We start from the raw sequence: 125,202 nt of genomic DNA on the forward strand, positions 1-125,202 counted from the left end.
AAGAAAAAAAGCAGAAAACTGTTTAAAACTGTTTACACTGAGCACATCGTGATAAATATACTATACTATATCAAAAGTATTCCCATATTTACCAATATTGGACACACACTGGATAATATTGGACAGCTATATTCCAAGATTCTCCCAATATTTACCAATATTGCACATGGTGGGTAATATTAGCCCATTATAGCAAGATTTCTCTAACATTTACCGATATTGGGTGAATATTGGGAAGCCGGAACAACTTTGTCCAAGGTGCACGTTATCACCTAGGCCCAACCTTGGCCCAATATGTTCTGCTGCCTAAAACGTGTTCAGCAACAAAAAAAAAAAATCTTGACTTGAAAAATAAATGATTAAATAATATGCATGAAAATGAACGAGACCGATTAAAGGTTTTATTAATCGAGGAGAGGGAAGATGATTAATCAGGTAAAATATTATTCGACGTCCAGCCCTTATTATCATTCTTATTATTTAGGCGTATATATATCTGCTAATGAGCAGCGTTGTTAAATTCATTCTGAAAAAAAGGTACTGAATTTGTTTGGGTGTGTTAGTGCTAACGCCATCAGAAAAAAGTGATAATTATCCTTCATGAATCTCCATCACATAAGATACTAAAAGTTGTTTTATTTACTTCCGCTAAGCGGAAGATTGAATTGATTGTCTTGATTTTATTTTTTTAACTTTCTTGGGTTTGTTACAATTTCTGAAAGGAAAACAGAGGAGTGAAGACACGTGATATTAGTAAAAACCCGTTACTAGCACATGCTTCAAGTCCCCGCTGCTGAACAGCATGCGAAGTGAAAGGTAACGAGGTACGCTGAAATGTGAGGAGCTCAAGTCCCACTAAAGCAGGCTGAAACAATCCATGCAATGACTACAGCAGCCTGCCCGTCGAACATATATGGCATGGAATTGTACTGATTTTTTTAAATCGTAATTTTACAGCGGGAATACAAGTTGCCATTCTAAGGAAAATTTACTTTCTATACAAAAAGCATCAATGCAATCTATCTGACCCCTTCACTTAACACCCAGTAGTTATTTTTCTATTAAACGTCATACAGGGATGTTATAATTATAATGCAATTAAATGCAAAGGGGCAAGCGAGCTGGACAATAATGATGGAAATAATCCCTGGAGAAGGGGAACAAGAGATACAAGGGACAAACATAAATCTCCAAACACAGCTAGGTGACTGGTGAGCGACCGAAAAAATCCGCCTGGTCCGGGTATCGAACCCGGAACCTCTCCATTACAAGTGGAGCGCTCTGTGGAGCGCTCTACCAACTGAGCTAACCAGGGGTTAGACGTCAGTAGAGCAAACGGGTTTTATCAGCTGCCACCAGTCTAACACCAACAAGGGTGAAGCTTGCAATTTAACCCCTGGTTAGCTCAGTTGGTAGAGCGCTCCACTTGTAATGGAGAGGTCCCGGGTTCGATACCCGGACCAGGCGGATTTTTTCGGTCGCTCGCCAGTCACCTAGCTGTGTTTGGAGATTTATGTTTGTCCCTTGTCCCTCTTGTTCCCCTTCTCCAGGGATTATTTTCATCATTATTGTCCAGCTCGCTTGCCCCTTTGCATTTAATTGCATTATAATTATAACATTAAATTGCAAGCTTCACCCTTGTTGGTGTTAGACTGGTGGCAGCTAATAAAACCCGTTTGCTCTACTGACGTCTAACCCCTGGTTAGCTCAGTTGGTAGGGCGCTCCACTTGTAATGGAGAGGTCCCGGGTTCGATACCCGGACCAGGCGGATTTTTTCGGTCGCTCGCCAGTCACCTAGCTGTGTTTGGAGATTTATGTTTGTCCCTTGTCCCTCTTGTTCCCCTTCTCCAGGGATTATTTTCATCATTATTGTCCAGCTCGCTTGCCCCTTTGCATTTAATTGCATTATAATTATAACATTAAATTGCAAGCTTCACCCTTGTTGGTGTTAGACTGGTGGCAGCTGATAAAACCCGTTTGCTCTACTGACGTCTAACCCCTGGTTAGCTCAGTTGGTAGGGCGCTCCACTTGTAATGGAGAGGTCCCGGGTTCGATACCCGGACCAGGCGGATTTTTTCGGTCGCTCACCAGTCAACTAGCTGTGTTTGGAGATTTATGTTTGTCCCTTGTCCCTCTTGTTCCCCTTCTCCAGGGATTATTTTCATCATTATTGTCCAGCTCGCTTGCCCCTTTGCATTTAATTGCATTATAATTATAACATTAAATTGCAAGCTTCACCCTTGTTGGTGTTAGACTGGTGGCAGCTGATAAAACCCGTTTGCTCTACTGACGTCTAACCCCTGGTTAGCTCAGTTGGTAGGGCGCTCCACTTGTAATGGAGAGGTCCCGGGTTCGATACCCGGACCAGGCAGATTTTTTCGGTCGCTCACCAGTCACCTAGCTGTGTTTGGAGATTTATGTTTGTCCCTTGTCCCTCTTGTTCCCCTTCTCCAGGGATTATTTTCATCATTATTGTCCAGCTCGCTTGCCCCTTTGCATTTAATTGCATTATAATTACAACATTAAATTGCAAGCTTCACCCTTGTTGGTGTTAGACTGGTGGCAGCTGATAAAACCCGTTTGCTCTACTGACGTCTAACCCCTGGTTAGCTCAGTTGGTAGGGCGCTCCACTTGTAATGGAGAGGTCCCGGGTTCGGTACCCGGACCAGGCAGATTTTTTCGGTCGCTCACCAGTCACCTAGCTGTGTTTGGAGATTTATGTTTGTCCCTTGTCCCTCTTGTTCCCCTTCTCCAGGGATTATTTTCATCATTATTGTCCAGCTCGCTTGCCCCTTTGCATTTAATTGCATTATAATTATAACATTAAATTGCAAGCTTCACCCTTGTTGGTGTTAGACTGGTGGCAGCTGATAAAACCCGTTTGCTCTACTGACGTCTAACCCCTGGTTAGCTCAGTTGGTAGGGCGCTCCACTTGTAATGGAGAGGTCCCGGGTTCGATACCCGGACCAGGCGGATTTTTTCGGTCGCTCGCCAGTCACCTAGCTGTGTTTGGAGATTTATGTTTGTCCCTTGTCCCTCTTGTTCCCCTTCTCCAGGGATTATTTTCATCATTATTGTCCAGCTCGCTTGCCCCTTTGCATTTAATTGCATTATAATTATAACATTAAATTGCAAGCTTCACCCTTGTTGGTGTTAGACTGGTGGCAGCTGATAAAACCCGTTTGCTCTACTGACGTCTAACCCCTGGTTAGCTCAGTTGGTAGGGCGCTCCACTTGTAATGGAGAGGTCCCGGGTTCGATACCCGGACCAGGCAGATTTTTTCGGTCACTCACCAGTCACCTAGCTGTGTTTGGAGATTTATGTTTGTCCCTTGTCCCTCTTGTTCCCCTTCTCCAGGGATTATTTTCATCATTATTGTCCAGCTCGCTTGCCCCTTTGCATTTAATTGCATTATAATTACAACATTAAATTGCAAGCTTCACCCTTGTTGGTGTTAGACTGGTGGCAGCTGATAAAACCCGTTTGCTCTACTGACGTCTAACCCCTGGTTAGCTCAGTTGGTAGAGCGCTCCACTTGTAATGGAGAGGTCCCGGGTTCGATACCCGGACCAGGCGGATTTTTCCGGTCGCTCACCAGTCACCTAGCTGTGTTTGGAGATTTATGTTTGTCCCTTGTCCCTCTTGTTCTCCTTCTCCAGGGATTATTTTCATCATTATTGTCCAGCTCGCTTGCCCCTTTGCATTTAATTGCATTATAATTATAACATTAAATTGCAAGCTTCACCCTTGTTGGTGTTAGACTGGTGGCAGCTGATAAAACCCGTTTGCTCTACTGACGTCTAACCCCTGGTTAGCTCAGTTGGTAGAGCGCTCCACTCGTAATGGAGAGGTCCCGGGTTCGATACCCGGACCAGGCGGATTTTTTCGGTCGCTCGCCAGTCCCCTAGCTGTGTTTGGAGATTTATGTTTGTCCCTTGTCCCTCTTGTTCCCCTTCTCCAAGGATTATTTTCATCATTATTGTCCAGCTCGCTTGCCCCTTTGCATTTAATTGCATTATAATTATAACATTAAATTGCAAGCTTCACCCTTGTTGGTGTTAGACTGGTGGCAGCTGATAAAACCCGTTTGCTCTACTGACGTCTAACCCCTGGTTAGCTCAGTTGGTAGGGCGCTCCACTTGTAATGGAGAGGTCCCGGGTTCGATACCCGGACCAGGCGGATTTTTTCGGTCGCTCGCCAGTCACCTAGCTGTGTTTGGAGATTTATGTTTGTCCCTTGTCCCTCTTGTTCCCCTTCTCCAGGGATTATTTTCATCATTATTGTCCAGCTCGCTTGCCCCTTTGCATTTAATTGCATTATAATTATAACATTAAATTGCAAGCTTCACCCTTGTTGGTGTTAGACTGGTGGCAGCTGATAAAACCCGTTTGCTCTACTGACGTCTAACCCCTGGTTAGCTCAGTTGGTAGGGCGCTCCACTTGTAATGGAGAGGTCCCGGGTTCGATACCCGGACCAGGCGGATTTTTTCGGTCGCTCGCCAGTCACCTAGCTGTGTTTGGAGATTTATGTTTGTCCCTTGTCCCTCTTGTTCCCCTTCTCTAGGGATTATTTTCATCATTATTGTCCAGCTCGCTTGCCCCTTTGCATTTAATTGCATTATAATTATAACATTAAATTTCAAGCTTCACCCTTGTTGGTGTTAGACTGGTGGCAGCTGATCAAACCCGTTTGCTCTACTGACGTCTAACCCCTGGTTAGCTCAGTTGGTAGGGCGCTCCACTTGTAATGGAGAGGTCCCGGGTTCGATACCCGGACCAGGTGGATTTTTTCGGTCGCTCACCAGTCACCTAGCTGTGTTTGGAGATTTATGTTTGTCCCTTGTCCCTCTTGTTCCCCTTCTCCAGGGATTATTTTCATCATTATTGTCCAGCTCGCTTGCCCCTTTGCATTTAATTGCATTATAATTATAACATTAAATTGCAAGCTTCACCCTTGTTGGTGTTAGACTGGTGGCAGCTGATAAAACCCGTTTGCTCTACTGACGTCTAACCCCTGGTTAGCTCAGTTGGTAGGGCGCTCCACTTGTAATGGAGAGGTCCCGGGTTCGATACCCGGACCAGGCAGATTTTTTCGGTCGCTCACCAGTCACCTAGCTGTGTTTGGAGATTTATGTTTGTCCCTTGTCCCTCTTGTTCCCCTTCTCCAGGGATTATTTTCATCATTATTGTCCAGCTCGCTTGCCCCTTTGCATTTAATTGCATTATAATTATAACATTAAATTGCAAGCTTCACCCTTGTTGGTGTTAGACTGGTGGCAGCTGATAAAACCCGTTTGCTCTACTGACGTCTAACCCCTGGTTAGCTCAGTTGGTAGGGCGCTCCACTTGTAATGGAGAGGTCCCGGGTTCGATACCCGGACCAGGCGGATTTTTTCGGTCGCTCGCCAGTCACCTAGCTGTGTTTGGAGATTTATGTTTGTCCCTTGTCCCTCTTGTTCCCCTTCTCCAGGGATTATTTTCATCATTATTGTCCAGCTCGCTTGCCCCTTTGCATTTAATTGCATTATAATTATAACATTAAATTGCAAGCTTCACCCTTGTTGGTGTTAGACTGGTGGCAGCTGATCAAACCCGTTTGCTCTACTGACGTCTAACCCCTGGTTAGCTCAGTTGGTAGGGCGCTCCACTTGTAATGGAGATGTCCCGGGTTCGATACCCGGACCAGGCGGATTTTTTCGGTCGCTCACCAGTCACCTAGCTGTGTTTGGAGATTTATGTTTGTCCCTTGTCCCTCTTGTTCCCCTTCTCCAGGGATTATTTTCATCATTATTGTCCAGCTCGCTTGCCCCTTTGCATTTAATTGCATTATAATTATAACATTAAATTGCAAGCTTCACCCTTGTTGGTGTTAGACTGGTGGCAGCTGATAAAACCCGTTTGCTCTACTGACGTCTAACCCCTGGTTAGCTCAGTTGGTAGGGCGCTCCACTTGTAATGGAGAGGTCCCGGGTTCGATACCCGGACCAGGCAGATTTTTTCGGTCGCTCACCAGTCACCTAGCTGTGTTTGGAGATTTATGTTTGTCCCTTGTCCCTCTTGTTCCCCTTCTCCAGGGATTATTTTCATCATTATTGTCCAGCTCGCTTGCCCCTTTGCATTTAATTGCATTATAATTACAACATTAAATTGCAAGCTTCACCCTTGTTGGTGTTAGACTGGTGGCAGCTGATAAAACCCGTTTGCTCTACTGACGTCTAACCCTTGGTTAGCTCAGTTGGTAGAGCGCTCCACTTGTAATGGAGAGGTCCCGGGTTCGATACCCGGACCAGGCGGATTTTTCCGGTCGCTCACCAGTCACCTAGCTGTGTTTGGAGATTTATGTTTGTCCCTTGTCCCTCTTGTTCTCCTCCAGGGATTATTTTCATCATTATTGTCCAGCTCGCTTGCCCCTTTGCATTTAATTGCATTATAATTATAACATTAAATTGCAAGCTTCACCCTTGTTGGTGTTAGACTGGTGGCAGCTGATAAAACCCGTTTGCTCTACTGACGTCTAACCCCTGGTTAGCTCAGTTGGTAGAGCGCTCCACTCGTAATGGAGAGGTCCCGGGTTCGATACCCGGACCAGGCGGATTTTTTCGGTCGCTCGCCAGTCCCCTAGCTGTGTTTAGAGATTTATGTTTGTCCCTTGTCCCTCTTGTTCCCCTTCTCCAAGGATTATTTTCATAATTATTGTCCAGCTCGCTTGCCCCTTTGCATTTAATTGCATTATAATTATAACGTTAAATTGCAAGCTTCACCCTTGTTGGTGTTAGACTGGTGGCAGCTGATAAAACCCGTTTGCTCTACTGACGTCTAACCCCTGGTTAGCTCAGTTGGTAGGGCGCTCCACTTGTAATGGAGAGGTCCCGGGTTCGATACCCGGACCAGGCGGATTTTTTCGGTCGCTCGCCAGTCACCTAGCTGTGTTTGGAGATTTATGTTTGTCCCTTGTCCCTCTTGTTCCCCTTCTCCAGGGATTATTTTCATCATTATTGTCCAGCTCGCTTGCCCCTTTGCATTTAATTGCATTATAATTATAACATTAAATTGCAAGCTTCACCCTTGTTGGTGTTAGACTGGTGGCAGCTGATAAAACCCGTTTGCTCTACTGACGTCTAACCCCTGGTTAGCTCAGTTGGTAGGGCGCTCCACTTGTAATGGAGAGGTCCCGGGTTCGATACCCGGACCAGGCAGATTTTTTCGGTCGCTCGCCAGTCACCTAGCTGTGTTTGGAGATTTATGTTTGTCCCTTGTCCCTCTTGTTCCCCTTCTCCAGGGATTATTTTCATGATTATTGTCCAGCTCGCTTGCCCCTTTGCATTTAATTGCATTATAATTATAACATTAAATTGCAAGCTTCACCCTTGTTGGTGTTAGACTGGTGGCAGCTGATAAAACCCGTTTGCTCTACTGACGTCTAACCCCTTGTTAGCTCAGTTGGTAGAGCGCTCCACTTGTAATGGAGAGGTCCCGGGTTCGATACCCGGACCAGGCAGATTTTTTCGGTCGCTCGCCAGTCCCCTAGCTGTGTTTAGAGATTTATGTTTGTCCCTTGTCCCTCTTGTTCCCCTTCTCCAGGGATTATTTTCATCATTATTGTCCAGCTCGCTTGCCCCTTTGCATTTAATTGCATTATAATTATAACATTAAATTGCAAGCTTCACCCTTGTTGGTGTTAGACTGGTGGCAGCTGATAAAACCCGTTTGCTCTACTGACGTCTAACCCCTGGTTAGCTCAGTTGGTAGGGCGCTCCACTTGTAATGGAGAGGTCCCGGGTTCGATACCCGGACCAGGCGGATTTTTTCGGTCGCTCGCCAGTCACCTAGCTGTGTTTGGAGATTTATGTTTGTCCCTTGTCCCTCTTGTTCCCCTTCTCCAGGGATTATTTTCATCATTATTGTCCAGCTCGCTTGCCCCTTTGCATTTAATTGCATTATAATTATAACATTAAATTGCAAGCTTCACCCTTGTTGGTGTTAGACTGGTGGCAGCTGATAAAACCCGTTTGCTCTACTGACGTCTAACCCCTGGTTAGCTCAGTTGGTAGGGCGCTCCACTTGTAATGGAGAGGTCCCGGGTTCGATACCCGGACCAGGCAGATTTTTTCGGTCGCTCACCAGTCACCTAGCTGTGTTTGGAGATTTATGTTTGTCCCTTGTCCCTCTTGTTCCCCTTCTCCAGGGATTATTTTCATCATTATTGTCCAGCTCGCTTGCCCCTTTGCATTTAATTGCATTATAATTACAACATTAAATTGCAAGCTTCACCCTTGTTGGTGTTAGACTGGTGGCAGCTGATAAAACCCGTTTGCTCTACTGACGTCTAACCCCTGGTTAGCTCAGTTGGTAGGGCGCTCCACTTGTAATGGAGAGGTCCCGGGTTCGATACCCGGACCAGGCAGATTTTTTCGGTCGCTCACCAGTCACCTAGCTGTGTTTGGAGATTTATGTTTGTCCCTTGTCCCTCTTGTTCCCCTTCTCCAGGGATTATTTTCATCATTATTGTCCAGCTCGCTTGCCCCTTTGCATTTAATTGCATTATAATTACAACATTAAATTGCAAGCTTCACCCTTGTTGGTGTTAGACTGGTGGCAGCTGATAAAACCCGTTTGCTCTACTGACGTCTAACCCCTGGTTAGCTCAGTTGGTAGAGCGCTCCACTTGTATTGGAGAGGTCCCGGGTTCGATACCCGGACCAGGCGGATTTTTCCGGTCGCTCACCAGTCACCTAGCTGTGTTTGGAGATTTATGTTTGTCCCTTGTCCCTCTTGTTCTCCTTCTCCAGGGATTATTTTCATCATTATTGTCCAGCTCGCTTGCCCCTTTGCATTTAATTGCATTATAATTATAACATTAAATTGCAAGCTTCACCCTTGTTGGTGTTAGACTGGTGGCAGCTGATAAAACCCGTTTGCTCTACTGACGTCTAACCCCTGGTTAGCTCAGTTGGTAGAGCGCTCCACTCGTAATGGAGAGGTCCCGGGTTCGATACCCGGACCAGGCGGATTTTTTTCGGTCGCTCGCCAGTCCCCTAGCTGTGTTTGGAGATTTATGTTTGTCCCTTGTCCCTCTTGTTCCCCTTCTCCAAGGATTATTTTCATCATTATTGTCCAGCTCGCTTGCCCCTTTGCATTTAATTGCATTATAATTATAACATTAAATTGCAAGCTTCACCCTTGTTGGTGTTAGACTGGTGGCAGCTGATAAAACCCGTTTGCTCTACTGACGTCTAACCCCTGGTTAGCTCAGTTGGTAGGGCGCTCCACTTGTAATGGAGAGGTCCCGGGTTCGATACCCGGACCAGGCGGATTTTTTCGGTCGCTCGCCAGTCACCTAGCTGTGTTTGGAGATTTATGTTTGTCCCTTGTCCCTCTTGTTCCCCTTCTCCAGGGATTATTTTCATCATTATTGTCCAGCTCGCTTGCCCCTTTGCATTTAATTGCATTATAATTATAACATTAAATTGCAAGCTTCACCCTTGTTGGTGTTAGACTGGTGGCAGCTGATAAAACCCGTTTGCTCTACTGACGTCTAACCCCTGGTTAGCTCAGTTGGTAGGGCGCTCCACTTGTAATGGAGAGGTCCCGGGTTCGATACCCGGACCAGGCGGATTTTTTCGGTCGCTCGCCAGTCACCTAGCTGTGTTTCGAGATTTATGTTTGTCCCTTGTCCCTCTTGTTCCCCTTCTCCAGGGATTATTTTCATCATTATTGTCCAGCTCGCTTGCCCCTTTGCATTTAATTGCATTATAATTATAACATTAAATTGCAAGCTTCACCCTTGTTGGTGTTAGACTGGTGGCAGCTGATAAAACCCGTTTGCTCTACTGACGTCTAACCCCTGGTTAGCTCAGTTGGTAGGGCGCTCCACTTGTAATGGAGAGGTCCCGGGTTCGATACCCGGACCAGGCGGATTTATTCGGTCGCTCACCAGTCACCTAGCTGTGTTTGGAGATTTATGTTTGTCCCTTGTCCCTCTTGTTCCCCTTCTCCAGGGATTATTTTCATCATTATTGTCCAGCTCGCTTGCCCCTTTGCATTTAATTGCATTATAATTATAACATTAAATTGCAAGCTTCACCCTTGTTGGTGTTAGACTGGTGGCAGCTGATAAAACCCGTTTGCTCTACTGACGTCTAACCCCTGGTTAGCTCAGTTGGTAGGGCGCTCCACTTGTAATGGAGAGGTCCCGGGTTCGATACCCGGACCAGGCAGATTTTTTCGGTCGCTCACCAGTCACCTAGCTGTGTTTGGAGATTTATGTTTGTCCCTTGTCCCTCTTGTTCCCCTTCTCCAGGGATTATTTTCATCATTATTGTCCAGCTCGCTTGCCCCTTTGCATTTAATTGCATTATAATTACAACATTAAATTGCAAGCTTCACCCTTGTTGGTGTTAGACTGGTGGCAGCTGATGAAACCCGTTTGCTCTACTGACGTCTAACCCCTGGTTAGCTCAGTTGGTAGAGCGCTCCACTTGTAATGGAGAGGTCCCGGGTTCGATACCCGGACCAGGCGGATTTTTCCGGTCGCTCACCAGTCACCTAGCTGTGTTTGGAGATTTATGTTTGTCCCTTGTCCCTCTTGTTCTCCTTCTCCAGGGATTATTTTCATCATTATTGTCCAGCTCGCTTGCCCCTTTGCATTTAATTGCATTATAATTATAACATTAAATTGCAAGCTTCACCCTTGTTGGTGTTAGACTGGTGGCAGCTGATAAAACCCGTTTGCTCTACTGACGTCTAACCCCTGGTTAGCTCAGTTGGTAGAGCGCTCCACTTGTAATGGAGAGGTCCCGGGTTTGATACCCGGACCAGGCGGATTTTTTCGGTCGCTCACCACTCACCGAGCTGTGTTTGGAGATTTATGTTTGTCCCTTGTCCCTCTTGTTCCCCTTCTCCAGGGATTATTTTCATCATTATTGTCCAGCTCGCTTGCCCCTTTGCATTTAATTGCATTATAATTATAACATTAAATTGCAAGCTTCACCCTTGTTGGTGTTAGACTGGTGGCAGCTGATAAAACCCGTTTGCTCTACTGACGTCTAACCCCTGGTTAGCTCAGTTGGTAGAGCGCTCCACTTGTAATGGAGAGGTCCCGGGTTCGATACCCGGGCCTCTCCATTACAAAAACCCGGACCAGGCGGATTTTTCCGGTCGCTCACCAGTCACCTAGCTGTGTTTGGAGATTTATGTTTGTTCCTTGTCCCTCTTGTTCCCCTTCTCCAGGGATTATTTTCATCATTATTGTCCAGCTCGCTTGCCCCTTTGCATTTAATTGCATTATAATTATAACATTAAATTGCAAGCTTCACCCTTGTTGGTGTTAGACTGGTGGCAGCTGATAAAACCCGTTTGCTCTACTGACGTCTAACCCCTGGTTAGCTCAGTTGGTAGAGCGCTCCACTTGTAATGGAGAGGTCCCGGGTTCGATACCCGGACCAGGCGGATTTTTTCGGTCGCTCACCAGTCACCTAGCTGTGTTTGGAAATTTATGTTTGTCCCTTGTCCCTCTTGTTCCCCTTCTCCAGGGATTATTTTCATGATACAGGGATGTCTAGATAATATGAACATATCCGTTCCTCCCGAAAGCCTTCATTAAGTAAGTTGTTGTGAATAATCACAAGATGAGCATGCAAGTGTTTACCCGGTTCGTTTTCCCAAAATATCGTCTAAATAGTGCTGCATCCATTTTAGCAGGATACGCTTTACCAGGCATGATTGTACACATGCTAAGTATTTAAAAGTACAGAATGCTACAAACTTAAAGTATCCATGTAATGACCACACAGACAGACAGACGTAAAAAAAATTGCGGCGGCTTAGCTCGGCTATGCCAAAATATACATAGCATGAGTTTATGCGCACAAAATAAGAGGCGCTATCAAGCAGCTCCGGTGCAGCGTAAGACTTGGCTACTGCGCAACGGAGGCGCACAGCTGGGCACGCGGCGGCGCCAGTGCGTCTGCCGCGGCTATGACATCACTCCTCTTGAATGCGCAGACCGGCGAGGCGGTCCCGGCGGTGGCGGAACGCGCGGCGGCGGCGGCTCCGGCGCGCCAGCTGTGCGCCGTGTGACGTCACTGCTCCTTGCGCATGCGCAGCACGGAGCACGGCTCATTATGCGAGCCACGCGAAACTGCTCAATTTCAGCCAGTGTAGCTCAGGCTACGAAAATAATCGCTAGTTTTAAACTTCAGCAAGACAAGTATTTTGTCTTAACCTGAAGACACAGTGTTATAGATACTACAGCGTTTATCTACAATGTTCGCCCGCGAACTTTAGTAAAAGGCATGAGAAGCTCTGCCCTGAATTACTTAATTAATTATAAATATAAAACCGCAGCCTCTAAAATATTTTCTTAATGTGGAAGGTACTTAATGTGGAAGGTGCACATTATCTGATTGCTGTCTAATTATAATTTGTTTATTAATGCGAAAGTTGTCGAGTAAAACACGAAAAGTGTCATTCAAAACACATAATCATTCGCTTACTTGAAGAATTTTCCCCATCGACCTTGATTCGAGGTAATACTGTAAAATAAATTAGTATCAAATGCAACACAATTAAGTAAAACCACAGCTCAAATAATACACATGTTTATTTTTCGATTTGAAGATTAGACGGATCAAAGTCGCATACATTTAAATGCATGCACTGCTATTGTCATTGAAGTATATTTTTGATATTTAGAGGTTTATCTGACAAATGAACTGAGCAGATCTGGCAGGTTCAGGGGAGGGGTGAGATTTTATGTGGATCATATGGGAATATTTCCATATGGAAACAACGTCTTCTTTAGAAGGGCCCCTCACCCTTCTAGGTGACCTTAAAATTGAAAATCCCCGCCTTGTTTTGAAACGCCCCTGCAAGGGATCCGCATACCGCATCTTTCTTCCCCGTCGCCGAGGCTGGTTAAGAATTTGCTTTCTCTCAGATTTAATTTAACAGGTAATTTTCATGTTAATTTTAAATGTTGAAAGCGACGTGAGATTGTAACTTTTTGTGTTTTGACAACCGTTAATATAAGAAGACATTTGGATTTTCCTTTTATATTTAAGAATACATTTTTAAGGCCACTAACATTAGTTTATTCTCATGGCTTATGGCACTATGCTTTGCAAAATACATACCCAATAATTTTCTATAAATGCATTAGGGTACCACATTCTCTCTGTACAAAGCAAGCTCTATTTTAAATTATAGAGTGTGAAATGCCGGGAATCGCACACATGAATAAGCAGCGCACAGGCGAAAAAACTAAAAACACAATGTGAATGCCATATACTCCTGATACTTTTGTACCTTTCTTAAGTTGGGTGATTAAGAATTTGGCTAAGATACTTCTAATAATTAGGCAGTTTTAAGAACACCTAATAAAAGTAATTGCTGTAGATATTGTGGCTAAGCAATGTTTTAACCTGCTTAATAACTGGTTTATTAGGTTTTAGTCTGATATACACAAACAAAAGTAATCTTCCTAGTAATATAAATTGTACGGCTTTCCTTGGTTACAGCAGAAAAAAATAGGTCACTGGACATCAATTCACTTGAAAGGCAAAATTGATTGAATGCAACTATAGTGTTTTTCTCGATATGAAATAATTTATCATGGTCATTATTGGTCATAATATGGTTATCAGAAGCAACACTAAAATATATATTGAGTTCAGAAATGTGTATACTTTTAGAGCTCATTTACCAGCTCATAGCAGTAGCAGGTTAATCACCTTTATGATATAAGAATCTAGTATAAAAAAGCAGCACTTCTCTTTACGGAAAAACAAAAACACTGAAATCTTAAAATTAATTGTCTTGAAACAAGCCTAAAATAAAAGTACCGCCTTGAGTTGACATGTGCGACAAAACAAACTTTAGGGGATGAAGCACGTGGAGTGACTCACCTCCTTTGAACAAGTTTAAACAAAAGCTCTCCGGTCTTCGCTTCTTTTTCAGGAACTTATGTCAAAAGCATGGGCACCATGGTGTGGCACAGAGTCGTGTGTTTTACATAGGCTTAAATAAAAACATTAGTAACACAGATACTTATAACAGGACATTATTTAATGCTAGGGTAGCTCATCAGTGTGCACGGTTTACGCTCAATATAGCGGATTTTCGTACGCAGAATGTAAAAATAAATTCCTATCAATAGTGTAATTGCAAAATACATTTCTCGGGAAAAAAACAGCGAGCCACAGCGGACGTCCCAAATTGCAGAATACATCATAATTGGCTACATTATTACTACTTATTAATTAACGTTTTAATGAGCGAAAACAAGATATAGATCAATACAGATACTCGATGAACTTCATCACAAAAAATAAGTCAGAACTTCAGCTTGGGCGAGTTGGTAATTCATGATAATGCTTCACAGCGCACAAGATCAGACACACTTAAAAACGAAAATCACGCATACACAGCAGCGCTGCGTGAGTGTTCTTCCTGTGTATGCGTGATTTTCGTTTTTAAGTGTGTCTGATCTTGTGCGCTGTGAAGCATTATCACAAAAAATAAATCAACTTATTTTAGAAGGATGTAGAACACTTAGAGCATTCTAGGGTGTTGCAATCAACGTTCAATTTGAACGCGTTTCTAGTTTCATATTTCGATCCTATCAGAGCGCATTCTTACGCCGGCAGCGCCGTCTCCCACCCCCCCTCCGCCCTCCCACTTGTGGAACTGTCGCGGATCTCCCGCACCGCCTCCCTCAAAGGACGGAAGCAAGTACGGCTCTCCTCGGCCACAAGGGGTGGGGGAAGGGGGACGGGGAGAATCCTTGGATTGTTGGCGCAAAAGTGCGCTCCGAGTGTTTCTTCGCAGCGTCATAAATTGCTCTACATGCTTTCTGTTTTTTCTGAAATTAGTCGATTTTGATGCTTAGCAAGTTTTCCATTGAAACCGCGTGCTTTGACAGATAAAACATTTAGTTAAGTTGAAGATCATTGTTTAGCTAATTACTGTCTTTCTGCGATCCCCGACGTCCGCCATGGCTGGCCGTTGTTCCCGTAAAGAGTTTATTTTTAATGCGAGAGCATTAACTGGTCCCATGGAGCGAACTGACGTCATCAGCTTTGAAACCGCGCCGAACGCAGGCCAAACGTCACCTAAAATCCCCTTTTTTAGTGAAGACGATTTGTGATTGATTATGCTCCCATTGGCTGGCGTGCGTCATCAATGAACAAGGCTCCCATTGGCTCTCCTGCAGCGTAATTCCAAAAAAAGACACCAGAGGAGCCCTCTCCATGGTGGCGCAGCGCACGCAGCGGCTCGCCCGTCGGAAAGAGAAGGGAGCGGTAGCGGCAGAGTCAGAGCCCGCCCGGGCAAAGTCCAGAGTCCAGAGCGGTCACACCGCCGAGCTGGGCGCGGCCACTTCCCGAAAGCGCGCGCTCGGCCGTCCTTTGGCGAAAGGTCGCCGTCTACGCCACTACGCCGCAGAAGAACTGAGGGAGCGGAAGAACGACATTCAAGCTTTCGCATTCATAAAATATAGTCGCCTAGCTTTAACTCGCTTTTACCAATATTAGTTATTCTCGCATTAATCTGGCAAGAAACCCTTACCAAAATAATTAACTTCTTCTGAATCGTACATCCTGTATCTGAAAACAAAAGTCTGTTATATTCAAATGTTCACACAGAAAGGGTTATGCAGGTATTAAAAAAGACTAACGCGAGTGGATATTTTCCTAGTTGAATGGCTAGGTTCAGACAGCGAAGCCTACTGCTTCATCAATATAGCTTTCAGCATTTTTAATCTTATTTGAAAACATCTTTAGGGTATGCTGGTTAAAGCTTCTCGAGCGTGGATCGTTGAAAATGCGGATATGGTCTTGAGCAAACATTTGTTTCCGAAATCGAACGTATGCTGAAGTTAAAAAAACTTTCAACGGTGTCTGAGACCCCGTGTGGGCTGTATCTTTTTATGTGTTCCTCCGTCTCCGGTTTTCTTTGTGTTCTAGCAATTCACTGCGCTATGTTTTCACAAGAAAAGATATCTTCATGCTAATATCCGGAAACCCTAAAGTTGAGCTGCGGTACTGACAATGCTCCGTTGGAGTTAGGATTGCCGATACATCAATTATGATCTGCATTTTTTTTTAACCTATTCTTTACATCTACATTTCTTGGCTTCTAAAGAAAATACGTTTAACAATCTCCCTGCGATTGTTATGCAATTAAACTAAGGAATATCTCCCTGCGCGGATTATTAATGCATGAAAACGCCCAAAAAGATATGTTTTCCCATCGCTAGTTTTGTTTTGTCACGATTAGTGTTACAAGGTCTTGATATCTTGACAAATTGTTCTGTAACACAAACGGCCTGTTACGACCACTACCACGTCTTCACGTTTAGTAGACCGTGTACTTTTTACCACCTCTAACAATATAATTTCTTCTGAAATGTAAGAGGGAAAGGGTTCTTGTATTTATGAAGTAAAGTTGTTTTGCAATTGTGCGTAACTCTTTCTTGCAGGAGATGTAAACGCCGATTTAAAAAAAAAGTGGCGACGGACATGTGGGGACATTAACATGCAGCGAGAACAACAAAAAAGTCTTCAAGCTTATAAAGCATGACAAGCTGTCCTGACACCGAAGCGCGAGACACTCCGAGATCTATACAAAAATTATGGCCACGGCGTTGCTAGCCGCCTAACCTTGGTTCCATAATTGAACAGTGTTATCATGACTCAGGACCTCCACTTTAACAAGCAGTGAGTTGGATCATTCAAATAAAGTAATAAAATAATTGCTAACAACACTGCCATTCGCGGCGCATAATTAGGAGAGTCTGCACTCTTTATTTATCATTGATGTCTTAGACAATGTAAAGTATCTACAATTTATTTTCGTAACTGAAGTTCTTTCAAGTCGTTAAAGTGAGAGAAATATAGATAATTGTAATATATATAAAATTGAAGTCCTAGGCCATTATTTTCTTTTTATTATTAAGTGTATTGATTGTTTTCTAGTATTCTCATATGTTGTTCAATGTGCAGTTCCTATTGGAACGATTTATGTACCCCCCTATGTAATACCCTCTCACGAGGGCCTTTAGGGGTAATATGAATAAATAAATAAATAAATAAATTTGAAGCACCTAAATATAAAAGTTGTAACATAGATTTTGTTTAACGTTATGATAACTTGTATACAGAGGCGGTTATGTTTTAACTAGGTCTGCGTACAATAACATGTAACTAGAAGGATGCACAAACCTTGTAAGAACGCAGATAATATCTGGGTTGTCTCTGTTCCGATAATACTCTTCGAGGTAATCCAGGAACGTACGACCGTGTATTAGACTGTCGCTGGACCAGTGCTGAATTTTGTCGGTTATGTCATTATCAGTCTATGCAAAAACAAAATCAATATTATTTAAAATACATACTAACACCAGTAAAAGTAATACAGTGCGTATGAGACCAAGTCACTTACGATGTTGATCTCCGTAATATTAAACGTGATATCGAGCTTAAATTCTTTCTTTAAATCCGCTTGTGCCTGCAGAAATATTGACAATTGATATAATAAAATATTTAGGTTGTCCTTGATTTTATGCAATTTGATGTAATTAGCAAACTAAAAAAAAAGGGAAAATTTTTGTTATTCAAATGTCGACAAAGATAATCACTGCGATGGAAGCTTCGCTTATTTCAATATTAGCAATACATAGAGCAATGGTGTCGTATAGTATTGATCGAGTATTCCATAAAGTTATAATTAATTAAACCTATTTCACAAGGGGTCTTATTATTCCAGATTCTCAATATGCAAGGGAAGGCGATTAATTTTAATTCCTAAATATTAAAATAAAAAGGGGGTTGAAAGTTAGGGTGTTGTTTTCACCATGCATTTATCAGGCTCGGCGTATATTTGAGCGGATACTTGTCATGAAAAGTTCGCTGATTAACTAATATTTATTCATTTACTTTATTAAATATTGGTGTTAAGGGTCATTCGCAATTGGAGTATTGGCAGCGATTACTCTTAGAGGCCACATCAATTAAAATAACTTTAAGAGAAGGTAATGGTTTGTAAGACATTAATAAATTTTCGAATTTTCTTACCAACCTAAAAACTGCGCGAAAAAAAAACTTATCAGTCCTTGCTGTTAATGACTCTTGAAAAAAATATTGGTTTTAGGGTCGCGAAAGTGAAACATGACCCTAAAACCAATATTCATATAGGTAATTAAAACAATTTTGTTCATTTCTTAACTTACCTTGACGACTATCCCTGACATCTAATTTCTCCGAGGCTAAAAGTACATGGTTACGAAAAAACACGTCTAATTCACACACCCTAATAAAAAAAAATAGTTCAAATCAATATTAAACGCTCTTTATAAGGGTTTTCTTGTCTTTGAAACAGTGTGTTATCTCGGAGGTCAATTTAAGTAATTGTTACTTTAACCAAAGTAACTGAATTTAAAGAGATTGTGTTGCACATGTCAGTGATTGACGACTGCAGCACCTCCATTCGGCATGCGTTTTCAGTTCGGTGCTCCCACGGTGGTCGACTATCCTCTCATGCACTGTGGTTGCACTTAAAGGGTGGTTGCAATGACTTTAAGATTAAACAAATTTGCATCTCGTCATTTTTACGTTGTTTATCACCCCGGAGGATAGAGAAAACATATCCCTCATTAAAAAATGTCGTGATTTTGCTGCGTATTCGCAAAGCAAATTTCGAGCTTTTCCCCTCACCTGCAGCCGAGAATGGCAGCCGAAGGAATTACGGCGAAAAGATTACGTGACCTTGCTCGGCTCTAACCTGCAGCATAACGCCCGCTAATATCAGCAAAAAGAGGGAGAGGAAGCGTCCTCCTAGAGAGCACTCGGGAAGCTACACGGCACCCCGAATTACGTCACTAGGAGGGGGACCAGGCGGGACCCTGAAGACTGGGAGTGAGTTGAGGGGTGCCCGAAATGCCAATATTTACTTTTTTTTTACACAACTATACGACACGCAGGCGAAATCGGTTTTCTGCTCTTTACTTTAGAAGAGTTAAAGGGCACGTTCCAGAAATGTTTGACCGAAGTCCGGAAATTGTCGTACCCCCCCCCCCCTCCTTTTAAGAGCATTCTCGTAGACAACATGGCAACAAATATACTGTTCTGTGACTTTTGTAGCACCCATGCTCGACGCGTGATTTGTAAATTAAATGATCTATTGCTCGCAAAGCAACGTTCCTAAGGGTTTTTCGTATTATTGGCGTTGGCGACAAAGTGTGGAGCACAGTTATTCACTAACGTTTCATTCCATGCCAAGCGTCCCTGGTGGCAATATCGATCATCACCCATTTCTTTCGAAAAATCTGTGGTCGGTTGTCACAATCTAAAAATATGTATATATTTGCAAAAATAGTTTTGTAGAAAAAACAAGATCACATCTATGCTTTCTAAAGTTCTACCGTAAACACGAATTAGGTATGAGCTTAACATGTTAAAAAATATGAATGACTAAAATGGACTAGCGGAAATGCTTTTGAATAATCTTTTTCGACTGTTATTTCGTCTGATCTCAGAGCCATTATACGTAAGAACTTTTTGTGTTTGTTTTTACTGAAATTAATTAGTCGCAACGTGAAATACTCAGCATTGAAGACAAAAAAGAAACAAAAACACACACACACACACACACAATTGACAAAAAATATATTGCCATGCGCGTAGCCAAACGAGCGCGTGAGTCGCCGAATGGTTACCGTGCTTGGCTGTCGCACGGAGGATCCAGTTTTGATTCAAGTGTGCGGAATGTTATTTTATTTATTCTTTCAGCTTGGCGTTCTCGTAAGTTCAAAATAATTCTCGCCTGATCGAGTTACAAAAGTTCTACGCGCCGAACGTTCTTGGCCAAATGTTCCAGATTGTGGCAAGCAGGAGGCAGTCTGCCCCAGCGTTCGACTCTGCTGTTACGCCGACTTCAACGCCCGCAACGCTCTACTGTTTTCTTCTGTTTTCTTTTTGCTTTTGGCACAAGTTCGCTTCATTAAACGATTCAGTTTCCTCAGTTATTCTTAGTTTCTTCACCTCGTCATTCGTGACAATATTATAAAAATTTATCTGGGCTGAGCTGCTCCTATATTTTTTTAAATTTAAATTCGCTGAGAAAATTGCTGAGAAAGATAAAGCAAACATTCTCCCAGAAATATATCTAGAAGTGTTCAAGAACTAACTTTTCTGGAGGTTCTCATCCACGATAATCATCCAACTATTTTTTTAGCAAAGAAGCGGTGCAACGATATTAAATTGACATGTTTTTCACTATACACGAGCTTACTGGCGCTAATCAGAACCAAGCGTACTCGCACGCAACTCCTCTGACCGAGAAACTCTCTTGTTAAAGTGTAAGCTCAACGAGAAAAGTAAGCGTTTTCTTGCAGTCTCTTCTTCGGAAAAATTTATGACGTAGCGTGGGGATCGCAGTGTCGGTATAGTCCCCCAGAGATGATATTTGAATGAGGCTCATTGATTGAACCTAAGCACTGCGTGAGCACTTGTCTTGGGCACTTAATAATCGATAGCTCGACAACCTTTCGGGTAGTGACCAGTCTTGTACACGTTACTAAAAAAAAGTAATCGATTACGAATACTATTACTCTTGACTAAAAAGTATTTGATTAGATTACTTGATCACTCGACAGCAAAAGTAATTGGACATTACTTAAAGAAGTAATCGTTACTTTCGGATTACTTTATTGTGTGAACACTTACATCCTTCGCGCTCATAACAATGAACTACTTGCAACCTATATTTCACATTTTCACAAGTATTGAAGAAGAAAAAACGTGTTCCCTTTTTGGGGTCGTTGCATCCTCTTGGAATCTCTGGTTTCAAATAAAAGGTATTTTGTTTTCTTCCTCTATATATTTTCTTGTACTGGAAACCAAGAGGCCCTTATTCTCTTTCGCACACACACAAGCTTCTCCAGATAATATTCACATCTGGATGAACTCGCATGTTATGCAAAAGAGCAGCAGCTCCAGGATTTGTGACGGATCATGTGTAGTATCCATTGGCAGAAGAGATCGCCCCGACCACTTCTCAACTCGAAACCTTGCTTGTCACAAAGACCACGTAGGGGAAATACGGCATCTTGGCGAGTATTTGAACTGGCTTTGTTATATTTTGCATCCAGTTTAGATATTCTTGGGCTCTGGTTTTTCTACGGGCTGCGAGTAAGTACCGTAAGCAGGATTGTTTTTTTTTATTATTTCGGTATGTGTGTGCGTGAGGGGGCTAGTTTGAACGATGGACTTACAAAGCTACATTCTTCTCTCTCAAACTTCGCCCTGAATGGCCTTTGTGACGCACTGGGGCTTCCCTGAGGCTCCTCACCCCCAGTCCCAGCTCGAAAAAAAAAAAAAACGGACATTCCACAGAAACTGTCCATGCAAATGGGTTAACCTGGTTTCCTACAGCTCCGCAAAAAGTCGTTATTCTTTTTCGTTCGAAAAAAGATGCAAAATGTATTCTTATCATCTCAGAAAAAAAAAGGTGTTTGGGGGAGGGGGGGGGGGCGGTCCAGTGAAGAATTAGTAACGGTCAGAAGTAATTTTATTACTTCAAAAAGTAATCAGATTACTCTTGTGATTACTGCCTAATAAAAGTAATCACCTGAATACAAAATTACTCCAAAAAGTAATCGATTACAATAAATTTGATTACATGTAATGCGTACGGTACAAGTCTGGTAGTGACCCATGTCTAATCGCAGCAATGGCGACAATAGCCGAACCATAACAATGTCTGAAACTCACCGCGTGTCCTGCGATTTGCCCACCCTAGCGCGTGGCTATGATCGATCTACATTGGTGAGATATAATCGGCTTCAGATCAGAGGCCACTTGCTCTAACTGCGAGTTGAGGGTATGAACGCCTGCTCTTTTTTCTATAAGATTTCTCTGCGACTTCGATTGCGTGTGGTGAAAAACCAACGCGTGTTCCATAAATCATTACCGTCAGTAATTCGTTATAAGCGGTATTTCCGCTAAGTACGAAAATTGTTTCATCGACACCTTTAATATATGCGGGATGGCTCATTTTATGTATTAGATTGTTTTCTTGTAAGGAAAAAAGATCAGAGCAAATTTTGTTTTAGGAAACAAATATTTTAAGTCCAGCACCGGCGTAATTTGTTTTCGTTGTACCGTTGGAGCATTCACTGCACAACAAAGCAGTTCTAGGTACATGCAGTATATGACCGAAACTCTATGTGCTTGGGGCCCGAAGGCATGTGGCATGTCTCGAATTTCCTAGCTGCACATCTGTGCTGTGCAGTAAAAGCACAGTACCGTACCACGAAAACGGATACCATGGGAGCTCAAACTCAAATAATTTTTATCGCCTAAAATCAAATAAGCAAAAAAAAAAAAAAACAACAATCTCTTAGATGAGTGGCAAGGTAACAAGCTGTTGTATCTAAGCAGCCGTCCCGCATATTTTTATCCGAAGGCCTTGATGCTTAATTTGTGTGCGAATCTTCAACAAACGTAAGTTTTTGACACCAGTGATTTAATATCAAGAGATTCGTTTGCTTTATTGTACTCTAATAATTTTAAGCTTAAGTATAACAACAGCCCAGCCAAGATAAGGCGTTAAAATATCTTCAAATTTAACAGTGTTTTCTGTTTTAAATGCTGGACATGTCTCGTTTTCCGCTTATTAACTTAAAAGAAGACCTACGTAAAATGTATTACTTAATGTTAACTCCGGCACCACATGAAATAACAATTTTGGCACAGTATGTAAGAGCATAATTTCTAACATACTTGAGTCACTTCGATTTTTCAGAATTATAACTTATGCCTAGTTCGGCTTTGAAGCACTAATTTCAGAAACCATTCACGTGATCCAACATTTTAAATCTAAAAAAAAATGTTTTGTCAAAAAAACATTTTAAATTGTAGCATACAACCACGATTTCTCTCGAAGAAATCGGGAATGGTCGTTATCACCGCATGGGTTGTTTAAGATAGAATGAAGAAATATCAATAAAGTGACCATCATGTCCAAAGTAAAATATGGCACGGACGAGGGCATACTGTGGCGATTTACACTGTGGTCGAGACTTAACACTGGAAAGAAGATTCCATAATTCTTGCAAATGAATATTTTAGCCCAATGCACTTTCGAGTAGTGTTTTAGCATAATAAACGTTATTGAGGAAGAGTGTTACTACAACTTCTTCCTCTCCCCTCTTCTAAGAAGTGGAATACATTTTGAGGATTATTGTTTGGGAACCTTTAACGCCAAGCGTTATCTTGGGAACAAGTACTATTAACACGTTTACTTTTTGTGGGTGGAAACCTGCTCGACACTAAACTTTAGAATATATGCCTAAGAAAGAAGGTTATCTTATAAAGTACGTTAGAGTGTTTACATCAAAAGTTTTAATGTATCACAAAGTTGAGATACTTCTTACCTTTTCTTGGACGCCCTTCAACCATTTTCCCACTTGAGAATCCAGTGTTGCATTTTCTGCATCAAATCCCTTCCCGTCCAAGAGGTAGGCAATGGTAATGATTCTTGTAGCTATGATTATTCGTTGAAAATATGTTATATCGCATGTAAAAAAAAATATCCTTACTTTTAACTGGCTGAAGTCTCTAAATTACTGAGGTGCCACTTAGAAGCATTAGAAACATTTGTGTTTGATATATATATAATCAGAGCCTAAAAAAATACGGCATCACAAAGAAATGACATCCCACGCTCGTCAAGAAATACACGGATAATTTTTTACTGTATTACCTATATATCACGAAAGAAGGAAAAAGTTGTAAGAAAAAAACATTTTATCAAGAATACTCGTTTGCGGCTCCTACGCAACTGAAACCATAGACTGCGGAACCGAAAGCGCTTCAAATTAGAATTTACGTTTGCACGGTTTACATAGCACTAACTTAAACGAATTAGTTTGTTTTGAATTGCTTTGATCAAAGCTTTGCCTGTTTAGCAGCTTATTGACATAGGTTGCGGGGCTGAATAGAGCGTAAATGCACATTTTAGAAAAAAAAACAAAAAAAACAAAACATAACGCCATAACAGCGACGTGAAGTTTGCATGATACTCTTTTTTTATTTCAGCGGTAAAGGCGCTACACACAATTAAGAAAACCACAGTTTGTATAGTCCGGGGCACACTTTGCAGGGGTTGTCGAAGCGCCGCTGTTGAAAATGTCTTTGTTCTAGACTCCCCTTGACGCTACAATACAGCTGAGAAAATATCTCAAGACAGAATAGAAATCCCTATCTCCACAATATTCTAATGTAGCGCGCGTGGTTTAAAGTACATTTTTTCAATAAATACGCGAGAGTAATTGATATCTCAGCTAAATATATTTTAGCCGGAAGTGCTTAAGTTGTTATTTGAAACGAGGCTAGTTAAAAGTTCCTGGGAGCGTGTGACGTTTTTCCACCCAGACTTTTCTGCTTGAGTGAGTCGACACCTACCATTTAGAGGTTTATTTTATATTCATTGATGCCTTTTACTCCGCTAGAATGAAAAGTCAACTTTTTGAAGCTTGATATAAGATGTACCAGCACAACAGCCAAAAATAGAGTTGCGAACAACCACGCAAGGTGTGCAAAGATTGACAAAGGCGGCGGTTCCGCTGTAGAAAAATGTGGTTTAGGATATTTGCTTTTAGTTAATGTACTTTAGAATATGGCTTTAGGAGCTTTGTGTTTAGTGCAATAGAAGGCATAGAAGTTAAAGAGGTGCAGTAAGGGTTTTGTGATAGGATAGGTGCATTTCTGCCCTCCGTCTACTCTGGTCAGCGTCGTACACATGTCATTCCCACTCCCCGGACGGTAAAAAAACCTTTCGCGGTGCGGCTGGGTCTGGGAGTGAGAAAACTGGGCTAGGTTCCGTAGGGACCACGCCTTTTTTGTAAACGCCCCAAAGAACCTTCCATACCATCGAAGTGGCGGCGGCGGGTGCGGTTAGGGAGGTGACAAAGGGGGATGCGAGAGAGAAAAAAGAAAGAGCAACAGCGCATCTTGGCATAGGTGACGTGTTTGTGGGAGGAGCGATGATGATAGGAAGAGAGCGATAGCGCGGCGGCGATGTGGCTGTCCGCGCCTCGCGATAACGTAAATTTTTGCTTTTTGACGCTCCCAGATTTCACCGGAAAGCGGCACTAATAGCCACCATCATCAAATGATGAAATATGCATGAAGCCTTATCCCGTTTAATTTAATGCAAATCAACGCAGTTTTGAAAACTGTGAGCATATCAAATTACTTACGTCGATGCCTGGGAAGCTTCGACTTGCGTTCAACAGCAAGACAAAACATAAGTGATGCTAATGCCACCGCTCCAAAAAAGAGCCTCATTTTGAAGCGCTAAGATGGTACCTGTAAGACAATTACTTGAGCACATTGCGAGCACTTTTTATTCCAGTGCAATGCGGAAGACCGCAGCTGTTTTTTTTTGTGAAAACATTATTCGAGTGCCCAGAGGCATTGCCTCCTGTCGCCATTCTATTAATTCGTTTCCGGCATCAAGCGAAGATCGCTTCCGGAAAAGATCATTACTTTGTATTGTGGGAAAAGCAAGTTCTTGGAACTGACTCTGATGGCATTGTTATGTCTAACGATGATTCTGCAAAAGTCCTCAATGAGCTTTTTGTACAATCGTTTTCTAGGTATGTAAGCTGTTCTATTGTTACTTACCCTAATCATGATTTCTTTCCGATGGACCCGTTTGTGTTTGATTTTGATGGCATTGTTAAGCTGTTTGACAACCTCAAAGTGTCTTCATCTTGTGGTATTGATAATATTAACACTAAGTTTCTAAAGAATACTGGTGTCCTTCCTAAAGATTGGAAAACTGGCGAGGTGGTTCCACTTCATAAATCAGACGACAAACACTGCCCCGATAATTATAGACCTATTTTCATAACCAGTACTCCTTACAAAATGTTAGAGCAAAACATTTACTCGTCTTTACTAACGATTTATTTTCATTACTTTATCATGGATCCCAGGTTGACTGTATTTTTCATGATTTCTGCAAAGCATTTGATAAAGTTTCTCATCAACTACTACTCTTCAAGCTTAGCAAACTCAACCTTGACCCTCAAATACTAACTTTGATTGAGTGTTTTCTTACAGATCGTTCTCCGTTTGTCCATGTGAATAACTCTAATTCTCCAGTGTCTTCTGTTACTTCTGGCGTCCCTCAAGGCTCCATTCTAGGTCCTTTGTTATTCCTCATTTACATCAATCACTTGCCGTTGTGTGTCTCATCACCGCTTAGTTTGTTCCCGGATGACTGCGTTATTTATCGTAAGATTACTAATGTTTCTGACCCTCTCCTTCTTCAAAACGATTTAAATACTGTTCTTGATTGGTGCAGTCTGTGGTCTATGAAACTTAACAGTGAAGAATGTAAAACCATGGAAGTGTCTCGCCGTGACACTTCGGCTTTTATTTATCATCTTGATAACGTTTCTTTAGAATGTGTGACTTCATATAAATGCCTCGGTGTGCATATTACCTCTAACCTCTCCTGGCATATTCATATTAACCACATCGTTGCTAATGCCAATTCTATGTTAGGCTACCTAAAACGTAACTTTTCCTGGCGCCAGTTTCTCTCAAATTAATATAATTCAAATCCTTGGTTCGCTCAAAATTAGAGTACGCAGCTTCAATCTGGGATCCTGGTCAGACGACGCTCACTTCTCATCTTGAGTCAGTTCAGAACCGCGGCGCTCGTTTCATACTTAATAATTATCACCGTACAACAAGAGTATAATTCATGAAATCTCTTCTCTCCTTGCCACAGCTTTCTTTGCGCCGTAGGTGTTCTCGTCTATGTCTTTTCTATAAAATATACAATTCTAACCCCATTCTTAAAAAGAAGCTCTTCCTCGACCCATCTTGCGTTTCTCCACGCGTTGATAATCAGTACAAAGTCGACGTTCCTCATTCTCGAACCTCAGCCTATCACGATTCTTTCATTCCTAGGACATCATCAGAGTGGAACCACCTTCCGGCGTGACCTGTGACCTATCATGTCTTCTATTACTGTTCGTTTTCTTTTTTTTCACTCACTCCCCTCCGTAACGTCCCCAGGGCGTTGAGGGTATGTAAATAAATAAATAAATAAATAAAGGTAATTATTTTGTATTGTTGGGAAAGCAACTTGTTGGAACTGCATATTTCGTTTGAGCGAAACGCCTCAATTTCAGAGGAACCAATTGCGCCAATACTACCGTGGTTCTTCAAGTACAAATAGTGTTGACAAGGTAGACAACATTGGAAAACAAAATTTCAAGAAAGGGGTTCCTACACATTGTTTAGAGCACATTGTTTTCCTCCTCTGCCTCGGGATTTTCAATTGTGCCTAAAGAGTCACAGAAAGTTTCCAGAAAGCTTCTTCGTTTAAAGTTCCCGCGCGGGATCCTGAGAACTAAATTTACAGGTCATGCTCTACACGTGCACTGAGTTGCATATTACTCATTACAGGAAATAAAATTACTTACAAATAAATACTATTTGGTGTATTTTGCAGTAATTTGAATAACTTTATTAGGTAGTAATCATAAGAGTAGCATGATCACTTTTGAGAGTAATAAAATTACTTGCAACCGTTACTATTTTGCATTTCCTTTCCTAATGGCACCCTTTGTTTGCACTATCTGCCATCGAATTCTCGAATCAAGTCTCGGATAGGGGTTTGGTGTACAGAAAGTGGTATGTACACGAATTTGTAATCCCGTGATTATAAGCCAATAAATCACAGTACAAAAAACCCGTATTCAAACCTGCCCGAAAACCGTTTCGCAAATATGAAGTAATTAGAGAAAAGTAGCCGTTACTTCTCTGAGTAACCAGTCAATTAATTTCACTCTTCGTTAATCGAGCAATCGAATTGAATACTTTTGAACCCAGAGTAATTGTAATTATAATCAATTTTTCAAAAGTAATATCTACATGACTGCCCCTGCGTTGCTTTTTTTTATGCCTGATAGCGATTTGCGACGAAATACGCATATCACTAAAACAACACCCTAATTCACAAAATTATGAATTATGGTTTTGTTTTACCCCTACTTGAAATCTGACCGCTCGTAGGACATCAACGAAAGCAGAAGGAAAGCAAGTCAAAAGACAATTTACTTATACTTCATTAGGAGAGTCAAAAAGCTTAAGCCATGGATTACACGTGACATTCTACATTTGAAGCGTAAAATACGGCGAGTTCTTAAATTGGGTAACGGGAATAACATTTCGTCTCTACCGTTTTTACGCAGACAGTTGAGGTCTTCTGTTAATATGCTAAACACCATTGTTTTTTTTTTATTTAACGTCACCTTGTATAACTATCTGTTTAGTGATCCCCGAAAGTTTTGGAGGTTTTTGAAACGAAAGAAATGTTCTTTCTCGGATATGAAACTGTACAATATCCTCAAAAATAACAAGCTGTTAATTTGAAATGCTTTCAACGAGTACTTCACGTATACTTTGGAAACGGGAATAGTTCTAAGTTATGAGAGCTCTAGAATAGTGATACCGGACATCAGCATTACTGAAGAAGGAGTTTTTATGGCCCTTCTTAACCTTGACTTTGGGAAGAACCACGGTCCCGACGACATTCCGAATGTTTTTTGTTTAGATACGGTGAATGGTCGGCAACGTTTTTGCATTTGATTTATTGCCATAGTCGTAATACGGAAGACGTGCCTGATGAATGGAAAAGGACTAGGGTGATACCAATATTTAAATCGGGTGACAGTCAAAGCGTCAAAAACTACAGACCTGTTTCACTTTTGTGTATGGCCAGTCAAGTTCTTGAACACTTCGTATTCAAACATCTTAAAGCATTTTTTGAGGACAGTACGTTTTTTACAGGACGAACAGCATGGATTCAGACGTGGTTTTTCCACTGTAACACAACTTGTTCATACGATACACGAACTTCCGGTTGTTATTGATATCGGCGGACAGACTAATGTTATCTTTCTAGATTTTGCGAAAGCGTTTGATCGCGTCTCCCATGACAAACTATTGCATAAGTTACTCTACATCATCAATAACGAGAATATATTACAATGGCTTGATTCCTATCTTACTAACCGTGCGCAGTGTGTTAGTGTCGACCGCCCCAATGTACAAAGCCGGTTTTTTGCTGACGATTGTGTTTTATTTGCTAAGGTAAACAACCCGTCTGATCAAGAAGAATTAAATTATTGCCTATCTTTGGTTCATGCATGGTGTTTAAAATGGAATATGGTTCTGAACTGTAAAAAGTGCGTTCATATGGCCGTGACGCGGAAGAACAACCCATTGTTTTTACATATACTATCAATAGAGTACCACTCGAGACTATTAAACAATATCAATACCTCGTAGTTTTAATTACCTTTGATTTGTCATGGGGTGCACATATTAAGTTTATAGCTCGTAAAGCAATGAGGAAACTCTGGTTTTTGAAACGAAATATTAACCTCTGTTCACCTGAAACTAAACTGGCTGGTTATAGAACCATCATAAGACCAATGCTAGGATATGCATGTATTGTATGGGACCCTCATACAAAGCTGTCAAATAATATCTTAGAGACTATGCAAAAAAAAAAAGCATTGCGGTTTGTGTACAACCGTTACGGTTTTATGTCATCCGTTTCAGATTTGTACCCAAGATCGGGATCGAGTGATTTAGCAAACCGGAGAAAAACAGAACGGCTGATGTTTCTTTATAATATAATACAATGTAATTTGGGTCTGTGTCTCTGTGATTACACTTCATTTAACGAAACAAGTCCCCTCGAGAGGCAAACACCAATTAACACTTGTCAAACCATTGTGTCGAACCGCTTTGTTTAAAGCATACTTTTTTGCTAGACCCACGTGTGAGTGGAATAAGCTTCCTGAAAGTGTTGTAAATTTGAGATCATTAGATACTCTTAGTGAAGCAGTACTCTCACACTTTGTTGAGTAGTGACTTTGTTTGTTTTCACTGCTACCGCTTGTTTTTGAATATTTTTTTGTACACTTTCTGCCCGGGCGTTCTACAGAATGCTCGCGGTATCACCTAATAACTAAATAAATAAATACATATTCACTACACTTCGCTGGAGCTGCGTCTTATAAAGTACATAGTAATCACCAATGCGTATACGATATTGTTGACACCGATAAGCAAATTAAACTGATTAAAAAAATAAATCGAGGATTACATTATTTGAGAAAAACCCAAACCGATTACAAATCTGCTACTTGAAAAATTACCTCCCTACTGAGTGCAGTAATTCAACCAATGAAACCTCCGTAAAAATTAATGAACCAATCTTGTTTTTATTGCGTGTTCCTACACAGCTGTTAGGTTTAAATAAGGGTACACTTTCTCAAGTTAAAAAAAAACAACAAGAAAACATTGTCAAACCTTAGTTAGGACAGACACGTAAGATTTTTTTCACATTTAAAAAGGAGCAGAGAAATCAAGATATGTATTGTCGGACTTATTATACGTGTGCCGAATCCTAGACAAGAGTGTGTCACAATGTGCAAATCAAATGGATATAAAAGTGCCCTAAACCTGTTTTGAAGTTGAGAAACATTGAATACAATCTTAGTAATTAGAAAAGGAGACTCAGTTGTGGCATTAATCAATTTGCAAAGGAATATAATGTCACAAAATTGCCTTGCTGAAAAAGGCGAGAGGGTGTTTTGAGAAGAAGTAAATATTCATATGAAAATTATGGCCCGATATGACGATCCGACAATAGCCTGACGAATCGTCGCTGGACGTATTCTAATTTAGGCGTTCGAGTTACACTTCTAGAGATCCACACGGTTGACGCATATCCATCCTTAATAAAACTAACGAACGAAGAAGCTGAAGAAAACAAGAATAACCATTGAATTATCATGTCATATATTATATTATGCTATAGGCACGTATTGAATCATTGGTGACTATTTTCAATTAAAGCAGTAAGAAAGATTCAAGACCAACGAACATCACAAAACAGCACAAAACACAAGAGTGGGCACAGCGGCTACATCAACCCAAGGCGCTAAAAAATGTCATTTGTTCGATCCAGTTTCTGCTTCTCGGACCGCTAGTTGCGTGCGAACAGCTCTATGACCATGCCAGCTGCTACCAGCCATGCTTTATCAGCGACACCGACGTTCCAACCAATGAGTCAAGGGGGAACACCACCGTCACCGTATGCAGCGATCCCTACAACGCTGTCGGAGGTCTTAAAGCGTGGTCGTCATCAACATCAATCATCGAGGCTATAAGAAGACGCAATAGGCCAGTTTGCTTCAGTGGGCACAGTGGCTACATCACCAACAGGATGCTAAAACCTGTGTTTGGTTTGAAGCAGGTGCTTATACGTTCCGTAGTAATAACCCTCTTTTGGTGTTGCTACTGTGTGCAGCTGTTGCTCATTCGAAACGAGTTTTGTCTCTTCTTTGTGGCGATGTGGAAGTTAACTTAGGTCATTCCACTTTAAAATGTTTCAAAGTATAATAGAAGGGCAAACGGCTATTCATAAAGAAATAGCAGATCTTAGAACCCAGCATCACGCAACGGAAACAGTAGTCGCTGAAATCGACGACGAAGTAAAGGAAATCGATTGATCTTTCCACGGTATCGTTATTGAGCCAAAAATAATGAAATCTCTGGATACAACAATTTATGGCCTTCAAAGACCTATAAATCAACAGAACAAAAAAGTTGCTGATTTAGAAGACCGCGGTCGCCGCGCAAACCTTCTTGTTTTGGGGGGTAGATGAAAGACCTAACGAGGGCGGAAAACAATTACGAGCCAAAGTCATCAACGACACTTTCAGTGTTGAACTAAGTACACCTCGTGTTTCGGTGGCTTGTATTCATCGCATTGGAAACAAATTAGATGACAACAAAAAAAGATCCGTTATCCTGCATTTTCAGAATTTCAATCAAAAGGAGCTGGTTCTACGAAATGCATACAAACTGAAAGGATCCAAAATTTTTCTTCAGAATAACTACTCCCAAAGTACCCTTCAAACACGGAAGGAAGTGTTTGTGGAAAAGTGCAAGGGCCGAAAAAGAAAGGGGAAAAAGGTGCGCTTAATGGGCGATAATTTACGCATAGATGACGAGCTGTATGTACCAGATAGTTCAGCCAATTCGCGTGTTAGGCTCGCTCTCAGTTCAAATCAGCAGCCGCCCGAATGAGTGACGCCGGCTCCTGTGACTGCAGAAAAAGAACTGCGTTTTGTAAACCTCAATCCGATAAATCTTATAAATAAGATAGACCTCCAAGAGTCGACGCTGTTGAAACTCAATCCGCACGTAGCCGTGATCACTGAAACTTGGCTGAATGACAGCGTAACTAACGAAAAAATAGTCAGAGTGCAGGCGAGCTGGTGTAAGTTGAACATGATGGTAAACCTGTTTACAGGTTTACAATCATGTTCAACTTACACCAGCTCGCCTGCACTCTGACTATTTTTTCGTTAATCATACCTGAAGCAGGCTTAATCCCTTTTTCTTATGAATCCACTCTTCCTACGTCGTCTTCTATACTAATTTTCAAGCATACATGGTACTGGACAAGTTGCCATTTCGTTTGGCGGAATCGGAAGCAGACGTAGCGTTCTATGGGCTATCGTTGCGAAAAAACTTCATCGACCCATTGCAGTTCAGCCATCTATCAACAAGTGGTTTATCTTGGAGTTCAAAGAAGAAAGTTATCAAGATCTACAGGGAAGGAGCCACCAGGAGAATACAAGAACTCTACACGGCGTGCAACAGACTTTGGGACCTCCTCTTGGGAATGGACTACAGGCGTCGCAAGGAGTTCCAGCACTGGGACAGCATCAACAAGGCACAGTTCCACAGGATCTGGTATGTCAAACGAACGCAAGTCTTGAATTCTGTTAAGATAATGAAGAGGAGGGAGAATTGTTTGCCACTGGCATGGCGTAATGATTAGTGTGTGTCGGGATCGCGTTTAAATGTAGTCAACCCTTGTAACATTTCGATTTCAGAAAGAACGGAACGTTTTTTATCCAAGGGACCTAAATTTTGTCTCAATGTGAGGCCTTCCAGACTCGATGTATTTACCACTGTTCAAAACGTTGCGCGCGTAGTAGGTCATGATGAAAATACCGCTTTTGTGGATCAGACGGTGGGGAGATTAGATAAAATCATGGGAGATATGTACCCGAAAGAAAAAAGGAATTTTAATGATGTAAACATGGTCAAGAATGAGATAGATTCACGGTCGTTAAAATTACTCCAAACAGATAAATCGGGGAGGTTTGGTATCCTCCCGATGAAAGAATTTCAAAACAAAGCTGAAAATGCCATGAGTGTATTGTTCAAGGACTGGAACGGAAAGTTGGCAAAGATGAGAAGGGACATATGCACAGTGTTAAAGGAAGAAGATAAAGAGCAAGTTGTCAAAAGCATAATGAGTCAATCCAAAATGTACCTATGTTTAAAATTTTTCCTAAAGGACCATAAAGTGCAGATGACTCTCAGAGTGGTTGTAAACGAAAACGGAACGTGGCAAAAAGTTGTGTCTAAGTTTGTGCAGCATGGGTTAGGTCAGGTCAGTTTAGACAAATCCTTATCGCTGAGAAACACAGAAGAACTTATTCGGATCTTAGAACACAACCATGGGAGGAAGAGTTCGGTATTCTCCATGGATATAAAAGATTTGAATTATTCTCTGGAAAAGAATAGGCTGATGAATGCCGTGAAGGAGGTGCTAGAGTTGAATCTGGTAAAGTTTCAATCAGGATCGGGCGTAACAGTGGAAAGCTTCCTTACCGTGTTAGATCTTTATTTAAAGTCAACAGTCCTCGAATATAATAATCGAAAATACATCCAGAAAGAAAGTGTATGCATAGGCTCGTCGGTCGCTCCGTTGTTAGCTGTGATATACCTCAACATTTTGGATAGAGATGTCACGTTAGGTGACTAGGTAACTAGGATGAATGAAATGTCACGTTAGGTGACATCTCATTCATCCTGTTTGACAGGAGGAATGAGATGTCACCTAACGTGGGCTTCATCAGAAGATATGCAGATGACATTTTTGTCTGCACGTTTGAAGAAGGAAAATCGGAGTATCTTGAAAAGCTTATTAGGTCAACAGACCCGGAGTTGCATTTCACAGTAGAAAAACCAGAGGAGAACATGTAGCAGTTTTTGGACTTGCGCATTCAGGTAAAAAATGGCTTATGTTGGGAATATGGTAAGAAGATGGCTAAACCGGTGCTTCCGAGACAAAGTTGTCACTCTAAAATTATTAAGGCGGGAGTTGCGAAATCATTAATTGGTAATGCGCTAAAAAGGTCATGCACCCATTTCATGAGTCAAGCTTTAGAAAGACAATGGGGTAGACTGGAGGACGCGGGGTATGAGGAAACTTTTCTAAAACGGCAACTTTCTATTCAAATCAGAGACAAGCGGAATGAACCAACTGTGAGGAACTGACGAGTTGCTATAGCGTATTTTCACGATATTTCCCATAACATAAAAGCGTCGGCGAAAATGTTTGGCGTAGAAACAGTGTTCACATCCGATTTTATGTTATGAAAGCTTACACCTTTTGAATCGAAACAGGAAGTTTGCCAGAAGGCACATCGCGAGAAGTCGGTACCGTGTGAGAATTCTGTGGTTTATGCGATTCCTTTGGAGTGTGGACTTAAATACGTAGGTCAGATGTCGAGATGTCTAAATGATAGACAGACAAAACGCAGACGGAATGTGCAAAACAACGCGTCCAATTCCGAGTTAGCCAGGCACCTTCTAGAGTGTAATAATTGTAAAGCCAACTGGTCTAAAACGGAAGTAATTTACAAAGAACGCAATGATATCAAACGTGTAGTCCAAGAAACGATTCGTATAAAAAAGTCTGGCAACTGTATAAGTCAGGCGTTATTGCAGTTTGGGAACGAATATAAACAATTTCTACGCTTGTAAATTTTTTTTTTTTTGTAGTACTAGTGTTGTTTATATGTGTATCCTTGGACTTGTTCGAGAAAGTCGCAGTGTTATCCATTTGTGGTTCGTGGTAGGAGGGCAATGTCGTTCTCATTTTTGGAGATGGCCCCAGTTCCGGCTGTTAGAAGTGTATAGTATTGTTTCTTTGGACTGAGTGATTTGTTAGAGGAAACGCACCTTTGAAGGTCCAACCCTTTCTTTGTGTTCAGTAGTGATTTCACCTACGTTCGCCGGGTGGCGGTGGTTATGCTAGAATGTGACCCTTTGTGTTAGTGCCCACAGCCGAGGTCAAGGGAGATAAGAGAAGGTTTACCCAAGTGTCATTGTCCTCTTGTCATGTGTGTATTTTTTTGTGGAGACGGCGTGTTCGAAATCAACTTTGCAGCTGAGTTTGAGACGTTGCCTCCTCTTTTACTACCTTCTGTTGTGTTCTCTTTTCTGCCCCAGTCTCAGGTTTACAATCATGTTCAGCGTAACTAATACTGACATAATTCCGGAATCTTATAAAATGTATCGGCGCGACCGTCCCACCCGGGGGGGGGGGGGGGGGGGGGGGGGAGTGTGTTTGCTATTATTACGGAATCCAACGTTGAAGTTATGGTTTTGGACCAAAACCGGGACCACGAAAGCCTTTGTTTGAAATTAAACTGTTGGGGTCAGACGATTGTTTTGTCTGCTGTATACAGAGCTCCGCCAGCAATTATCGATTTTTTGTATAAACTGTATAATCATGTTTCACTGTTTCAAAATAACTAACTAATCATCACTGGGGACTTCGATCTTCCCGATTAAGATTCCGTTGAGGCCTCAAATGGCCCTTCACAGTCATCCGATATTATTTTTGATATGATGTTTTCCTTCGACCTTTCACAAATAGTTAAGTCGTTTACCCGTGAAGAGGGTTCTTCACGCTCAAACTTAAATCTTGTGTTCATCAGCAAGAACTTGCCAGACTTTCACGTTACTATTGAGGAAAGTATTTCAGATCATAATTTGGTGGCCTTTTTTTACTCCATGGAGCGATCCGTTAAACGACCTTGCCAGGTCAAAATTGTGAAAGATTATTCAAAAGCAAACGACGAAAGCGTTCTTGATTATTTAGAATTTCAGCTTGACTCTTTCGTAGGGTCCGACGTTAATGATCTTTGGGAAGCATTTAAATCAATCTTTAATTACTGCATAACTAAATTCATTCCAGATAAAATCATACGACCAGAAAGGCCAAATCCTTGGTTTAACAGAGATATAATACAATTGAGGCGTCGACTTATGAGATTGAAGAGAGGGAAACCTTGTGACGATCTCCGGATTGAAGAAGCACGGGAAATAATAGCTTGCACCTGAGGTGCGCGAAGCTAGAAACTTTTATTCTTCGTATACGCTATCACTTTCCGAGTTTCGTGTAGAAACTTTAAGGCCCATTTCCAGACTTGTGTTTCAATCTAACTGAATAAGACAATGCCGGTTTTAATCCTCTTGCGATAGCTCTTTAGACCGGCTGTATAGCATCGGATCCGGTCGTAAGTCGTCACACGAGGCTTCAAAAATGGCTCTTGTCTCAGTCGGTCGGAGACTCGTAGCCAGATGAATAATCAGGTGTGGTATTTGTTTCGAGCCGTAGCTAGACTCATTTTCACCTCAGAAACCATAGAGAAAAAAGTGCCGCTTCTCACAGAGAATTACTAATTTCCACCTTTATGTAGATAATTAAGATGTATTAAGGTGCATTTTAGGATTGATATATTTTATCTTATCAAGGCATACACGTTTCAGACGCGAAAAAGCACGCTTCTTGCTATGACAACGAAATGTTGTAAGAACTACTTCGCGCCGCGTATGAACAAGGCGGAAAACTTGTTTGTATTTTAATGAGGTTTAATCGAGTACAGTAAAATAGTTTCATATATATAACATGATGTAAGAATATTGTTTATTCAAAGGTCACTTAGAATTGCGAATTTATATTGTTATAGGCATTCAACTGTTCTTCATGAGTGTTTGAAATCTCTGAAAAATAAACATAAAAATATTTTTAAAAATGAATCCCACTTTCCTCTTAACTAGGAATTTTAATAAGCTGACCGTGTTCCATTCTTGAAGTACGTTTTCTCAATATTGTAATATATATTAGAGGATTTAATAATTTTTGCGCGTTGTGTTTTTCAAGTGTGTATATCTCTAAAAGACAAGAAATTTGACGGCCCCTATCATACCTTTACTATAAAACAAATTTCTAAAAATCAAAATAAATTTGAATTTTTCAAAGTGAGCGACTTTGCATTATGTTAGAAGGTCCCTTTCTAACTAAGGATCTTAAAATGGACTCTTACTTCCAGTTGTCCATGTGAAGAAAAGTGACAATAATCTGCTTAGCGTTTAGTCTAAGTTATGGTTTATTTTCCTTAGAAAAAGAAGGTACGTAACAGTAGGTATAACCTGTTCATATTTAGTTTTTGCATAACTGCCACCCTTTAAATAAAGAACTAATTATTACCATGAACGGAAGTCAGTATCTTTTTCGAAATTGCTGTGCACGGCGAATCATGAATAGAAAAAAAAATGTACATAAAAAACATTTTGAAAGAGATAGCAAATGAATTTGAGTATAAGCTAATAAATCACTAAATACACAGTGAATTGCCTACTGTGGATCAGAGTGATCCTGGGAGTCTTTAAAACAAATTGTTACGGTTGTGTAAGAAAATATGAAAACAAAATGCGTTGAAGAGATCGCTCAGCGCAAAGAATCAATTTTCTCAAATGGTCATAATACACCTTGTAAAATTTCGTCATAAAAAACATCACGGCTAGTCCATGATCTACTGTATTATATAGTACGGAAGTTAATTGAGTGAACGCCTAAGCCAGATTCAATGCGAAGCGCAAGTTCGTCTGCTTCTTGCACAAGCATCGCAATGATGTAAGAATGTCGAGCTCCTATTGGCTGATTTGAAAGAATAGTTTGGAGACCTCAAGGCATCCGAACTTCGTTTCAGCTTAAAACCAGACAGAGCTGACGATACGAGGTAGTAAGTCGAATCAAACAGTTTCAAGAGCACAAGTCACTGGGACTTCTCTGAATATCACTAGTTCAGGAGTGATAGAACGCATAAAGAAACATGACGAACACAATGTTGCGCTTTTGAAGCTGTCTGATTGGCACCATCAGCTCGTAGAGTCGGCTGCGTGTGGAAGTGCACTATCACCATAGGAGATGTTGGAGTGTCTATAAGCCGAGAAATAGTGCGGGAATAAACTGATATTTTTATCCTCCCGGGGTGGAGCGTTGTTTTTGTTCTCCAATCATTGCATATTTTTTTAGAATTCACTGAAGTTCTATATTATGGCTTCAAATTAAATGGCCACGTACACACACGCAGTGATGCATGCGTTCGCATGTATGCAGTGATATATTTTTGTTCAACTTTTGGCTATTGCGATTTAGCCTGACTAGATTTTTAAAAACACCGGTACGGAATATTGAAATGGGTCTATCATGGAACTTTATACGGATTTAAGAATCGGCTTGCAAGTTTTATGACCCCTTGAAATTAGTGCAGTATAATGTTTTATTGTATACTGAATTATCTTATTTTTTAATGGTTTCTTTGTGAGACTGAATATAATATTTAGCAATATAATTGCAAACTTGCTCAAGAGAGCGGCTAAAAATTGTTGAACATACCTTTGGGAGTTTGAAGAACGGACTAATGGTCGAAAATACTTGGTTTTAAACAGTTTGTTTTTGTTGCATATGCTGAAATAAAAACAATAAAAACATCAAGAATCTCTGATAAAACCGGTAAAAAATAGCTCATATTCGAGCTCTAGTCGAGATTCGGCGCAGTCACACTTGTTCACAATAACTTCAGTGAAACATTTTTTCTGTACCACTTTTAGCAGGGTGGTAAAACGATCCAGCTTCGAACAGACAAAGCTGTCTCAGCTCGCTCTGGCTACTCTCAGCAGTCCTACCACATTGCCGGACTGCAGAAAGCGAGAATTGAATCCTCTAAAAAAAGTTAAAGTATAATTTTAGATCTGTCTTTCGACTTCCTGCTCCTCGTGTGGTATTACTGTGTTCTGGGGAGAAGGTGGTGAGCTCCGGTATGGGATCGAGCCTTTGCCTGGTATGCTTGTCAAATGGTTGGTGTGCAGTTTTACCTCGCAGAAGAGGTGCTGATATCGTCTTGATTTTATACTCAAATTTGAAAATTAGTAAAAATATATATATGTATATAAGTGTTGTTGAGCGTAGCTGCGTAAATGTACCGCCGATGGAGGCTACGCAGAACCAAATCTGGATTTAAAATAAAAGTCTTATATAAAATTGCTCTTTTCCCATCTGCACTTGGGAATGAGTGGCTGGACACATTAATATCTACTCGGAGAGTGAAAATAAAGACAAATATACTGTAAACGACTTAATTTCGCAAGGACCTAATTTTCGCGAATCGCCTACGATTCGCGAAGAATAGGTCCCGCGAATAATTCCGCTAAATTGTAAGCACATTGGGATCTATATTGAGAATCCCCCGCGCCACGAAAATCATAATCGGCGAATTATTTCAAAACTTCAACTCTGACCTAAATCGCGAAATATTGAGCCCGCAAAAAATAAGTCATTTAGAGTATATATATATATATATATATATATATATATATATGGGCACGAATTTTCCTAGGGGTAACTCTTTATTGCCTTATATTGGATTTTCAGTTTTATGATGCAACCTTGACTTTTCGCACTATTGCGCCTTCACGCAACTATCCATTCTGTGAGTATGGATAGCGTATTTGTGTATTTTATACGCCTGTCATTGTACCTTGATAGCGTTTGGCTTTGGGGTTGAGGAGTCTTTTTCTAATTTTAATTTTAGCACGGTGTTTAGTAACAGTAACCTCCCGGCGCTTAGCGCACACAAATGCAATTTATTCGCTGCTATACACCATGACAATATTTATTAGCACCACGGTTCACATCTGTTAGGTTTACAGCCCAGGACGCGTATGTTTTTCGTTTCGGAAAGGGACCATTGCACGCGCCACGCGCACGAACGCTGAAATTTGAATCAACCAGAAGCACTTTTGTAGAATGGAATATAGGCTGCATCTACATGAGTGCGACCGTCGCGCATCGAATACAGATGGGACTATTTTATTTGATAGTAAATGGGTAGAACAGGAAGAAGTAGGAAGACAGGCTGCGTGCGAATGAGCTCTGTTCGAATCGAAGCGTTACGATCGCATTCATGTGAACGAAACCTTAGACTTTTTGCTGAATTACCCAAGCCCCAGGGAGCGTACGCATGCTACATGTGTAGGATCACGTGCTGGCGTCTGCTACAGTAACTTTTCCAAAGCAGATCTAAAACACATGGCTTGTTCATTCAGGTAAGACGAACGAATGCGGCATCTGTGCCCGCGTTTCGAGCTTTCTTTGTGGTGCTTCGCTAATTTTTGCAAAATTGAATTGCGAGACTCTTCGACCTCTATTTGCCTCCGTAATGACTTGCTTCTGATAGAAGGAGAACGGATTTACTTCAGAAATTTCTCGAAACTAGCAAGCTGCGGCCTGAGCTTACCAAGTTCCAAAAACGCTTGTCTCAAATTCGCAATTGCTTTTGTTCTCCTCTAATAGTTCCGCACGCGGACGAAGGACATACTTTGTGCAAATATACAATCTTATTAACTGCAGATAACACGAACGCTCTTGTTCGCCCGCTGTTGGATGCAAGGAAGGTGGGCGTAAGCGAACCTGTTTGCGGCCCGCGCACCTTGCTTCCCGCAGTGAACGTCACGTTTTGATGTCGGGGAAAATTGGTGAAAAACTAGTGAGAGCGAAGTTCATGTTTCAGTAGTGGACAAATTATGATTTTCTAAAATTAACTAGAGTGAATCTGGGCGAGCGAGATAGCATTTCATAACCAGAAAGCAAGCAGCCTAATAGAATATTATAAAAACGATTCCTAACTTTGATATATGTTATGAGCCCATTCGTTAACACACTACTGCTTGATACCTCGTGAAGTGGTAGCTTATGCAGTAGGTTTAAATATTCTAAGTTAAATTTTAGCTACATATGATTTCGACATGAATCCTGCTGTAGTGATCTGTGTCACCACAACAGCAAAGTGCGCGTTAAAGAGATCAAGCTAGTTGTATTGTGTTTAGGAAATCATAGCTCTTCAACAGTTACACAAAAAGTCCTTCTCAGACAACCTGGCTTTTCAATGTAGAAGTATTTACATAAGTCATATGAGGTCTATTTTACGTAGCTTTCACAAGGCTTGCTTGTTTTAAATATTAAACGAGGGACGTAACGTATTTATTTAAAATCTAAATTTTTTCCGCAGATACCAGCCGCTTGGAGGTTGTACTTATATCCATTTTTTTACAGCTTATCTCTGGGGCCGAATGCCCTGACACCACCTGTGTGGCAGCCTCTCAATAATCCGGTGGAACAACATTTGAGAAGCGTCTCTCTCCTACGCTGGGGCAGCTCATTTCAGATTATTAATGTCCGCGAAATGGCTTCCTCCCAAAGGGATTTTTTATGCCACCCAAAAGGCGATAACCACCATGGGTATGGCCCGGTCAGGCCATACCAACGCGCGACCAAAAGTCTGGCTGGTTACACGATGTGTCAGAAAAACCCGATCAGGCGTCGCACAATCACTGCGTCGTCTACATTCACGTGACTTCGTGAATGGCCGGGGTTTGATCGCGTTCGGGCGTCCTTTTGGCACGTCGTACGACCTGCCAGACGTTTGGTTGCGCATGGGCGTAGCCTGCCAAAGTCCCCTGTTACTATCACATGCTGGGTGCAATAAAAAAAAACCTGCGCGGTGGTCATTTCGCGATAATTAATAAGCTAAAAGCACCTCTTCATGCGTGTGTGTAAGGCACTTACAAAAACTGTTTCCAGCAGGGCACGGGGAGCTTATCACAGGGGTGGTGCAAGGACATTCGTTTACAAGGAAAGTCCGTCGAGAAAATGGATATATGTACAAACAATCAAGTAAGCGATATCTGCAGTAAAAAAATGAATTGTAATCGTACAATGTATACTATAGTTTTAGAGGTAGCGTTGCATTGACATGGAAACTGGTACATCCCCATGTAGCACAATGTTTTGGGCTAACATTTACTTTTGTGTTTGAATTTAGGGACTTAAAACGCCCGAAGCAACAAAGGTACAGTCAAACTTGACGTTCTCTGGCCAGACTCTGAGTATCTCGGCCTTAATTCGTGAAACAAATGCCTAAGTTAGGCTTCAACGCTGGTAGTTCGACTTTCACCTGGCATCTTTGTTCCTAAGTAGCAAAACACGCTACTAAATTAGGTTTCAACTTTAATTGTTCGGTTTTCATCAGGCCAACTTGGGGCCTAAATTCCTAAATAAGTACCATAGTTAGGCTTTACTGCTGATACCTAGGTCCGTACGTGGCTTCTTTAACTCAAGTCTCCCACTTGGGAGATTATATGGTGAGCCAGAGAAAAGCCATAATAATGTCAAAAAGAAATAATCTGACGCCGACTAGCGCAACAATACTTAAAAAACAAGCTAGCTGGTGGTGATTCATGGTAATAAAAAGCCGAGACTCAGCAACAGAAGGGAACGAACACAACACAACGTCTTTTGAGAGGTTGTGTTGTGTGTGTCCCCTTCTGTGTTCCTGGGTCTCGGGCTTTTATTACCATTAACCAACTAACGCGTTAGAGCAAAACCGTATTATGGCTGAGTTTGGCCCCTAGAAGTTTCAAGTATGTGCCAAGTTAAATGTTTTTTTTGTTTTGTTTTGTTTTTTTGGTGTGCTGCCCGAATCCTGTTCAAAAATGATTGAAAGTAATTCAAACAATAAATCCAACATTTTAACCTCAGCAAGTATTCAAGTAAAACTTAGAGATTTTATGTGTGTGCAACTTTCAGAAGCAATACATCGCGGCGGAATAATATTTTGTGCCTTTAACTTCTTGTTTAAAATTTGTTTTAAGGGCAGTCTTCAAAATTATGTTCTTTTGGATAAAAGGAAAGAAGCCTCCGAGGAACACATGCTGTGAATTTGGTTTCGGCTATTTTTTTTTTTCCTTAAAGATTATTAAGTATTTTCATGAAGCAAAAAACATCATTGCTTACTTGAAGTATTCATCCCAAGTTTCACTGCTGGAACGGGCAGTGCTGTAAAATAACGTAGTGTTCGATTTCTAATAAATTATAAAAAAAACATACAAATGCAATAAAGATAATCTTCGGCTCTCTAGTTGAATCTGTGAAAGTTTAGAAACTCGGAGTAAGATTGAAGGCACGCAGAGGAGCATTTAGACAAAGAATCTTTGAATATTTGAAATTTTACGCGCTAATAATAAAGAAAGGCCTCCGGTAGGCCTCATAGAGGGACAGAACACAATTTTATACCATCAACTTATATTATGACCTAAGGTCAAAATATTCATTATGCGGTTAATTCACGGCTATAGTCTTTCTGAATGGTGGGTTATGGCAGCCCGTGATAAAACTCACAATCAGAGAATCACCTGTCAGCATTTTGCCTTCCTGCCTCCCAGGTTGCTGCGGATATTAGCCAGATAGCTTTTCCATGGGAAAAATAATGTCTATGCTTGTTCCTTACACACATGATTCACAGTGAAAAATTATACCCCATACAATACTTTTTATTTCCAATTTAAATGTGCCGACATAGCACAAGTGTGTGGTATAATATATAAATATTATTTTAGGCAAAACGTTTCGTACTCTACTTTATTATTCCACTGGAGCATTGGAGACAGGGAGATTGTCTTCGTTGAAGTGGCCTGGGCTCGCTTGCTTAGCCTTATGTCACGGGCACTTTCATCGACGTACGTGATCTCCAAAGAGGAAATATTTGAAAATACACCGCTGAAAGAACTGTACTTGATCGATTGAAACACAATCGACGAAGCCGCCGAAATGCACAACCTTTGGCGGAGCCGGGATTTGAACTCCGGGCTTCCCAATATACGGTCGGGTATGCTCACCGCTACACCAGTCTGCCTTGCCTTTGTGTCGTTTCCTTCTTGTCTTATTAATGCACCGAAACGAAATATGCTCGATCAGATAAGTTCCGAAGGCACACGATGCCGCGTGGAACGCAGAATGACGTTTGCTGGCACCTGGCACGCTCTCGTTGTGCTCCAGAATACCTTTCATGTTAGTCTCGTCCCAATATTCCCTAAATATTTCGTCTCTCGGTGGCTTCGTAGAATGTTTTAATCCATCAAGTACGGTTTATTCACATCCATGTTTTTGATTATTTTCTCTCTGAAGACCACGTGCGATGATTAAAGTGCCCATGATATATTCAAATACGTGGGTCTTGATTTTCGCAGGTAATGACACCGTGTCTCTGAAGCCAGGGCCGCACTGCACATACATCTAGGGTGCCCTCGTATGCGCTTTGATTAGGGGGATAACCTCTGGTCATTTTGTTCCGAACACTTATTTTTCTTCCTTGTTCTGATGCGCGTGAAAGAGCGCGTCGCAGCACGCGTTCGTGGCGCTGACTGTGCTATGGCGACATTTGTTCGGCGATTTTCTTGTATTTTACATGCGTCGCATGCTGTCGCCATTGGGCACTACAAAGGATGGCATCATCATAAACAGGAGGAAAATGAGTGACCCTACCAGACCCTACATACCAATACAATCTTCGGTTTGACTCTTATAGAATACCTTGGTCAAGGACGAATTACGGACATACTCAATTAGCGTACTTAATTCCTGATTTCTTAAATAAACATCCGGCCGTAAGAGAAATGATTCATGAATGCGGCTCAAAGCTTACCTTTAAAAGAAATATAAAACGGTACCTTCTATCATGTCCCATTGAATGAATGTTTTTAAAAAGTGTTTGTATCCAATGGTGGAGCTTCATTTATTCTAGTGCATCCTATGTCCCCGAAAATTGTTATGACATGACTACTGTATAAGTTATGTTGTTTTGATCTGTATTTGTGGGCCGTTCTGTTTCCCCGTGGTTTCTGTGTTTATATTACAACGTGTCGTACTATACGCTGAGCAATGTAAACTGGTGATAGGGCCAAGTCAGGCAGAACCCATCTGCCTTTTGCCTTGTCATCCGAGACCTTGTGTCTGAATAAAGCCAATTCAATTCAATTCAATATACAAAATACAGTCTACAAATTGGAGGTTCCGCAATATCCGTGTTTCGAATGTCGCGTTTCAAGTTTTCTCCTTGAACGCACTGCCATGGAGCAGTCGAAGCACGTATTTCGCGGCGACTCGCGTGTCAATCTGTATGCAGACTGTCTTTTGTATTATACATAATCAGTGTGACCCCAGCTAAAAGCAATAATTAATACACGGGTCCTCAAAACAAGAAATAGTTGGTGTAAATTTGACGAGACAAACAGTGAGAGAAATTGTCGAGCACAGCGAGCAAGTACCACATGCCGGAAAGCGACGTACCGCGTTCCCCGCGGTGGTGTGCGCTTTCAGAACGGATCTGATTGGATATATTTTGTTTCGGTGCATTAATAGGGCCCGACAGGAAACGACAGAAACACAAGACGGAGGGGTGTAGTGCTTAAGAAACCCAGGGGAATATTCAGAGACCCGTAGTTCAAATCTCGGCTCCAGCAAAGAGTTTTTTTCTTGCGGTGGATTCCTCAAATTTATTTTATTCGATAAAGTACGATTTATTAATCTGTATATTTTGAATTGCTTACTTAGTGCTGTATATAAAGGGTGTCGTCTTGCACCCTTTTGTCCCATATAATGCGCCCCAAAACCTAAGTTGGACGTACAGTACAGCACACTGACATCGAACAGACGGCCCCCTCTTTTATGAGGGCTTGATAACGGTACGATATAACTTACTAAACAGCTAATGTATAGGTACCAAATACTACAGACAAAACACTGAGATTTTATAGTAGGGCAAAAGATATCCCCGATTGCTTTTCTTTTTGTAGTCAGTAACACGAACATCAGTTTTTTTAATAAATTGTACCACTCCTCTATCAAGCCGCTCCTAAGCGTTTCCGCTCGTGTGAGCAAGCGCAAACTGTTACACGCCTGCCGTAGCCACCTTAATACTCATTCTACACGTTCTTTAACGTCTGGGGGCAGCAGTCTTACCTGCAACGAGATATAAAGTGCATGATATGAACTTAGTTTTGCTATCCTTTCACTAGGATTTGCAAGCTATAAAACAAATAAGCAGCTCAGCACCCACAATTTTAAGCGCAACAAGTGGACGCGTCTAAGGTACCAAGTGGCGCACTCATGAATGATCATTGCGCAAAAACACGGACAACAAAAAAGTGCTAAAAGTACCAAATTAACACACACGCTACCTCATTGTATCATTATATAGATGTTAGCTAACACCCCCTGGAAGTACAGACTTTGACAAAACAAAAACTCTATTTCCATGTTTTTGCCATGCAGCTACATCATCCTGAAGGAATATGTGCACTAACTGTTAATTTTTAAAAGAAAGTATGAGCTGGGTGATAAACGCTGTTGTAAATTGTTTGATTTTAGCGTGCACCATTTGAAGAAGGCATATATAACATAGCATAATTTGAATAAAAATATAACTGAATATTTATGTTTAAATCATTTCAGGTTGTTCCGCCGAGCAAAGGGATTTCATGAAATGTCCGTTACCGTCGTTTAGTAATCAAACGCTTAGAATACTTTGGAATTTAGCCTATACCGGTAAATTAACTTATACACCAACAAATCGCTCCATAAGAGTGATATTTATATCGCTCAGCGATAGTTCATCGGTTTTACAATCTGTATAATTTTAAATGTACATTAATTGTAGGAATAAGAAAAAAAGAGCAGCGGGAGGACGCGTATATTTCGTACCTATATTATAATATTTATTCTTAATAACCCTGTGTAATTAGCTATTGGGACTTTCTAAGTTTAGCTAAATTTAAAGTAAATGATGTATACCCAATAGAGTAGGGCGTAAGTTTGCTAAATTTAGCAGACCGCTAGCAATGTAAAAGTTAGCGCGACAGCCTTTTGCGACACTCTTTTGCAACTTCCCGCTCCCCTAACGGAAGGCAGCCGTATTACGCTCGGCATTAAAAACACTTTACTATAAAATATGACCGTCATGGCACAGGCTTTCAATAAACGCAAAAGACTTGATTTGATTATTGTGACCACTGAAGCTTGTAGGGATAAATAGGCGGGACTCACCTGTTTACAACTAGTTCAGACATAAGATTTCCGGTATTCACAATGTTGTCTGAACTTTGGTCATACGTTAAAATCATTGGCACCGTTGTATAGCACAATGACTTGTGCAGTGCTAGCCCTTGAATATAAATATCAAGAATATGAATGTACAGGAGTGAGATTCTTCTTTTTTGTTACTGTGGTTCATAAGCTCAGCGTGTTGAGCTTACTTTCACTGTCTCACAGGTATACTCTACGCAAGCAAGGTTGTCACATACTTGCGTGGACATGTATGAATTCAGAATGTCCGAAAGATATATCTGCCAAAACTTTAAAGAACCATAATGAGAGCAAGCTTACCCATCAAATTTATTAAATCGCCTTGATAGAGCCTTTGTCTGGAAGATAACATTTTGGTATTTTCAAAAAGCTTTTGTGAAAGGCTTTATGGCACCGTGAATGTACATAGATATTTCTTTTTCTTGACTACTTAGTTTGCTTAACCGCTACCCAAATATCAGTTTGCCAGGGAGACATTTGGAGGGTTTGATTGTTCATACCTGTATCTGTTTATGTGGCTCGTTTGCTACTATACCAGTTCAATATAATATATTGATTAATTTTACTCTAAAACCAACAGCCGTTTCAGTGGTTCAATAACATAACGACTCTTATTTGGAAAAGTACAACCAGCTGAGTCCCTTTAATAGCGCCTCATCCCTGTATTCTTGTAATGGCCAAAAGCAAGTTCCGTGTTTAGTTCTCGTATGGGTTTATAACATATTCACGCGAAACCTAGGGGTCGCTGTCAGTTTTAATGCCTTTACTCCTTGGAATCAGGCGAGTTGCGCTACTTCGGCTCAGCTCACAAGTGTATTTATATTTACCTTAAAAAAAAAAATATATATATATATATATATATATATATATATGATCACAGGCACGTACATCAAAAATATTTTTGACTGCAGCCTGCCCTTAAGGAAGTGCCCATACTGATACTTACGCTATGTTTTCGGAACGACCCGTCTTTACCCTTTCCAGTATTAAATTTAGTATCGCGGAAATGAAAATATGTATTGTATAATAGGCAAGTGAAAATAATGCCGAAACCGACATCCAAATTTACCCGCGCTTTTCAGTGACATCACGTTAAGGAGAAGGCAGGCTTGGAGAACGAGAGGGAAGTATTAAAATGAACTATGCCGAGCATTTGTGTCGTCCTGCTGCTCGTGTGCTGGACAAGCTACCAAAGCATTCATTTTACACCATAAACCTGCCTTTAATCGGTTGGAAGCAAAGTATACAGTCCGAAGGTCGAACCGCTTCGTGCCGCTGACGTTACTTCTTCATCGATGCCAATAGAGACATTCAGTTTGAAAAGCACCATGAAGTCCAAATTTGTATATTCAATATATTCGAAAAAAAGAAAACGATTGGCCCAATATTTTGGTTACTATTTTTGCGATTTTCTTTTAGTATGTTCGGCACATTTTCAGGCAAATCGGAGATTATGAAGGAAACGCCGGAGTACTCCTTTAAAGGGAAGATGGGGCACTTCTACATTTGAGAAAAAACGCTTGAATTGCGTTCATTTGGCCCTTAGAATAACAGATATCAAAATTATATTTCAATGCGACGCGCCGGAGAGCCACAAGAGCAATTTCAAAATAGGGCTGAAGCCCCGCCCCCCTAGCCTTGGGCAGCCAAAAGATCCGTCGATGACGTCACGGACAGCGACTGTCTTTCGCGTTTTTCTCGCGTTTAACAATACTTACGCAGCAAATGGTTTGGGTATTCGGGTTCACGGGGTAAAAATACACTAGAATTCACTTCTAACTTATTTTTTCCAAGAAGCTCCGTAGCTTCCCTTTAAGGCCCGTTGACACACTTGCATTTCACTGGGACCGACAGGGACCAGACCGGTTTCTAAGCCTCTTGCGACGGCTTACGACCGGCAGCGCTGCTGCGGAGTCGATCTTCAGCCGTCACGAGAGGCTTAGAAACCGGTCTTGTCTCTGTCGGTCCCAGTGAAATGCAAGTGTGTCAGCGGGCGTTAATTCTTAATTCAACCAGAATGAGCGAAAACAAGCAGGTGGAGGTGGTTGGGGAGAAGTATGGGGTTGTACGTTCTATAGAGGTGACATGCGCATACCAAGTTTAGATAAATTTTCTAGGCTTTGCAGACTTTGTCAAGTCCATATTTTGTTGATTCGCGACATAGTGTAGGAAGATTTTTATAAATGTTAAAAAAGCTTACTTCCGCGAACAAGGAACATAAAGTGAGGATTTAACCTTGGTTTCAAAACAAGTTAGAAAGAAAAAAAGAGTAATATAGTAAACATAGATGGAATAGCGAAAACAGTTTCATCGAAACGTCGGTTATGTTTGCTGAGTTGCCAGGGCTTACGCTTTTTTCACTTATGAAGGAAGCGTATACATATACCTCCATTATAGCAAAAATTATGTTTACCTCTAGTGAAATAATCTTTTTTTTTTATTCGAGACATAATTGTGTCCTTCAACTTCTAACTTCTGACTTTTACTAACTTCTGGGTTAGTAAAATTGCAGGGCAACCAGTTTCACCTATATTCATTTCTTTGGAAAACGTATATATAAATATATATATATATATATATATATTAATATTTGTCCTGTAGAGTTATTATATAAATTTCATTTTATGACATGTATAAACAATTACTCATTTCACTAAATTTATTTGTGCGTTTTATTTGAACCTTATATAGGCCCTACCTTCGGCGCTTCTTTGATGTAGGAGTTTAAATAATTTGTAAAGGAGTCGCTGGTGTGGCAAACATAAACATAATTAAAGAACGTCTTTGACATAAAATAATATACCTATTATAGATGCAAGAAAATTGAGAATTTATTTGTTTTATATATTATTGGCTAATTATTGTCAGTAAAGTAAATGTTCCTGTAGTATGGATAAGTTACTACGGAATGATATTGTGCATTCGTCCTTTTATTGTCACAATACCAGTGGTCAAATATTTCTAAAGCAGTTCAGCATGGCACATTCCTTGACGCACCGATGTAAAATAAATGCTCGTCTGTGGACGCTGTCATGAAGAATTCACTGCAAAAAAAATCGTTCAGCGTGGCATTGGAAGTTCTTGTACACTGAGGTTTAAGGCCCGTTCACACTCTTGCGACCGAGTACGACTGAGAGAGACGAGATCTCTTAGAACTTCTTAAATGTTTTTTAGAATGAGGGAACACACTGGCATTGTGGCGCCATCTATGCGGTGACCCTGGAACTGCATTTCACAAGAGCGAAGGTTTTGCGGGATTTCTGAGGTCAAATGTGCGTAATACCCATAGAAAGGCTCGTTTATAACATTGACAAAAGTTTTTCGAGCCAAGAGAGAAAGGATAATGCGCGAGAAATAAAAAAAAAAAAATATGACGGACCGCCGAGTTTACACTGCTTCCCAATAGATGGCACCAGTGTGTTCTCTGGTTTAAGAAGTTTTAAGGAACCCAGGTTTAAGAGGTCGCAAGAGTGTGAACGGGCCTTTATAGTAGAATAGTATTGGAAGCTCCCGCCATAACTTAACGAGTGACCTACAGAATCGTCTTTTGCCAACAAGAAAACCGGTTCCCAGCTGCCTGCCTCCATGCTCATTCGCACTCTTCTTTCCTCGTTTTCCCAGAGGAGCGGGTTTCTGAGTGGTGTAGTAACAAATGGTCCCGGAAATAAATGTTCCGGAACTAATGGTCCCTGAACAAATGGTCCCGGAAATAATGGTCCCAAGTCCAAGGTAGGAAAAATCGGTCCCGTAAGAAGATGGTCTTAAAACTATGATAAAGCATGCAGTATACTTCGTCTGTTATGCGATAAGTGATTTCCTGGTGGAGTGAAGGATCCGGTCTATATTTTGAGGCCGGTTACTTCGAAGAAAGTGGTCGGGTATTGAACTTAACTTTATTCAAAATCGTCAAAATATTTTCGAATTGAATACTGTCAAACAGTTATCTCCTAACTGTTAATTTGGTGACCTTATACGATATTATAGGAGTTATCACTATTTTCACATAAGGGGTTTTACAATATTGATTATATCAGTAGGCTCTTTTGAAACGAAAAATGAGTACCCCTAGTCTATATCACGAGAGCGAAGTAAATTTTAGCGAACAGCACCATTTGAGCGAATCGCGACGCTTTAGCGAACAACGGGGGCGCGTGGTAACCCATCCCTTCGCCCTGCGCTTACGACGCTTCGCAGCGACAGTCTGCGGCGGCTCATTACAAAAATGTGAACCCTCTTGACTCACCCGTAAACACCGTTTTGCGGCGGCCGACTATTTGCTAAAGGGTCATTCGTTGAAACGTGGGCGTTCGCTAAAACGTTATTCGATCAAATGAGTACCTCCCCCTGGGCATACTGTTTCAGCCATGAAGATCGAATTACTCCCATCTCGTCGTGACCCGTGGTGGTAGCGCACATAAGGAGCAGGGCTCGATGCATTTATAGGTGCGTTAGGTTTCAACAGCACAATACATATCTGAGCTTCCCAGAAAAATATGAAAACCGGTCGAGTTCGTGCAACCGGCAGCCTCGAAATTCAGCGAGTATTATTGGATTTTATGGAAGTTATCCGAAAACGCAGAAGCCACATGGGCAATATTTTTCTAGGACCATTTTTTCCGAGTTTGTATTTGGGACCATTAGTTCCGGGACCATTTGTTCCGGCGCCAATTGTTCCGGGACCATTTGTTCCGGGATCATTTGTTCCCTTTCTCGTTTCTGATGTACCCTCCGCAGGAAGGAGGGTCGCTTTTCTTGAATGGTAAAAGGAGGAATCGGGGGAGAGTTTCCTTTCTTTTTTACTTGTTGATTGACCTTTATTGTCACCCTCTCCCTGGCTGGTATAACAACTTAAAATATACATATTTTATTAATTAGTGACGTTTGTTTCCATGATTATTTCCCTTACAGATGAGTACAGTCGGCATCAAAACGAGCTGACTCGACGGAACGATAGCTAAATTTCCAAGCACCTCGTATAAGGAGCCCCTACCGCGATGAGCCGTTGAGAGCGAGGCTGGAACGGACCGCTGCGATTTAATACACGGGATATAAGCCGCGCACTTCGCCAATGACAACCAATTGTAGACAAGAAAAGAAAAAAAAAAAAACATCTGAATGGCGTGATGATGGATCAAAACCAAGAGCCGGCCACGCAACGAGATGCGTCGAGTTAACACTAGATGTGCGACTTATAATTTCTAACAAACTCCTCCATGCATTAAATCGCGGCAATCCGTTCCAGCCTCGCTCTCAGTGGCTTACCGCGACCGTGGCGCCACACGCGATTGTTTTGCCTCTCTGGCCGGCGTTACGACGAGCCAGCTGATCTTGATGCCGACTGTACACTCCTTTCATTTTTATCGAAATATCTAATACTTTTCCCTGGTTTACCGTCGGCCTGAAACGCCTTCGCAGTAAGAAAAAATGTTTCGTCAGGCGTGCGAGACACAGAGACAGCCTATTAGACTGGCAGGCGTATTATGAATGCGAAACAAAAAAAAAAAAAAAAATAGGAAGTTGAATTTGGTAAAAACTCCTATTACCAAACTTGCATCTTATATTTACATCATCACATGATTGCCATCACTAGACGCGACACCACGGACCTCCATGGTACGGGCTGTTGCCTTTCTATGGTGCTGCGGCTCTCCTGAGAAAATAATGATTACTATTATTACTATATTATAAACGATTTATCATCATTCCACAATCGTATATTTGCTGATGACTGGTTAATATATAAAGAAGTTCATACTAACACTCACACCATCACGCTGCAAGATGACATTGCAGTAACTTATCTGAGTGGTGTTCGGAATGGATGATGAAACTTAACCCCACTAAATGCAAACCCATTTCATTCGTTAAACAAAAAACTCTTTAAACACATTCCTACTTTATTTAATCGAACCAGGTTGAATCGATCCTACTCTATAAATACTTTGGTCTTCATACCGACATGCATCTATCATGAAAATATTATATTTGGAACTGTTGTCATGATGCAATCGCTCTCTTGGCTAGCTACACTATAACCTTCGTCTTGCTTCTCCTAAATTAAAAAAATCTTTCATTATTTCGACCAAAATTTGAGTACGCATAAAGCATCTAGGATTCTTATCAAGATTATCTTAATAAATAACTTGAAGCTTTCCGAAACGGTGTGGCTCGTTTTCTTTATTTTTTTATTATTCTCGTTATTCTAACATCACAACATTTAAAACAAAAAAGCCGACCTTGCAGAATTGACCTTATGACGCAAACTTTCTTCCATGTGCATTCTTCATCGATTTGATTACTCACCTCACCTCCGCCTAGGTCTCCTAACCCGGACATCATTGGTTACCCCTCCTGTAAATCCCTGTTGCAAAATTAACCGCTACACCTGTCACTCTTCATCATATTTGTATTCCTTTCTCTCCGGAACAGTAGTCTGATGGAATGCGCTTCTTACAGGAATTGTCACCGAGACCAATCCTGAACGTTTTCGTGCTGTCGTTGCCAACCATTTAGGAAATACATGATTACGCTTTTTTGTAGTTTTTATACTATAATATGCAGTTTTTGTACCTAACTGCGATATTTTCTTCAAAACGTTGTAGTTTTTCTGATTATGCATCTCCTTTCGAAGTGGGTTATACTTCATGTGCAGTTGTTCTCATTTATAAAATCTCAAAATATGGAACTGCTTCTGCTTATGCTTTGGGGTTTTGTGTGTCCTTTGCTCCAATGTGGAGTTGTTGGTCTCACTTGCAAAATGTTCTTTAAATGTCGTGTTTCTCCTGATTAAGCATTTTGATTTTGTTTCTTATACATTATGTGCAGTTCTTTTCTGAAACATCTCAAAATGTTGTATTTCTTCTCGCCCTTGGGAAATGTCCTTTAACAAAAGGACCTAAATAAAAACAAATCTATCAAATATATTATTGGTTCAGTATTTTTTTACATTTTTCAAAGAGCATTTTATTCTAGGCTTGTTATGTATATTCAAACAACAAACATTTAGATCTGTGCATTGGTGAAAGACATATGCGCTTAAATCGCTAACATTGTGTTAAGAATGTTAAAAATATTTGAAACTAGATATTATACTGCCTTGAGTTTTAATGTGTGGATTGTATTCGACGTGGTATTAAGTACTTATTTTAATATATTTTGTTTTTAACCCGATTTCCATAATAACGTAACGCGAACGACAAAAACACGGTCACAATGACGCGCGAGAAGCGCGCTTGGGCATGAAGCACTAGATGCCTTTTTCTAAAACACGAATGTACCATCGTACTGGGGCTCTCCAACCGGGCAAAAACCTACCTATACCAATACTTTTAAGATGCCAAGACAGCAGCCTAAACCGAGATAGTTAGTGCAGTTGGCAAACTCGGTTTCATTACTTCCGGGATGCCTCAAGCGCTATCGGTTCTATACTACGCCAACAATTATTTCGTCAGGAGTCGCCTTGTTTGCGTCTCTTCACGCATTACTGTTGTGCAGAGGCTGAAAATGATCATTAACAAAATGAAAATCGCAGAGGAAGAATTCATAAAAATATGCGCATGCTCGAGTGAAGGAAAATGTTGGTACCTGTTCATCGAGAAATCATCGTAAAACAAAAGAACGAAAAGAACGACAAAATGCCAAGCGCTTCATTTCGTGTCTACTTTTCACTCTTCCTCGTAGTTACTCGTGCTGTTTTTACAAAATACGAGCGACAATTTAATTGACTGCTATTGTTTGACCGGCGGTCTGGGATCGGTGCAGGACGTCGGCTCATACCGCGAGATGCACGACTAAAACAAGCCAAAATTACAAAAAAACATGATCAAAAATGTATTTATTTGATTTAAATTGTATTAATATTATATAAGTCACTGCAGCTAAGAAGTTAATATTTATCACTACATGTATTTTTAGACATGGAAGAAGGATCCATTAATTGGTCTGATCACTGAGCACAACGGGGAACAAAAATGATTTCTAATTAAACTTTTATATATATTTTCATTTACAAAATTAGTTAATATAATCCTGTGATACAAAATAAGCTGGATATCAGCTTGTTCGCTTTTCCCTAGTCTCATCTGCTAGCTATGGGACCCTACATTTTGTGTTTCATTTCTTTGGGCATCCTGATTTGTTTGTAATAAAACATTAGGCATCTGACCTCAGAAATTCAAGGGAGAAAAAAAAAGCTCGCTCTGATTTGATCAGATCGAAGAGCGTCACTTTTTGTTCGTATTCAGCCTGCCATAAAATCTTTGTTGCTAACGTTTTCTTCATTTAATACATAACACATCATATTCGCACCCTAAAAATAAAAAAGTGGGAAATAAAAAACAAAAAAACTCACATTTAGAAAGTGGAGACACATAAGGAAAGGTATGGACGGGACAAAGATTGTCATGTACCTTTCTTTATGTGTCTCCACTTTCTAATTGTTTAAAAAGCACCAACGTGCACCTCAAATAGTACAAGTGAAAAAAAAACATTTGTAGATTTTCTTTTGCTGAAAAGATTTTGATATAAATCATCATAGTAAAATAGGTGTGATTTAAATCACAATTTAAATCATGATTTTAATCGCTAAAAAAGACATTTTGCTTTTCTTATATATACCTTGATATAAACACTTGCACGCTGCCGCCGAGTTGAGGTGGCTGGTCTTATTATTAAGTCATAGATTAATCACAGATTAAAAGGGCGGTTGGAGCACACCATCAGCTACGTCAAGACCCTCTTTACCCTTACAAGGACAGATCTTTTGTTCTAACATATGTGGAAACTACCAAAGTTGCGGAAGGCAAGGAATGTGTAAGACACTTGAACAGACTAATCGATGACTGAAACTGGAAGTTTATTGGGAGCAAGAAAACTCCTTGTCTTTTTTATATTCCGCTTTCTGGTGCTTTTAGTGTTTCCATTTATGCGATATCAGTCTATCCTGGAATACACACTGAAAAATTCTAGTACACAACTTTCCCTTGTTCTTATCCGTCTTAAAAAGTAGGCATCAGTAGTATCGGGCCCGATAAAGCGTAAAATGCAACTGACATCGCTTTGGATAAATATCGCACCCCCTGCAGTGTTCCTGGCTAATGCGGGGGCTCTTCAAGTGGCGTATGCATCCCAGGAACCCCTGGATAGCGCGGGGGACAGGGGAGCCCCCAGTTTGTTTAATATATGTAAAAAGACACGCGCTCAGCCTTTTGAATTTAATAAAGGCCCGATAGTAGCTCGGTGAAAGCCTTCGCGAAAATTGGTAAGTCCAAATCCAGACTTCGCTATGGTCCGTTTACTGCTACACCGACAAGGCGTTGGGAGTTATATGCTCGCGGGTCAAGTGAACCGTAGATCGTCCATCGAGTTACCACGTTAAACGTACAGATTCTCCCGCAAGTAGTTAGGACAGGCTATGAAAAGCAAGTAAATTAATGATGCAAAGAGTACTTAGCTCCCGCTGTCTTGTCAGCGTAGCGGTGAATATAGTTTTGTGCTACATTTTGTAAAGCGAACAATTTTGCTGTTGTGCCAGTTTTTTTTTTTTTTACAGCGATATTTGTAAGTACCTTCTTACGGGCAAACCTGACACCGTGCTGATGTTAGCGCAATGTACGACCCGCTATCACTTCCTCCCCATCGCCATCGGCAATCGTACATCCTTGTTACCTTGGCAATACAGGCAACTCTTCCTCTCAGAGTTTCCCTGGTGTCGTTGCAATTAGAGTTGCAATTGTGACACTTTGAAAATGTTCAAGGCAATAAACTACGTAGAGTAATAAATGTATTAATCTAAGATTTAGGTGCCGTCACTAAAAAGATTTTGAGGTATTCTGATTATATATTCTTATAGTTATTTAAAGAGGCGAGACCTAGCATGCCTCCTGAAAACATAAATGGCAAAACAAAAGTTGAGGGGTTCTGGGGATTCAAACACGTGACAACATCAACGAAAACTCCGCTCTGATAACAAGCGAGGAGTTGGGGGTGGGGGGATGGGGGCGCTGGGGAGGGGATGGGGGAACTGTACACTTTGGACATGAGACAACTTTGCATAGCCATAACAGATTAAGTACGCAACGAACTCGTAGTCTTTTTGATGAACGCTATGACCAAGACTATTTAGTTTCTTCGAAGTACAAGATAAAGCAGAAGGCCTAAGGAAAAACAAATAACAAGTCTTGATGACCCTTTGCCTGTAATTTTTTAATACGTAGCATTTTCCTCGGTTTCTTAACTATATTCTAATATTTTGCCGTACTTTCAATTTTCGTTTTGTTATATGTCTAATCACCGCTTGTTTGCAATTGGCACCTGATGATAATCACAAATTTGTTCCCTCAGTTTACAATATTGAAGAGAATGAAGGCAAGGCCTGACAATTATTCATCCAGGAAATATTCCCAGAAATAACCCTTGAACACAAAAAAGCATAAATTCCTGTAACCTTAGTACACAGGTACTTTCAACCTTTGTGAAAAATTTTCAGTTTAAATTTATCTAAGGTCTTAAGTTTTTCATCCACGTGGTATTGTTTTATTCACCTCTAAGGGACAGTTTATAAAGATGGCACTTACTTTGTAAGGACACATATAATATGTGGCCGGGCCGATAAAGTCGTCGATTCGTCTTTTATTTCAGCCAGGACCACACCAGCGTTCATTAGACTCTCACTACCGCAACTAGCTTTACTGGTCCAGCTGAGTAGATTTTCCGTAAGTTCCGGACTTGTCTGTGAGAAAAACTTTATTAGGTTAATTGAATTTAGAAAAAAAAGATAATATAATAAGCGTTAAAGATAAAAGAGTGACTTCGTGTCAAGCCAATGAACTCACGATATTCCGGTCCGTCGTGTTAAACTTAATTTCCACTCCGGGGTCTTGCCGCAGTTTCATTTCAGCCTACAAGGAGGTATGAAATAGGACAAATGAATGAATGAAAAAAAATTGTGTAAACTGGACTGGCTGTATTTTTTGTTGAGCTGTGCTATACAAAATATGTTTTATATACTGGTTAGTGTGCCCCGACTTAAACAAATTACTTTTCTTCAAGTTTATTTACTTTTGTCATCGAGTTTGGCGCGAAGGTAGAAACTACTTTGGAGCACTTTTGTGTAAAAGTCAATTTTAAATTAATATATTGCTAAATATTTGCGCATTTATTAAACTAATAATTGAACTGTGCACTTTTAAACAGCTTATGAGGTATTTAACTAAGGTATACGATACGCAAGTCGCGTTCTGGTGTCTGGATATCTAGTCAGCCCTGAGTATTTTCTGGACTTTGCTTCAAGTACCTGTGGCTCGAGCTCCTGTAAATAACATAAACAGTATATGTTTTAAGTGAAAAAGTAGACGCCAACAACACTGTCATACCCTTAGAGCCTTCAGGGAACACCGCCCTAGAGGAACTGAGGCGGAGGGCGCGGGACACAGAAAATCGCTTTAGAATATGTCGCGCAGTGCTTGAGATTTATTTATTTATTTATTGAAAGTACCTTTAGGGCCCGAAGGCATTACAGAGGGGGAGAGCACATACATGAAACAAAGATAGTAATATAGTAACAAGTCAACAATATTAAATATACAACAAACAAAGAAATAATAATAATAGGTCGGTCACTGCTAAAATAACGAAAATAACTAGTGATGGAATTTGTAAACAAGTTAGTATCAGTTATAGTAGCAATCAAACCGGGGAGGTGGTTCCATTCCTCGGCTGTGCGGGTTAAAAAAGAAGATTGAAATGTTGTGGTAAACGAACTTGGAACTCCAACTTTATGCTGATGGCCAAGACGGGATGAAATGTAAAAGGGGGGAGTAATCATCCAATTGCGTAGGAGAGGGTTATGAAAATACATTTTATGAAATAGACATAGGCGTGAAATTTTACGTCGCAAGGAGAGAAGTGGTAAACATAAACTATTTTTCATTGATGTGACACTAGCAGTACGATGGTAGTTGGAAAGAATGAAACGGGCTGACCTATTCTGAATGGATTCCAATGCAGTGATTAGAGTATCATGACCGGGATCTTAGATGGAGGCTGCATATTCTAATTTAGGCCTGATTAATGTTTTGTAGAGGATCAATTTTAGTGAAATAGGTGCCAATGAAAAGTTGCGTTTTAAGTAGCCCAACATGCAGTTAGCACGGGTAGTAACATACTGAATGTGGGGTTTCCATGAAAGGTTATTTGTTAAGTGAACACCAAGGTACATGTACGTTGCCACTTGCTCCAAAAGGTTGTTATCTAGGTGGTAACAGGGACTGTTGTTAGGCTTGCGGGACACTCTCGTCTGTTTACATTTACTAGTGTTTAGTTTCATTAGCCATAATTCACACCAACGAGAGACATAGTTAATATCAGACTGAAGTGTAGACAGGTCAGAATCGTGACAGATTTCACGGTAAATTACACAGTCATCGGCAAAGAGACAAACGGATGAAGACACATTAATGGGAAGATCGTTAATATAGATTAAAAATAGTAGTGGGCCTAAAACCGACCCTTGAGGAACTCCAGAATTCACAGACACAGGAGGAGAATTTTCGTTGTTAATTGTTACAAATTGTGAACAGTTATTTAGAAAAGACCGAATCCATGCGAGAACGTTAGGGTCAATGTTAAGTTTTGAAAGTTTTAACAGTAATAGCTCGTGACACACCTTATCGAATGCCTTGGCGAAATCTAAGAAAATGCAGTCCACCTGGGAGCCTCGGTCAAGAATAGAATGAATGTCATAAGTGAAGGATAGGAGCTGAATATCACAAGATAATGATTTACGAAATCCGTGCTGTGCTTCGATGAAAAAATTATTCGACTCTAGGAAATGTACGAGTTGGGAAAAGATAACGTGTTCCAGAAGTTTACATGGTATGCTGGTTAATGAAATGTGACGATAATTGCTAGGGGAACACTTATCGCCACCTTTCGGAATTGGAACCACCTTCCCCACTCGCCAATCACAAGGTAAAATACCATCTTGCAGCGACTGTTCAAACAATTTTGAGAGAATAAGAGATGAGTATAGTTTAGTGTTTTTTAAAAACTTGGAATTAATTCCGTCCACTCCTGATGAGGATGATAACTTCAGTTCATCTATAATTTTTGCAATACCAGCAGGATCAACAAAGATAGAATCCATTGGCAGATAACAGGAACAGCTCATCAAAGGGTAAGTTATGTTGCGAATATCGGAGAAAGATTCCATAAATATACTATTTAAGACATTAGCACATTCGTCACTGGGCACGCTGTCACCACTAGAAGTTGTAAGAGAAATTGAAAAACGGTCCTTTTTGTTAACAGTATTCCAAAATTTAATGGGGTTATTTACCCACATGTCTGGAAGACTATGTGTGAAAAAGTGAGATTTAGCGCCTTTAATCGCTTTTTTGTACACTTCTACAGAATTGTGATATGCGGCCCAGCGACGCTCACACTGGGAAAACTTGGCCGCACGGTACAAGCGCTTTTTTTTATTTGACAGTCTCTTCAGGGCTTTCGTGAACTGATTATTTTCAAGTATATTTCGGAGCGGCACGTATTTGTCGATAAGGGAGATTACCTTATCTTTATACAAATTCCAGTTTTCGTCAACCGAGCGCCCCGAAAAGTCTGTCAAATACTGGTCAAAGAAAACCGCAAGATCATTGTTGATCTGATCAAAATTCGCTCTACTGTAATCGCGTATTTTCTTTCGTTGGTCAGTCGGCCTAGATACCGACGTTTTGAAATGAAAATGTAACATAGAGTGATCACTGATCCCTGGAAGATAAGTTATGTCACTTGCATGTTCAGGGTGAGTAGCCAATATTAGATCTAAAACACTTGCTGTCGTCGGAGACACTCTGGTGGGATGAAGAACTAATTGCGACAGGTTAAAATCGAGGCACAAGTTAATGAACGAATTACACTCTGTAGTGTGTACATTCATACAATGAACGTCATCTGACCATGATATAGCGGGAAAATTGAAGTCACCCAGAAGGAAGATCGGTGCGCTGGGATACCGCATCACTATTCTGTTAATGGCGTTAATGGAGATTGACCATCAGCTTAGACGTTGAGACAAGATAGTTTGATATCATTATTGAAGATCCTTGAGGCATAAAAAGATTCCTTTCTGTGGCTTTGCTTTAACTACTTTTTCTACATAATTATTAAATATATATATATAAAAATTTAACACGCAATGTTTTCATGCTTTTTCTTGTGTTTCCGCCTGTGACAACCTCTCGGGACACATCATTAACAAACTAAAACGAAGTGCCGCGTCAAAATCAAAGTGCGCGATATTTTAGTAAACTATGAATATATTAAATAAACATAAGATTTGTGATTGCAGCTGACACTTTCTAAATAGGATTCGATTTGTGAAACCCCGGCTCCTACAAGCTTATTGTGATATCGTTTTACCTTGCAAGGACTTGAGAGTATTTCTTACTGTTACGTGTACACCTCGGCAAAGACAATGACCTTATATTCTTAGGCCATCAAACACTTTGTATGATTTCCCTTGCTGCTACCCGTCTCGGAGAATGAGACAACACACGGGATCAGCAACACGGAGTTATTTAATCACCGTTGTCAACCGCACTGCGATCTCAACAGCCCCCGTGCCTACGCTGCGACGGCACTATCAGCGGCGGAGCGCCACTCGCGTGGCCAGTGTCTCTTTGCCACCTCGCGCTGCAAATGACCACTGACGATATGGCAGAGGGGCAACTTGGACCATCGCTTTTGGATCCCCAAGTTTCCTACAACTTGAACCATTGAAATATACTTTTTATAGCTTTTCGTGCCTCGTGCCAATGACATTAGACGCGCTTCGAGGGTCAGTTTCGGAGCTCTGGCTCTGCAGGAAATACTGAAAATTTCTACGGGGTAAACCCTCAGATCGACTCGAGCGCCTAGCGTGGCTAGCGATGCACTAGAGCAACGGTGGCTCTCCGTGCATTTATGCCTAATTGTGATGATGATTAGGCCTTTACTGTGCTCTCCCCCTATTCTGCGGATGTCTCAGCAAACGTTTGAGCGCACCTAAAGGCAATTAGACATAAAAACACGAACACAGACTAAAGTTGTAAGGTCATAGCCTACGTCTTTACTCGATTCCTTCAGCCGTTGATAGCACAGGAACGAACATTCAACGAAGGGCATGACGTAGCTCCTTTAGAGCTTCTTGTTTTTCCTATCGGCTTGCGGGATCGGCTACGTTGTGTGTAGAATAAAATTTTGAATCACATAATCGCAGCGTTATGTTGGTCATGTTTGCTTCTTGGTTGCACACCAATCAAGCGAGCCGGTATAACTCCGCCATAGCAGACGCTTTTGAACTGTTAATATCAGAGCGACCTAACGGGCGTGTCAACGCCGTTGCTGATAGAGACCTTGAACATACTTCACAGTGGGACGTGAAGCTAACGGTGCTCTCAATGCCACGTTGGCCGCACGAGGCGCTCGCAAAGAATTGAGTGTAAACAAACCGCTCAAGCGGCATTCTTGTTGCCCACTTCCAATGCATTGGCGCGATCTTAAGCTGGGTAACTGCACCACAAAATTCTGGGGGTGCTGTCTGCTTATACGAAAATAAGAGGTTCTCCTAAACGGATTGATCGAAATATGAAAAACTCAATTATTTTGGGTTTTTCAGCTTAGCGGTCAACCCAAATCGTTTTATTTATCCCATGCTTTATGGTTGCTTTCTCTCCGCCATCAATTCTTTATGTAGCGTAAATCTTGAGCAATATGTTTAAATATAAACAAGTATAAGAAAAGTGAAGTTTTTATAGCATAAAATATTGTCTATTGAAACGATGCCTCAATTTTGTTTTTGTACAACAATAAAACTGATAAAAATAGAATAACTTTTTATATCTATATATTAGTTCGTGACAACAAAAGCTGGAAATAATTTTTAATTTCTGATGCCATATATATATTCAGATGAATGGCGTAGACGTTTGGCACTGCAGGAAAGGCAAATGTATTAGGCTAATAGATTGGTCCGAGAAATAGGTTTAATGTAATAATAAGCTTGGAGCTGTGCGGCTGCATCGAATCTGTTTGCCTCGGGTGTAAACTGTTCACTCAAGTTGGCAATGTAGTCTAGAAATATTGAAGCATTGAATGTCATACGTTTTAATAAATTTGTTATATAGTGCTTGTACATCGAGTATTATAGAGCAATATTAGAGATGCATATTGCGCGACCTTTTGCGTTTTACGGTCTGCAAACGGACATGAGATCTCAACTTGCGAGCTTTTCGTGTACCATTTTAACATTGTCCTATATTCTGACAAGGAACATAAAATAACAAAAATATTTGAAAGCAAGACAAACATTTTGAAATCCTTTATGAGTTAACCATGTAAGTCCGGTAATTGAATCGAACAGAAAGTGTTGAAACTAACTCATGCACAGACATCTCCGCTTAAAGAGGTTTTTGCACTTCGTCGAAAATTATTAATTTTTATTTTTATGTAGCAGTTTATTATTATACCTTTTCTTGGACTTCCTCCAGCCACTTTCCAACTTTTGAGTCCGGTCTTGCATCTTCGTTTCCAAAATCGTTCCCGTCCAATAGGTAAGCAATCGTAATGGTCTTTGCACCTATAAGTTTGTTTTGAAATGATGCATTACGCCATTTAAATAAAATATATATTATGTTTTCCTTGCTTACCTCCATAACGTGTTATAGGACAATTATGTGACGCACAAATAGTATTAGTTTTCTAGCGTACAAGTGACGCAAATACGATAACTTCTTTTTACATATATTGCGTCTCAAATAAATTAATCTTTACATTCAATCACTCGATGTCACTGACCTAGATTTTCTCTAAGCAGAATTTATGGCACCAACTAGAAAAAAAACACGCCTATTAATAGTTGAGTATTTCTTACAGAATCATTAGAGTTTTATTTTTATTTTCTGTAGAATGCACCTTAATATGTTTTGAAGATTCTCAAGTCAGGTGTTTTGCATAAAGATTATAATATTTCTTTTAGCCCTAAAACAATACTTCAAAGCGCGTTTTACACTATTATCCGGTTCGCACCGTTGCTAATTTCATTTTACGCCACAATAAACAGTTTTAGTATAGCGTTCCTGGATCTTACGTACGCAATACGCAATAATATAGCGCACGCTAAAAATGGCCTGCTCGGACCGAATTTAGTTGTGCGTCACGTTTTCGAGTGAACACCGCGCATTGACCTCGGTTAAGTATGCTAAGCCGTACAATTCCGCGTGCTTATAGCGCAACCACGCTCCTGGAAAGAAATATTGAAAAAGAGAAAGGTGTCTAATAATTTTATTTCAGATTAAACCAAGCCACAGCGGCCTCGTCAAGCGCGCTTTTCTGCGGGGTACAGAGGCTATGAGTACGAGTGCGTAGCCAAATTCGATAACGGAGCCTCCGTCAGTCGTCCCGTGGAAACGGCACCTTTTATCAATGCTATCGCGAAATGAAATTCATGACCCTGATGTCCAGTGCATAGCGAGAACTTCGGCGATTTGTTTTGGAGTCGTTCGTCCGTCAGCGATGAACTGTGGGAATAGGCTTAGCGTTGAGCAGATCGCAGCGTCGACGCACACTGCGAGCGGCGAACATTTCCACTGTGCACGCCTTCAGCTGCAGGGCGATCTGATTCGACCGCGGTAGGTCCCAGAAAGAATCGCCGAGCTGAACACCACGCAATTTCACGTAACACAGAACTTCAAAAACACCACGTCGCCCTTGCTGCGCCAGTCGAGGCAATCGCCATCTTGAAACTGGTGCTCTCGTTGGGTCCGAGATCTCTCGAGAGCGTTCCGCAAGGCCCGCTAGCCAGCAACGCAAAATCGCCAGCGTTGCGTGCGTACGCAATACGCCAGCCCTTCTATTGCGTTCTGCGCATGCGCACTCACGACCCGCAACCTCCTCGCGTACGCAAAGCTATAGCGTACGGTCCACTAAAACTGTCTAATAACTTGACATCCCCATGCAAGAAAGACAATCTGCCTGGAACAGTTCGTCCGATTTGCTGCTCCTCTCAAAATATTTCGAGCTACCTTGCAAGGCTCGGCCGACCACTTGATTATGTCCTTGTTTATGCAGCCTTATAGCATCGAGCTCGCATACCTTGTCGTTCTGCTTCGTAGAGAATTCAGTGCCGCCTGCAGCCCTTAAAGGTTGCATATCCCCCATGTTCGAGCCCACAAATAACGCAGGCCCGACAGCTGCAGGAATCTTCACTAACGTAGCCATGCAGTGTGACGCTTTCAAACTTCCATCAACAGCATTAACGTCGTCGGCACCAACGTGCCGACCAGGAGCTTCTGCTGGCCGACATATTGACCGTGGGCATAAGAGCGCTTCGCCTGTAAAATCACTCTACAGCTTCTTCTATGCAATGGAACTTTTGTTCCCGCGGGCCAAGCTGGAGCCAATGTACAGATTACAAGACAGCAACAACATCAACATCAAGGTTCTTCATTTTCCTGCGGTTTAGCCGAATTGCAGCACTGCCCCGGGGTCTACAACCACCTTTGCTCAAGCGACCTTAAGGAACTTATTGTGCAACATTCCATCGCCATAGTCAAAGGCATAAATGACAACGAGGCGTGCAAATGCAGTTTCCGAACAAAATATTGACAGTAGAGAAAGGGGCACTACTGTCACAAAGTTACTCTACACAGCTTCTTCGTACCCCAGGTTGGTGCTCGAAAAGATGAACGCAGCTTCAGTTGTAACGGTGTGCTTCTTGTTGTATTACCACACCATGGAGCTGTCATCCAACAGTTTGGCGACCGATTCTTGCTACTTCGGAGTTGTGATATTGAAACTAATCTGGGTTCAAGTAACTCAGAGCTCACGGTTTCGATCAACAATGTTGAAGATACAGTTCAGAAGCTAGTAAGCGGCCAAAAAGAAATGCTACAAAAAATAGCACTCCTTACCCAGCAATAGAACCGCATGAACCTATCTATCAACGATCTGGTAAAGTGAGTGACCACGTTAGTAAGTGACCTAGCTTGACTAAAAGATGAACACTCTGGGGGCCATAAACGTGCAGACCCTGATCTCACCATGCATTTCTCGAAATATCGCAGTTGAAATCGCGTTTTGACGATGCAGAGACCAGGTCTCATAAATCCAATCTTGTGTTTTTTGTCTCGCAGATTCCAATAAGGAGACGTTGGCTGTTTTGAAGAAGTAAATTTCGACCTATGTATAAAACACCTTAAATTTAATGTTCATGTATTACACATTCACGAAGTACACCGTTTGGGGCCTTACAAAAGAGGTAAATGTAGGCCTGTTATGGTGAGGTTCAGCTCCCAGAAAGGAAAAGAGACTAATAAGGAAAATACTTAGAAGTTTAAGTGCACGGCGTTCTCAGTCAGCCGGGATTATTCTCCTTGCGTCTGTCTTATTCGGCGAAAGCTGTCAGAATACAGGAAGGCCCAAGGTGCTCCCTTCAAGTTACGCTACGATGACCTGTATACTGAAAACAAATGCTATGTATTCAACGCAGAATCAGACTCAAATTTAGAAGAAAAAAAAACCTCATAAAAATGCTCGCGTATTTCGGCTGATTCAGGGGAAGGACCAGTTATAAAGTTAGTTACACAGCTTGTCGCGCAAAGGAACGCTGACTTCGAATTCTGTCTTTTCTTGTTGGCGATTTTAGAAGTTTTTTAGATACAAAAAGAGCTTTTGTGTTCATTGGATATTTGCAACCCGCACACCATACTTGGATAGGAAACATGGCATGCCAGTGAAATTTATAACAGTGAGCTTATGCTTAATGAAGATTATCAAATTGATTGGAAAGATCGAATGCATAGCAGAGGCAAAGGCGTGCTACTCACTCTAAATAAGTGCTTTCACGCTGGGCCTGCCAATTTAAACACCAAAATTGAGATGGTATGTAGTTGTATAAACTTTTTATTTTTAAGCCCTGATTGGTGTAGGGTACAGACCGCCCCAAGCTGCATGTGATTTCATTGGTGATAGTTGTATTTGCCTTGATAATGTTCTCGTTGTCCCGGATGTCTTGTATTTTTCGGGGTATTTTAATTACCCAGGCACTGACTCGGACTATTGTGAACTACTACTTGATTATAAATCCTTCTGAGTGTTCAAACTTCTTGAATGTTTTCCACACACTGCTTAATACAAGTTGTTCTTGAACCTACTTGAGTTCACTCTATTCAAATTAAGCGCGTGAATGTTTTCGAGGAATTTGTTGATTATAACATGGCTTTAATCGAAGCTGATATTATTATTCGGCACCCCCATAACCAGTGTTAGATAATCTACGACTATTCAAAGGGTAAGGCTGTCGAAATTAGCGCAGCCAAAAGTATTTTTGTTCTGGTGATTACAATATATCTTGCCACTTAGTGTCTGTCAAGGATAATTGCAGGCTTTAAAGATAAACTAATTGCTATGCACAGCAACTTTGTACCAAGGATCAAAATACGGAACAACCCACAACGTTCGAGGTTTTCGAAAAATATGAAGTATTTACATAACAAAAAAAAAAAAGCTTTTATAACAAAGCTTTCAAAAGGAACGACGACGTATACTTGAATTTGTATAGTTGCCATTCAGATATATGCGTTTTTGAAACAAAAAACAACAACAACAACAACTGAAGTGACCTTTTATAAATATGATTCAACGGCCACTTGAAGTAAGACCGCAAAACGTTTCGGGATTGCATAATCACACCAAAATCAAAGTATTCTAAGTATGGCTTTACATATGCTGAAGGAAAATAATATACGGTCCTTGAAACTGTAAACAATGTTAATAAATTTTCAGTGAGGTTTCCACGAATGAACCGTTCCTCCTTCCCCCTTGTGCATTGACCCTCAATCACGATTTCTTTGAAGAAATAATGGTATGTTCACGTGGCATAAGTAAATTGTTCGAAGGGCTACCATATCGATCCTCGCCAGATACAGAAGGTACTACCACTAAACTGTTAAAAAATCAGCGAACCTTCCTGCAGCCACATAATAGCTTCATTATGCCAGCAATCTCTTGATCAAGGAAGTTTGCCAAGGGAGTGTACACATGTGAAGGTGACTCCCGTTCAAAGTCTGGTGCCACTTAATGTTTAGATAACTACCGACCGGTATCGCTCACGAGTGTCCCATACAAACGTCTAGAACATTATGTTTATAGCCACATTATTAATTTCCTTTTGCATAACGAGATTCTTTTTGAAGGACATACGTTTCAGGAAAGGTAAATAGTGTGAAGCCCAACTTTTTGAGCTACTCTCAGATCTTTACAACAATATTCAATCGTTTTACCAGACCGACATTGTATTTTTTACTTTTCAAAGGTTTTCGACTGCATGCCCTATGGACGCTAATTACACAAGCTTTAATTGCTGAACATAAACCCCTCGATTGTACATTGGATTAGAGAGTTTTTCTCTAATAGTCCGGCGTACCCTAGGGCTGAGTGCTAGGCTCACTACTCTTTCTTATTTATGTAGATGATCTTCCCGTCGGCATATCTTCCTCGATTTGAGTCTTCGAAGATGACTGCGTCTTGTACAGCAAAAATTAACTATAAATGGCACGCTTGTTTTGCAAAACGACATAAACTCTATCCTTTCATATTGTAGTAAGTGGCATTTGTGACTGTATCAACGACTAAAACCACAAGGTGTGCAATTTCACAATCAATGGTGCCCCCTCGAAAAAGTTAAAAAAATATAATTACCGTATTTTCCGGGCTATAGTCCGCGGACTATACATGTTTAAAAGTTGAAATTTCTGGCTGTGCGGACGATCTACGCGTGCGGACGATACAGTAATTATGTTCTTCAAGATCGTTTATTACGACGAGACGTGACGAATTTTGTGGACGAAACCCTATTGAAAATTCCATCAGGATACGTAATTTGGGACACTGACTGCCAGTCAGCAGCCTTGGCGGAACGTGATGGACCATCAGACGTCATCTGATGGTCCATCAGATGACGTCTGACTGCCACTGCCAAGGGAATTTCATCAAGAAGGGTAGCATTTATATAAGAGTAAAGCTATACGCTTTCATAAATATTGCCAAATGCCTCGATAAAACAAAATGTTCAAGAAAAAAAAAAGAAAAAAAAGCAGGACCACCGCGGATCGAACCCACGACAACTTGCGTACAATTCGGACACCTCAACCCCTATGCTATGCCATCATTTTGGAAGGCCGATTTACCATTCTTTTTATACGAGATGCTTCGGCTGCAAATGCAGTTAAGCCTTCAGCATGTTATGCAAAGCACTCGTACATCACTCGCCGTACTTCAGTTCTACTCACCTGCCATGTAGAGTACTTTCGCGTCGTAGAACGATCCTTTTGTTCGCGCGTCTCCGGCCCAGTAGACCTGGTACAGCTTGTCGTCTTCAACTATACCGCTAAAGTCCCTTACATCGTCGGAACTCACAACAGGCTGGGTCTTGTCGAGTAGAAATTCTATTAAAACATAAGACATTGTAGAGCCCGGGCAGGATCGACAGGTTGAAGCAAGCGGGCAAACAAAACGAGTCGAGAGCGATCGGTCATGAAAGCTCGGCGAAGCCTCTATGGGCGAAGCGAAGTGGCGTGTTCGGCTATCGGAGGTCTTCTGATCAAGGTTGTCGGTCGGCTGCGTGCCATATCTCTAACATCAGCGGTTTAATGGGCTCACGTCCCGAAATCGTTTTCTTTCGCATAGAAAATTTTTCGTATTCATAGATTTGACGAAATAGTGGTATCCGAACGAACTTTACGTCCTTTCACCGTACGTCTGTCTGCACGTCAAAGCTTTTTGACGTACAGTCAGAGACAATCGATGTACAATCAGAATCGCCACCAAGACATGCTGATGGCATTTCGCGGCGGCCGACTGCCACCAGGAAACCGTCAGAAAGCTGACAAATGGAGTCTGACTGGAGTTTGACTGTCGGTCAGAGTAATTTGTTGGCCAATCAGACATGATTGACGTACAGTCAGGCACAGTCAGCGGTCCACTAGAAAACATTGACTGCCAAACAGGGCTACATTGATGGATTTTTCCTTCGGGAAGTGTATGTCAATGATGATTTATGCACATTATAGGCTTTATTGTGAGCTAAAAAGCAGACATTTGTAAACGTGTGCCGTCTATGAGAAGATTTTCGTGTCGACTACGCACCAGGTGCGGACTATGCACCGGGTGCGGGTTATGCACCGGGTGCGGGCTATCTAAGCAAGATCTTTTATTTTTGACCCCAAATTTCCTCCTGCGAACTATACACCGAGGGCGGATTATAGTCCAGAAAATACGGTATCTGGGAGTTTTTTCTCCTTCTGATAAACTAAGCTAGCATAAACGCGTTGATTAGACTGTAAATAAGGCTAGTCGGTCATTGTGGTTCGTAAGACGAAATGTGTTTTAGTATCCACCAAAACTCGTCTTCTAGCTGTTAACTCACTTGTCAGGTATCAGCTTGAGTATGCGGGTACCATATGCGCTCCTTATCAAGATTATTCTCTTAATAAAATTGAAAGAATTCAAAACGAGAGTGCTTGTTTTATTTTTAAAGACTATTCACCACCTACAAGTGTTAAGGTCATGTAACATAGCACGAATATCCCTTCAAAGGACGCCAGCCGTAATGTTTCCCGTCTGGTGTTTTTTCAAAACATTTATTATTTTAATATTCCCATCAAGGAGCGGGTATTGTTTCCCCATTATCGCAAGTTTTCTGGACACGACCATCCCCATGAAATTTTGCCTAGAAGAATGTCGTATGAGCCAGTTTCTCAACTCCCTGCCATTTTCGAGTAGAACTCTTTGCCCCATAATCTTGTGGAAATTACAGACAAACCAAAATTAAAAACATCATGTGAATTATTACTTTACGGCATACTTGGGTAGTAATTCAGTTACATAAATTGAATTACTGTAGTTTAATTACTTTTCTTGGTAATTTGTAATTGTAATTAATTACTTTTGGCTAAAAAAATCGTAAGTGAAATTTAATTACTCTCCAGCGTCAGTAATTGGGAAATTCAGGCACAATTAAAATTATTTCTGCAAAACTTCGCGGCGCCGACGCAACATCACTGAAAGCGTCAGCGCCCGCACAAGCGGCGTAGCTCTCTGTGAAACACCCGCACACAGACACGCACTCGCACTCACGCACAACATAAACAGCGTCGCATTGTTTATAGTTTGTTGCTTACACTGCGGGCTGGGAGACAATCCTCTTGGAGTTTACCATAACGGCGCCGTGCGGCGCCGTCGGCGGTGCGTGCAGAAAACAATAGCGTAAACATGCCAAATATTGAAAGAGAAAACATTTAACTTCAGCTTTCAGCTGAGGTTGGGAATTTTAATTGTCTATGAAGTTATTTTTCTATCCTCTTGGCCAGTTTTCTATGTCCCTCTTCCAGTACTCTCGAATATTTGTATCTTTCTATTTTTTTTTTTTTTCAAGTTTAATTCATGTTGGTTTTACTTCGGATATTATTTGCATAAGCTCTTTGGTGACCGACCTCGCGCCCGTGAATATTGTCACCAATATTCATTGGGGGACCCCGATTTGGTTCTTGTATATTTCTGAGTCATTATAATTTCAACTAAATGTAAATAATCTATAGTACCATGATGTTTGTATGCGAATGCGGTCGTATTAGCGCGTGTGGATTTTACTTCTGTATAAACACTTGTAAAATATTCATATATGACTAATTGTCGCATCTTTATTTGCCTGACTGAAAAAGAGTTTGTCAAATCAATTATTTTATATAGTTATTTCAGCGTTTTCCAGCATATGAACTAATGTATTATTATTTATTAAAAATATAAGAACGTAGTATTTCATTGCCCCAAACTGCCAAGTTCTATCGTGAATTTAACAGTATTCATAGAAGGATAGTTCAATACCTGGCATTCATGTAGCGATGCTTAAGCCTCCTTAAACATTGGGTAAAGGAATGAACAAATAAATACGTTGCACTCTATACAATTCGTTTAAAGTAGTTTAAGCTTATACGGTTCAAGTCTGGTCGCTCTCATAAATAAAAAATTTTAAAGTAATTGCAATACTTTTTAAAAGTAATTTGTAATTGTAATTAATCACTTTTTACGCAGTGGTAATTGCAATTGAAGCTAAAATACATTTGAACCAAAGTAATTGTAATTGTAATTAGATTGCATACTCGGAATAATTTACCCATGTATGCTTTAGGGTTAATGAGGCATGTGTTCATGTGAATTGCTTTGTATGGTCCATATCAAGATTGCTATTGTTTTTACATTGTTTTAGATGAATACAATTTTTTGTGTGTAATGAGTGCGTCATTGCATGTTGTAGTTTGCCTCGTCAAATTTTTTGCCTCCCTCATATAATGCCTTGACCAGGCTTCTTGAGGTATGTTATTAAAAATGCAGCTCCACTGGAGGGAGCCCTCTAGGCGACCGGTGGCCACTGAAAAAAACCGCCTGGGGTAACCTGCGCTTAAAGGGCTGGTTGTCTCAGGCGCTCCATTTAAAATGAAAGTCTGTTTCGTCATGAGCCAATCCTGTCCACCTTGGGGATTTACCCTAAATCATTATATGAAATTAGTAACGCCTAATCTCCCCTTTACGGTACTTAGGATCAATACTGGTGGCAATTCTTAACACACGTTAAATCTACTGACGGCTTGTTCCTGATTACTTCAGTTCCTAGGGTGCTCCAGTAGTCCTGGAGAGGTCTCAGGTCAAATATCAGAGAAGGTGGATTTTTTAAATGGCAACAAGTCCCCTGACGGCGCCAGTTGAATTTTCATTCTAGGTGAAGGTATATTTATTCTCGCTTAGATCATTTCACATTGGGAAATTTCCTTAAAACTATTATTCTAATCTCTGTTTCATCCCAACCGATTTCAAACAAGAGTTTATTTTAAATAACAACATGCGTGCCTTTTCTCGATCTCACATACAGGAATGTAGCCAGTTTCAAAAAGCTACATATATTTTTTTTCCTATTTTTCGGCATGCTGAGTAATAGGCATCTGGAGTGGACATCGGCCTGTAGAGACTAATCTGTGTACTTTTTTTATTATGGCGCTCTATTTGTCACAAATGGGGGAAACTATGCAATATTGCTTTTTATGACCAACGGGTTTGGCAAAGACGGTTACAAATTACTTTTGTACCAGATCTGGTGTGTGTCCGAAGTTACGTCATTGATTTAAGAGCTAATTGTCATTTTGTACCAACAGTGTTTGAGTCGCAGGGAGTTGTTTTCACAGCTCTACTTGAACGTCTGGTGCTCTTTAAGGATAGGTTCTTGACGCTCTTTTATTTGTGATTTTTACAAACTACATTGAGTCGTTTCTTGAAAGTCTTGAGTTGCTCCTATTGACCTTTGATATTAAGTCATTTAAAACAAATTGGTCCAAGAAGACTAAAGCATATTATAATCGGATCTGTCATGTAGGCTTCTGTGGTATCAACGGATTTAGTTGCTGCTGAACCCTATGAAACACAAAGTGATTTCGTTTTGCCCACGGAATGCTATTGTTTACAACGCATATAAACTTCATGGAATGCTGGAGGAGCGATCGACTGTCTGTTGTGAACGATATTGGCGTTTGTATAAATAGTACCTTAACAATTAAAAAGCACGTATCTTTCTTACAGGGGTAGAGTGACGCGAATATTGGGTATTGTTTCACGCTTATATTTAAATGTTAGGAACCGTTATAGCTTCATTCCTCTTCCAACCCCTTTAGTTTGTGCGTGACTTGAAATTGCGTCCCTGATATGAAATTCGCATAAAAACACCAGCCATGATTAATAAACACGTGAAAAATATTTTCTATAGTTTGTGACAGGTATTTAGAAGGGCGTACTTACAATTACTACGCAATATGGTAGAACAAAAATGTATCTTAAAAAAAAGTCAAATTGGGCGTTCACTGATTTATACAGCGTAATGACGGTCTGCCAGGATGGGGCGACACTGGTTTACACTGTAGATGAGCAATCTTGCCAGGGCAGTACGACTGTTAGCCTGGGCTCTTTAACGTGCTCAAGCAGTAGTGATACAAGACCGCACGCCGGTACGACGCTCGTCCAGATCGATTCGGGCCGGGGTGCGTCTCGAACCCAGGATCCCTGACTTCGCGCTGCTGCTGCGGGAGGATCATGACTTGGTTTTACTACATAAGGTTGAAAACAGTGCTATATACTCGGCTCATATCTCCTCTGTAAGGTCAATTTTTGTGTCAATCTTTTGCTCCACTCGACATTCAATAATTTTTATTGGGGTTCATCATGCAACATTTCACCCGTTTCTCGGATCCAGTTACTTTATACCAATGTCCCCACACTAGACTTTGACATATCTGCATCGGCATTTTATTTCTGCCGCCTGCTGACTAATTCTATGTTCACTAATTGATATATTACGTTTTGTAATATACGGGTATTAGCATGTCTTAAATGTGACCATGTATGCACTTGCTGTTTTTTTTTTGGTTGAAGTACACCAATTTAAATACTATTGTGGAGATATTTGGGCATTTATATAAAGATGATATTGATCATCATGACGACGACAACGACGACGACGACGACGACGACGACGATGATGATGATGATGATGATGATGATGATGATGATTATTGTTTGATTATAAAGCACCCAGTAGAGCTCTGATAACGCTATAAATCCGCATACCACTGCTTGTGCTAGTGCTTCACCGTCGGAGGAGCTTGAGGGGTCTTTCATAAGCTTGTAATTTTGCTCTGGAAGGAGCGATGAATCAGCAATTGCAGGCATATTACTCTAATATTATGCCGCTGAAACATAGCCAATCGCGTTTCTGACTGTCGGATCTCTTATTCTGTAGTCACTAACAACCTAAAAAACCTCAGGGCCTGGCTTATTATATTTAAACTACTTGCATCATGATTTGTTTACCCACATTGATATTTACTTATGCGAAAGGCCGACGGGTTTCGAAGCAGTCAAAAAACGCCCATGATTAGGAACCCATTTAATTTTTTAGCTGTAATTCTATATGGGCACAGAGGCACCGGACACTTTGGCGGCTGAAGTTTTTACATTTTTATGCCGCTGTGATAAGAAATTGCTTGTTGGGTATAGTCTTTTCATATAATTCTATTTCGTCACTCTATTGAGAAAAATGGATTGACATTGTAGCTTCTAAATCAATGCTTTTTTTTGTTCTTTTTTTAAGATATTAAAAAAATACTCTGGAGCGTTGACAAGAGTGGCACTAGTTGCCATCGTTCACTAAACACGGTAGACATTACCATTCCCCCAAAATAACTCCTTTATTCGCTCGCATAAATATTTTTAAACACTCTTTTTTCCCCAGAACAGATAACAGAATGAAACAAGATGCTTCCTCATTAATTTACACCAGAAAAAGTACTCAAAACAATTGAACGTCTTTTTGATGTGTCACATTTCTTCTGTATCTCAATTATATTGACACTTGCTCCTCCCTTTCGTTCTTGCAATGTATAGTATCTGGTATTTTATAATGGTCCTCTGACTTTATGTTAGTGTCCTATATACAGACTTGAATAGTTTACCCCGCTCCTTTTCGCTGTTACGTAGCATTGTACCCTCGCTGCATGGTATTTGTGTACGGTGTAAACATTCAATCCACTCTTTCTTGGGCTACACAAGTGGATTGTAGTATTCTGTAACTAAAATTAGAAATAACATGGCGCCTTGACAACAGCACAAACTTGACTTCTTCTTTTTATAATCCTCTCCCCCCCCCCCCTCCCCCTTGTAAACTGCGATGACTATTGTGAAGAATATTAGCTGAAACAGTCCTTCACGCATTTTTGGCGTACCGGCCAGTTTTTGGGAAAGTTGTGGTTCAAATTAGAAATTTGATGGAAAGCGAAGGTCCCATACTTTAAACCTTTTAACTAATTAGAACGTAATATTGCGTGGTGGAGTCCGCATACGCTGGGAAACTTTAGATCGGGTGTTTCAGCTTATATTGCATGGGGGTCCATTATTAAAGCGGCAGCAGTTCGAGTATCACGTACCCGCTGCGCAACATCACCGAGAGGAGTTCTGGTGCGAATATACTATGGGGCAGGGTTGAAAGCTGAGCTAGTTGGTTGTGATTCATGATAAGAAAAAAGGCTGAAAAAAGCAGGACAAAAAAGAGGACACGTGCAAAAGACAACCGTATGTCTGTCGTATGTGTCCTCTTTGTGGCTTGGTTTTTCTGCGCTTTTTTAACCACGTATGCTATGTGATTCTGTTTGTGCTTCATGGCGCAGCACTATTTTTTAGTCAAACAGAAATACTGGTTAAGGCACAATAACAAAAAAAAAATTTACCACTACCATTAGTTTCTGTATACGTAACATTCTAACAAGCTTTTTTTTTTTTTATAAGCACAAAGAATTCAGCTGAAGTGAATTTTGAATGTTTTAAGCTGTATAGTTAAATATTCCACTCAAAAATTACAAAAAGAGCCTGAAAACAGCGGTCGACGTTTTGTTACGAGCAATTAGGTACTTCAGCGACAGGTCGACCGTCGTGTTGAGGTGGTCGTTTTTTTTTTTTTTTTTCTGCTCAAATACTGCTACTTTTGTGATTTGATATAAATAGGACCACACTGAATGAAACTTTAGGAAGGAATGTTGGCGATAAAGACGTGTGTGTTTTTGTTATCGCGCTTAAATTCTGTATAAATAAGCGTGGTTATTTTCATCCTCGAAAGTATAAAAGTACTTACCTGAACCTCCTCTTCTGCTGCCGCTTCGAGTCCTCGGTTCAGCTGCAAAACAAAAGACACATAATGCAAGTGTCAGCGTTCTGGCCAATACCGTCATTTTCAGTCCATGAATTAAATGCGGAAATACTCAGTAGTTATAAACGTCGCGTGAGCCGTTTTTATATAAGTGAATTCCGAAAGACCATAGCGGTTTCCAGTAAACATCACCTGGCATTCTCCAGATGTGCTTCCGAATTCGAGCAATGACCACAATCAGGAAGCGTCATGGTGTACGTATAATTGTCTGAGGTAGCAAATTGCCGTGAATGCGTATTTGTCCAGATGTGCGCTTGTAAAAATAATAAAATAGTTGTTTTTTTCTGTTTGTGGTTGAGATGTTCTTATATAGAAGCCCAACTGTGGATATCACTCTCCACCTACACACCAACCCGTTGACGCACAATACGAGCGTAGGGATATTTCAGATGTTGTTATTAGATATTGAAACAGATATCATTCAAGTATCTCAAACTTTTCAGCATTTTAATTAAAATGCGCTGTTTTCTAGGTTCATTTCAACCGAATGAGATGAAATAAACTGGTATTTACAAATTTGATGGTCATATCTTAAGTGGTCCAGTGTTGTTCTTGTTATATCGCGGTCCAGTATTTTCCTGGTTATATATACTGTTATTATATTAGAATGGAGCACTTTTACCTCTGGCAGCTCTAATTCTAAAATAATATTGTTATCGACATAAGATTAATACCCCCGTGCACTGCAGTTGTATCAACTACAAAAAAAAACACACATTTAAGAATTCCACGCTCACGTCGAAGTGTCAACACATCCTTGAAAACCAATGTTCTCTCATAGAACGTTTTATATCTAAAAAAAATAGAACTCCCCAGAAAATCATACACAGTACTGAAGAAATACGACACATTCTATAACAATAATTTTATTTTCTATACAAAGCTTGTATTTTAATTTAAAAAAAATGAAACACGTTTACAATCCTCTGTAATGCCGAATTAGAGTGCATCTTTTGAGGAGGAGGAAAGGAGGATATGCTCTTGCTCCTCCTCTGTACCCTCCCCTCCTCCTCTCCTACTCCCCTCCCATTTAGCGGGAAATTTTCGCTAAATTTTTCCGCGAAATATTCCCTTTCCCAAATTCAGTCTGGCCACTGTAATCACTATCATCATATGTGGAACGGCATGTGTGCCATACCAATGGCGGCCTTCTAGTGACTGATAAAGGAAGACGTTGAAGATGCTCCTAAGCGGATGACGCGGGGCCCGTACCTTCGGGGGGTCAGTACGACGCGACGTAGGAATGGAACACAAAAGCAACGTAGGCGTTTATTTCTAATAAATGAGATTCAGTCAATCTGTGGGCGACACACAATCGGCTTTGAAGCACTTTGATGTATGGAATTTTCTCGAGGCATCCGAGTGGGTTTGAGCTTCGTTCTACATGCAGGTTCTTGGTCACCATCGAACTGAAAGTGATCGAGAAAGAACTCACACTGAACAATTCCTTGAGTGCCGTTGACTTACGAAAGTGACGGTGCCGATTTAAGTTCATTTCCGCCATTGATATGGCAAAAGCTAAACTGCTTTACGAACCACCAGATGGCACTGAATATCGGAAAGGGTCTATAAAGCCCGAATTGGCCCGCTAAATTTAGCGGGGAAATATTCCCTCTGAGTTTAGTGGGAAATTTAGCGTAAATTTTCCCACTAAACTTAGCGAGACAATTTAGCGAAAATGTTCCCGCTAAATTTAGCGGAGAAATTGAGTTGGTGTTGAAGTCACGTGACGTCAATTTCCCCACTCAATATAGCCGGAAACCTTTTACGCTAAATTTAGTGGGAACATTTTTTCTCTCAATTTAGCGGGAAAATGTCCCCGCAAAATTTAGCGATAACCTTTGCCGCCAAATTTAGCGGGAAAATTATACCCTCGTGACGTCACACGTGACGTCACGTGTGGTGTCATTATGGGAAACGTCCAATAATGCAACGCGCGGTTACGCCGACGCCGACGCCGTTCAAGGCAGAAACGGGTGCCTAAGAGCTGCGCTCTAAAACAAAACAGAAAACGTTAAAGAGAAATAAGAATGTCGTACGGTCTTACCAAAGTATTACTATTAAGGACTGTTTACAGAGGAAATTGTACGCAGAAACTCAGCCAGCATTGCGATTATTCGGAAGGAAATAATTTATTCCCGCGTGCTCCCCTTTTCCTTGTATTCCTCCAGTGAAGGCCATATGTCGCTGGCTGATACATCCATTTTCTCCAGAACAAAAATACAGTTAGCGCTGGAAGCTTGCATATCGTTGCGGTGCACTCTTAGAAAAAAGGATATGGATAGTCCTCCCTTAAGGGAGGAACGGTCTTGTAACCTATGTTCCTTTAGAAAGAGAGAAACTTTCGCCCCTGAAGCAGGGGAGCAAAGTTCCTCCGTCGCCTGCATCTCATGATGGCGGCCCTGAATCGAGCCAATCGAGCTCAATAAGGCTTAACGAGTACGCTACGTCTCGTGTACGGGACGAGAGCAGCAGCAAATAAAAGCGTTACAGGAGCCTGCCTGTGCTGCGTGCGGCAAGGTCGCGATATTTTTTCTGATGGCTGCTAATTTAATTAGATATTTGAATGCGTGGCCGTATTTGCGCTGTCACGCATCAGCGCACGGAGGTGACGGAGGCCCATATCTGATAATCGCCGTTGTCGCCTGGACGAGATATCTTCGGCACTACACTCTTGTTTTTTTAGTTTTCTTTTCTTCTTGTACGCGGCTTCTATAAAAGACAGTCGTGCTTCCAGTGATCGCTTTGGGGCGCCCGTACTACCCACATGGTGTCGTCCACGACCGCCGAACTTCCGATGATCACGAAAGCCCTGGCTGCGACGAAGCCCTTGACTACAATACCAATCGTTTTCATCACGGACTCCCGCGGAGGCGTTCAGCGTATACCCGAGCCTTGCCCATGCCACACAGGAAACGTGGTGAGACGGGTAGTCCGCCAGCCCGAAGAACATGGACACTCCGTCTCGCTCCTGTCTTTCCCCTCTAATGTTGGACTCCGCGGTAACAAGATCTTGGACCGCATAACCTCACGTGCTCACAACCTCACTCCTACGCTCGGAGCTCCTTTTGATCCGAGCCGCTATCAGCAAGCTGTCCGGTCCTTCTTCTCTGACTTCTCTCCCTGGAGCGGCTCAAAGCGGCCACCTTGTCTGACTCAAGGATTAAGAAGGTCCGACGCGACGCTGCTCTTCCGCCTCAGGAGAGGAAGCGCACACAGAGGAGGGAGGCTCCTACACCGGTTTAGGCTTAGGGACACTCCTCTCTGAAATTGTGTGCGGTTAGAGAGGACGAGGCTCGTGAACTCTGGGAGTGCCCTGTACATGAGAAAACTCGGAAGACGTTTCTTCCCACCCTATCCTGACAACATGCACATCAGATCATTGGACGCGGTTTACCTTAAAGATCCCCAGACATGACATCAACACTAATTCAATCCGCAGCTAAATTTAGCGGGGAATTGAATTTGTGTTGGCGTCACGTGAAGTCAACTGTCCCGCTAAATTTAGCACGCTTACACCGACGCCGATGGCGGCGCCGGCGCCGCGAAACATGGAAAGGGGTGCATAAGAGCTGCGCTCTAAAATATTTCTTTTTTGTTGCTGACCACAGAGGTTTTCACTCATAAGGCGATTGCTTACCATGTTTTTTGATTTGGAGTCCCCGTTCGTAACGCAAGAACCTTGTCCATTTCTATTTTGGCACAAACCTGACAAAACTCAAATGACGTTTTCATCTTGCAAGGGGGTAAGAGTGTTAGGTTTACCTGGGAATAGGGTGGTAAGCTGGGCAAGTTGGTAAACGTTGAAGATGATAAAAAATTGCACACAAAAAGAAAATATCTCCACCCAAACGCTGCTGCGAGAGCATGTGGCTTCGCCTTGCATCTCATTCGGGCATTCGCTCGGGCAACTAGCTGATAGAGTTGGAGCACTGAGTAAGCTACGATGGCCTTGACAACGCAGCACAAAATACGAGGCAGAGTCGAAAAGTAACCGTAATTTAGCCGTGAGAAAATCAAATTTAGTGATAGACTGCTGCGCTTCAAGGATGTTTTTACCTACCACAAGCGGGAGCTATGCACGCCGTCCTGGCGACTTAACTGGAAATGTCACGTGACCACAGAACTTTCAAAATGGCCGCCCCCTTGTTAGCGTGCACCAGGGAAGAGTAGCGTTCGGTTATCTGATGTTTTGAGCCCAGAGGGCGAAAAACCTGCGGAGATTCATCGCAGGATGCTGAACCAGTATGGAGACGCCTGCGTACCGCTTCGGCGGGTGTACGAGTGGCACAAAATGGTTCTAAATGGAGCGTGCAGTTTAACGGACGCACCTCTCTCCGGCCGGGCTCACACTTCAAAGACGCCGGACGCAACCTTTGCTGTGGAACGGCTCACATACGGGAACCGGCGTGTTACCATCGTTGAAGTGGCTGAAGAATTGAATATTAGTCACGGCTCGACACACCATATTATTCATGATATTCTGCAATACCACAAAGTGTCCTCTAGGTGGGTACCAAAATTACTTACACTGGACCTTAAAGGGACCATGAAACGATTCTGAAATCGAATTTCATCCTTGTTTCATCCGTGAAACTGCAGCACGTCAGCCGAATCCACGTCGCCTATTGGGTAAACGCCTACCTCACCAGCACCGCGATCATAAACAATAAATAGCCGGCAAATGTTTCCTAAATTTTTTGTTAAATTATATTAAGATGCGCATTTTGTAGCATAATTAGAGATGTGTGGCGAAAATTGCCAAATTTGATAATGCTGAGAGCCGAGCGCCATCTATCGTGTGGTAAACAAAGCTGAGAGCCAGCTCCGGAGCTGTCTGCTGTCTTCCGCACTTTTTACGATCAAATCAGCATGGCTGACAGCGTCGCTTGACCGCGACGACCAACGAACGTTTATTTTTTTACCTGTTCTTCTCGCGCATCCCGACTTCAAGCAACAAGAAAAAAGTACTTAAAACGGACCACGACGAACAAGAACGCTGGGTCCACCACCCAAGCAAAGCTACGACGGTCACGAATCCACCGACTCCAACCAAGCGAACTGCGCAGAATATAGGCCTACACTGTTAGCAAAACTAACACGCCCAGACGTGTAAACCGTTGTCCCATAGCGGACACGTCGAAACGTGATCGTTTTACACGAGGCCATCTGTGTTTTTCGTCTACACATGAGTTGCTGTGTAAACTTAACACGCTACACCGTGTCTGCCTTCCGCAAAACCGTTTCGAGCGTGTTCCTTATGAAGCATGGCGGCCAGCGGCCGAGAACAGGCGAGAGACGAGCCCAGCGAGCCGCGCGCCTTTCAGCCGAATTAAAAGCACACAGGGCGCGTTAGTTCTCGTTCGATGTCTTTTATACACAGTAAAGTCTCCAAGCGGCGGACGTAGCTACTTGCAAAGGTACGTACGTGTGTTGTCGGCGGTCGGCGGCGTCAATAGCTTCAACGAGCCGCTAGACAAAAAAAAAAGAAAAAAACGAATGCCGAACTCACATGGATAAATAACTTGAGCAAACTATTTAGAATCGGGCGGTAACTTGCGCCACCTATCGAGATTTCTAGCAGCCTGTTTTTAAAAAAAAGACGAGTCTGTTAACACTGGGAACGACCACGGCCACACAGCAACCCTACATACAACGCAGGCAACACAGCACACAGCTACACGGCACCGACATATACACAAACACAACAACCGACACAACGCCCGACACTTCCTACTCGATATCCATTTCTCCCCGCGGCGCATATAAGCTTGACATGTGCGGGTGAGCTCCTTGGTCACTGACCATTACAGATTTATAGAAGAATACACAAAACACGGCGCAATGGACAGCCGTGTGTTAGAACTGTTTGCATTTAAAAAGTATGTAGGCAAAATCTATAATGCTAGTCCGTTGCAATAAATAATGATATGTTAACAATAAATCTTAAACCGGTCATGAAAAAGTTCAAATTTTTGTTATTTTCTTGCTTGACCAGTGTTATGAGCAGTCCGACTAGCATGAATCAGATAGAAAAACAAATTATTGGGATTTTGTCATTACGTATACAATAATAAATGAAAATGATCCTTGCGCAAAGCATTTTTTATATATTTTTGTGAAGGACATCCGGACATCCGCCCAACACTTGACTTCCGCTAGTTGCAGCAGTTGCAGTACGGGAGCAGACGCCTTCACTTTTGGGGCGTTTTGATGCAGTTTGTTGTCGTATGTCGTGTCGGTGTCGAGAAGAGCGGTGGGGCTTGGGAGTTTGTGACCGGTGTTATTCGGGAACACTGATGTGGGGCGCTGATGCGTCTTTTTTTTATACTGCCACCACCCCGAACCTTGAAGATACATGGGCCCGTAGCAGTGTATTATGCTGAATCGCGAGCTCCTTCTCTGTTGACGTCGCTTTCCTGGTACCACTCGTGGATACTGCAAGCGTTTAAACAGTGTGCACCGTCTCGCCTACATCCCCGGTGACGTACTCGACCTGTTGAAACTTATTGCTTCCGTCATTTTAGAGTACGCAAGGCAGTTATCTCGTTGTTCTGGTTTCGGTTTTAAAAGCAAGGAAAAACGCTCGTAGTCCCCGCCCTCAGTACACGTTGGACATCTTCCACACTTTGACACCGGATAACTGAATGAACGAGGATTTACATTCACTTCCGAGGTTACTCTCGCCGCTTCCTCACCGTTGAGCAGCAGGATGAGCTGGCGACAAGACGCGGATGAAAGGCTGGAGCTTCAACAGCCCAAGCGCACTCGGTGCCGATGCGGGCGACGCGGGTTTCTGTCAACCGGGAGGCCAGCACAAACCGTGACCATTCCAGCTCTTCGTCATGACACGGTGTTGCAGAGAGCAGGGTAAAATACAGCTACACGGATCACCGAAGCAAACGACTGCTATCTTAAATCTTGGCTTGTGATTGCGCCGTTGTAGTAGATCATCTTATTCGTTTTGCTGGAGAGACGCAAGCGACGGGCGTAACAAAATCGCTTGCATATTCCGCATATCTCACAAAAGCATTTACCCTGTCACCTTGCGAAAAGCGTGAAACACGGAGTCCCCACCGTCCTAAGCTTCCCGTTTTTTACCTGCTTTAGAGCAGTTTGTACCTGCTAGTAGATATGCCTACTGAAACTGAAACAGGGCAGTGCCAGAGAGAAAGAGACAAAGTTGAGAAAGCTTGCTCGCTCTCTAAATTCTCAACTCTCAAGTGATTGTACCATAATAAATGCACCAACGCGTCTTCTAAAATAAAGAAAGAGCACTACGTCCACAACATAAAAAATGGTCTCAGTACATGCATCTGTGGGCAGGTAGGAAACCTTGCCCTTATTTATTCACGCCGCATGATTGCCGCAACAAACTCGTTGCAGGACCAAATCATACTCGAGCGGTGTGCATCGCTATGCAAACGCAGTCCAACACGAAGCATAAAAAACGGCAGATTTAAGACAACAATCCGGAGTCCATTATTCAATTAAAACAACGTAATTTTGTTGAAAACGCTCGCTGCTTCTTACTCACGGTATGTGTCGGGATACTTTCACAGTTCGAAACGGAACGAGGAAAGATTTACTTTTAAAAACGCTCGCTGCGTCCTCCCGGACCAGCTGGACCGGATCAGCTGACGACGACGGGACTGTACCCGTTGAACCTCCACCACGCAACAAACAATTTGCGCTCTGTGTTAAAAGCGTGGTTCAAACAGACCCGGAATACAAAGCACCGCACCACACACGACGAATGTTTCAGCTCTTTTTCGCATCGCCGGGTTGCACCAAACAGAACGAGATCGCCGAAGTCAACGCCGCGGTGTCGTGAACCTTGGCTTGTGGTTGCGAACTCGTGGACCCTGTGACTCCCTTCGCTTTCAAAGCACACACGACGATTACGAATGCTACTTTCCGTCTTCCAGGAACATCACAGGGGCACTTCTCCGGTCACGTCTTCACTATGTGCTCGCAAACTCCGAAGCTCTATGCGAAGCTTCTCGCGTCCCGTCAAACCAAAACAGTAGCGACGCCATGCGTACTTGCTAGATTTTCTCCGGTCAAACAAAAACAACGAAAGCCAACCGGCGCTTGCTTCCAGCGTACATCGGCGTTGCGCTTGCGCCGTGGCCAGATCGCCAGATCGCTTGCAGTTGAAGGTTGAAGCAAAAACGAAACCAACTGCAATATCACGTGTTCACATCGAGGATATGCTTTTTATATCCATTTTAACTTTTTGGAACGAATAATTATACCCATAACTTTATTTGTGATGTCTAAGAAACTGTTATCAGGACCCCTAAACTAAATACAAACATGGGCGACATGAAGCGAGCCGCATTGCCATCGACCAGAAGATGGCGGCGAGTCCGGTAAGTGTGGGTTTCGCCAACGTCCTGCGACATGGCGCAATTGCTTTTGGTGCATATCTGTCTCCGAGACATGTTTCTTTCCGCGGCATTTGTCTCGACGGTCCTTTCTAAGTGTGTCCCCAAGCATTCCGGTGCTTCGATAGCCGGCAATGCCGCGGTCGTCGCCGGGGGCGATGCGTGTTTTCGAGGTCGGCTACACGGTTATGCGTGTATGACCGAACCAAAGCACGTTTTTTACAACCTCGCATGATTTCTGAACGAATTATCCGTTACTCATCGTGTAAATTTATGGTAATTTGTGTAAATGGCGTGTTTTTCACCCCAAATATTCGCCAAATACACGGGACTTGCTAACAGTGTAGCAGGCACTCCGACTCGGGGCAGTGCTGCTTCGACAGTATTTGGCCAGGACAGTCTGCCCACGACCGGCTGGCGTGCTGAATGGAATATGCCCGCGCGACCCTTGTTGGCCCTTACCGTATTATAGTTTGATCGCTGACCCCAATTTTAGATTGACAGGTGAGGTCAATCTCTTCCCCTTGTCATCTCCTTGTTTTCCGAGGCAGTGTTGACGAACACTGTCGTCGAAAAGGGACTCTCGTGGATTCTATCTTCTTGTTTTGTGCGATATAGAGCTCAAATAAGCGCCGTATGGGTTACCTTCGTAACACGGTATGTACACTCTGCTATTATAGTTTGCCATTTTTATTCTGACACGACTGCACGTCACTGTCGAGCTATAAAAGTTCGTGGGAGCTATGTACGCTGCCGGGCCAACCTTCCTTTGCCGAGTGCCACGTCAGTATCGAGTTGAAATCATAAAAGATCGGTCCCGAAGTGCTCACCAACAGCGCGAATACAGCACTACCTTCGAACGCACACGTCCGCTCAGTGTGAACAGTTATTTACGTGGCTCTTGCTGACACTATCGTAGTTCAAACATATCTTTTTTAACGTCGGCTCGCTCCTGCATATCCGAGGCCGCGAAAAACGCCGCGGCGATTTGTTTCCATCTACGTCGCTTTACAAACGACTGACACGGGCCGCCTTTTACCGACAAATACAGTTGGGTCGACTTCTGGAGTCTTCACCGGAAGACTCGCCGCACTTTCCAACAGGCATATGAGACTAGTCTCATGCTGTCGCTGTAGCGCAACATATCTCATTGAATTTCGCTCAGCTGCGGTTTGTCCATGGCTATCGCGGCGATGAGAGGCGCCAATTCAGAAAATACGTCGGTGACATTAGCGCAGTAAAACCTACCGGCGCACACCCATCTCGCCTCCGCTAACGCTCCCATTTTCCTACTGCCGAGAGAACTTCCGGTTCCTGCCCACCGTAAGTCACGACAGTCAAAATTACGCTGCAACTTGTTTTGCTGTCAGTTGGAGAGAAAGAAAAAGTTCATATTTCATTATTTTGTGTGTACAAGTTAATGAACCGAGACGAAAACTGATGCCTGTTCGGCATTCAGTGAACGTTGAAGGTTTAATGTAAACGTTATATGGCAAAAAGAAAATGGCCATTTCATGGTCCCTTTAAGGAGCAGAGCGGGCATGCTTGTGAGACGTTACTGAGACACTGCGAAACCCGTGGAGATGACAATCTTCGACGCACTGTCACCGGTGATGAATTCTGGGTACACACACTCAGCCAGGGACAAAGCGAGCAAGCAATGAGTGGCGACACACAACTTCATCAATGCAATAAAAGTTCAAGGCAGCGCCAACGGTGGGCAAGCTAATGCTCAGGGTCATTTGGGACCATAAAGGCCCGTGGGGCAGGAATAATGAGCGTGTGCTCCGAAGAAATGAGCCGAGACAAGGAAAAGCGACTGGTTCGTGCGTTCTACTGGCGTGCCTCTGTCTCCAAGCGCCGTACATGGGTAAATTACTTTCAAAATGTAATTTCATTAGAATTACAATTACTTTGATTAAAAAGTAGTTTAACTACAATTAAAATTACTACTATGTGAAAAGTAATTAATTACAATTACAAATTACTTTTAAGAAGTAATGCAATTACTTTACAATTACTTATTTCTGAGAACGACCCGACTTGGGCCATTCAGCTTTAAACAAGTTGTATAGAATGCAAAGTATTTGTTCATCCCTTGCCTTAATGTTTGAGGAGGCTTAAGCATCGCTGCATAAATGTCACGTATTGTAAATTACTTTCATGGATTTTGTTAAATTCAAGATGAAACTTGACAGTTTGAGTCAACGAAGTACTCAGTTAGTTCCTACATTTTTTATAAATAAAACTAAATTAGTTCATATGCTGGAAGACGCCAGATCGCTAAAGAAAATATTGGGTTGACAGAGTTTTGTTAGCCCCGGAATAGAAATGTGACAATTAGTCATATATGAATATTTTACAAGTGTTAATGTAAAACCGCATTCGCATGCAAACATCATGATATTGTAAATTATTTACATTGCGTTGAAATTATAATGGCTCAGGAATATATAAGAACCAAATCGGGGATCGTGAATCATTGGTAAGAATATTCACAGGTGCGAGGTCAGTCTCCAAAATGCTTACGAAAAAAATATACGAAGTAAAACCAACAGGAAATAAACTTGAAAGTAATACAAAGACAAATATGCGACAGTACTGAAAGAAAAACGTAAAAAGCTGGCAAATAAAAACAAAAAAAAAACTTCATAGACAATTAATATGCCCTAGCTCAACTAAAAGCTGGAGCTCCATTTTTTTTCTCAATATTTTGGCACGTTCGCGCTATTTTCTGCTTGCACAGAAGACGGCGCAACACGGCACCGTTGAGGTAGGCTCCAAAAAGGATTGTCTCTCAGCCCGCAGGGTAAGCAACAAAACGACAAACAATGCGACGCTATTTACTTTGTGCGTGTGTGCGAGTGCGTGTCTTTGTACGAGTGTTTCACCGAGAGCTGGGGGGCCGCTTGTGCGAGTGTTGAGGCTTCCAGAGGGGTCCTGTTGGTGCCGCAAAGTTTTGCAAAAGTAATTGTAATTGTGCCGGAAATTTAGCAATTACTGCCGCTATAAAGTAATTTAATTACAGTTACAATTCCTTTTGGCCGAAAGTAATTAATTAAAATTACAAATTACCAGGAAAAGTAATTAAATTACTGTAATTGAATTACTACCCAAGTATGCCAGGCGCGCGGGTGTTTAGCGCCCGAGAACGTCCTCTTTTATTTGTTTTATGCTGAGTATTCAGCGCATGTCACGCTCCGCATTTGTGGCCACTACAGGCCCAATAGTTGAACAATACACGCCCAAGGGACTCACTGTGAACAGTGAATCATGCTGCAACTTGCTTTAGAACCACTTGAAGCCTGCAGTCAGGTCAAAACGTCGTGGATTGCTTAGCTCAGGGGTTTTGCTGCAGCACGACAATGCGCGCCCTCATACGGCATGTACGAAAGGGGATACAATAATGGACAGTGGTTCCAGTGTAGTCTGCACCCGCCATACTCGCCAGGCCTCGCACCGAGTGATTTTTACCTATTTGGACCCCGCAAAGGGGCTTTCGGGGGAAGTAAGTTTTATACAGATAATGACCTGAAAGCGGTGGTGCATTCCTGGCTCCAGAGTCCGCCACAAGATTTTTTTTTCCCGCGGCATCTATGTGCATTGGTGAAGCGTTGGCGCAGATGTGTCAAGCGAGGAGGCGACTATGTTGAAAAGCAATAAAGGGCTTTTCATAATATCTATACTACCACGCAAATAAAAAAATGAATGGCGGTTACTTTTTGACACTGCCTCGTAGCTGACGTCGAGTAAAGGCGCGTGTGCGTGATCGGGGAAGCTCAGCTTCCTTGTAAATTCAAAGGTCGATTTTGATTCTTCGTTTAAGTCGTCGTCGTTAGTTGAGGTTATTACCTTCTTGCCGAGGTCCTCAGGTTTTGATGGTCTGCGAAGCATTTATTAGCGCAGAGAAACTGCCCAGGCAGGGATGAAAGAATTGTCCTCCGTAGCACATCGTCGTGAATCACGGTCCGCCTTTAACCACTGCCGGGCGAATTTGGTATGGAGGTTCTTTTGAAGTTCCATATCATTTTGATCTGTGGAGCCAAGCTCGACGGTGCTCACGAGGTTTGGAGTCGGCAAAGGTTTGCAGCTATACATGGCTTGCATTGGCGTTTTATCAGCCGCCATTCCTCCGTACCATGCTCCTGTGCCCGCAGCAGCTGGAGCATATAATTTGCGCCCCGGCAACCCTTGCCGAGGAGACAAAATCAATGGGGCGCAATGTATGCTGCAGAAAGTACGGGCACATACATACACATATATGCCCATACATGCACACACATGCAGAAAGTACGGGCTGCATGTTACGGAGCGACTGGAGTGGTACGGTACCGTATGACGTCCCGTCCAAGGCGTATATAGAGATGCGTGGTAGTCAGGTCCTGAGTATAGTTACTACATGGTTTTGGTCGAACACAGAAAGGGACGGAAAGGGAAGCTTACATGTGCATCAGTTCGAGAGTAGTCGGTTGATGGGCATTCGGGCCCCAAGCTTCAACACTATCATGTGAAGAAATGGGAAGAACCTAACCTTTCTTGGCAATTTAACGTCAAATTTAATAATACTCTGTTACCAAATTTCGGTTGGGACCGCGGAGCAGGCGATAGGGGTCATTAAATGTTTACGTGTTGTTGAACCGGTGTGCTGTGTCATTCTCCGAGACGGGTAGCAGCAAGGGGAATTCACACTGGCACCCAGACGTGATATGCTGCTCGTCTGGGAGGATGGCAGCAAACTGGGTCCGTTTTTACGTTTTACATAGTCAATTTTGCGTTCCTGAGTTCGCCCACATTTGAGGGGGCGTTTCTTCGCAAGCCTAAGTTCATTGACCTGCGGACATCTCCACTACAACACGATGCCGTCTACAGAGGACGCTGACAGAAACGTGAGTGAGGACGACCATTTGACGCTCGGTGCACTCGCGGATAACGCCGCCAGCGGCATAAAACCGGACGTTAAGCCTGCAGTCTCGTCCCGGCAGGCGCATCATCAGAGGATGGTCTAGCAGAACTAAGAGTGGCCATGACCATGCTTCTTCACATACAACGAGAACAGATGATGCGCTCAAGCCCCACTCCTGCTGGAAGCACGCCCCCAAGGGACTACCTAAGGATCTCGCTTAGCGTTCCGTTTTTTTCGAGGTACGCAGATAGAAAGTCAGTCGCGATGTTTGTCTCGCAACTGCGGGACTACAAAGCTGCGTCAGGAATTGACGACGAAACCATCCTCACCCGCCTTTTGCCGGTTGCACTGACAGACAGTGCAGCACTGTGGAAAGAGACAAACTAAATTTATAAGTATGTCAGATTTCGAGGCGCGATTTAGGACGGAGTTCCTGCCTCCGGATGACAGCATGCGGATTAGGGACGAGCTACGCGCGCGCACACAGCACCCGGAGAAGTCACTCATTGAGTCTGTAAGGGCTCTCCAGGGCCTGTACGATATCGCCGACGCCGCGGCACCAGACGCGGACAAAGTACACCGCGCCATCCGCCAAAGCCACCCGCGTTTCCAACCCCATATCGGGGGACGCACATTTAAGGATTTAGACGAGTAGGCACGGGAGGCGATCACCGCCCTGGCCGACATCCTCGCGGAACTAAGATACCGCCCCCTCCACCGCAGAACATGACTCTGGAACCATCATTTGCTTGGTCTGGAAACGCACATGTACAGCCAGCACGGAATGAAACCCGAACGCCGGAACGCGTGGCCATCAATACAGGCTGGTCCACCTGGAGGGCCTCTGAGAACTAATCAAAATGTACCTGGGTGCGAGGGTGCGGGTCCAACTAAGATGTCCTCAACCCTCGCGCGGGGCGAATGGGACTTTCGCGTTTCGCCGGTGGCGCGCTGTAAGCGCCGTCACTCGGGGTGCTTTTCTGTCGCCGCACTGTCGCCCGGTTCACACCGGGCGGCCGCTTAATCTGGCTATAGCTCTTTGCGATAGGCCCTGCTCAGAAAGGGTGATGAATTCATTCAGCTCCGGAATCGATACTCCTGGCATATCGGTGGTTACCAAAGAAAGCGTCAGCAAGCAATTAATCGCTTTTTATCATTCGAGTGATTACCTCGCACAAAGTCATGGGCATTGCTCATAAAAACCGAGGCATTCGCGTCGGTCTGTTGCAGCATTTTTTTTTTTCATAAAGAGTATGGTCGTGCGAATAAACAAATTTTATTTCGCCTTTATGACGTTTCACTATTTCTCAGAAACCGCGCGTGGCATGTTGTTCACCGGGGCCCCATGGGATGTGACGGCGCTTACAGTGTGTAGCGCAAATTCCGATCTCCCTTCTTGTGAACGGGACTTTTTTGGTGAAAGTGGTTTCTTGGTTTGATTGGCCAGAGTGACAACAAAGCGGCATTTTAGGATCGAGCGAGCACTACCGTCGGAAACACTGCTCAGGGTAATTTTATGTGGAGTTTCACGGCTTTCCACTGCGACATAAGCACGTGGATAGAAAACAAATATTGACAACACTAAATGTCGAATATTTTTGGCACGTTGACACCTGCTTTTTCTTCATCATTTGATGAGTCATATGCTGACTTCGGTTGCGCATGCGTACTTCTGACCGGCAATTTTATTGCTTAAGCGAAGGTTTTGCGTACGATCCACTAAAACTCTTTATTTTGTGTGCCCAGGATCAAGCGGTGCGTGTACTGTTTTCCGATATCTGTCCGAATGATACGAAGTTTCACGTTTTCATCCTGTGAGTTAAGTGAGTTGGTTATTTCGAACTCTAATTTGGAAATAATGTCTCTGTTGCTACATCGCGGACAAAAAAAAATATATATGCTTTTATCACTGTAGCAAAAGAATGTGACAGGATTTGTGCTCTGTTATGATCATGCACCATTGTAGTCGACGTCATACCAGCACGGCGAATCGTTTTTGTATTCTGTTCAGCCCTGCGAACCATACCTAGGAAGAATTAACATAAAAGTTTGCGCCTTGTTTGTTCAATTTTTTGTTATGCTGCAGAAACACATCGCGCCCCGTGTTTTTGAAGGCACGGTAGACGGTGGGTGAGGTGGCCGACCCCCATGTCCGCCGGCGAATCGCTCGACCTCCTCGGAGGACAGGTTGCTTTTCACTGGTGACTGGTGTATACGTGGAGCAACTCCGCGCGCATTGCGTTCTCCATCTCGGAAGACGCATTAGATGACCCAGCTCTATCTCGCCATTGCTCCAGAATGACCGGCGGAATTTGGAACTGGTGACGAAATTAATCCCTGGAGAAGGGGAACATTGCATTATCAATCTTTGTCACAAGTAAAGGACTTTTCGCACCTTCTCTTTTTCCTTTTGTTACATTGCGGATTATTGCCCACAATGAACGCGCGCTAGAGTGGCCTGCAGAGTTTCGGATCCAGTTGCGGGGAGCTTTAGGGGGAGGCGGAAACAATCTATTAAGGTACTCTAATCATTGGTATTGAGTTGACTCTCGTTTCTATGCGACTTTCCCAACAATAAAATTTGAAGTCTGAGTACACCTTATCGGGTGCTTTTGTATAATTTTGTGTGAGAGGTCTAATGTTTTTTATATATATATATATATATATATATCTTCATCGCGTCAAAACACCGTTACCGGGTGCATTTTTTTATTTCTGTTTACAACTAGAAACGTTGCGAGAACTACGAATTCGACGGGAACATGGCATTATTCAACGGAGCGGCACTCGCTGCTGAGCCAGCAGACGGTGCTGGTTTCGGATGTCCTAGCTGCTTGCAAGCGCTCCGAGGCTTGTACGCGATGTTGAAAAATTCACCTGTTAGGAGCTTGTGACGCAAGTACCACTCACTGCATCAACTGCGGTGGAGAACGCGAGGCTTTCTTTCCTTAGTTCTCGAAACGAAAGCCCCAGGATTCTCACGCAATGCGCATCAACTCTGTTAATGTACAAGTCACGTCTGCAAGCCATGCTAAACCAGCGCCCCAGAGGGTCACAGACAAGACGATACAAGAACGCAAGAAACTAGAGCAATGCTCGGTAGTTAGCTACCAGAAGAAAGGCCTCGAGCATTCGAAACCTACACAAGATAAAAATCGCGAAGAGCAGGTATCTTGGAGGTCTCCCCTAGTATTTCCTCCTCTTCGTATTGCATTAAAAAGTAATTCTAAGCCACCAAATCAAGCACCTAATGTGATTGATTCCTCCGAATAAAAAGAAAATGCTGACGTTTTGAGGTCAAAGTACAACACTACGATCACGTATTCAGATAAGGAGTCTGCCCCTACCCAGCACAAAACAACTCCCAGAAACCAAGAACAGAAAGAGACTTCTAAGCCAAATAAACCTGACCAGTCTGACTGGAAAATAACCCTTAAAACAGTAATCACCACAGCCACCAACTTTCTCAGTCAGTTATCCTCGCCATTATTACAGGGCCTCAACCAAATGCTTGACTTTTTCATGCCCATAATCCTGGATTTCTTGTAAGCAACAACCGTTTGTGTTTTGCAATGGAACGCACGAGGCCTTCATTCAAAAGCGTCTAATCTCCGCCACTCTCTTATAAATAATCCTTGTCCTATTATAGCAATATCCGAACACGAAGTTCGGGACAGTTTTGAATATCAGGATATAGACTTTTTATTCAAGAAAACATTCAGGGAGCAGCAGAACATTATTAGCAATCAAAAATGATTTGATTTACGTTGAACAAGACTCTGGTTTAGATATTGACAATGAATATAAATCTGCCACCATTAAAGTTGGTACCCATTCAGTAACGTTTATATTTGCATACATACCTCCCAATGTGACATTCGATGTTCAGCGGATAGAAAATAACCTACTACCAGTGCCGAAACCATGCGTTCTAATAGGAAATTTCAATGCTCATCACGAGCTTTAGGGTAGCTTGAGAAACACTCGTAGAGCGCATGAACACGTTGACGTGACCATTAACGCCGATCTTGTCAACATTATTGACGGCACACCTACATTTTTCAGGGGAAGAAGCGTAAGCAGTTGCTTGAACTTGACATTTATATCAAATAATCTAATAGACCAGTGCACTTGGCAGCCAGCTCCAGATATCTGGCGAAGTGATCATTTGCCCATTACAATATCTACAACTGGCTTCGAAGCTCCCAAACCACGGCGTAAGATAAGTAAAACAAATTTGGGAAGTATTTCAATTATTTAGATGTAGTTAAAAAAAAATGAAAGCCGTTTACAACTCCCTGTAACGCCGAATTAGAGCGCAGCTCTTGAGGAGGAGGAGGGAAGGGTACTGGGGGGTGGGTCAAGTGACCTCGGGGGCGGGGGGTCACGTTACCTTGGGGGTCACGTGACCTTGTGGGAGTCACGTGACCTTGGGGCGTCACGTGACGTCGCGGGGGTCACGTGACCCCCAAGGTCACGTGACCCCCCGCCCCCACTCACGATGGTTACCCACTCACGATGGTTACCCAGGTCAAGTGACCCCCCCTGGGGTCACGTGACCTGGGGATACCCCCGAGGTCACGTGACCCCCCGTTGACGTCATAGCCACTGATGATGTCACCGGCATCCGCATCGTCATCATCAGTGATGATGATGACGATGCGGATGCCGGTGACGTCATGAGTGACGTCACTAATGACGTCATCAGTGATAATGACGATGCGGATGCCGGTGACATCATCAGTGACGTCACTGATGACGTCATCAGTGGCTATGACGTCAACGGGGGGTCACGTGACCTCGGGGGTATCCCCAGGTCACGTGACCCCAGGGGGGGTCACTTGACCTGGGTAACCATCGTGACCCTCGTGAGGGTAACCCTAGTAACCCTTGTGAGGGCAACTCTCGTGACCCTCGTGAGGGTAACTCTCGTGACCCTCGTGAGGGTAACTCTCGTGACCCTCGTAAGGGTAACTCTCATAACCCTCGTGACCCTCGTGAGGGTAACCCTCGTGAAGGTTACCCTCACGAGGGTTACTAACCCTCGTAACCCTCGTGAGGGTTACGAGGGTAAGTAACCCTCGTGAGGGTAACTCTCATAACCCTCGTGACCCTCGTGAGGGTAGCCCTCGTGAAAGTTACCCTCACGAGGGTTACTAACCCTCGTAACCCTCGTGAGGGTTACGAGGGTAAGTAACCCTCGTGAGGGTAACTCTCATAACCCTCGTGACCCTCGTGAGGGTAGCCCTCGTGAAGGTTACCCTCACGAGGGTTACTAACCCTCGTAACCCTCAAAAGGGTTACCTTCACGAGGGTTACCCTCACGAGGGTTAGTAACCCTCGTAACCCTCGTGAGGGTTACAAGGGTAAGTAACCCTCGTGAGGGTAACCCTCGTGAAGGTAACCCTTCTGAGGGTAACTAACCCTCGTAACCCTCGTGAGGGTTACGAGGGTAAGTAACCCTCGTGGCCCTCGTGATCCTCGTGAGGGTAACCCTCATGAGATGAACCCTCATAACCCTCGTAACCCTCACGAGGGTTACGAGGGTTGCGGTTACGCCGACGCCGACGCCGACGGCGACGCCGCTCAAGCCGGGAACGGGCCCCTAAGAGCTGCGCTCTAAAAATGAAAGCCGCTTACAACTCCCTGTTACGCCGAATTGGAGCGCAGCTCTTGAGGAGGAGGAGGGAAGGGCACTGGGGGGGGGGGGGGGGGGTTAAACTAACCAGGGGGGGGGGTCACGTGACCTTGGGGGTCACGTGACCCCCAATGCCGATGATGTCATCACTGACGTCACTGATGACGTCATCAGTGACGATGACGATGCGGGTACCGATGACGTCATTAGTGACGTCACTGATGACTTCACCAGTGATGATGACGATGACGATGCGATTGTCGGTGACGTCATCAGTGACATCGCTGATGACGTCATCAGTGATGATGACGATGACGATGCGGATGCCGGTGACGACATCAGTGACGTCACTGATGACGTCATCAGTGATGATGACAATGACGATGACGATGCGGATGTCGGTAACGTCATCAGTGATGATGACGATGACGATGCGGATGCCGGTGACGTCATCAGTGATGATGACGATGACGATGTGGATGCCGGTGACATCAGTGATGATGACGATGACGATGTGGATGCCGGTGACGTCATCAGTGATGATGACGATGACGATGTGGATGCCGGTGACGTCATCAGTGATGATGACGATGACGATGTGGATGCCGGTGACGTCATCAGTGATGATGACGATGACAATATGGATGCCGGTGACGTCATCAGTGATGATGACGATGATGATGTGGATGCCGGTGACGTCATCAGTGATGATGACGATGACGATGTGGATGCCGGTGACGTCATCAGTGATGATGACGGTGGATGCCGGTGACGTCATCAGTGATGATGACGATGACGATGCGGATGCCGGTGACGTCATCAGTGACGATGACGATGACGATGTGGATGCCGGTGACGTCATCAGTGATGACGATGACGATGTGGATGCCGATGACGTCATCAGTGATGATGACGATGACGATGTGGATGCCGGTGACGTCATCAGTGACGATGACGTCATCGGGGGGTCACGCGACATCGGCGGGGGTCACGTGACCTCGGGGGGTCACGTGACCTCGAGGAGGGGGTCACGTGACCTCAGGGGAGTCACGTGACTTCGGGGGTCACGTGACCCCCCACGAGGTCACGTGACCCCGGTGGAAGGCTCGCGCGGTGCATTATGGGACATTTCCCATGATGCACCGCGCGGTGACGCCGACGGCGACGGCGACGGCGACGGCGACGGCGACGGCGACGCCGCTCAAGCCGGAAACGGGCCCCTAAGAGCTGCGCTCTAAAAATGCCATAATAGCTACAACAGCGGATGGATCTATTGCCCCGACTATTGCTTCAGCTTTAAAAAAAATTAGCTCGCACTTTTCATATGCCGACAACAAAGCAGAGGCTGATGCAGAATATGAAAGGTTACGTGCTATAAGAAGAGCGGAACGAAGACAAAGACGAACACACAAAGCTGTCGACCTCTGTGAAGAACGTAGGACGCAGCGTCATGTAAGGCGTCACTTAAACTGGTTGGCTAAACGTAGCTGGATAAGATAGCGCGGAGCATTGGGTCCTCGCAGTCCCGTACCGCAACTATATAGAGTTGTATGTACACGGACTAAAGAAAATACCGCCGCAGTTACATCCTTTTAGCGCTTTGTCTCTAACGGAGAAATGCTCGAAATTACAAGTAGCCGTTGGAGTTTTGTAAGATGCCGGCATAAAAATAACAATGCTTTTTACACGTCAGTGAAGACACCCAAAATAATATCTTAACAACGTCACAAGATTCAAGACTTGATACGGATTTAACACTTCAGGAACTTAAAATAGCTATAGCTGCTGCAAATGTCATCACCTGGCGCGGATGGTGTAACGTACATGGCGCTGGCCAAACTAAAAAAGAACTCCCTATTGAGACTTGTAGAGGTTCTAAATAGGTCATGGGAAACAGGCAACGTGCCAGAAGCGTGGAAATAAGCGCAAATTATACCTGTCTTGAAGCCAGGAAAACCACCAACCGCTTATACTTCTTTCTGCCCAATCGCGCTTACAAGCTGCATAGGAAAAACTGTAGAAAACATATTACAGGGTAGGCTCATTTGGCACCTTGAAACAAACGGTATCTTCGCAGAAAAATTACAGGTTTTCTCTCGGGCAGATCTACTAGTGATAGCGCACTTGACCTTGTCAGTTCATTCGAAGGGGGCCACGCAGAAAATAAAATCACAGTCGCGGTCCTCCTAGACATCAATCAAGCTTTTGATTGTATTGAACATAAAGATATCCTTGCCTTTAAAAAAAAAAATTATGGGAGGCAAAGTGCATCGTTGGATAACAAACCACCTAAGAGATAGGTCAATATTCATTGAAACAAATGAGACGTTCACAAAGAAATACAAATCAAAAGGCGTTCCTCAAGGTAATGTACTTCGTCCAACTCTTCAATCGCATTAATTTCGGTAGCAGGTGTTGTTCCTGCAAACCTCATGGCTACAATTTACGCAGACTATATTTGCTTGTGGTCTAGCAACGCTGTGCTTGACGTACCACCACGTAGACTTTAGAAAGCTATGCACTTGGCTAGTCAAATATGTTCAAAAACTAGGGCTCACTTTGTCACCAGAGAAAACAACAGCCCTGTCTTTCCTGAGATAATCAATGCGCCGCTACACTATCCTCTTAGCTGCAGACATCCTATACCGTATACAAAGTCCTGAAAATATTTATAGATCACAATAGATCAAAACCGCACTTGAACACCGGAAGTAAATTGAATCACAAAAAAAATTGAAGCTGTCATTTGTGCGTTACGTTGCCTAGCTGGCACTGCTTGGTGAGGTTCCTGCTCCGCTATGCTTGCCCTACAGCGCTCCTTTGTATACGGTGTTCTAAGATACAGCGCACCGATGCCTTTTGGTGCTAGTGACACAACCATAAAAAAAAAACTACAAAGAGCCCAGACGAATTTCCTTAAAGTATGTCTCGGGCTTTCAAGGGAAACATCTACCTGTGGCACGCTGGCTGAAACGGGCATTATATCTCTTGACATTATGACAGGAATCTTTGCAAGTACATATACGCCACATCACACAGCGTAAGAAATATTCTATGCGGTACATTACAAGAAAATTACCAAATTCAAGACTAGGCAAAGAAATTAAAATATTCCACAAGTTGTATGACTAAACACGGTAAAGAGACGCCCCCTCCTTAATGGCTTATGCCATCCATGCAACTAAATAAGCAAATACCTGGCATGGAATTCTTCAAAAGCACAGGGCTACCTGTTCGATTTCAACATACTATGCATCATATATCTAGCGTATACCACGATAACGTCTTTGTCTGCACGGATGGATCCACTACGAAAACGTCATCGGCTTCTGCCTTCACAATTCCCCTGAATAAATACACTTGAGACCGCACGCCTTTCCCATTGAACAGCCTCTACAACAGCAGAACTATATGGCATTCTATTAGCAATTAGATATATCTCAGAACCTAGAAATATACAGAAGTGGGTAATTTTCACCGATTCCCTTGCTGCTCTCAAAAGCTTAACAATAATTGAAAAAGCATGCACTAACGAATTTCTTCAGCTAAAAATATGAGAACTATAGCAAAGCCGTAGGCATCGGACATCAAATAACTCTGCTGAGTAACCACTCGTGAAGCAGGCGCAAAGCTAACGGTGGCGGAACGCGATGATAATGTTATCATCCGCGTTCCGCCACTGTTACCTTTGAGCCTGCTGTAGGAGTGATAAATTTGACGCACGCCCCGAGTTTCCTACGAGCTTCAAGTAATTCTAAAAAAAGTCAATTTAGTGGTTGTCAATGACGCTCAGTAAGTTTCTAATCGGAAATACATGTATATTTTCACTAATTAAGAAGGTAATTAACGAATTTAAATTAATTAGCTGACTTATCGAATATTCCCCTGGACGTATAACTCATCCGCACGAACCGCATCAGTGTAACTTTCACGCCTTTCAGAGCGCAGCTCTTAGGGGTCCGTTTCCAGCTTGAGCAGCGTTGCCGTCGGCGTCGGCGTAACCGCGCGTTGCATTATGGGAAGTTTCCCATAATGACGTCACGAGGTTTACCCTCACGAGGATCACGAGGGTTACCCTCACGAGGATTACGAGGGTTACCCTCACAAGGGTTGCGAGGGTCAGTTAGCCTCAAAAGGGTTACCCCACGAGGGTCACGAGGATTACTCTCATGAGGGTCACGAGGGTTACCCTCATGAGGGTCGCAAGGGTTATGAGAGTTACATTCACGTCACCCCCCTGAGGTCACGTGACCCCTCCCTGAGGTCACGTGACCACTTCCTTAGATCACGTGACCCCCCCCCCCGGAGGTCACGTGACCTCAGGGAGTCACCTATCCCTCAGTACCCTTCCATCCTCCTCCTCAAGAGCTGCTCTCTGATCCGGCGTTATAAACGGCTTTCATTTTTTAAACAAATGTGTAAGGCTTAAGAAAAACCCTGTATACTACGATAATCAAGTGCTTAAAATATAATAGATTAAGAAAAAAAAATTGATTTTGTGTAAGATAGGCATGCAGAGTACAAAAACAACGGTGTGATTTCAGTACATCTGTTCAATACGAGTTCCCTCGCAAAGGTTGAGCGCAACCTGTAGCAGTACTTATTAACAAAGAATTTTAAAACAATATGTCTTCAACATGATGCCGCACCCGAACCAAATATTTTATAATTTTACCTCTCCTGCGCATCTTCGTTCGTATGTTTTTTTGTTTTATAGTTACAGTACTCGAAACGCAGAAATGTTGAGTACAAAAACGCCCAAGATTTATCTAATTAGCATTACAGTTGACATAACCGATTTTAATATTTATATGTTGAACCACCAAAAAGATTCCCTCACATCTAAAAAAATTTAAGACACGCGTTTTTAGGGTATTCTTAAATATATATTTAAAATATTTTATTAGAACCACTACTTAATCCAGTATGGAGGTACCCGATAACTTTATGTGTATCGTTTTAAAAATTCACAATTGCTGATAAATGGGCTGTATACTCTGGGAGTATAGAGTTCGGGGACTACCGAGATCAGCATCTTAATACTACGAGCTGTAGTTATTATCTATTTGCACACATAATATGAGGACACACATTTTTTAGAAATACAAATAAAATGTAGAGTTTGTATTGCCTGATGTCTCGATAAAACAAGTCACTCACTACAAAACCAACCAAAACATTATAGTATTGGGACATCAGTGGTTTCCTTTGCCTTAACTGCGATTGTTTGTTCCTAAATTAACCAGCTTCGTTGTTTCTAAAACAAATTTCACTTGACAATGAGAAAATATTGATTTTCAGTTTTTATCCTATTTAGTAAAAGAGTACCCGGGCTGCATATTTAAAACATACATCGGCTGTTTCAGTGTTTTGTAGAGAAACAATTGATATATTTCAATGAAGTAACCCTAATGTGCCACTATGTACAACAAATTGAAGAGAAAATCGAAATAAATTTTTATCTGGTGCTTTTCATAGCTGGAATAAACGTTTTGTTCTGATATTGGGAAAATTAAGAATTGAGTAAGGAGAAGGGCTTTGAATCAAATCTAAATTTTGAAATTAATGCACTCATTTAAGATAAGAATTGGGGATAATTTTATATTTTTCTACAAATATATATCTTCTTCAATAGTATGCATAGATAATCGGTCCGCGTGGTACTCGTAACTGCCATTATATTCCTGATATAAGTCGTTTTTTTTTGTCATTCAATGTTTGGGAAAATTTCATTTAGCTTTTTTGTATTACTTGAATGGTTACTATTTGTTTTAACTGGAATCTGAAGTATTACGCTGTTTAATTTCTCTAGTCAGCATAATGAATCGTTAAAAACGTATGCGTTTGTATGTTATTTTATATACTGAAACGTTTTGAAGTCGGTTTTAGGGAGAACAATTCATGCCGGTGTAGGGGTATGGCCTACGATTGCGGAACTCCCAAGAAGACAACACAATTTAGGTAAACAGATTGACACGAAGACTACGACTAATGCAATACTAGAAAGGCTTTCGAGTTGTAAGCGAAACTTTTTGCTTTGAGTGAGGAATGTTTCCTTCATATTGGTGACCTTACTTACGGAATATTTAGTGATTTAGTGTTTCATTATAAAATAAACTAAAAAAAACGATGCTTTTACTAATTTTGGAAAATATTATGAATTTTACGGTTCTAGGCAAAGGGGATTTTGTATACCGATTCACCGAATTAGAAATAACGCATTCGACAATTGCATTTTCACGTGCTATATACTAACACGGAAGGTCAACATACGAGTTCTTAATCTTCCATGCTAATGTAACCCGATATATCAGGAAATTGTGCAGAACAGAAGAACGCCTGAAATAAAGTTATTAGTTCTGAAATATATTTAAAGGTATAAATAAAATCTTAAATGACAATTTGTCGCTCTGTGGAAATTAATTTATATTTAGTTCGTTATAAACTTTATCATGAACATTCTGAGGCTAAAAACCTCTTTTTGGACCTTCTGCAGCGACTTTCCAACTCCAGATATCAGACTTGCATCTCCGTTTTGAAATCCGTTCCCTTCCAAAGTGTACGCAAGTGTAGCGCGTTTGCACCTATAATTTTAGTTTGTAAGTTGAAAAACGGCAGATGAATAAAATTGATCAGATATTTGCTTCGGTCACTTTTGTAACTTGTTAGGACACTCATAAGGCGCACAAATATTTTAATTTTATAACTAGTTTGCGTCCATATTTTGTCTTTGTTGCTATAAAGTGCCTCAAATAAAGGGCGCCAAGATGTTCAGTTGGGCTAGAATTTGTTCATCAAAGTATTCAGTTGGGCTAGTTTATTGAATATTTTGTATTAAAAAAATGGGATTCTTCTGCTACTGGTTCGAGCGGAGCTAGTTGGATTGTATTCTTGGGTGGTGCCAGCTGAACAGTAATAAACACAGAAATTTACAACCGCTGGACTATTAACTATATTAAAGCCTTCTTCTTCCTTTACTACTCTCAGTATTCACAACCTAGAGTGAAGACCTCTTCTCCCTTATTTGCTACCTGCTATAATGCTTTCCCCCTCTTCTTCCATACCTATTTACAAACGTGGAGCTGCTTCACGACCTTCAGGACCCCCGAAGAAACAGTTTTTTCTCGCTTGTGCAGTCAGCAGGGGGACATCTACCGGTAGATTGTCGAGAATGCCGGTGCACTCAATGTTTGAAAAACATCAGGGTTCTAGGACAAAAAAAGAAAAAAACACAGAAAAACTTGCGTGTGAAGTCCTTGAAGCATTGGCCATCGATTAAAAAAAATGTGTCAGTGCGCCTTCCTTGGCTCTGCACAAGCGAGAAAAACTTTCTGCGGGGTCCTGAAGGGCTCGAAGCAGCTCCACGTTTGTAAATAAGTATAGAAGAAGAAGAGGAAAGCTTTAATGCAGGTTGTAAATAAGAAAGAGGGATTCAATCTTGATTGTAATTACTGAGAATATAAAAGGAAAAAGAAGGCTTTACTATATTTGATAGTCCAGCGGTTGTAAATTTTCTGTGATTTGTCTGCAGTCCCTATCTGCACTTATGCACAACTAGAAAGACATCATATCTAATAAAGTTCGGTATGTATTTTCTAAATGCGCCTTCAGGAGTCCTCTCTTAAATAAATATACTTCGAAGACGTTTATTGATCTTTATTATGCGGCCATCTTCTATTTATAAGAAATATTTTTAATTCCCTCTCTTTAATTGAAATATCACAAAACGAGGCTCGAATGGTGTTATATTTATTGTTGAAACTTTTATTTGTACCAATGCATTTAAAAGGGCTACTTTAATATCGAATGACAACAAGCATGCTTTGGCCAATCGCACGTGATTAGTTGCAGGGATTTTTACAAATCTAGATATGGTTATTAAAATTTGTGGCATGTCAAATAATTTTTGTTTACCTATAAATCACCTAGTCGAACACCCATGGAACCATGACAATCCACAAGTGAGTGCATCGGTGAGTGTGACACTGGAATATAACCTATCTGTTCCGTGGGATTTCCCTTGCTGCAAGCCGTCTCGGGGAATGACACAGCCCACCGGTTCAACAACACGTACACATTTAATGACCGCTATCGCCTGCGCCGCGATCCCAACAGCCCCCGCGCATACACTGCGACGACCCTTTATCAGTGGCGAAGCGCCGCTCGCGTCGCCAGTTGCCCTTGGCCACCTGGTGGTGAAGATGGCCACTGGTGATTGTCGGAGGGGCAACCTGGGCCAAACGTTTGAAATCCCCAGCTTGCGCACAGTTCTTACTCTCGGATGCTTTATTCTATACTCGTCGACAGCTTAAGAAGTCGGGGCGCGAATTATAATCTTCACATCACTTGCTTCGCAATTTTGTTCTTCCATGTTTCTATCTGAAACATGGAAGAACAAAAAAGCCCAGCGTGCTAATACCGCTGTCTCACTTGCTGCTAAGCAATCATAACGTGCTTCGGAGTCCCCAAGCCCCGTAGCCCACCCGGACTATAGCGCATCTTGATAAATTGGTTCTGCCGTTTACTGTTCATGCAGTAAAACCCCCTATATGTATTTTTTTACAAGCTATGACAAACTGTGCGGCTATTACCAACGCAAAAATTGCGTGTTTAAGAAATAACGGGGCGCCTCAACAGGACCATTACCTTGAGCACGCTGGGCTTTTTTTCTTTCACCATCGTCGGTAATATATGAGCTAAACGCTATAAAAAGGACTTAACTTTTAATCACACGCTCCCCTCAACATCGGGACTTTCAGCTCCCCTCTTATTTCCACATTAGCAGCTCTTGATATATAGATCACCAGTAGATAGTGATGTCTTTGTGTTTGTGTAATACCAAGTGATTCCCTTCTATGGTTCTAGACGCGTGACGCGTGTGCTGATTAAACAATATACAATTTTTTTTTTTACTTTTTGAAGAGGTAATTCTACAAATTATACTTCTAAAACATGTCGGAGACCCACAAAATGTCAATTGAAGTTTCTAAAAAGGGAAATAGTTACTTCTGGAAAATATTGTACGAGGCTGTAAGGCTGTGCTCATTCTCTTTATCTTCCAATATTTGCAGCTGATTCCTGATAGAATATTACTATGATATCAATAGCAATAGTCTGAGTAAAATAGACAAAAAGAATAAGGCTTCGCCATCAGTAGCGTGGATGAAACATTCGCATCCTGTGCAGTAAGGTGTAAATAAACAATTACTTTTAATTACAGATTAAAAAAAGCTTGGACTCGAATAAAATTTCTAATTTTTAAAGTCTTAGAACAAAACAAAAATGTAAAAGGTGTTTGAACTCCACGTATATTAATTGTTTTTATAACAGTGTAATGCGGAAGGCTGCAACTGTTTCCTGTGTTTCTCCAGCTTTGTTTTCGACTTCGAGCAATGAACCCTAAGAGGAAGCGTTATCTTACGCTCATCACTGCCTAGAAAAGAAGACTGTCACAAGTATGTACTTTTATGTAATTGCGAAATTTAAAACATCCACCACACTCAAAATTGCTAAAATAGAATTTCACAGGTGGTTTCACCGTTCACGCGTCGGTAACCAAATCGTTCCGTCAAAAATGCGAGTTGCAAGGAAAACAATATGGCGTCATCTGTAAATGGCTAATTTAGTAAAAGTATTCATGTTCGGTGCAAGCTGGTTTTTATGAATCTTTAGTGATTCACTTTTTGTTCACTAAATTTAGAATTAGGGTCAGAATTACTTGTTTCTGAGATTCATCGAAGACAGTTAAATATCATTAACTAAGCGTGCGTCATACATCATTTGCTTTTCGCTCCGCCAGCCTTGCGCCTGTAGCACGTGTGGTAACTTTAGAGCACCCCTGCGGTTCTCCTTCTCGCAGTAAATCTTTCACATTTATAAATTTATTGTGATTTTGATGACGCTCAGCAAGTTTCTAATTCGAGCTATATGTTTATATTCGATAAATTCAAACATAATTAACCAATTTTACTTAAATATCTGGCCTATGATGACGATTAGCGGACTATATTACCCAACCCTGACCGTATAACTCATATGCACACACCGCCTGAGTGACGCTTTCGCATTCTTTTTTTGTGGATCCGTACGAATTGACATCAAACAGCCTGTATAGGTACGACTTATACATGGGTGCGACTTATTAACCGAAAAACAAGGTACTTGCCTTACCACTGTCCGACAAAGGGTTTAAATGATAAATTCAGTAGTCAAACAAAGAAACTGATGTCAATGGTAACGCTTCAAATAAAGCCCTGAATTCGACTCACATACTAATAAGAAAAAATATTTTGTACTTTAAGGGGTATTCACACGACGGAGAAATCCCAGGGATTCCTCCACGGCACGCGCATACCACGACGAAAACGTCGGGCTTTGCGATGTGCAAAAGCCTCGCGTTTTCGTTTCGTGATGCGCGCGTGCCGGGGAGAAATACCCGGGATTTCTCCCTCGTGTGAATACACCTTTACGGATAAAATATTTCTCACTGTAACGCGGGAACTTGGCGGCTTCCTTCAGAGTTATTATTCAGCACGCGCCCGTTCCCGTCCCTTTCAGCACAACAGAGAATATTTGTTTTAATATTCGTTAAATAACGGCTATTTCGAAGGGCTCTATGCAATTCATTATTGCCGGAACTAGCAAGCATCGACAAGTGCATATGTTGTAGCTGCAATGAAATCGGGAACGTTGCGTTCTGTTTCACAAACCGCTGATCGATTGACGACAAAATACTTCGTGCAATTTCGTTCATGCGAAAGACAGTAGATATCATTCCGTTGACAATGAAAATCACTGATGCAGCGAATACCTCTGAGCCTGGGGGCGTTAGGAAAAATTTGCCAATGTGCTTTCACATCCGAAGTCCCCGAGTACGGGCCTCGCGAGCGACTGCTGTAGCAAGCAGTTTCATGGAGAAGTAGAACAGGACCGAACGAATACCAAAGACCAGCCGTGTGGAACAGATATAGGCTGAGGTTGAATGTAGTCAACGGCCTTGTTCACCGTTGTAGTGATATGTAGTAGAACGCTTTGCTAAAGTCGCGCTTGGCGAGGTACCTGTGCTTTGAGAAGGCGTTCATAGTCAAAGGGAGCGGCCAAAGTCGTAGCTTGGGAGCAGGGAGTGCCGCGGTCAACGCCGAGCAAACGAGAAGGGAAGGGAATGTTGAGCTCGACTTCGGAACTAGGTACACCGGTTTTAGACAGGGGCTGCGACCGGTATGCTTTTGGAGGCATACTTGCGGGCTTGCGAAGTGCGATTGGTGCAACGGAAATTTATTCTTTATTTGCAGAAACTATAAAGCGTGCATAGAACCTAGACTTTAGACATGACCATGACTGCGGTTGCTTTTTTGGCAGGGGCGCCAGCTGCAGGATTCTTCGTCAATTTTGAAACAGAACTCCGGGTCCGCAATTATCTGGACTCGTAGGATGGTGCTCAACATAATTACAAACAGTACTTACAAGAAAAAAGAAACATTTTTTAAAATTTTTTAATGCGAACCGATAGTCGGTTACATGTAGCGGCAAATGCCCCTCAAAAGGAATCATATATCCCTCCGCCGCCTCCGTATCCAATAGCGTCCCATCGTTTCCGTGACGTCGCGGCCAACGCGCGAGGAGGGTCTTGCCTTTCTGTACATATTTGCTTTATCTTTCGACATTTAATTAGCATTGTGGAAGCCACGAGAGGGAGATTAGAAATTTCCCCTCCGGTGGAAACAAATACGACTTTCGGGGATTAGCTTCCCCCTCAGGTGGATACAAAGGCTGCTTTCAGGGGCTCGGTTCCCCCTCCAATGAATACAAAGGTCGCTTTCTTAAAAAGTGGGATCGGAGACAAGTTTGGGATCCATTGAAGCGGAAGAAGGAGTATTTCCAGTGAACCCTTTCTTCCGATTGCGGAGAGATTTGAAACGGGTGCTTCAGGCTTGTGGAAGGAGCTTCTCCTACCTTCTTGACATGACTTGACTTGACTCTTGAGGAGGGAGGGTACGGAGGGGAGGGTATGTCCCTACTCCTCCGTACCCTCCCCTCCTCGTCCTCCTTCTCCTCTCCCCTGCTCCTTTCCTCCTCCTTATCTTACTCCTTATGCTCCCCTTCTCCTCATCCTTCTTCCCTCCTTCTACTCCTTTCCTCGTCCTCTCCTCCTGCCGCTGAATTGGTTAATGCGTGACATGACACGAAGTCGTGGCGTCATTTTCCCCGCTATACTTAGTGGGGAAACTGAATTGGTGTTGAGGTCACGTGACTTAAGTTTTCTCGTTAAATTTAGCGGGTAAGCATAACCCTCTAAATTTGGCGTGGAAATTGTTTCGCTATATTTAACGGGGGACATTTGCCACTACATTTAGCGGGAACCACTAAATTTAGCGGAAAACTTTCACCGCTAAATTGAACAAAACTTTTCCCGTCAAATGTAGTGGGAAAATTTCCCCGCTAACTTTAGCGGGGAAATGTTCCGTAATGCAACAAGCGGATACGCGACACCGACACTGACGCGGACGCTGACGCCGCTGAACCCTGAAACGGGCGCCGAAGACCTGCGCTCTAAAAATAGAAATCACAACGACAGAACAGATTGCTCGATGGAACCGCGGAGAGTAATGTTCGTGTTTCGTACCTTTTTGTCTCCGTGCTCCTGCCTGTCGTCCAATTATGCCGCTGTAGGCGCGGTAGCACAGCCGCTACTAAAGAAATATACTATATGGCATAGACTCATAATCATTTGAGCAGCCTCCCCTTTTTTTGCTAGCTTTTAATTCATTAATATACATTACTTTACCTTAACGCTGCCATACAAGAAAAAAAAACACACACACAAAATACTTTCATGTTGTCAGCGTTTAAAACCAGTGAATGCAGGTTATTATTTTTATGGGAATATAAAAATGACAGCACGCGAAAAGTTACAAACGTACAGAGTAAAAAATGAAAGACGTTTACAATCCTCTATAACGACGAATTAGAGCGCAGCTCCTCAGGAGGAGGAGGGAAGGGTACTGAGGGGAGGAGGTGTAAAGTCCCCCCACTACTAACATGGGTGTGGATCGACGTGTGCTTAACGCAAGTCACAGAAAATGCACGTCTTTGGTGAGAGCACTGCGTGTAAATTTGGCGCGAATTTAGTAGGGCAATCTTTTCCCTAACTTTAACGGGGAATCGTTTCCACTAGATGTAGTGAGGAAATTTTTTCCGCTAAATTTAGCCGGGAATACTTCCCGCTATAATTACCGGGGAAATTTTTCTCGCTAGATTTAGCCGGCAATTTGTTCCGCTAGTGACGTGACACATGACGTCACTGATGACGTCATCACGATGACGTCACTTTGCGTCACTGGTGGCTCTTGTGACATCACGTATGACGTCACGTGACGTAATCGTCATCGTCACTGGTAACGTCAACAGTGACGTCCCCAGTGACGTCACGCGTCCCGTAATGCACCGCGCGGTCACGCCGACGGCGACGCCGCTCAAGCCGGAATAGGGCGCCTAAGAGCTGCGCTCTAAAACAAATTGAAGATGCACTTGTGTCGTCACCGCCACGATCAGTAGGCTATTTCACTCGTTATTAACAGTTTTAAAAGATGAATTGATTACATTTAATGAAGTGTTGTGCTTAAAAGGGCACTGAAGTCGTTTTCGAGATTGTCCTTTTGTGGTGACAACTCAATCTAGACGCTCTAAGCATCCCAACAAACCCGAAATTACAATCGTGCGTAACTTATTTCCTCGTTAAAAGCGTGTTCGAAGATCGCGGCACGCCCTTTTTGCAAAGCATTCTCTTCCCAGTGAAGTGGTCGATGAAGGACGCTTGTCGGCGAGTTGCAAGGGATGACTTCGCCCACGGAGAAAAAGAGGGGTCTTATCCGAATGTATACCTATCACACTCTTTTCAAAACGAGTTATAATAAAATCATTCGGAATCTGCGCGTATTGTAGGGCTTTCATTGGTCCACACAGTGTAGACCGCGAGAAAAAGAGCGTTAGCATGGTTTCCTCTTGGCCTAAGGTGAATAGGCGATTTTGTAACATAGGACTTAGTATATGTGGGAATTAACACCTTTTAAAAAAGATAAGATCAAAAACGACCTTTTTTTTCAAGAAGGACTTCAGTGCCCTCCCTTTAAGTTAAGTTAGCTTCAATGGGCGCGTCTCAGCTGTCGACGAGAGAAGTACAACCGCTAGCTCGGGGTTTTTAATATGCACCAGGTTGTAGTGATACACGACCGCACGCCAGTACGATGCGCATCCAGACCGGAACGGGCAGGGGTTACGACTGAACGCAGGATCCCGGGTTGTAGAACGTGAGCTCTCCCTTCACACTCCCCGAGCTGCAGTGCGTTAACCAACTCGGCAACCGTTCCCCCTAGAGTGCCTTCATGTGCGCTTCGCATAGAGTGATGCCAACTGCCTGTTTCCCTTTCCCACACAATCTTCCACCTCCATTTTGTTCCTCTCATTGTTTCCCCGTGCGCGGGAAAGTGGCCTTTGTGTCCATCGGTAATCCCATCCGAGGGGGAAAATGCTAATCCTCCCTCCGTGGGTTCCACAACGCTGCTCCGAACTTCTGAGATAAGGTGCTTGTTTCCGGGAGGGTTATAAGCCTCACGGATTATCGCCGAGGAACAAAATAGCTGCTGGTTTGTCGGCGAGTGGTATTACAAAGGGTGGCATCACCCTAGCAAAGCGCACATGAAGGCTCCCTAGTTCCCCCCGACGACATATTAGATCAAGGAGGTTTGAAAATGAATTACCGCATGTTTCTTCGCCTAAACATAAGCTATGCTGTAGTGAGACTTAATCGTTTTGTATAGACAAGCTAGGAAAACTATTTCGTACCAGTGAAAGTATTATGAAATCACGCGTTCGATATGTGTGCCTTGGCGCCACAGGCATGCTCGTTTTAAGCAAATCAGTGACGAACGCTACCCAGAATTGGCGTAAAAGTCATTTGACCCCATGATCGGCTACGACTGGTGGCGCGGAGCACGAGGGAGAGCCGCTTACGCTGGGGTGTTTGTCGTTTCCATGACGACGGAGGTTGTTGACGGGGTGGTCGTCTTGTGTCAAAATGCGAGACGTTTTAAATGCGTTAGCATTTATTATCCCGGTGCATGCAGTCCTCTTTGCTTCGGAAGGCCGTGATTGGATTTAGCTGTGTTGAACAGTGCTGAACTGGTTTAGTGAGGCCGCGGAACGGTTCCCGCCGAGCTCTTTCGCTACGTTCGTTCGCACGTTATGTCCACTTTCCCTCTTACGTAAGGGCAAAAGAGTCTTCTCACACGATTCCAATGACGCACCGCGGGAGCGGGATAGGAGGAGATCGAGCGGCCGTGGAACAACATAAGTGACAACGTGAAACAAAGGCGCAGCGATGACGTCGTTCGCGCGAAACCGCCGGCACCCGGGATGGAAAATTGTCTCTTTGAAGACAGCTGTATGCGGACCGTAGGGGGCGATTAACGGAAGCTGTGGCGGCTACATCCGCGATCGCGTATGTTCGGGAGAACAGACTGGCCCTCCAAAAAAGAAAGTAGGTGGACCGTTGCGATGTTGAAATTCCAATTCTTTGCTGAGTCAGAGCCCCTGCGCTTAATTGTAATGCATTTCGTTGAGAATCAGCGTATCGAAAGCAGCGAATTTTTATTTGCTCGGTGAGTGACGCGCTCGTGGGTATTGTGCACGCTTACGACAAGACACCGCGCTATCGTGCGGCACAGGGCCCCGGGCGCTTATTTGTAAAAAGCTTGTGAGGTATGGTAACAAGTCGATTTCGTCATACTGATTGGCACATATCTTATAGACGTCAGTTCGCCTGGTTTATGCGGAGCGGGAAAGGAGGAAGGGGGGGGGGGGGGGGGGGAGGGGGGCGAGGCTTGGGTAAAAACGCCCAAATGGTTCACGGTCTAGCGATTAGGCACCTCCAAGAGTTTGAACTTGAACTTGAACTTAAACTTGATTTTGTCTATTTCAGCCCTCTTGTGCTCAGGGCACCAGACAAAAAGCGTCAACAAGGTAGCTTGACTGGGTCAGGTGCCCCTGCACTTACAGGGCATGGTAATAAAAAAACACTATACAATATAATTTAACCGAACGATACACACGCGTACATCCTTTTTTTTTTTTTTGTTAAACGGTAAATATGAATGCGGTCTTTAATAAACGTGTTAACTAATCTGCGCAGGTTATGAGCCACTGACTGCAGTGCATAATTGGTACGAAGATGATCAAATTGCAGAAATCTCTGCATTGGATATATGGAAAGAGGATGGACGTTTTGCCAGGTGGGATAAATTAGAAAAAAAAGTAATAAACTCATGAGTGGAAAATAAATAAAAAACATATCAAACGGAACTTGTATAAAGTAGAAATTCTCATGACGATGAGTTTTAAAAATAGTGGTTCGGTATGGAGTCTGGTAAGGCACGTTTGCAATAAAACTCAGCATTTTTTTTTTTTTTTTTTGGGAGGATCGTAAGTTTTTCTAACGTTATATTTAGTCGTACCGCAAACGAAATGACAATAGTTATACTTTGTGAGCTAAAGAGAACGTGATAAAGTTTCATTTTATACATTTACAGCCTACATAAAGCGACAGCGAGATACTATTCCAACAACCTCTGACATTTTATTAACTAGGTATTTTACGAGATTATTCCATTGCATATGTTCAGGAAAAAGTACACCTAGCGTTTTTGTGCTCTTTGACTATTTAAATCTGGTTGTTTCAAATCTTTAGATCATAATTACTAGTAACGTGATTATTTAGAGGTCAACAAACGTTTGCTTTAGATTTTCATGTTTATTTTAAGACTATTATTTGTGAACGACGAAAGAAACTTTTCTAAAAGTTGTGTACAAAGATCGGATAAGCAAATCTCGTATACAGCCAAAGGCAGGAGTGTGCACTGAGGTGTGTTTATCTTACCCTCTTCCCCCGCTTTTCTCTACCTCCGTAAACCAGGTGATATAAAATTCATAAGAACGCATAAATCGAAATGCCGATATTGACCCGTTGACTTATTTCGCAAGCACTTCCAAATGCGCGACCGGGGCAGCAGCGTGTTGAGTGTATATCTTGTCGGACCGCTCCACTAATATCAAGAGCTGGCAGTAATGGCATTGCTCTAACGAAATTGTAGTACCTAAAATACCCTCTCCGTGTAATCTAGGGTTTAGGACAGGCTATGAGAAAAGCACTGAGATAAAAATTCAATCTATACCAGTCACGCGGCCACCGTTGATTAAATATGGCGTATAATGCCTCACCCAACGTATTTAGCAGATTTTGATTCTACATTCAACGATTTGTCAGACATTTTATGTACAAGAGAATTTCCACGCATTACCAGTGGTACTACAACAATGAGAAACTTGCCCTTGGAACGCGGATCCCTCACGTCCGCCGATACCAAGCCACTAGAACCCCCGTTCGGGTACAGCACCGCCCTTTGGTGATCAGTCCGTTCTATTATTGCTTTTGTAGTTCATTGGTTATCAGGTGGTACATAATTCGTTTAGAGACATGGGGTCAGCAAAATTTTTCTTTCAACAAAAAGGTAAGATTTTATTGTTTGTTACTTCCTTTTATCTTGGTATGAATATATTTCCGAGTGGCCGCAGTGGCAGATATGGCGGCACTGGAATCTCATATAGTTTTGCTCTAAAGTACTGGTTGGAGACACTACTCGGAGAGCTGGCTCCGGTGACAGTGTCAACTGAGTTGTTGAGCCTTTTTTCTTTCTATTTTTTTTTTCCTCGGGTAAGTTTGCTCTTTGCAAATTTATAGAAAAAATGCATCACCTTCAGGCAACGCTGCACAAAATCGTAGCGTGATATGTTAAAAACCGATTTTCATTGACGTCGACAATCATTGGGACAGTTACCACTTTACCATAAGACACAGAGGAGGTCCGATGATGCCTTCCCAAGAATGCGCGTATTCGCCTTGTCAACCGTGCGTCATGCCACGGAGGTGTCTTTTTTGCTGACTAACACACATCGCCCCTGGTTTACGCGGCAGAGAGGCGGGGGGGGGGGGGGGGGGGGGTCTTACGCCACGGGGAAACGCGCGCCCGTGTTTCGCGCCTACACCGATGCCGCCTCGGAGATAGAGATGTCGCCTCGAGAGATTGGCTATAGGGAACCGACGCCATTGTCTTCTAGTTGTGCTCCTACACGCAGATTAATGTTCACGCGGCCCAAAGCTTTTAGCCCTCCATCACGCGGTGTTTGGGGTTTGTATTCGCCGTCAAACCTAACTGTTGTTTACTGCCGAATATCATCAGCCGCACCGCTCGTGTCGCTTTGTAATGTGTCGCTATAGACTATCCCCGCGAAGCGGCGTGAATGCGATTGGCCTTTCTTGAGGCACATTAGAAATGCGCACCCCGCCGACAGCTCATGGCGGCGGCTTCTTTTCTGCCCAACACACGATCCCCCTGGTTTTGTCGGTAAAGAGAGGAGAGGATCGAGGCTCGCTGCATGAGCAAACGCGCGTGTGCTTCAAGCGCACACAGGTGCCGCCTCTAAGATGACCCTTTCGCGATCGGGTTTGTTGTAGCTCGCTTTTACCCGACTGTTGCCATCCGAGTACCCTACAACATCAACCTTAGAGTAAGTGACACAAAGGATTTCAAGATCGTTCTCTTCGTAATTATAATATTTTTATACATTTATATTGCTGTTATACAAAAAAGAAAACATGAACGGCGTTCCTTTTTTGTGTAAACATAAACATGTAACGAGTTCCCGTTCCAGTTCCACCGACGCAGAATGGAACGTCGGAGTTCCTCCGTTCCTCCTAAATGAAAGGCGTTCCACGAACGGCGTCACTTGGAACGTCGTGCCCTAAAACACTGCCGGTTGTCATTGTTTTTAATCATGGCAAGTGAATAGCATATACTTTCATATGTCGAAAGCTTCTGGCACAGTGAGGTATACGAGGGGGGACCCAAAAGTAACCGGAATGAGTTTCTGAAGAGCGGACTGGTTATTTATGCCAGCTTCCGCCTCTAGCAGGGCTTAGCTTGTAGGTTTCCCTGCCCACGCCTTGGAAGCCCCGGGTTCTCGTCCGTGCGGTCCACCCCGGAAGAACACGCAGTAACAAGGAAGGGCTTCTGACGTCTTGTTTATTCTTCGTCTCCACCCCGAATCAGAGTTGCCAGATGGTCCCACCAAAAAATCGCCGAACGATTGGGAGGTATAGCCCAAAAATAGCCAAAGCCGTAAACAAAATATAGCCCAAAATAGCCAAGACTAAAAACAATAATTTTAAGCCTCATATTGACAATTTCATTTCTGTTTCAACCCTCAGATGCACGACCTTTTGTGTACATTATGTTACTTCTGAATTTAAGAAGAAAGGAAACCTTTGGAAGGATGAAAATCTGTACAAAACTGGCCCTTCCTTTCGCAGGTTTTCATAAGTATAAAACACACAAAGACAGCTTTATTGTGAAGCCCGGGAGATATGCCTTTACAGTAAAAGAACAAAATACAAAAGCAGAACAGTCAGCACACTGGCTGTTTCATGCCAGAACCCCAATACCTCAGGGGGTCCCTATCATTTCGTCGAAACTCGTTTCGTGGAATTACGTTTCGTGGACAACTTTTCGTGGACACACGTTTCATGGACACACGTTTCGTCGACACTGTGACATTTCGTTGACAATCGTTTCGTCGACAGCACCACCGTAAAACGTTTCGTCGACAAACTTTTTTTTTGCTGTTCCGAAAGGAATGCCGGAAACTTAAGGTACAAGCGCTTGTAAGAGATGACAAAGACGATGCCTAGCGCAGTTGCTCTCCAAGGTGAGCAACTGCGCTATCCTCTCGCTCTCATCCGTGCCACATGGAATAAGTAAGAGCGCGCAGGACTTCGCGAGCGGCCTATTCGGATATTTGCAAGTTCCGATGCCCGTTTATGGAACCGAAAGTTACTGGAAGAAAAAAAAAACGGTGGAGAAAAATATGCGTAGGCGCAAAACAAAACTTCGTTCCAATGGTGGGTTGCGGAAAAGGGCGTAAACACTGATTTTTTTTCTTTATATTGGTTATTTTTAAACAAAAATACAACTTGCAGCTTTTTATTGCAACATTAAAACCCTAATGAAACCACTTGAAATTAAACATGTTCATTACCCTCAATTAGTCAAAAGGAAAAGTGATGCGGTGTTTTACTGGCTACTGTGGCTTATACGCGAGAAAACTGTTTAGTCGCACTCGTTTCATCGTCATTTATTTTTAAGGGCCGTTTAAAAAGGACATTACATAATAAGAGGGCTGTCAACAATGTCAAATAAAAATAAATAACAAAAACAAGAAAACCAGTAACACTCGCACTACCGCGAGCACGCTGCCCGCGAGTAAACCTAAAAAAAGCTACATTGCAATGCAAAAACAGAAAAACACGAGAATTGGTAACATATAAATAAAACATTACATCAAGTTTAGTCTTATTACACTAAGTAAGCCATAGTTGATATTTTAAATGTGCAACTTAATGTATTATATAGCTTCTCTCGAGCGGCCGCCACATCCAAGGCCTCGGAGGCGGTAGATACCACTAGACGAGATCTGTCGACAGCAGCCGACTGGTCCTCACACGCAACATTCAATTGTTCTTTTACCGATGCCAGCAGACAGATACCTGGGGTAAGTTCGTGGCCCAGCTCTTTGCATAAAGGAGCGGCTTCCAAATCTCATGTTCTTTGGTCACATATTGGTTTATGTGCATGCAAAATTTTATTACAGACATAACATATGCAGAACTATAGTGTTATTTAATATCCAGAAGCTAAATTTGCTAAAGTCTAAAAATCGTATGCGGTCTGGTAAGTACAGTACGTTAAATACCCGGTGTTTTCAGGAGAAAACAACCGTGTTTTATCGCCGTAAAGCAAACTACGCGTAGCCGAATGCTCAGTTTCTTTCAAAGTTTATTGCTTGCGGCTAAGCTCAGATGCCAATTCGATTAAAAACCGATTTTATGCCATTTTCAACGGTAGAAAGGCTGTGTGCACCGCAAACAGGCCTCGTTTTTTCATTCAATTTTTTTAAGAGCTTCAGTGTTTTGACGTGTGGGCTATCTATGCTATGTTCAGGTGGCTCTTGAGGATTCTACCAAAATACGCGACGCGCGGAAAGATGCACTTGCTCTGGAAACGATCCTGCCACTTTTTTCAAAACAGTCGGAGTGCCGGCGGCCAGCCCGCGAAGGGTTGCATTCGATGACGTGCAGACACCTCGATCACGTATGCTGCCGAAAGCGCAGCCCTCAAGAGCAGCGCATCATGTTGAATGCTTTAAAGGGCCCATGAAACGATTTTTGGGTTGGGATAAATCATTTTAGATTGGTATTTTACTAATAGCACATCGTTCAGTGGGCCAAAAGAAAAAAGGTACAAAGTCAAAAGCCTGACTTTTAGCGCGGAAATTTGAAAACACAACGGACTATTTCGTACCTCCTCCCCTTCGTAACCTCTCTGCCTTTTCACTGTGATACATCCGCGGTCCCAAAAGCGCGTCATCGGGTCCAAACTGACGTCACACGAAACCGGACCTCATTTAGTCCCTTCACCCCTAAGCTGACATTGTGGTGGAAGCTACGCGCTTGCCGGACCAATCAGCCGCCTCCGTTTCATCACCTGACCTTATTCTCTGCAGCCACATTTGCCACGCTTACGTGGCAAAAGTGTGGCTAGCCCAAGGAGCACGTAGCTTCCACAGCACTGTCAGCTTACGGGTGAACGGGGTAGGGAAAGAAACGTTTGTCTGAATTTTGAGCGACGGGCTAATCTTCTAGGGGGACAATGACTCTCTCCGGGTACACAAACCAGGTTCCAAGCGAGAGGGGCCTCCCTTCTTTTCGTCTTCTTGAACTGTTTGGTGGAATGCGCGATTTATGAGTTGAGGAGGAAAGCGAAACAGGAAAAAGTTGGAAAAGCGTTTCATGACCCCTTTAAGAATCTAATTTGAGAAAGGAGAGTGCATGGTCGAGAACAAAACTTCCCGGCTTTGACAACGCTTCCCCAAAGGTTCGGGCAAAGACACGAGCGAAACCATACAAATCGTAAGTTCCGAAATCAGTGCGATCGGTGCCCCCCCCCCCCCCCCCCCCCAAAAAAAAAAAAAAAAAACTGAAAGAAACAATTGTCGGGGTGAGGCAAGATGGCTGCGCACTGGTTCGCCATACTTGGCCCAGTCGGCCATCTTTCATCTATCCATCCATCCAACACAAGGCCGCGCGCCGCGCAGGCGCAGAGGTCGCGAGGAGGTGCAGCTGGCGGAGCCAGGAGCTGGGAGAGCGAGCTGTCGACGAAACGTCGCAACGTCTGTCGATGAAACGAGCGGGTGCTTGTTTCCACGAAACGATCTGTCGATGAAACATCGCAGTGTCGACGAAACGATTTGTCCATGAAACGTCGTTCGACGAACTGATTGCCACCGTACCTCAGGTCCTTACCAATACTCCACCCGTCCCTTTTTCTTTGGGCAGAATATTAGTGTCACCCACGCATGTTCACGCCATTTCTGATTGTATTGTCCTTTCTTGGGGTGGGAAACGACTGGAAGGTAGTCAATTGTTTAGCGGTGAAACTGCGGACTTTTCGTTTTTACAAAATTGGGTGCCTAAAGATTCTCACAATGGGCACCAAAGCAGCATTTGGAGAGTAATTCAGTCTACATCCGGGCAGAGCTATATGCGTCCGAGTTGAAGGCGCGCTACCGGGCCTGTGGTAATAGACCCTTTCTGAAATTCAGTGCCATCTGGTGGTTCGTAAAGCAGTTTAGGTTTTGCCATATCAATGGCGGAAATGACTTGTATCGGCACCGTCACTTTTGCAAGTCAACGGCACGCGAGGAATTCTTCAGTGTGATCCTTTCTCGATCACTTTCAGTTCGATGGGGACCAAGAACCTGCATTCAGAACAAAGCTCCAACCCACTCAGATGCCTCGGGAAAATTATACAAACCAAAATGTTTTAAAGCTGATTGTGTGCAGCCCGCAGATTGACTGAATCTGAGTTATTATAAAGAAACGCTTACGTAGCTCTTGTGTTTTCATTCCTACGTCGCGTCGTACTGACCCCCCTATGTACAGGCCTCGCATCATTCGCTTAGAAGCATCTTCAACGTCTTTCTTTATGAGTCACTAAAAGGCCGCCATTGGTATGGCACAGATGCCTTTCCATGTATGATGATAGCGATCAAAATGGCTAGACTGAATTTCGGAAAGGGTCTCTAGTGCATTATGTTTGGTTTGCTCCACTGCGCTGTAGGGAGACCGCTTGAACTCTGCAAGCATTGCTTCACTGCGCATTGTGAAAACTCCGAAGTTTGTAGAAGTTCAAAGCCCCTTCCTCTTTTTCCACTGAACTAGCCAAAAGAGAAACAATTTTTTTAGAGCGCAGCTCTTAGGGGCCCGTTCCCGGCTTGAGCGGCGTCGCCGTTGGCGTCGCCGTCGCCGTCGGCGTCGGCGTAACCAAGGTCATCCCAAGGTCACGTGACCCCCAAGGTCACGTGACCCCTCCCAAGGTCATCTCAAGGTCACGTGACCCCACGTGACCCCCTGAAGGTCACGTGACCCCTCGAGGTCACGTGACCCCTTCCAAGGTCATCTCAAGGTCACGTGACCCCAAGGTGACCCTTTGAAGGTCACGTGACCCCCAAGTCACGTGACCCCTCTGAGGTCACGTGGTCGCCTCCCCAAGGTCACGTGACCCCCGAGGTCACGTGACCCCCAAGGTCACGTGACCCCTTCCAAGGTCATCTCAAGGTCACGTGACCCCACGTGACCCCCAGGTCACGTGACCCCTCTGAGGTCACGTGACCCCCCGAGGTCACGTGACCCCCAAGGTCACGTGGGGGTCACCTTTGGGGTCACGTGGCCTTGAGGTCACCCCCAGGTCACGCCTCCCCGAGGTCATGTGACCCCCTCCCCGAAGTCACGTGACACCCCCCCCGGAGCATATTAAAGAATGAGGGGAGGAGGAGGAGAAGGGGGAGGGGTCTACAATCCCCTCAGTACCCTTCACTCCTCCTCCTCAAGAGCTGCGCTCCAATTCGGCGTTACAGGGATTTGTAAACGGCTTTCACTTTTTTCGAAACTGATTTAAAGTTCGAAAATTAACTAGCCGAACCTCAAAGTTCGGTGTCGAACCCGAGGTTCGACGAAAGTTAGCTGCATTCTTAGAAATAGCCCAGAATAGCCACATAGCCAACCCCGAAATTTTGACGCCAACTAGAAGAATATGTAGCCCAATTTGGCTATATATAGCCGAATCTGGCAACACTGCCCCGAATGCCGCTGTGCCTCCCCCCCAGCTGCGCCCTGCCGTCGCGTGGCGCTGCCGTCGGGCGTGTTGCCCTCTGCCTGAGCAGTGTGGCGGCAGCCACCACAAGCTGCACCCCTTAAGAATGAAATTGCCAACCGGCGTTCGCTGCTAAAGTTCTAGCGGCATGCTGTGAATTTTTCCCCAGGCACTTCAAAGCCATTCTTCGAGCGTTTTTTTTTTTTTTTTTTTTTGAAATATTTGGTTTGAAGGAACAGGTTGCGGGCCGTCAAATCCTGTTTTCTTTCAGGGAAAGCGGTAACGGAAACTTTTGTAAGGCTCGAGACAGCAGTCAAAGGAGATGTTAATAACAAATCACAAGTCTACGAGTGGCTTTCTCGCTTTAAGGCACGTCAGTTATTCATGGACGACCAACCTCCTTGATGGCGATCTTCAACCTCCCCATATGATGAAAACATCGACAAATATCGGCATTATTCCATCCGAGGCTGTTTCTTCTGGTGAAACTTTTAATCGGGTGTTTTAGTATGGTACCTGGAATGCGTCTCCGACTGGTGTGTTTACCGCGCCCAAAAAAGTGGTCCCTCAATTTCCGCCTGATGACGTCATAGAAGTGTCATGCTGTCGCCGGTCGCGACCCTGGAGGCGTCCCAGTAGTTGTGGTATTAATGGCAGACGCCTGTTCTGCTGCAGGTCGCTCTCCACTGAGACAGTTCACGGAAGCTAGAGCAGTCGGAAGTCTGCCTGGAACGCCTGGAACGCCGTGACGACAGCGACAGTCGCGTTCGCTCGTGCTTTTCGCCAGTATTTCTACGGCCAATCACCAGGATTCTGACAGGCAACAGCATGACTCTCCGGCTTCTGTGACGTCATATGTTGCCACTTTGGGACCACTTTGATGTATGGGTGGGATAGGACGCTAAGCGCACCAGTAGAAGACGCGATCCAGGCACCATAGTTTTACTTGGGAATTTCACGACGCTTGCGAAGATCAGTAAGGCAAAAATGCCTCAATGTGGGGGAAAGAAAGAGTGATAGATCTATCACGACAATACCCCAGCACACACTGCTCTGTCACTGCAACAATTTTTGCGAGTAGGACTGCAACTTTTTTTGTAGAGAAGAATAAAGCAAGGGTCTGGTTGCTGGTAGCTACTCGGGATGTTCCTACACTCTATGAAAAATTTGAGGAAAAAGGGAGCAACGGGCGCGTTTTTCTCCCTTCTACTGACATGTCCCCAAGCGGACACGAGAAACAGGGAGGATCGAAACGTTTTTCTCCTTCTCCAGGCAGACGGGAGAAAGCTTTCGCATTCCCGACTCTTCTTCTTTCGGTTTCGTTTTTCGAGCACGTCGCGCACGTTGTTTAATAAAGGTTGTTGAGTTGATTGAGCTTCAGCCGCAGCGAAGGCCACCTGCAATTCCGTCTTCTTGTCCAAACGTGCAAAATATTTCAGTTGCATTGACGTTCTTATCAGTAATTTTATCAGACGAGCAAACGAAACCGCTAGAAACAGCGAAGTTCCGGAGCAGTGCCAGCAGAGCTACGAACACTGGGTAAAATTGCCGTTTCCGGATTGCGCAGGGCAAGGAGGTTAGAAGTACTAGGAGGGGGACGTTACAATACTGGTGAAGCCTAGTCATAAAAAGTTTAAACGATGTTGTGGCGAACGTGACCGTAGATCTCTCTGGCGATTGGTGCGCGTGACATGTCACGTGTGAGATGGATGGTTGATTGTAGAAGGACTCTTTGCAGGCTTGCGTGCGCTCCGTCCGGTAGGGTTTATCAGGTCGAACGCTAGACTGTGGTGTATTCTATTACCCCAGAGCTAGACGAAGGCTAGCTTCGGTCACGTGATGTGGTCACTTTGGCCTGGTAAGTCAAGAGAAAAATGAGAAAGAGGCGAGGCGTCAAGGGAGCATGGCTTGTGGAGGCTACGCGGCTGGCGTCATGCCCTCTCCTACCCTTCTATCCTCCTTGGCGCAGGGTGGATTGCGGGACCAACGCGGAACTACAGTAGCGGAACCACGCCGAACTGCGCTGACGTTTTCGACGTTATGGAAGTCGCAGGAACTGCGTCCAAGACCGGCAGGTTTTGCTGCCGGCTGCTTGTTCGCCTTCCGCGCTGAGTTCGGTTCTGTTTCCTCATGCCAAATGCCAACCGGCGTTCAACGTGGTTCTGTACTTCTGCGTGTCAGCAACATAGCAGCAACATCGTGATGGCAGTTTTGTGAGTTATGAACAGAAAACTGGAATTATCGCCGATGTGACCGTGTGTTTGCGTATCAGTGGTGTAGCAAGATGAGATGGCGTAAACTGTCGGGCATTCATGCCGCTGGTCGGGGCGTGATCGGAGGGGGCGGGGCGTCGCAGGTTGACATCCCGCTTTACATTAAAAAGTTTGAGACCACTTCAGGGATTAGGCACGTGCAATCGATCGACTTGCGGATATTGATGTTGGAACGCTGGTCTGAACAGTAAGCTCCTATCGTACAGTGGCCAATGTGACTGTCGGTAGTCTCCTCGCCGAGACCGATTGCGCTCTGGGGTAAGGACTGAACAGTACGAAATTTTGACGGAAATCACCTATATTTACAGTGTGGAATTTTAGCATTAAAAACAAATAGTAGGTAAAATCTAGAAAGAAAGAAAGCAACCCTTTATTTTGCTGTTTAAATGTACTACGGTTCCTGGTTAAGTGGCGCGCTGGGATGAGCGCTAGAAGTTTTCGAGCTCGCCACGGCGTAGCTCCGTACAAGTCGCGGCTTTGACTGCATTCAGGTTGATCGAAAAGCGATTTCTCTGCCCGTGAAGCACCACTTCCAGCTGAGTGAATATCCGCTCTACAGAGATTATTTTAAGACGGAAATTGCAGCCGTGCGCGAACAGCACAAATAGAAAAACAAACGCTACAATAGAAATACAGGCTACGACGTGCCGTGCGGGGAAACAAACTCATGGCTTCGAACCGCATTGGAGCGGCTTGATTTATTGGCTTTCAAATAATTGCGGCATAATCGAGCGTTTACTTTTTTATAAAAAATTCTTCCCCTGAGCCATTCAATATACTCTCAGAGGTATGACATTGCTGAAAAAAAAATAATCAACATGCTGGGAACATTTTTTATTGCTTAGGGAGTTACCGAGAAATTCCGTACGTTCAAAACGACCAGTATAAAAGATGGAAACGCAGAGCTCACCTGCCGCTGTATTGATGTTTGTGTCATTTATGTGTATGCACTCAATATATGTTCACCTAATGCTTGTAGTATGCGTAATGTGTCTACATGTGTGCATTGTACAGGTTCCCGAAGATGCCCATGCGCAATGGTGGTCTAAGGGAATACAAATATTTTTGTAGAACATGAATTGGGCGGTACCTAGCGCCACCTAGCCTAGCTACTTGCAATTACACTGCTTGACCCTGCCATCTGGTGACAAGCGACGGCACATAAACATAAATCTGTTGATTTATGTGTAACAAATAAAACACTGTTTTTAAATTATCGTCATTGACTTGAAGCGAATGTTGCGCCTACAGTGGGTGTTTTTATGGCTTCTCCCAAAAAGAATAACAGTATGCATTATATTTATTGATGGATTACTTGATAAAGCAAAACAGGTGGCTTGAAGTTTTAAAATGTCGGATACAGGGTGTTTGTTTCTAAGATAGCAATATTAAAGGAAAAAAAGGAGAGTAAAAAAAAATCCAGGGACACACCCAGGATGGTCACCTGGGTGTGTCCCTCACCTCATGTCACAATGGTTGTTATAGGAACCATGGTGTAGTGGATCAGCCGACTGAAGGCATATGACCAACTGGTTCGAAAGTCTTGGTTGTACCCAGCCACATACTTTATACAATCTCTTAACGCCAACCGCCAACATAGAGATTGTGTATGAGAGCCGTACAAGATCGTGAACAGTGTAGGCCAGCAGATTGCAGCCATTTTATATACATGATCAGCGATTTCAGTTTTCGGAGACTTCGTCGGAAAACTATGGAGCGAGCGAAATGTCTAAATGTGGCCTTCTCAAAGGAAGTTACGTATGATGTCGGTTGGAGTTATCTCTGCTGCTGAAGGAACTCGCCTGAAGCTACGCTTTGATGTGCGGCAAGGCCGACATTTCACGTGCCTGCCGGGTCTTGTCTTTCCTATTCTTGTCGGAGAAGATTTTATTGGTTGAGAAAAATAGTCCTAGATTTTGAAGCATGAGGCCAGTGGTGACTGATCCTATTCAGAGTGCGATAGGTGAGGAATTCCCCACTTCGGAGTCTCTCCGCGTCGCAATAAGTTCATTCTCTGGCCCTGACCCGCACCGCTCACGTTTGAGACAACTATTGGGCGCATTCCCACAAATGTTCACACAGATACCTGAGAAGACTGACATTCTCTAGCACAAAATAGATAGTGGAGACACACGGCCGATCCGGAGGTCACACACCGGCTGGCAGAAGAAAGTGCAGTCCATACCAGGAGTCCGAGAGACCTAGACACATGCATGCTGCGTAGTTACGGCGACGCAGTTCTCATTATCATACCCCCACAGCCGCATCCGTACTGTCTGGAATTGCTGACATCAGACCGGTGCTTGCCTATCTGCGGCAACCCTGACTGAACCAGAAGGGAGGGCACCCCAAACCTCCTGATACGTTTCCTTTCTGTATTTTAAGGGGGGAACTGTGTGGACAGCTGGTAATCTTAAGCGTTGGGCCAGGTGGCGCGCATGCCAAACCAGCAACGGTCATTTTCACCGCCAGGGGGCCAAGTACATTTGGCCACGCGAGGGGCGCTCCATTGTTGACAAAAGGCCGTTGCAGCTGAAGTGCGGGGGCTTTTAGGATCGAGGTGCGGGCGATGATAGTGAATAAATAACTACGTGCTGTTGGACCACT

General features: G+C 42.9%; 1 protein-coding gene, 3 non-coding genes and 2 pseudogenes across 4 annotated transcripts; 4 read left to right on the forward strand and 2 right to left on the reverse strand.

The window, feature by feature from the left end:
* The first annotated feature begins 3,810 nt into the window (after positions 1 to 3,810).
* Trnat-cgu lies at positions 3,811 to 3,883 on the forward strand. The gene has a single exon. It is a non-coding gene; the product is annotated as a tRNA-Thr (tRNA).
* Positions 3,884 to 6,525: 2,642 nt separating this feature from the next.
* Positions 6,526 to 6,598, forward strand: Trnat-cgu. Its single transcript has one exon. It is a non-coding gene; the product is annotated as a tRNA-Thr (tRNA).
* Positions 6,599 to 8,941: 2,343 nt separating this feature from the next.
* Trnat-cgu lies at positions 8,942 to 9,014 on the forward strand. Its single transcript has one exon. It is a non-coding gene; the product is annotated as a tRNA-Thr (tRNA).
* A 3,482-nt stretch (positions 9,015 to 12,496) lies between these two features.
* LOC120845289 lies at positions 12,497 to 25,352 on the reverse strand (annotated as a pseudogene).
* Positions 25,353 to 32,562: 7,210 nt separating this feature from the next.
* Positions 32,563 to 34,820, forward strand: LOC120845286 (annotated as a pseudogene).
* Positions 34,821 to 38,480: 3,660 nt separating this feature from the next.
* On the reverse strand, positions 38,481 to 77,096 carry LOC121837853. Its single transcript, XM_042293689.1, has 9 exons — positions 77,000 to 77,096; positions 63,747 to 63,856; positions 58,074 to 58,139; positions 57,816 to 57,970; positions 47,542 to 47,579; positions 47,203 to 47,320; positions 43,117 to 43,158; positions 38,662 to 38,733; positions 38,481 to 38,520 (listed from the first exon to the last, which is right to left on the reverse strand). Exons 1-9 carry the CDS (start codon positions 77,094 to 77,096, stop codon positions 38,481 to 38,483), a joined length of 738 nt encoding a protein of 245 aa, XP_042149623.1.
* Positions 77,097 to 125,202: the final 48,106 nt, after the last annotated feature.

Source organism: Ixodes scapularis, unplaced genomic scaffold, assembly GCF_016920785.2.
Source record: "Ixodes scapularis isolate PalLabHiFi unplaced genomic scaffold, ASM1692078v2 PGA_scaffold4__175_contigs__length_147842914, whole genome shotgun sequence".
NCBI classification, from domain to species: domain Eukaryota; kingdom Metazoa; phylum Arthropoda; class Arachnida; order Ixodida; family Ixodidae; genus Ixodes; species Ixodes scapularis.

Bases quoted from the DNA above. Each gene is read 5' to 3' on its own strand.
- LOC121837853 (XM_042293689.1), bottom strand. From the start codon at position 77,096: ATGACGGTATTGGCCAGAACGCTGACACTTGCATTATGTGTCTTTTGT. The intron at 63,857-76,999 runs GTAAGTACTTTT...ACAAACTTATAG, and splicing joins CAGCAGAAGAGGAGGTTCAG to GTGCAAAGACCATTACGATT. The intron at 38,734-43,116 runs GTAAGCAATGAT...TTTTTATTTCAG, and splicing joins ACTTGGGATGAATACTTCAA to CATATGCAACAAAAACAAAC.